The sequence below is a fragment of the Nyctereutes procyonoides genome, unplaced genomic scaffold (assembly GCF_905146905.1).
Source record: "Nyctereutes procyonoides isolate TBG_1078 unplaced genomic scaffold, NYPRO_anot_genome, whole genome shotgun sequence".
NCBI lineage: Eukaryota > Metazoa > Chordata > Mammalia > Carnivora > Canidae > Nyctereutes > Nyctereutes procyonoides.
Genome location: NW_026575125.1, coordinates 77,770,780 through 77,914,958, shown reverse-complemented (window position 1 = coordinate 77,914,958; position 144,179 = coordinate 77,770,780). Strand labels below are relative to the sequence as shown.

Sequence of the window (144,179 nt, the reverse complement as noted above, 5' to 3'; positions counted from 1 at the left end):
TTTGGGGGGGGGTATTCTTTTTAACTGGAGTTCGATTTGCCAACATATGACACCCAGTGCTCATCCTGTCAAGTGCCCCCCTCAGTGCCTGTCAACCAGCCACCCCATCCCCCCGCCCACCTCCCCTTCCACTACCCCTTGTTTGTTTCCCAGAGTTAGGGGTCTCTCATATTCGGTCACCCTCCCAGACTTTTCCCACTCGTTTTTTCTCCTTTCCCCTATAATCCCTTTCACTATTTTTTATATTCCCCATATGAGTAAAACCATATAATGTTTGTCCTTCTGTGATGGACTTACTTCACTCAGCATAATACCCACCAGTTCCATCCACGTTGAAGCAAATGGCGGGTATTCATCATTTCTAATAGCTGAGTAATATTCCATTGTACATATATACCACATCTTCTTTATCCATTCATCTTTCGATGGACACCGAGGCTCCTTCCACAGTTTGGCTATTGTGGACATTGCTGCTAGAAACATTGGGGTGCAGGTGTCTCTGTTTTTCACTGCATCTGTATCTTTGGGGTAAATCCCCAGTAGCGCAATTGCTGGGTTGTAGGGTAGCTCTAATTTTAACTCTTTGAGGATCCTCCACACAGTTTTCCAGAGTGGCTGTACCAGTTCACATTCCCACCAACAGTGTAAGAGGGTTCCCCTTTCTCCACATCCTCTCCAACATTTGTGGTTTCCTGTCTTGTTAATTTTCACCATTCTCACTGGTGTGAGGTGGTATCTCATTGTGGCTTTGATTTGTTGGTTTCCAATGCTACCACAGATCTGGGGTGAAGGGGTTCAGAATAGGCCAAAGTAAAATACCATAAAGCTTACTGTTCATGATAAAATCTGACCATTTTTCTTGAATTAATATTCTTGGGATGACTGAAAGCCTTTTCATTAATTCCCAGGGTTCTGAAACATTGATTTTGACATTTTTTTTCCAGCGTTCTCATTGCATATATGGAGGAACTGATATTCAGAGTTCCTTACTTCACCATTCCAGAAGTGCTACTCTAACTCATTTCTTCATCTCAGTACGTGCTCCTTCTAGTTGTAGAATTTCCATTTGGATTTGCTTATTCTCCATGTAATTGTACCCTACTTTGTTTTATAGATTCCAAAATTATATTGTCATGTACTTAACATTTTATGATGACTAGTTTCTTTCACTAGAATATTGAAGTCACTCTGAAAAGCTTTTTGTCACAAATTCTATTTCCTGTATAGACTTTGCTACATTTATTTTGCTTTGTTCACATATGCTTTCTCTGTATGCTTTCCTTCTTTTTAGAGACTTCTAAAAAGTAACATTTAGTTGCATGTGTGAATTGTAAAGTCATTCTCCTTGTAAAATCTTCAAACCTTATGAGAAGACTAAAGCCCGGTTTTACCACCTGCCACCTACTTCATTTTTTCTGACTTCATATGTTAGTCCATCAGTTGACAATGGTATATAGTTCAAGACCTTTATTATGTGTATTCACAAGTCCTTGTGTATTATAAGAAATGTGTGTTTTCTTTATGCATATTTGTGCGTTTAAACCAAAAGATATAATGTAGTACTTATTTGGAAACTTAGTTTCACTTGATTTACCTTTCCACGTGTTATATTTGTATGCCTCATTCTTTTTAATTGATGCGTGATATTCCATTTTCTGGGTAGGGCACAGATTATTCTTTCATACTTTGATAGACACTTTCATTTCATGAAGGGATATTTTCTTGTTACTATAGAAGATAATGTAGTGAATAACCTTGAAAACATCTCCTTATGAGAACAAGACGCTGTGTATATTGAGTACCAGTGAGGATTTTTGATAGGTGATGGAAAATTACCTATTTTACCCTCTTGGAAGTAATAATAGAGGTCTTTGGCAAGGATGGAATGATTCTTGCCTTTTTTATATAAAACATCTTTCAGTAATTTGCTACAACAAAAGGGACTTGGAAATTCTTGCCCATGGCAGGGTGTGAAAGTGGGAATCAGTAATAAGTCATGGAGAATTCACAAAAATGAACAAGAGAATCCTAAATAACTTATGAATCAAAGAGAAAAAAATCACAATAGAAATTAGAAAATACTCTGATATGGATGAAAAGGAAAATACAAGATATCACCCTTATGGAATACAAATAAAGATAAAAGTAGTAATTAGTAAAATAGAGCATAGAATAAGAATAGAGGGAATCAACGACCTAAAGCTTTTTTATAAGTAAATTAAACAATGTTGCAGGCCTTTAACTAGATTGACCAAGGGAAACTGGAGAAAGAAGGGATATCAAGGGATATTTTTAAAGATAAGACAACAGACCCAGAGTCATTTATGCTAAGCCCCACATCATGAATCCAAGACTTAATTACAGCTTCAGCTCTCTTAGAAATGGAAACTTAAACCAGTCCATCAGGGATCACCTAATCAGCACTAGTTAGGTAACCATCCTGCCATCCCGAAAAGAACAATGACCTTGCCACAAGCAATCCACTTCTTCCTGGTCTAACTCCTTTGGTCCTGCTCCCCTCTGCTTATAAAACTCTTTGAGTTTGCACAGTTCCTTGGAGCTGCTTTCTATCTGCTCCACTGAATCCTGCCTGACTCATGAATCATTGAATAAAGACGATAAGCTCTTTAAAATTCACTCAGTTGAGTTTTATTTTTTGATACTGCCAGTGCTACAAAATTAAAAGGGATTATAAGGTAGTACTATGAAAATGCATATGCCAACAAATTAGATAATCTATATGAAATGTACAAATTACTGGAATGACACAAAGCAATGAGATGGACTCAAAAAGAAATGGGAACTCCGAATTGACTTATATCAAGATATTCACTTGCTAATGAAATAACTACCCACCCCCCACCCCCACCCCCACACAAAAGCCCAGGACCAGACGGCTTCACTGGTCTACTCTACATTCTTTTGTATTTAAATTCAATTAATTAACAATATAATGTATTATTAGTTTCAAAGGTAGAGTTCAGTGATTCATCGGTTGTATATAACACCCACTGCCCATTACATGTCCTCCTATATGTCCATCACCGTGTTACCCCATTGCCACACGCCCCTCCCCTCCAGAGACCCTCAGTTTGTTTCCTATGGTTAAGAAAGAATTGTACACTACATTTAAAGGGGATTTAACATCCGTCTTTTAAAAAACTCTTCCAAAAGATAGTTGAGGAAGAAACACTTCCCAATTCATACAGTAAGTCCAGTACTACCCTGGCACTCATAGAGACAACGTGATGACAAGAAAAAAAAAAACCCTCACAGATCAAAATTCTTTACAAATATTTATACAAAAATTGTCAAGAAAATATTAGCACTACTAATTCAGCAACATAAAAAATAATCCTTTATCATGACTCTGTGGAATCTATCCCAAGAATAGAATATCAATTAAAATATGAAAATCAGTCAATGTAATTGTTGGGAAAAGCACTTTTGCACAGTCTGTCAATCCCCGATCCACTGCCCATAAAAATGGGCCTTGGGACTGTGGTCTAAGATGGTGGAGTAGGAGGATCTTGAGCTCATCACATCCCATGGACACAGTGAGACAAGTACTCCCATGCAACTAACTCTGTAAATGACCTGAAGACTAGTAGAAAGACCTTCCACAGCTAGTCATAGGGAGAAGACCACATTATAAAAGAGTAGGTCAGATGGAGATGCAGTCAGAAACCAAATCCTTGGTGTGACGAACCACCAATGGGAGGCACATTAGAAGTGCAGAAAAGTGAGAGGACCAGACCCCACATCAAGTACTTCTGGCACTGGGGACCCTTACTAGGAAGACAAGACCCCATCATGTCTGGCTTTGACAACCAGTGGGGGTTAACTCCAAAAGCATTAAAAATTAGGAGGACTTAACTTGGAGAGAGTCAAAGGGTGATAGGCAACTGAGTCTCCACCCTTAAAGACCCCAGTATACTAAATAACTCAGCATGAGACGCAGCACAGAAGCAGTAGTTTGAAAAGTACCCAGAATATACGGTGAGGAATTATTGTCAAATCTCAGAACATGTGCCAGAGGGGCAGGGATCTGCAAGAGAGATTTCCCCAGGAACTAAAGTGCTGGTGGGTGCCGTATTTCTTCCCCTCCCTCAGCCTAGGTAGCCAGACACTTGCAGGAGCCAGTTCTAACCCTCTCCATCTACCTTGCTAGCATGGAATTCCCTGCCCCAACATTCCCACTCAACCCAGCCTCCTCATCAGGCATCCCTTCAATGTGGCTCCTGCCCCTGCCATACACTGAAGGCAGCCCTAGCCAGGACTAGCGCCAAACTAAGGTGATTCTGGCCCAGGAGACAGGGTGAGAAAACCCCACACCCCAGTGAACTCATAGTTTTCCAGCCAGATCTCTTGATAGCACAGGGAGCAAACCCTGCCCCGTGTATCCACAACAGGCAATGCAACTCATTGCAACTGGCTAGACTGAAGGTAATCACAGCCCACGCACAACAAGAGGGTGCATGCAGCCTACACAGGGTGTACCCAGGTGTTCCTAGTTCTGGTGATTCGGGAGGTTGTGCTATAGGGAACAACAGGACCTGTTCTACATGAGGCCACTACTTTCGAGACCAGGAGATGTGCCTCATCTCCCTAATACACAGAAACAACCACAGAGAGTTAGATAAAATAGAGCAATATGTTCCAAGTGAAAGGACAATACAAAGTGACAGTGAAAGAGCTAAACAAAACAGATAAGCAATATGCCTGATAGAGTTCAAGATAGTGCTCATAAAGATACTCACTGTACCTGAGAAAAGAGGGATGAACTCAGTGAGAACTTTAGAAAAGAGACTGAAAAACTAAAAAAAGAACCAGTCAGAGGTGAAGTATGTAATAACTGAAGTGAAAAAATACACTAAAGGATATCAGCAGCAGGTTAGAGGGTGCAGAAGAATGGATCAGTGATCTGGAAGACAGGGTAATGGAAAGGAACCAAGCCAAACAGCAAAAAGAGCACACAATAATAAAAAATGATTATAACCCAAGGGAGCTCTGGAAACTTAATTAAGCACGATAACTTTTGTATTTTATAAATCCCAGAAGGGGAGGAGAGAGAGGACGGGGAAAATATTATTTGAAGAAAGAATAGCCCCAAACTTCCCAAATCTGGGAAAGGAAAAATACATCAAGGTACAGGAATCACAGAGAGCCCTAACAATATGAACCCAAGGAGTTCCACACCAAGACACATAATAATTAAAAAGGGAAAAAGTAGCAAAGAGACATAAAGGGAGAAATTGACAGTAATAAAATTATAGTAAGGGACTTTAACACTGTACTTCCATCAATGGATGGAAAATCAGACAAAATATCATCACAGAAACAGTGGCTTTTAATGACACTTTAGATCTGATGGACCCAACAGATCTATGCATCACATTCCATCCTAAATAGCAGAATACACACTACTTTCAAGTGGACATAAATCTTTTGCTAGGATAACAAGTTTTAATAAATTTAAGAAAGCTGAGGGGTGCGGTGGCTCAGTCAGTTATGTATCTGCCTTCTACTCAGGTCATGATCCCAGGGTCCAGTGACGGAGCCTCGCACTGGGCTCCCTGTTGCATGGCGAGCCCACTTCTCCCTCTCCTTCTGCCACTCCCCCTGCTTGTGCGTGCTCGCTTGCTTTCTCTGTCATATAAATAAATAAAATCTTTTTTTTTTTTAAAAAAAGAAAGCTTAAATCATATCAAGCATCTGTTCCAAGTATGACACTATGAAACTAGAAATCAGATACAAGAAAAAACTGGGAAAAGCCCAAACACGTGGAGGCTAAACAACATGCTATCAAACAACCCATGTGTCAACAAAGAAGTCAAAGAGAAAATTTAAACATACATAGAGACAAATGAAAATGAAAACACAATGATCCAAAATTTGGACCACCCAGCAAAAGCAGTCCTAAAGGGACATTTATAGCAATATAGGCCTATTTCAAGAAACAAGAAAAATATTAAATAACCTAACCTGATTCCTAAAAGAACTGGAAAAAAAAAAGAACAAATGGAGGCCAAAGCTAGTAGAGGGGAGGCAATAATAAAGATTAGAGTGGACCTAACTGAAATAGAGACTAAAAACTCACTAGAAATGATCAACGAAACCAAGACCTGGTTCTTCAAAAAGATGATCAAAATTGTTGACTTTTTGCCCGATGCATCATGAAGAGAAGAGAGGACTCAACTAAATAAAATAAAAAATGAAGGAGGAAAAATAACAACCACCACCATAGAGATGCAAAGAATTATAAGAGAATTTTATGAAAACTTGTATGGCAACAATTTGGACAACTTAGAAGAAATGGATAGTTTCCTAGAAACATGCAATCTCCCAAAACTGAATAAGGAAGAAATAGGAAATTTAAACAGACTGATTACTAGTAACAAAATTGAGTCAGTAATGAGAAAATTCTCCACATGAAAGTCCAGAACCAGATGGCTTCACAGGAAAATTCTACCAAACATTTAAAAAAGAGTTAATACTTATTCTTCTCAAGCTATTCCAACAAAAATAGAAGGGAAAGGAAAACTTCCAAATCCATTTATTGAGGCCAGCATTACTCTGATTACCAAAGCCAGACAAAAACACTACAAACAAACAACCCCATAACCGTAGGCCGATATATCCGATGAACATAGATGCAAAAATCCTCAAACAAAATATTATCAAATTAATTCAACAGTACATTAAAAGGACCATTCACCATGGTAAAGTGGGATGTATCCCATGATAAAGTGGGATGAAGCAAAGGTGGTACATTGTTTGCAAATCAATCAATGTGATATACCACATTAATAAGAGGAAGGATAAAAACCATATAATCATCTCAAACATATGACAAAATACATTCGTTCCACAAAGTGGGTCTAAAGGGTACATAACTCAACATAATAAAGGCCATATATGAAAAACTCACAGCTAAAATCATTCTTTTTTTTTAAGATTTTATTTATTTATTCATGATAGAGAAATAGAGGGGGGGGGAGGCAGAGGGAGAAGCAGGCTCCATGCTATGAGGGAGCCCGACACAGGACTCGATCCCGGAACTCCAGGACCACTCCCTGGGCCAAAGGCAGCGCCAAACCGCTGAGCCACCCAGGGATCCCCTAAAATCATTCTTAAAGCTGGACAACTGAGTGCTTTTCCTTTAAGACAAGGAAGAAAACAAGGATGTCCATCCTCACCACTTTTATTCAACCTAGTACTAAAGTCCTAGCTGCAGCAATCAGACAACAAAAAGAAATAAAAGGCAGCCAAGTTAAGGTAGAAGTAAAACTTTCACTACTTGCAGATGACATGATACTCTATATAGGAAACATTACATCTGAAACTGATAATGTACATTATGTTGGCTAATTGAATTTAAATAATACAAAATAATATCCTAAAGACCTCAAAAAATTGCTAGAAATGATAAATGAATTTGGTAAATTGTAGGATCAAAATCATTGTGCAAAAGTGTGTTGCATTTCTATACACTAATAATGAAGTAGTAGAAAGGGAAATTAAGGAAAAATAATCCTATTTATAATGGTACTAAAACTGATGATACCTAGGAATAAACTCTACCAAATAAGGTAAACGTCTTGTATTCTGAGAGGTATAAAACAGTGATGAACAAAACTGAAGACAACAAAAAGACATGGAAAGATATTCCATTTTTATGACTTGGAATAACAAGTATTTTTAAAATGTCTGTACTACATACAGCAATCTACACATTCAATGCAATTCCTATCAAAATATCAACTGTTTTACACAGAACTAGAACAGAAAATCCTAAAATTCATATATATCTGCAAAAGATCTTGAGTTACTAAAGCTATTTGAAAAAGCAAAGCAGGGATCCCTGGGTGGCGCAGCGGTTTAGCGCCTGCCTTTGACTCAGGGCGCGATCCTGGAGACCTGGGATCGAATCCCACGTCGGGCTTCCGGTGCATGGAGCCTGCTTCTCCCTCTGCCTATGTCTCTGCCTCTCTCTCTCTCTCTCTCTCTCTCTCTCTCTCTCTCTCTCTGTGACTATCATAAATAAATAAAAATTAAAAAAAAATAAAAAGCAAAGCAAAGCTATAGATATTACAATTCCAGACTTCAAGCTATATTACAAAGCTGTAGTAAACAAAATAGTATGGTACTGGCACAAAAATAGATACATAGATTAATGGAACAGGATAGAATCACCAGAAATAATCCTACAGTTATATGGTCGACTAATCTACAAAGGAGGAAAGAATGTTCAATAGGAAAAAGTCTCTTCAACAAACGATGCTGGTAAAACTAGTCTGCTACATGCAAAAGAATGAAACTGGACCATTTTCTTACACCATAAACAAAATGGATTAAAGGCCTAAAAGTGAGATTTGAAAGAATTATTCTAGAAGATTGCACAGGCAGTAATTTTTCTGACATCAGCCATAGGCACATTTTATTATACATGTCTCCTGAGGCAAGGCAATCAGAAACAAAAATAAACTATTGGGAACACAGCAAAATAAAAAGTTTCTGTAGAGGGAATGAAACAATCAACAAAACTAAACAGCAACTTAGTGAATGGTAGAAGAAAATCTGCAAATGACATACCCGATATAAAAAACTTATACACCTTATCATAAAAAGCCCACAAATAATCCAATTAAAAAAATAGAAGACATGAACAGACATTTCTCCAAAGACATACACATGACAACAGACACATGAAAAGATGTTCAACATCACTCATCATCAGGGAAATGTAAATCAAATCTACAATGAGGTATCAACTCACACCTTTCAGAATGGCAAAAAACAGGAAAACAAGAAAGAATATGTGTTCACAAGGGTGTGGAGGAAAAGGAACCTTCCTGCACCATTGATGGGAATGCATACTGGTACAGCAACTGTGAAAAACAGTATGGAGTTTCCTTAAAAAGTAAGAAATAGAACTACACTTTGTTCCAGTAATCACACTACTGGCTATTTTCCAAAGAATATAAAAACAGTAATTTAAAGGGATACACATACCATATGTTTACAGCAGCATTATTTACAACAGCCAAGATATGGAAGAAGCTCAAGTGCTCATTGGTTTATGAATAGAAAAAGAAGATATGGTACCTACATATGCACACACACACACACACACTGGAATATTATTAAGCCATAAAAAGAATGAAATCTTTCCATTTGCAATGAAATAGGTGGAACTATATGTATAATGCTAAATGAAATAAGTCAGTGAAAGACAAACACTATATGATTCCACTCATTTGTGAAATTTAGGAAACAAAGAAAAGGAGGAAAGGGGAAAAAAAAGAGAGAAACAAGCCAAGAAACAGCCTCTTAACTATTGAGAACAAACTGATAGTTACCAGAGGGGAGGTGGGAGGGGAGATGTATGAAATAGGTGATGGGGGTTATTTAGTGCACTTATGATATACACTGAGTATTGTATGTAATTGTTGAATAACTATATTGCATGCCTGAAACTAATGTAACACTGTATATTAACTGTACTGTAATTAAATTTTTTAAATGAAGGACATTAAAATTTTAAAACTGAAAAATTACTTTTTACATAACATAATATATATTAGAACAATATACTTGAACCTTGAAAAATACCTGTAAGTCATATTGACAAACATGGGCATTTTGAAGCAGCAATAATTAACATGATACAAATTAAGTCACTTGGTAAATATGACAAGGCTTCCCAGGGTGTTTTCTGTAAGAGCTTTAAGAACAGCAGATGCTACTGCTAATAAAAAGGAACCCAATTATGAAAGGAAAATATGCCATTTTTATTGCTAGAAATTAAAATATGATGAAAGGAGCAAAGAAATCTTAACTGAACAGATTTCTGAACGCTCCCATTTACAAATGAGGATACAAACGTCACATTTGAGATATTAACAATCAAACCTTCCTTGATTTGATGAAAGATTCAAGAAACATGTCAGTTTCTCTGAACTCCTATCATTAAGTCATCCTGGTTACAATGAAGCTAGCAAACAAAAGTCAGGGAAAGAACCACACCAATTTCCTCCTCCATCTCCACAGGTGATATCCCAGGAATGTTCTTACTGGATTATCCTAGGTCATTTTACAACTCTGAGCCAATGGCTCTGACACAGTGACTCTAAGCCCTTTATTGGAGAAGCCAATGGAGAGTGGGGTTAGGACCTGCTCTCATTGCACATGCCAATCATTCAAGTGATGAATATTGGCAATATTTAGTAATGGCTTGTGTACTCCGATTACCAATGTAGCTATAATTGTGATTACCACTAATTTATATAGGTACTATTTGTTATTTACCCCTATTAACTAATTCATTCTATTACCATTTCTATTTGCATCTCAAATCATCTTCCAACTTCCTAAATAACACTGATATGTTCCCTTAATATGGGTCAGTTGGTGAAAACCCTACAAGTTATGACTTCTCATGCGTCTATATTTCAGAGCTAAGAACTTAAATGAGCCAACACTGAAACAGTATTCAGTGTGCAGGTCAATTAATCAGGATTAATAACTGAGGAAAAGATCAGACAAATATTAATCAACCTTCCTTGGTCAAAACTGGATGTGGCTATCAGAGGAAGTCCGCAAGCTTGGGCATACCAGGTCTCTGTAGGTGAGGTAATGACTAAAAGGGCTAATGGCTGAGGACTGCCAGCTGACTGAACTCTCAGAAGCTGAAGGAGAAAGTCTGTCTTTGGAAGGGGGTTCTGGGTGGTCCATATTCATGTCTATCATAAGTTCATTATCAAATGATACTCTGGCCAGGTAGGAAACAGCACTTGCATTTGGCTTCCATTTATTGATGAAAAGAGGGATCCTGTCACACTATTTTGTTTTCCATTTTTAGGTACCATGTCCTTTTGTCTGCTATTGTGCTCTCTATGCTTATATCATAGCTTCACTACAATGTATTCAACATGGGCTTCCTGAATCCATGGTGTCATGGCTTCCCTAAATTCAGGGCTATTGCCAGAAATTTTCATTTGACTTACTATATTCCTTAAGTCTCTTTGCCTCTCTTTCATCCTATTTTTTTCTTTATCTTTCTAGAGGTATTCTGTATTATTTCTTTCACTTGTGTTCTACTTCACCAATTCTCTATCCAGGCATCTCCTTTGTTGTATAAATTTCTTTAATCTTTTCTTCTAGTGATTACAATGGTTAGGTTGAGAAAACTCATTTAGCACTTTGATAATGAACTACTGCTTCCTTATACGTTCTGTCACACACACACACACACATCAAACACATTTATTTTTTTATGTTGGTATTTGTTAATAATTCTATAGTGGCTTCCATTCTGATTTCTTGTTCTATTTTGCTGATAGAGGCTTGTTTTTGGATTGTGTGCTTATATTGAAGGAGTTTATCTGCAGGAATCTTGCAAAAGCCTTAATTAAGATTAAGCTCTTCCAGAAAGGACTATTATACAGCTGCCATTTAGATTGGGTTGCCACCAGGTATTATTTGGATCATGCTGATACTGTTAATTTGAACCACAAGGTTTCACTATAACACTCATGAGACTGCAAATTCTCAGAGACTTTTTGCTTTCACTCAGAGCCTAGGACTGGGAATAGACTTTTCCTTGGCATCTCCTATTCTCAATGGAAAAAAGTACAGTTTTCACACAGAATGTAGTCATTCAAGCACCACATCATGCAAAGCTGAATATTTAACGTGATGAGTCATATTTTGTCAGCCAATGTGGCTAAAGGTAAAAACAGAAAAACATGAACATTCAAATAGTCTAAGTTAAAATATGTGGCCACCATCAAGGAAAGTCATTTTAATACTATTAAGTTGTACAACTCTTCTCTGACTTGATCGAAGTGACAGGAGGTTTCCACTCACAGGTCTGGACTCATATCCTTCTTATCATGATTAAAAGCATACAACTAATCAAACAAAAAAGCAGAGAGCAAGTAAAGTATAATATGAGATCCTCTTCCATTTTTGAGACTGAGTACCTAGCAAGACTCTTACTAGTTTGGCCTGACACACCTAACTGTGCATTGGGCCCATGGTTAAGTCAGTAGCTGCACATCTTTGACTGGCTTACTCAGAGCTGAGTGTGGCTTGAGTTGCTTTGACTGAATGCCTCTACCATCCTCATGATGCCAATGTGCTAGTCATGAAAGTTTTTATTATCCTCAGGAAAGATTACAGACTCGGAAGGAATAGAATCAGATAAATCTGAGCAACCTAGAATAGGAACTCCAGTTACTAATGAGCCTGTAATAGGCTGAACTTTTAGATTTAGCAATTTCTGTACTGAGTTTGGGTTCTCCCTTCAGTTTTTCAATGAATTCTCTAACAAGGATAATGCTGAGTAGGTCTGAGTGGGTACATTTGACTTATTATTCCCCCAGGATTATTGCTTATCATTTGTTATTTAAGCAATAAATCCATTTCTCTCAATTAATCTTTACTCTTAACCACACCATTAGAGAATTATTAAACACACCATTAGAGAATGAATGCTCACCATATGCTCTTTGTCCTCAATCTTCTTTTGAAGTAATCAAATGTACTCACTTCCTCCTCTTGTCTTCAACATCAACACCCATTTTTCCTCACTATCCCTTGGATTTCATATCTGTCACTCACCCTTGCAATCCCAGTCTTTAATAGTCTATGTGGTGCTATACAATGTTGTTTTACTCATGTACCTATGTAATTTCTGAAATTACAGATAAAAATAGCTTTCAGCTCTCTGCTCCTCCCCGTTCAACAGACAACTGCATCTTCCGGTGCAGTGCCAGCCGCGTCCCTGAGACGATGGTGAAGGTCGGAGTGAACGGATTTGGCCGTATTGGCGCCTGCTCACCAGGGCTGCTTTTAACTCTGGCAAAGTGGATATTGTCGCCATCAATGACCCCTTCATTGATCTCAACTACATGGTGTACATGTTCCAGTATGATTCTACCCACGGCAAATTCCATGGCACAGTCAAGGCTAAGAACGGGAAACTTGTCATCAACAGGAAGTCCATCTCCATCTTCCAGGAGCGAGATCCCGCCAACATCAAATGGGGTGATGCTGGTGCTGAGTATGTTGTGGAGTCCACTGGGGTCTTCACCACCATGGAGAAGGCTGGGGCTCACTTGAAGGGCGGGGCCAAGAGGGTCATCATCTCTGCTCCTTCTGCTGATGCCCCCATGTTTGTGATGGGTGTGAACCATGAGAAGTATGACAACTTCCTCAAGATTGTCAGCAATGCCTCCTGCACCACCAACTGCTTGGCTCCTCTAGACAGTCATCCATGACCACTTCGGCATCATGGAGGGCCTCATGACCACCGTCCATGCCATCACTGCCACCCAGAAGACCGTGGATGGCCCCTCTGGGAAGCTGTGGCGTGACAGCCGAGGGGCTGCCCAGAACACCGTCCCTGCTTCCACTGGCGCCGCCAAGGCTGTGGGCAAGGTCATCCCTGAGCTGAACAGGAAGCTCACTGGCATGGCCTTCCGTGTCCCCACCCCCAATGTGTCAGTTGTGGATCTGACCTGCCGCCTGGAGAAAGCTGCCAAATATGATGACATCAAGAAGGTAGTGAAGCAGGCATCAGAGGGCCCCCTCAAGGGCATCTGGGGCTACACTGAGGACCAGGTTGTCTCCTGTGACTTCAACAGTGACACCCACTCTTCCACCTTTGACGCCGGGGCTGGCATTGCCCTCAATGACCACTTCGTCAAGCTCATTTCCTGGTATGATAATGAATTCAGCTACAGCCACCGGGTGGTGGACCTCATGGTCCACATGGCCTCCAAGGAGTAAGCGCCTCCTGGACCACCAGCCCCAGCAAGAACAAGAGGAAGAGAGAGGCCCTCAGCTGCTGGGGAGTCCCTGCCCCAACTTAATCTCCCAACACACTGAGAACCTCCTGACCTCCAATTTACATCCTAGACCCCGAGGAAGGGGAGGGGCTTGGGGACCCCTACCTTATCATGTACCATCAATAAAGTATACTGTACCCAGCCAAAAAAAATAGCATTCAATTTTGTAGATTTTCCAGATTTATCTCTTTGTTTAGTTGAAAGTATCATCTTTCATAGGGGCATTTACTAATTATTTTAAAAGTACAAATGCCTTTCTTAAAATATTGACCAAATATTGGTCCCTAAAGGAAATCCTAATCAGTTTCTAAGGATTGAAAACAAGTATCTTTTCACCATGATAAAAAGATAGAAAAATTAAAATACAATAAAATTAAGTGGCATTCAAAGAGCCTTGAGTAAAAGAAGGGTGAATGAGGTCACCTTCGTTCTCTAAGGGGAGCCCATTTAATCAGTATCATGGAAGAGGTAGCACAATTGCCCATGTATAGCTCTGGTTTCATATTTCGGGGGTTGAATCATGTTGCCCTAACTTCATACCATGTAGTCCTAACTCCCAATACCTCAAATAGGATATTTGGAGATAGGGTCCATAATGAGGCAATCAAGTTAAAATATATTAACATGGGCCCTAACCCAAAATGATTGTTTTCTATATAAAAAGGGAAAACGGACTCAGAGACATGCACATGGGGAAGACAACATGAAAAGAGATGGGAGAAATCAATCGTGTAAGAGTTTAGAGACTAGACCAGGAGTACACCTTCCCTTACACATCTCAGAAGGAATCAGCATGACCCAAAGCTACTGATTTGGAATTCTAGCTTCTAGAAATGTAAGACAATACATTTCTGTTCTTTAAGCTCCCCAGTGTGATACTTTGTAATGATAGACCTAGCACACTAACACAGATTTGGGTTCTGGAAGTAGAGTGAAATTATAACAAAGAATAAATAATGTGGAAATGGCTTTGAGGTTGAGTAATGAGTAAAGGTGGCAGGGTTTTGAGGTGTATGACAGAACAAGTCAAGATTTCTTAAGGGACTGTTGGGTGAAATATAGACATTAGATGTACTTCAGGTGAGGGCTCATACAGAAAAGAGGAGAGCTATGGAGAGTCATTCTATCATCTCAGACAATACATATAGCATCATGAAAAATATGTTGCTAGAAATATGAGTATCAAGATACCTCTAGTGAGATAACAGATGGGAATTAGAAACATGTTATTAAAAACTTGCAAAACGGCCATCTTTATTAAAAAGTGGCAGAGCATTTAGTTGAACTGTGTTCTAGTATTTTATGAAGAATAAAACTTTTACATGATAAAATGGGACAGTAAACTGAGGAGATTTCTAAGCACAGTGTTGAAGGCATGGCCCGCTTTCCCCTTGCTGCTCATTGTAAATGCCAGAGGACAGACATAAATTAGAACAAGTACCATGAAACAAAAAGAAACTAGCATGTGATGATTTGCAATTGTCTTACCCTATCCAGATAGTCTGCTTTTTAAGAAAGGGGACAAGGGTGTGGCTGAAAAACTATCAGGTGGGAGGTTAGGCATGTAAAATGTGGGTAAAATCAAACATCTCATCAGTAGCCAAAGATATGGTTGTTGAAAAGGTGAGTGGAAGACACTCCTGTGTTACAGCTTTAACATCTTGAATAGCAAGGAAAACCAACAGTGTTTTATCCTGAAATTTTAATATCAGCAGAACCACGGACAGCAAGTATTGATGGGACAAAATGAAGAAAAACTGTTGTACTACTGGCATTCTATTGACAAGAAGAGGGCCTACAGATGTATCTGGCTGGAAACATGTGTTATCCCCCAGAAAAGGGAAAATGACCCCAAAGAAGATTCAGGGCTTAGCAGAGCTGCCACTGCCACTATGAACTCAGAGGCACAATGCCAAGGGATATAGCCATCTCCTCCTTCATTCCTAAGACCATGGTCATCTCCTGGGTTCCAAATGTTAGGGATACCTAAGGTGTTCAGAAGAATATACTGCAGCAACCTTAGATGGGTGGGAGGCCACCAATTACCATGGCTGAGAATGTGAAGCTGCCACTCCATGGGATCAGAGGTCAGAGCCTAGAGCCAGAGAGGTTACTTTTCAATCAATATGATCTAATATAATTTTCACTCACATGTGGAATTTAAGAAATGAAACAGATGAAATTAAGGGGAAAAAAAGAGGCAAACCATAAAACAGACTCTTAACTATAGAGAACAAACTGAGGGTTGCTGGAGGGGAGGTGGGTGGGGTATGGACTAGATGGGTGACAGGTACTGAAGGAGGGCATTTGTGATGAACACTGGGTGTTATATATAAGTGATGAGTCACTAAATTCTACTACTGAAACTAATATTATACTAAATGTTAACTAACTGGAATTCAAGTAGAAACTTGAAACCAAAAAAATCTTTCCTTACTGGGATCCAAGTTTGCTCCTGACACATGAAACCTTGTCTCCCTTTTCAATTTCTTGATTTTGGAATAGTGAGGTCTATCTTGTGCCTCTCTGGCCATTTTATTTGGGAGCAGATAACTTGTTGACTGTGTTCACACATTCTCACTTGGACAAGAATATTGCTTCAGCATTAATTACAGCTGTAAATGCACCCCTATCTGATGCAGGGTATTTCAATTAGATTTTTCCTCAGCCTTGGTGCTAGAATCAGTAAAGACTTTTGTTGACATTCACAAAGGAAGAATGTATTGTGCACATTGGGACATGAATTTTGGATTTGCAGTGGGTTATTATGAATTGAATTCTGTGCCCTAAAATTGATATGTTGTATTCCTGACCCCCTTCAAATGTGACCTTATTTATTAATAGAGCCTTTACTGAGGTAATTATGTTCAAGTGAAATGATTAGTGTAGGCCTCATCAAGTATTACTGTTGTCCTTGTAAAAGGGGGGAGATTTGGAGTCACAGACACCCAGGAAAGATTATATGAATATATATTGTGAAACCATGGCTATTTTAAGCCAAAGAGAATGGCCTGTAAAAGATACATGCCTCATAGCCCTGAGACTCACTCAACCATGTGATACACAATGATAAACTTCAAGCATTCAGGATTTTAAGGCAATAAATGATGTTATTTAATTTGACCAGTTCCTGATATTTGGTTTTGCATTCCTAGAAAACTAATTCAATATCCTGAAATGACCATGACTCAAAACATGTAAATAATCAAGCAAAGGAAAAACAACAGGTAAAAAATACAGCTTCTTTCTCCTCAATCTCCAACACAGAGCAACAAGGAAGTCTCTTATTGGCTTACCTCAGGATATCTCCTCACACATCTGATCAATTATTGTGGCTCAGAAGCTGTAGATCCTTCATTGGCTGACTCAGATAAGTGTGTTGCTTGAACTACACTGACCAGACACTCCCATCATCCCTATGATGAGGTGTTGTAAGTCATGAAATTTTGAGTTTTTCAAAATCAAAAATTTTTAGCCTGAAAGAAACAAACTCAGATAAATCTGAGTGAGAGAGAGGCAGTAGTAACTTCAGTTTCTAGGGAGCCTAAATAGGTTTCTTGAATCTTTGGATTTAGAGAATACTGTACTGATTTTGGGTCCTTGCTTTATGTTTTTTAATGAATTACACAATATTAGTAGTGTTAAAACAAGTTTGACTTGGGTATATTTGTGCTATTAATACTATTTTTCCATGTTGTTGCTTATAATTTGTTAGTGAAGCAGTAGCAATTCCCTTATGTCATCTTCTCAGTAACCACAGCATTAGATCATGATTGTTCACTAGGTACATTTCTCCTCAATCACCCACTGAAGAGAATAATCGGATGTACTCACTTCCTACTCTTCTCAATAGCATCAAACTTCAATTTCCTTTCTGCTTCCCAGATTTCCTATGTCACTCACATTTGCACTCTCAGTCATCCATCTAGAGCCCAATGATGGTGCACTAAATATTGTTTTCCTAGTGCTCCCCCTTAATTATTTAAATTACAAATGCAAGAACCCATAGCCTAGGTATGCACATGTGCATGAGTGCATTCACATGCACATGCACAAACACGCACAAATATCTTAATAAAATACTTAAAATGACTTTTTATACAATACAGATTAATAGAGAAGATGGCAGCAGAGTAGGAAGACCATAGGCTTGCTTTATCCCATGAATATACCTAGAGAACTATCAAATCAGCCTAAATACCTCAGAAATAAACCCGAAGACTAGCAGAATAAACTGTGCAACCAAAGGCAGAGAAGAGGCCACATCAAAGAAGGCAGAAAGTGTAGAGACATGGTTTGGGAGAGAAATGGATTGTGCCTGCTGCAATAGGGAGGGAGCCACAGTTGCAGAGAAGAGTGAGAGATAGTCTAGCACATAGGGAAGCCCACATGGGGAAGATGAATCCCCATAGCAATTAGCTTGGAAAGCAAGAGGGAATGAATTTTGCGAGCTTTGGCAACCAACAGGGCAGAAAGCCTGGAGATTTAAAGGTAAGTAGTCTTGGCTCTGGGATAACCCAGACACATCAGGGCTGCTCTTGGAGAAAAGGAAGGGCAAACAGCCCACAGACATACAACATGAAAACAGCAAGTGGAGAGCACTGGGAGCACAGTGGGGAGGTTATTTACTCATCCTGGAGTGTGTCCCACAGAGGCAGCAATCACAGAAAGAATACTCCAGTAAAAAAAAAAAAAAAAAAAAAAAAAGCGGCAGGCACCATTTCCCCCTCCCACCCTTCAATATAAGCACAGGGCCACATGTGGGAACCAGCATAGTGATGACACTGCTATCTAATTGCTTAAAGAAAGCCCCCCCCATGCTCTAGTGAAACTACTCTTTCTAGTCATGCTTGCCTCAATCCCAGCATGGTGGGCCCTCCTGCCCAGATGACCAGCCCAGACCCTTGCCAGCATCATGTCTCCCAAATTGGGAGTTGTTTGCAGGTCACTGGTTCTGGTGTGAAGACAGCTGTCATTTCACAAGTGGACAAGAGCACACCAACTTATAACTTACCAAATTCAGGCCAGGGACCAAACGCTGCCCACAAGAGGCAAAGAGAGCCTCTACAGATGACTGTACTGAAGGATAAAGTGGCTAGGACCCAACAGCAGGGTACATTTTGAAGGCACTCCTTGAAGCACCAGATCCTGGGGAACAGGGCACATGACACTGCAAGGCACTACAGGACCTCTTCTTCATAAGACTATTACCCTCAAGAATAAAAGATATAGCTAACTTTCCTAACACAAAGGAAACTTAGGCAAAATGAGAAGACAGAGGAATTTGTTTCAAATAAAATAACAGAAAAAGGCCATAGCCAGAGATCTTAGCAAAACAGATATAAGTAACATGCCTTATAGAAAATTTAAAGTAATGATCATAAAGATAATCACTGGACTTGAGAAAAGAGTGGAAGACATCAGTAGACATCAGTGAGACCTGTAACACAGAGATAAGGAACATAGCAGAGATAAAGGGCTCAAAAAATGAAATACAAGACATGCAGGCTGGAAGAAGTAGAGGAACAAATTAGTGATCAAGAAGATAGAGTAATGGAAAATAATCAAGCTGAATGACAAAAAACAAAAAGACATTATGAAAAATAAAAATAGACTTAGGGAACTCAATGACTCCACCAACATAGTAATATTCGTATTATAAGAATCCCAGAAGAAGAAGACAGAGAAAAGGGGGCAGAAAATTTATTTCAAGGAATAATATTTGAAATTTTCCCTAATCTGGGGAAGGAAACATATCTAGGTCCAGTAGGCACAGAGAACTCCTAAAAAAATCAATAAAAGCAGATTCACACCAAGACAAATTATAATTAAAATGGCAAAATGGGAGCGCCTGTGTAGCTCAGTCAGTTAAGTGTCCAACTCTTTTTTTTTTATAAATTAATTTTTATTGGTGTTCAATTTACCAACATACAGAATAACACCCAGTGCTCATCCCGTCAAGTGTACCCCTCAGTGTCCGTCACCCATTCACCCCCACCCCCCACCCTCCTCCCCCTCCACCACCCTAGTTCATTTCCCAGAGTTAGAAGTCTTTATGTTCTGTCTCCCTTTCTGATATTTCTCACACATTTCTTCTCCCTTCCCTTATATTCCCTTTCGCTATTATTCATATTCCCCAAATGAATGAGAACATACACTGTTTGTCCTTCTCCGGTTACTGTGGCCAAGTTAAAAAAGGGTGTTGCCTGAGTTCTTCTCTGGGATTTTGATGGAATCTTGTCTCACATTTAGATCTTTCATCTATTTTGAGTTTATCTTTGTGTATGGTGCAAGAGAGTGGTCCAGTTTCATTCTTCTGCATGTGGATGTCCAATTTTCCCAGCACCATTTATTGAAGAGACTGTCTTTCTTCTAGTGGATCGTCTTTCCTCCTTTATCGTATATTAGTTGAGCATAAAGTTCAGGGTCCACTTCTGGGTTCTCTGTTCTGTTCCATTGATCTATATGTCTGTTTTTGTGCCAGTACCACACTGTCTTGATGACCACAGCTTTGTAGTACAACCTGAAATCTGGCATTGTGATGCCCCCAGATATGGTTTTCTTTTTTTAAAATTCCCCTGGCTGTTTGGGGTCTTTTCTGATTCCACACAAATCTTAAAATAATTTGTTCTAAGTCTCTGAAGAAAGTCCATGGTATTTTGATAGGGATTGCATTATACGTGTAAATTGCCCTGGGTAACATTGACATTTTCACAATATTAATTCTGCCAATCCATGAGCATGGAATATTTTTCCATCTCTTTGTGTCTTCCTCAATTTCTTTCAGAAGTGTTCTGTAGTTTTTAGGGTATATTTTGAGAACCATTTGAATGGTAAATGGTTCTCCAACCTTTTATTTTCAGGTTGTAGGTGTCCTTCTGTCTAAAATGAGTCTCTTGTAGACAGCAAATAGATGGGTCCTGTTTTTTTATCCAGTCTGAAACTCTGCGCCTTTTGATGGGGTCATTAAGCCCATTCACGTTCAGAGTTACTTGAACTTCTTCTTAAAGGGGAGTTTTAAGAGTCCCCCTTAAAATTTCTTGCAGAGCTGGTTTGGAGGTCACATATTCTTTCAGTTCCTGCCTGTCTTGGAAGCTCTTTATCTCTCCTTCCATTTTGAATGAGAGCCTTGCTGGATAAAGTATTCTTGGTTGCATGTTCTTCTCATTTAGGACCCTGAATATATCCTGCCAGCCCTTTCTGGCCTGCCAGGTCTCTGTGGAGAGGTCTGCTGTTACCCTAATATTCCTCCCCATGAAAGTCAGGGACTTCTTGTCTCTTGCTGCTTTAAGGATCTTCTCTTTATCTTTGGAATTTGCAAGCTTCACTATTAGATGTCGAGGTGTTGAACGGTTTTTATTGATTTTAGGGGGGGATCTCTCTATTTCCTGGATCTGAATGCCTGTTTCCCTTCCCAGATTGGGAAAGTTTTCAGCTAGGATTTGTTCAAATACATATTCTGGCCCTCTGTCCCTTTCGGCGCCCTCGGGAACCCCAATTAAACGTAGGTTTTTCTTCCTTAGAGTGTCATTTATTTGCCTTAATCTGTCTTCATGGTTCTTTAATTGTTTATCTCTTTTTTCCTCAGTTTCCCTCTTTGCCATTAACTTGTCTTCTATGTCACTCACTCGTTCTTCCACCTCGTTAACCCTCGTCGTTAGGACTTCTAGTTTGGATTGCATCTCATTCAATTGATTTTTAATTTCTGCCTGATTGGATCTAAATTCTGCAGTCATGAAGTCTCGTGAGGCCTTAATGCTTTTTTCTAGAGCCACCAGTAGCTGTAGAATAGTGCTTCTGAATTGGCTTTCTGACATTGAAGTGTAATCCAGATTTTGTAACTCTGTGGGAGAGAGGGCTGTTTCTGATTCTTTCTTTTGAAGTGAGGTTTTCCTTCTAGTCATTTTGCTCAGTGCAGAGTGGCCAAAAACAAGTTGTATTGGAACACGGGGGAGTATCACTGGTCCCTCTAGCTGGTCTTCTGGGGGAGGGGCCTGTTGCGCTGATTCTCAGGTGTTAGCACTTGGGGGAGCTGCTCTGCCCCTGCCTGCTGCCGGGCTCAGCGGGGGTTGTTTACCCCGTGGGGCCCCAGGAGGAACAGTCGCAGTTGCTATGGCAACTCTGGAAGCCTGGATTCAGCCTCCGCAGGAACTACGGGGCTTGGGCTCGGGGCTCTCGGCTCTCCGTCCGCCGGGCCTGGAGGCTCCGGGGCGGGGCCACTGATCTGCTCAGCTCGAGGCAGGAGCGTCCTCGCTGTCTCGGGCCCTCCCGGCCTCTGCCTGTCCCGGGGGAGGCCGGATCCTGGGCTGTGTCCCGGCGCCCTGTGCTCCGGGGCCTGTGCTGGTGGATTCGCGCTCCCGCCCCGCAGCCCCCTCCGCGGAGCCGCCGCCCGAGCCCCTCCGAGCTGCTCCGGTGGGTCCCGCCGTGCGCGCTGCAGCCCTTAGGGAGCTCGGAGCACTCCCCTGCGCTCGCAGGTGTCTGTTAGTGTCCCCGGGAGCCCTAGGGCATCCCCGCTCTCCTGGGTCCTGCTCCACCTCCCTGCGAGCCCCTTTCCGCCCGTCCGGGAAGGTTGGTGCAGCTCCTGCTCCTCCGGGACGGGGCTCTCCTGTCCTGGGGACACTCGCCCCGGCCTCAGCCCGGCTCCTCGCGGGGCCCCTCCCTCTCGGAGGCCTTTCGTTTCTTTATTTCTTTTTCCCCGTCTTCCTACCTTGATAGAAGCGCGAACTTTTCTCACTGTAGCATTCCAGCTGGTCTCTCTTTACATCTCAGGCCGAATTCGTAAATTTTCAGGATGGTTTGAAGGTTATCTAGGTAATTTGGTGGGGACAGGTGATTTGGGGACCCTGCTCTTCCGCCATCTTGCCCCTCCCCCCTAAGTGTCCAACTCTTGATTTCAGTTCAAGTCATGATCTTAGGGTACTGAGATTGAGCCCCATACCAGGCTCTGTGCTCAGCAAGGAGTCTGCTTGAGGATTTCTCTCCCTCTCCTCTTTGCCACTACCCTGCTCATGTTCCCTATGTCTCTAAAATCAATAAATAAATCTTTCTAAATAAAAAGAAAATGAAAACACTAATTCTAAAAGATATATTCATCCCTATGTTTTTGCAGCATTATTTACAATAGCCAAGATAAAAGCAGGCAAAGTATCCATTGTTGGATGAATGGATAAACATGTAAGACACACACACACACACACCACACACACAAAATGGAATGTTACTCAGGCATAAATAAGAATGAGATCTTGCTATTTAGGACAACATGGGTAGACATAGAGGGCATTTGCTCTGTGAAATAACTCAGAGAAAGTCATATACTGTATGATTTCACTTATATGTGGAATCTAAAAAACAAACAAACAGAAACAAACTCATAAATACAAAGAAGAGGGATCCCTGGGTGGCGCAGCGGTTTAGCGCCTGCCTTTGGCCCAGGGCGCGATCCTGGAGACCCGGGATCGAATCCCACGTCGGGCTCCCGGTGCATGGAGCCTGCCTCTCTCTCTCTCTCTCTCTCTCTCTCTCTCTCTCTGTGTGTGTGTGTGTGACTATCATAAATAAATAAAAATTAAAAAAAAATAAATACAAAGAAGAAATGTGGTTGTCAGAGAGGAGGGGCTTGGGGGGATGAGTAAAATAGGTGAAGGGGCTTAAGTGGTATAGACTTCCAGTTAAATATAAGTAAGTTATGGAGATGAAAAGTATATCACAAGGAATACAGAAAACAATACTGTAATAACATTGTATGGTGACAGATGGTGTCTACACATCATGCTGAGCATTGAGTAATGTACAGAATTGTTGAATCACTATGTTCTACACCTGAAACTAATATAACATTTTATACAACTATACTTCAATAAGAAATTTTTAAAATCATAATCCAAATATATGTTGTTTATATGACTCACTTGAAATACAAATATACAAGTAGGCTGAAATTGAAATGACAGAAAATACTTCCCCTGCAAATAGTAACAAAAAAAGTGATGGGGTAGCTTTATTATATCAAATAAAAAAGACTTTAAACCAAAGAGTTTTCCAATAGGCAAAATGAACACTGGGTATTGATGAAATGAACTATCTACCAACAACATATAACAATTATAAACATATATACATCTAACAACAGAACCTCAAAATATAAGAGACAAAATTTGACAGAATTAAGGAGTGAAATAGACCATATATCTGGAGACTTCAAACCTACTTCCAAGACTAATTAGAATAACTATTCAAAACATTAATGAGAGAACTTAAACAACAATAAATCAAGAGACCTAACAGGCATACAGAACACTCCATCCAACAGCAGAATATATATTCTTCTAAAGTGCACATGAAACACTCTCCAGGATAGACCATATTGTAGGCCACAAAACATGTCTACATAATTTTTTAAAGATTTTATTTATTTATTCATAAGAGACACAGAGAGAGAGAGAGAGAGAGGGGCACAGACGCAGGCAGAGGGAGGAGCAGGCTTCATGCAGGGAGCCTGAGGTGGGACTCAATCCCAGGTCCCCAGGATCACACCCTGGGCTGAAGGCGGCGCTAAACCACTGAGCCACCAGGGCTGCCCAATAATTTTTTAAAAATATAAATCATACAAAATACTTTCTTTGATCACAAAAGAGATAACTAGAAATCTACAACAGGACTTAAAATTAAAAATTCACAAATATGTGATAATTAAGCAATATGCTTAAAAAACAATAAGTAAAATAAATCACAATGGAAATGAGAAAATGTGTGAGATGAGTTAAAATTAACAAACAAGATATCAAACCTGATGAGATGTAGCAAAAACTGCTCATTAGGACATTTAAAGCTACAATGGCCTACACTGAAAACAAGAGAGATCTCAGATTAATAATCTAACTTTACTCATTAAGGACCAGAAATAGAGCAAATTAAACCAAATATAACAGAAAAAAAGAAATAATGAAGATTAGAGCAGAGGTAATTTAAACAAAGAATAGGAAAATAGTGAAGAGAATCAATGTAACCAAATGTTGGTTCTTAGAAAAGATGAACAAAATCGGCAAGCCTTTAGCTAGACTAACAACAAAAATAATAGAGAAGATTCAAATTCTAAATCAGATATGTGAGACCATTACCATAAATCTGACAGAAATTAAAGGATTATCAGAGAATACTATAAACAAATGTATGCCAACAGATAACAACCTATATTTAATAGGCAAAGTTCTAGAAACACATGAACAGATTGAGTCAAAAAGAAATGGAAAAACTGAATAGAACAAGTAAAGCCATTGAATTAGTAACCACAAACCTTCAAAGAAAAGCTCAGGATCAGTAGCAACAGATGGTTTCATTGGTGAATTCAACAAACATTTAAAAAGAATGAACATCAATTCATAAACTCTTCCCAAAAATTAACAAGAAAAGAGAATACTTTCTAATTCATTCTAAGAAGTCAGCATTATCCTGATAAAAGGATAATTATAGACCAACATCCTTTATTAATATAAATGCAAATCCTCAAAAAAAATACAAACCAAATCCAGCAGCACATATCAAAAATGAGATTTATCCCAGGAATGTAAGAGTTGTTTGATACGCAAAACTCAATCAGTAGTATACTACATAAATATGCCTACTTTTGCCACTTTTATCCACCATTGGACTGGGAACTCTAGTCAGATATTAGAAAGGAAATAATAGGCATCCTGGTGGGGAAAGAAAGAAGTAAAATTATATTTGCATATGACATGATACATGATATATATTTAAAAAACTAAACAATTCACTAATAAAACTATTACAGCTAATAACTGAATTTAACAAGTTGCAGATACACACAAAAATCAATTTTATTTCTATACACTAGCAATGTGCAATCCAAAAAGGAAATTCAGAAAGCAATTCCATTTATAATAGCATCAGAAAGAGCAAAATTCTTTTTTAAAAAACAAATATTTGTTTATTTTAGTAAGAGAGAGAGAGAGAGAGTGAGTGAGTGTGGTGGGTAGGGGCAGAGGGAGAGAGAGTCTCAAGCAGACTCCATGCTAAACACAGAGCCCGAGGCAGGGCTTAATATCAGGATCCCGAGATCATGACCTGAGCTGAAACAAAGCTGGAGGCTTAACAGACTACATCACCCAGAAGCCCCAGAAAGAACAAAATTCTTAGAATTAAATTTAACCAATGAAGGACAAGACTTGTGCACTGAAGACTACAAAATACTGCTGAACTAAAGAAGGCCTAAATAAAAGGAAGGACATCTAATTACATGGATTGGAAAATAATATTATAAAAATAGTAATTGTCCCTAAATTAATCTACAGATTCTATGTAATCCTTATAAAAATCTTGTGGCCATTTTTGTAAAAATGTGCAAGCTGGTACTAAAAATCATTTGGATTTATAAGTAACCCTAAATATCCAAAAAATTCTTGATAAAGAAAAACAAAAATAGAGGGTTCACATTTAAAATTTTTATGACAAAGCTACAGTAAATTTTAAAACTTATGACCAAGCTACGGTAATCAAAGCACTATGGTACTGACATAAAGACAAACATATAGATAAATGGAAAAGAATGGGAATTCAGAAGTAAACTCATACATTTATGGTCAACTGATTTTCAACAAGGGTGCCAGGACCATTTAATCGGAAGAAATAGTCTCTTTAACAAATGGTACTGAGACAACTGCATATCAATGTGTAAAAGAATAAAATTTAACCTTACCTCACACTAAATACAAAAATTAACTCACAACAGGAGAGTTAAACCATGAACTCTTACATGAAAATATAGGAGTAACTGTTCATGGTCTTAGATTTGGCAATGGTTTGTTAGATAAGACACCAAAAGCACAAGCAATAAAAGAATAAATAAAATGGCCTTCATCAAAATTAAAAACTTTAGGGTATCAAAGGTCACTATGAAGAGAGTGAAAATGCAACCCACGGAATAGGAGAAAATATTTGCAAATCATATATCCAGTAAGGGTCTATTAGTCAGAATACGTAAACAGCTCTTACAACTCAACAACACCTACTAGAATGGTTGTAACTGTGAAAACAGAAAATAACCAGTATTGGCATAGCTGTGGAGAAATTAGAATGTTTATGCACTACTGATTGGAATGTAAAATGGTGCAGCCATTGTGGAAAACATTTTGGCTGTTTTTCAATAAGTCAAGTATAAAATTACCATATGACCCAGCAATTTATCTCTGAAGTACATGCCCAAAGAATTATAATTAGGTGTTGAAATAAAAATTTGTATACATGCTCATAGTAAACCTATTCACAATAGCCACAATGTGGAAACAACCAAAAATCCATCAATTAATAGATGCATAAACAAAAGAATTATATCCATACAATGGACTGTCATTCAGCCATAAAAAGAGGAATGAAACACTGATCCATGCTACAACAGGGGTAAACCTTTAATTTATGACAAATGAATCCAGATCAAAAGACAATATATTGTAAAAAAAAAAAAAGAGATATTGTATGATCCCATTTCTTTGATGTATCCAGAATAGACAAATCCATAGTAACAGAAATGAGATTAGTGGATGTCAAGTTGCTGGGGGAGGAAAATAGGGAGATACAGTATGGGGTTTCATTTTGGGGTGATAAATTATTCTGAAACTAGATAATAGTGAGAGTTGTACAACATTGTGGATGTACTAAATGTGCACTTAATACTTTAAAATTGTTAAACCATAAGTTTTATGTTACGTACTTAACCACAGTAAAGCAACTACAGTCTTTTGAAACAAGTATAGTCAGCAAAGGAAGAGAAGTTAAACAAAGCAAACTTAAATTCTGTTAAAAATAACATACTTTAATTTTTTAAATAAAAATAAATATTAAAATAAAAATAAATATTAAAATAAAAATAAGGGATCCCTGGGTGGCGCAGCGGTTTGGCACCTGCCTTTGGCCCAGGGCGCAATCTTGGAGACCCGGGATCGAATCCCACGTCAGGCTCCCGGTGCATGGAGCCTGCTTCTCCCTCTGCCTATGTCTCTACCTCTCTCTCTGTGTGTGTGTGTCTATCATAAATAAATAAAATTTTTTTAAAAAAATAAATAAAATAAAATAAAATAAAATAAAATAAAAATAAAATTTTTTAAGCAGTCTTAGGTTTACAGAAAAAAAATTATTAAAAAATACAAAGAGTTCCTATACACTCCCTCTCCCTTGCCCTCAGTTTCCATGATTATTAATATCTTCCATTGGTGTTATACAGTCATTAGAGTTTATGAATCAATATGCTGACAGATTATTAACAAAATCCACAGTTTACATTAGGTTTCACTCTTTGTGTCTGTACTGTTGTATGGGTTATGCTAAATACATTATGTCATGTGTCCACCTTTACACTATCATATAAAATAGTTTCAATATTCTGAAATTCAAATGCTTCTGTGCTCTACCTATTCAATCTCACTCGTTTATCCCCCCACCACCTGCCAAGCCCTAGTAACCAATCATCTTTTGTCTCTCTAGTTTTGGTTTTTCCAGAATGTCATATAGTTGGAATCCAACAGCTTTTCTGAGTGCTTTATTTTCCTTGATAATATGCTTTTTATTCTGCAAGACTTGATTTTTATTTTTATTTTCAACTAATATATTTTTTCAACTAATATCTTCTCTTTTAAATTTAAATTTTAGGTAGTTAACAACATACACTGCATTATCAGTTTCTGTAGTAGAATTCAGTGATTCATCACTTACATACAACACCCAGTGCTCATCATAACAAGTGCCTTCAATACCCATCACCCATCTAGTCCCTCCCACACCCACCTCCCTCCATCAACCCCCTAGTCTGTTCTCTATAGAGTTTAATTATTTGTTTCTCTTTCTCTCTTCCCCTCCCCTGTAAGTTCATCCGTTTTGTTTCCTAAATTTCACATATTAGTGATATCGTGTGGTATTTGGAAGTCTTTATTTTTAGAACAAAACTGAGGAGAAGATATAGAGATTGCCCATATATTTCCTGCCCCATGCATGCATACCCTCCCCCATTATCAACATCCCCCACAATAGTAGAATATTTGTTACAACTAATGAACCTACATTGACACTTCATTATCACCCAAAGTCCATGGTTTACCTTAGGAGTCACTCTTGGTATTGCACATTCTACAGATTTGGACAAGTATATACTCACATTTATTCATCAGTAAAGCATCGTACAGAGTATTTTCACTGCCCTAAAAACCCTGTGTTTTCTCTGCCTATTCATCCCTCCTTCCCAGTCCCAATCCTGGGCCACTATTGATGTTTTTACTCTCTCCATAGTTTTTCCTTTTCAAGAATGTTATAGTTGGAGTCATATGGTATGTAGCCTTTTCAAATTTGCTTCTTTTACTCACTACTATTTGTCAAATTTCCTCCATGTCTTTTCATAGTTTGATAGGTCATTTCTTTCTATCACTGTATAATATATACTTATAGGGATATACCAGACTGTTTATCCACCTAATAAGGGACATCTTGGTTGCTTCCAAGTCTTGCCAATTAAGAATAAAGTTGTTATTAACATTTGTGTGCAGGTTTTTGCATGGACATAAGCTTTCATCTCCTTTGGGTAAGTATCAAGAGATGATTGCTAGATCATATGGTAAAATTATGTTTAGTTTTACAGGAAACTGCTAAACTGTTTTTCAAACTGGCTGTACCATTTTGCATTCCTACCAGTAATGAATGAGAGTTCCTGTTGCTCCATATGCTTGTCAGCATTTGGTGTTGTCATAGTTTAGATTTCAGCCACTCTAATAGTGTATCATAGTATCTCCTTTTTGTTTTAATTTGCAATTCCCTAAAAACATTCCCTGAAGACATATGATATTGAGCATCTTTTCATATGCACAGTTGCCAACATTATATCTTTTCTGGTGAGGTTTTTGTTCAGTCAGATCATTTGTCCATTTTTAATTGAGATCTTTGTTTTCTTATTGATGAGTTATAAAACTTCCTTATGTGTATTGTCTACCAGCCCTTTATCATATATATATATATATATATATATATATATATATATATATATGCAGATATTTTCTCCATTTGTGATCTGTCTTTCTGGTCTTTTAATGGTGTCTTTTACACAGGAGAAGTATTTAATTTTAATGAAGCCTATCAATTTTCTCTTTCTTTCTTGGATACTTCTTATGTTTTTGTAGATAAAATCTCATTGCCAAACCCAAAGTCAACTAGATTTTTTCAAGTGACCCTTATGGGTTTCATAGTCTTGCATTTTACATAGGTCTGGTCTATGATCCATGTTGAGTTAATTTTTGTGAAAAATAGAAGAACTGTGTCAAAATTCTATTTTTTCCTTTTCTTTCATCTTTTTTTTTCCTATGTGCATGTCCAGTTGTTCTGGTACTATTTGTTGAAATGACTCTTCTTCCCCCAACCAAATGAATTATCTTTGTCTCTTTGTCAAAGAGCAGTTGACTATATTTTTGTGGATCTATTTCTGCACTCTCTTTTCTGTTCTATTGGTCCATTCATCTATTCTTTCACCAGTACTACAGAATTGATTACTGTAACTTTACAGTACGACTTAAACTCAGGTAGTGGGATTCCTTCAACTTTGTTTTCAATATTGTATTGGTTATTCAAGATCTCTTTTGTCTTTCCACATAAACGTTAGAATCAGTTTGTTGATATCCACAAAGTAACTTGCTGGGATTTTGATATGCATTGCACTGAATCTATATATGTCTAGATGTGAAGAACTTACATCATAACAATATTAAGTCTTCCTGTCTATGAACATGGAATATCTTTCCATTTATTTGGATCCTTCAAATAAATGAAAGGCATTATATATCATCATTTTGTAGCTTTCCTCATGCAGATCTTATACATATATTGTAGGTTGTACCTAAGAGCTTTATTTTTTGGTGATAATATAAATGGTGTATGTTTTTAATTTTAAATTCTAATTGTTCACTGTTGGTATGTATATGTTGGTATAATGGCACACATATTAAACTTCTATCCTTTAATCTCGTTATAATCACTTAATAGTTTCATGAGGATGTTGTTAATTCTTTGGAATTTTTCTTTTCTTTTCTTTTCTTTCTTTTAGTTTTATTGCAGCATTATCTATACAATAGTGAAGAAATGGAAGTGATATAAATGTTCATTGATAGATGAATGGATAAAGAAGATATGAATATCCTAGAATATATGTTTTATATATATAATGGTATATTACTCAGCCACAAATAAGAATGAGATCTTGGCATTCGGGATAACATGGATGGATGTAGAATGTGTTACGGTTAAGTAAAATAAGTCAGAGTGTGAAGGACATACATATGATTTCACTTATATATGAAATCTAAATAAACAAAAGAAAAACAGACTATAAATACAAAGAAATTGGTGTTTGCCAGAGTGGGGGTGGGTGGCTGGGGCAATTGGGAAAAGCAGGTAAAAGGGATTAAGAGTTATAAACTTCTAGTTGTAAAATAAATAATTCATGGAGATAAAAAGATCATAGAAAATGTAATCAATAATATTGTGATAGTGTATGCTGAGAGATGGTGACTACATTTATTGTGGTGATCACTGAGTAAGGTATAGAATTGTTGAATCAATGTATCGTATATCTGAAACTAGCATAACATTGTATGTCAGTTATATTTCAGTAAAAAAAGAATGTGCTTTGGCCCTGGAACAGTTCCTTGCTGAGAGATAAAGGGCCCTCACAGCCTGTGCTGGGCCTATCAATTTGTGAGGGACTATCTTTTCCTTCTCTGGGCTTAATATATACCCCATTGCTCTGCTAATATGCTGCATCAGTGACTCTTAGCCACACCCCCAGCTATCTGTATTTCAGACTACATGATAGAGAGGTTCCTTCCACTACAGAACAAAGTAATATGCATGCAGTCACACTGCCCCAGTGGGCTACAGAATTAATCCACTGGGGACTTTGCATTACAAGGAGTTGTATCTTGTGCACACCATCTCCCCTCTTGTTCTAAGTGTGGTACCATGTAAGCCTGGTGTATATGTATTATTTATTCTCAGTGACCTTGAATCATACAGTGGTCTCTTCCCACATGACTATGATCTGATTTTTAACCTTGACCACACTTATGTTATATTCTATCTTGCAGTATAGCCCAAATACCCAGTTAACGGCAAAAAAGTAATATATCAATTTCATAAAGAATAAAAGTTACATAATTATCTTGACACAGAAAAAAAATATTTCCCCCAAATCCACCAGCTTTTTATAATAAACACACCCAACAAAGTAATAGAGAAATCCCTTACCCGTTAAAGAGCATCTGTGAAATCTCCAAAGCTGTTATTATACTTAATGGTGAAAGACTAAAAATATTCCCCTAAATTCAGAAACAGACAATGATGTCTGCTCTTACTACTTCTAATCAACATTATGCTGGAGGCTCTAGCCGGGCAATTAGATAAGAACAAGAAAAAAAGATATGCAGATTGGAAAAAAAGAATTAAAATTATTTCTCTTTGCAGAAGGCATCATCTTATATATAGCATTCCCTAAAAAATCTATACAAAAATTATTTGAGCTAATAAATCAATTCACCAAGGCTGCAGGATACAAGATCAAAATATAAAAATCAATTATGTTTCTATACATTAACAATATACAATACAAAAAAATAAACAATACAACAACGAAAGTAAGACATCAATTATACGTACAGTAATATAAAAAATACTTACGAATAAATTTAACAACCCAATGCCCATAAAATGATGGACAGATAAAATATGGTATATTCATATGGCGGAATATTGTTCAGCCCTGAAAAGAAGGAAGTATTGATAAATGTTACAACATGTATGAGCTATGGAAATATTCTGCCAAGTGAAAGAAAGTAGTCATGAAATATCTTGTATTATGTGCTTCAATTTATATGAAATATCCTGAAAAATAAATTAATGGAAACAGAAAACATGCTAGTGGTTGCCTGGGTCTGAGTCTGGGGGTTGGGAATGTGAATTGCCTGCAAATGGGAACAAAGTATTTTTTCAGGTATTGGAAATGTTCTTTTTATTTTTAAAAAGATTTTATTTATTTATTCATGAGAGACAGAGAGAGAGAGAGAGAGAGGCAGAGACATAGGCAGAGGGAGAAGCAGGGTCCATGCAGGAAGCCTGATGTGGGACTCAATCCTGTGACTCTGGGATCATAACCTAAGCCAAAGGCAGACAGACGCTCAACTGCTGAGCCACCCAGGCATCCCAGGAAATGTTCTAAATTTGAATAGAATGTATAGATTGTGATGATGGTTTCATAATTGTATAACTTTACTATAAAGTCATTAAATTGTACATTTTAAACAGATTGTTATATTAATTATACTTCAATAAATATGTTAAGTGATCTCTACTAATAGTGGCTTTTTTATGCTGTTGTATGAAGTAGTCTATAAGAATCAATTGGAGATTTGGTGTAAGGAAAATTTCACTTTCCCATATTACTCAGATGCTGCTTCCTCATTAGAGTCGTCTCAATGTTCAGATCCTAACATATTCTATTTTATCTCATGCATTTATTTTAGAATTGTGAGTCACGTGTGAGCCACTGAGCTGACCACAGCTATGATTTTGAAGATAAATTTAAGGTACTATAGAAATAATATCTTAATCTTGTGTACCAGGTCATCTGGAGCTCTTGAGGATTTGCACTGGGATTTGGAGATTATTTGAAATCTCTTTCAGTACAAGCACCTGTTATTTCATGTTCTAAGGTAGTCCTGAACATGTATTGAAACAGGATTGGTTTGTCTAATGAGAAAGCTAGAATGCTTATCTTTTTTGTCCTTTTATCTTAACCTACTCATTATATTTTTTTATTCCAATGGTTATTGTTAGAGAACTGCTTTATAACTTTTATTATTTTATTCATTAATGATATTTGATTCTGAGGATAAAATTGTATACCTGAGTTTCCATAGAAACCTAATGTCAAGCTGATTGTTACACTAATATTCTTGTGAAATGACAACTGGGAAAGGTTATTTGATAGGTGCCGGTATAAATAGTTTTTAGGAATATTTACACAAGGGAAAGGTGGCATGCTTATACCCATAACAGCCCGATTGGAGAGTCTACCATGACTGTGACTATGTTTATGTATGTATGTTGTGTATCTGTGTATGTTTGGGAAGGTAACATATTTTATTGAAAAAGTTTTGCCTGACAACTCTGTTATATGGGATAAATTGTTAGCTCCTTGTGAGTGGAGCTGGAAGTAGCTGAGTCACCAGTTATTCATTTACTTCCCTTGTTTCTGTGTCCTAAAATAGCCTGACAACTGTATAGGGAAAGCCTAGCTAGCTTTTAATACTTTCAAATGGCTTATGTTGATGGACATAGAATAAAATTTGGAAGATAAAAAAAATAAAGTTTTCAGTCTTTTATGATACTTGAAGTTAATTTCATGCATTTATAAATTTTTATAATATTTTTAAATTTTAACATTATATATTAAAAATTCCCCTGCCAAAATGGATATTACTTATCAGAAAAAAAATTGGAACTTTAGTGAAGTCCTAAAATCTCTCTAAATTTTTCTATATATTGACTATGCAAGCAGTTAATTACCAAGTTTCCTTTTAGTTATAGAAGGCAATTGTAATATTGATGTCCTATCAGTAAAGTGCCAGATTAGCCAAAATACATTTATTACATAAGATCATTATGAACTTTCCTTTTGTTGTAAAAAAGAAGTATCCTTTATTTGTATTTTTCAGAAATTTCAATTGCCTTGAAATTTTCATAGGCTACATCATAAAAGAAGCTCCACAGTAACAGCTTGAAACTTCAGTGGGGGAATTTGAAATAAAAATGAGAAAAAAATCAGTTTCCCCAAGGGTCTTGGTGTTCATGGGGGTTATTTTATTTTATTTTATTAATTTATTTTTTATTGGTGTTCAATTTGCCAAGATATAGAATAACACCCAGTGCTCATCTCATCAAGTGCCCTTCATGGGGGTTATTTTAAAACACATGCCCTTATTTAGAGAGACCTCTATACCTAGGAATTCTTTTCCTTTCCTTTGGGTATATGTTAACTAATCACCTTCGGAGGAATTATTAGAATATAATTTCCAAATTAATACTTTTTGTAAGGCACGACCTTTTTCTGGATAGTGGAAAACTATTTTTTATTCAGTGATTTTTGTTTTTAGCCTAGAAGAAATGGTGGAAAACAAATCATTATTTTTGTTAACATTAAATTGTTGGGAATTAAAAACTCTTCATTTGGACATTTTATTTCTTGATGATCCTCACAAACATTTAATTTGTTGGGCATAGATTTATAAAGATTAATATATGTTCTTTACATCAATTTTATTGTGGACAGGAGAAGATTACCTTGGCAAGCCCGGGGTTGTTCAGATGATGTACATTTCAAAGAAGTGCCTGTATTCTGGACTGGCCCTTGGCAGGATTCTGGGGGATAACCTTTGAGCCCTTGGAATATTCTACCTGATAAGTTTACTTTTATACGTCTGAGTCCTTGGGCCATTCTGTACCTATTTGAACAGTTAAATTTATTCTAACAAGGTGATTTACTCTGAATGCCTGTTTTTGCTCTGGGGGATGGCCTGAAATCTGAGCAGCTGTGGTCAGTCACAGTAACTGCATACCTATGTGACTGACCTCTAGTAAAAGCCTCCAAGGCTTGAGTGAGATTCCCAGATTGGCATACATTATTCCTGGTAGAGTTAGGTGTGTCTGTATGTGATTTCTCGGGGAAGGGACTGGTGGAAGCTTGCACCCGGCTTCTCCTGTACTTTTCCCCATATGTCCTTTTTCCGTTTGCTGATTTTAATTGTTTTCTTTCACTGTAGTAAGCTGTAACCATGAGCACAAGGGCTTTTCTGAGTGCTTTTTAAAAAATTGAAGTATAATTAACATACAGGGTTATATTTCAAGTGTATAATATCATGATTCAACAATTCTATACTTTTTTGAGTTCTTTGAATCCTTCTAGCAAGTCATGAAACTTGGGAGTGGTCTTGATGATATCCAGCAGAGTTGGCATCAGAGATGGGATTCACTGGAATGACCCTGACTCATTGAAACATGGTAGTCTTCTTGTTTGGGAAAAGGAAGGATAAGGGGGTGATGGACTGGATGGTGATGGATGACAGACCTTTGATGACTGAAGGGCTACTTAGTTACCCATTGTATGAGATAGCAGCCGTGCTTTAGTCAGCCCCTGAATACATAAGAAAATGAGAAACAAGCTAACTTTTTAAAAAATCTGTAATAGACAAAATGAAATAGTGTTGGAGTGGATCCTAACAATGCACTGAACTCAGATTTTAGTCAGTCTAAGCTATAACTACTAGCCTTAGAGCTACTGCTAAAGGGAAAAACTGTTCTGAAACAAAAGATAGCCCCTCTATGACATATGGTCACCAGGAAGGTATTCCATGTGTTGGGGGAGGCAAATCCCCCAAACTACTAAAACCAGTGGGTATAGTGTTAAAGAATTGTCTCCTTTTGTAGATCAGTATCAGTAGCTTCCTGACAATCCTTGAGTAAAAATGGATTGTGTTCATTACTAAACTAGGAGTCTCCTTAATGTTGAATGCTGCAGAATGAAAGAGTATGTTGGGATTGAGATAGAACCTACTGCTTACTAACAAACAGGTGGCTGTATATGATCTAAACATGCATCATGGCAGGAAATCTAGCCTTTGTGGGCTGGATAAAAGCTACTGTAGTTATTTTTCCCTGGTAAATGGTCTTTTCCCTACCTGAAAAGCCAACTGGAACTCTCAAGATGAAGCAGCTGATATGTTGCATATATGATATGCTGGATTGGCTTTACAATGATCAGGATGTTCATCTACTTAATGCACCTCTTACCTAGATCATGATAAATGCTGTGATTTAGAGAAACTCTTTTACATTGTTACCCCATGTAACCTTGTCGTTGCAAAATCAAGCAATGGTCCAAGAGTTGTTATGTCAGCTGACCTTTATGGGTCCACAGATGCTAAGAAAATTAGAGTGATTGACAAGAGAATAAGGAAAGAATTATGTGATAGTCAAGGGACTTACTCCAGCAAAGTGGAATTCTAAATCATTATTAAGGATGGGGATAAAAAAAAAGGATGGGGATGAATAAGGTAGCATTGATGGGGCTGACACTGATAATGGGAGAATATAAGGATACTGTGGTTTTTGGGAGTAAGGTCAATGTATGGATGGAAATTGAATGTTTGAACAGACTCTATGTAAAGTTATTGCATTTCCTTTCCCTGCATGTATTATTGAGAAGGATATATGTCTACTGAACACTACATAAGAACATTTTCTCTATGTAGGATTATAAAACAGAAGACATGTAAGTTCACCCTATAGTCAGTATTAATTGGACATACTAAATAGGAACCTACAGAATTTCCTAAGCTCACAGAAGTTGTTAAATTGAAATAGTATAGAATACTTGGTAGAGAAAAAGACTACTATTTTAATGAATGACATATTAGAAATTAAAATTCTGCAAGCAACAAATGCTACACAACAGCCCTGTGTAGCCAATGAACAGGCAGATGGTACAGAGAGACCAATAGTAGATTATCAAGTCCTGGATAATGTAGAACTTCATATAGCATCGGCACTCCAAAAAAAAGAGAAAAAAATGCAAGTTAAATAAGGTGACTTTTCAGTGATTGATCTTGAAAATTCTTTTAAAAACTACCAATCATGAGAACAAGTCAGCCACAAGTTTTCTTTATATGAAGGGGATCTCAATTTGCATTCATTATATTGCCACAGTTTTATCTGAATTCACTAGCTGACTGTAATAATTTGGTTAAAAGGGATTTGGACTTGATGCAGATGTTGAGTGCTTTGAGGTTGTCATGATAGCAGAAACTGAAGAACAGGGCAGCCCGGGTGGCTCAGCGATTTAACGCCGCCTTCAGCCCAGGGTGTGATCCTGGAGACCCGGGATCGGGTCCCATGTCAGGCTCTCTGCATGGAGCTTGCCTCTACCTCTGCCTGTGTCTGTGCCTCTCTCTCTCTGCATCTCTCATGAATAAATAAATAAAATCTTAAAAAAAAGAAACTGAAGAACAAGATACAACTTAATGCAGTGGTGATACACAAGACTAAAAATGGCTTACTGATAAATCCAGCAAAGATCCAAGAGCCTTTGCAAATGGTGAAATTCATAGGAATAACATGGGCAGGAGCTCCTAAGACATTTTATAAAATGATGTCTTTGCCTACCCTTGGAAATAAGCAAGAAGCACAATACTTGGTTGGCTTTTATTTTTAATTTAAAAAAAATTTAAAATTTAATTTAGGATGCATTCCCTCTCTGAGAATATTGCTTGCTCCAATCCATAATGCCATCTGTAGGAAGGCCACCTGAACAACACCAGGCTATGTCTGAAATGCAAAAAGCAGTGTCTTAGTTAATGACTTTGAGCCTTTATGATACACACTCAGATATGATTTTGAAGTATCTGCAGCTTGCACTTATGCTGACTGTAGCTTATGGCAAAATGTATGAATGCTGCCCAGCAGTGACCACTGGAATTTTGGACTACAAAGTTTACAGACAAGGAAGTACACTGCATAATGACAGACAATTATTGATTTGCTATTGGGTCTTTATTGAAATTGCCCCTTATGACTGGAGGACATAAAATAATCTTGAAACTATTACATACAATGTCTTGGGTAATATCTAATAAGGAAGGCATTGCCCAGAAGGAACATGCTACTGGAGGAATGGAAAAAATATACTCATTGTGTTTATTATGATTAGGGAGGTTCTTTTGCCTTATGCCAACTTTGAAGTCACCTGAGTAACTGCAGATCCTATTGTCACATGGGTGGTGTTCTATGCACAACTCTCAATTGACCAAAAAAGGCACCTACTTGGTTTATAGATGTCAGTTACAAGGTGGATGGGAAGCATACTTTTTGGAAGGCTGCTGCTTTATAACCTGCTGATGGAAAAAACCGTGAATAAGGAAGGTAGGAATATATTAGCTCAATGGGCTGAACTGGATGCTCTTTTCCTTGAAGTAATAAAAGAGTTGAAAAACAATAAAAATTTAAAAGTCTGGGTTTGTTCTTACACATCATTGAGATAGGTGTATTTGGGAGATCTCCAGTGGACTGGCCATGGAAAGAGGTAGATGGGCAATGGAAAAATTGGATAATTAAAGGATTCCTGCACATGTCACAGCCCTGTGAAAATTACTATGGAAATTTAAGAAGCACATTGAAGAACTTCCCATATCTGAAGGTAATTTGAATCAGCAAATGGACTTTCTGGTGTGCTTGTTCGTGATGGCAACCTGGTTCATAAAATTGGTGAATATGGAGTAGCTGCAGCAATGCAGAGATGACCCGATAACCACTATAGTCCACTTGAACCTTCTAAGGTGCAAAAAGTCAACAAAAATGTTCTGTTTCTCAATCAGAGAGACAAAAACTACAGATGGTTATGTGACATATTTCCCCAGGAAAGAAAGTCTCCACACATAGCTGGCACATAAATAACATTAGACTACTACCAGTAGCCTTAGGAAATTACACCTAAGTCCTGAAAGAAATAGGTATTTATGTGGACTAAACTTTGCCTACCCAGTGGTAGATGCAAAGTCTCAAAACTCTATAAAGGATTGGAACACGAGATATTGTACGAATTGAAACCATCAAGTTACACTCCTTTAGACCAAGGATCGTATGTTACAGCCCATAGGTTCCAATGATGATCAAAGATATATCAGGTGGATATATCATATTACATATCATCCTCAGAGTAGTGATTTGGTATTTAGAATGGGCAATTAAAACACTAGTTGTCTAAAATTAGTGGAGATAAAGGCATGAAAGTTTACTCACCTTCATGAATATGAACTCATGTTCAATGTGAGAAGGGGACAAAGGAGAATCCTTGCTTGGTAGATTCTTGTTTTTCTGGGTGGTTTGGTAGAAAAGGAGGTCAAGGAGGATGCTGGTACAACTATACAATGCTTCCGCAAATCACCCCAACTTTCCTTTTTCCTACCTGACTCAGTGGTCTTAGGATAAGGGTTGCACATGCCAGATGCAGAAATGATACCTGAGCAAGAACTATATACCATTAAACCTTTACATCAGTGTTCCTAAGGGTCTGATGATGGGATGGACAGCACCTTCACTTCATCTGGCAAAATTGGGGTTGACAGTGAAGGCAGCTGTTTTTCCTAGTGGCCAAGAAAGCCCACTAGTTCTTTACTTACGTGACCCTATCCTATATGGATGAGAATGGACTGAGTTTCTCTTTACACAGAAAATGTTGAAACTGTTGAAGGTAGACAATTGTTAGACTGGTATCAGTGCTGATGATATGGACCAACAAAATGCCTTGACCTATAATACCTTCGAAGTATGGAAAAGTTTAGGTTAAAAATCAATGCAAAACAGAGAAAAGGGGGCAGCCCGGGTGGTTCAGCGGTTTAGCGCTGCCTTCAGCCCAGGGCCTGATACTGGAGACCCGGGATCCAGTCCCACGTCAGGCTCCCTGCGTGGAGCCTGCTTCTCCATCTGCCTGTGTCTACCTCTCTCTCTTTCTGTGTCTCTCATGAATAAATAAATAAATAAAATATTAAAAAAAAACAGAGAAAAGGAACAATAGGACCTGAGGCTAAAGGAATTGGTTATGGAAAAAGTAAACATTGGTGTCCTGAGAGACTCAGAGCAAGAAAATATTGTTTCTTAGTACAGTTATACCCTAAGGCTCAAAAGAGCAAAGCATGTATTTTCCAAGACCACCCCTGCTTTTTTAATCTAATAACATTGAATGGAAACCTGGAGACCTGAGTGGTATTGCTCTGAGACATTTTGGTCATACATTATGATGAAACAGGTCCTATAGTTAATGACTGAGTGGAACTCTCATAATGTGTTGGTATCTTTTGGCTCTTACTTTTCAGATTATATTTACTATGAAGGATATCATTTGAGAAGAATTTCCAAGAACTACTGCTTACTGTTCCATTGGTCTGTGGAATATACAGCTTCTGGCAGACTAATTACTGGGTAACTATAAACCTTTATGGTAAATAATTAGAAGGATCCCTGGTTATAATGAATGAAATGCAGCAGTACCATTCCCAATACTGGCTTATCCAACTTCGTGCTGATACTATTGCTGTATCTGTTATATATATTTTTTGTATCTGTTATATAAATGCTATACCAAATGTAGATGCACAGAAAAAAATGTGATAATTTTGCTGTAAGAGGGCCTACACCTAGGGTCAGGGGAGCTGACTGGGCAGGAGAGGATTAACTTAACTGGCCTGTCTTCTCAAACATTGCATACTCTAAAGAAAGGGCTATCTTCACAAACAGCCTTGGACTAACTTCTGGGAAATAATCTCTGTATACAGGAATATTCTACCTGATATGTTTGTTTTTATATGCCATTTAACTTTATCATTTATGGTGGAGGTTTGTTTTGGCTTGAGAAGGGGAAGATGGGCAGAGGTACTAGTAGATGAGGTCAGTCACATACTTGTGTGACTAACTGTACCAAAATGTCTAGACACCAAGGCTCGGGTGAGCATTTCTAGCAACATTTCACATGTGTCAGCATGACTGTTTCCTGGAGGCACTTAAGAGTGCCCCTGTGCAAATTCATTGGAAAAAGACACCTGGAAACTTGAGCTTAGTTTGTTCTGGACTCTGTCCCATATACCTTTTTCTTTTGCATATTTTGACATATTTGGCCTGAATTTTCACTATAATAAACTGTAACTGTGGGAATAGCAGTTTTTAAAATTTTCCCGAATCCTTAGAGCAAGTGTATAAGCATGAGCATGAAATAGATTGTGTACTGAAACATACATCACATGGTAGAAAACTTAGGTCAATATAAATTGACATATTTGGTTATTTGTGAAAACACCCAAACTGTGAGAATTTGTGAATAGTTTAACATAGAAGATGGGTGTTGTTGAGTTTCATTACTAATGGTGAATGATAAAAAATTGGAGAGAAAAAGAGGGAATGAGAAACACTATGAGAGAGAGTGGAGGGAGAGGAGAAAGATGACAAAGTAAGAGAAGGGAGGGAAAGTGGGAAGGAGGGGAGACAAAGTTAAATGGGAGCGATAGAGAGAGGGAAGTGATAGAGTGGGATTTCTATAGGTATAGAAAATGAAATGACATTACTGAAAGTTTATATACAAACATAGTAGTAAAGGGTATATTGAGAAAGAGCCACTCGGAGCTGTACCTATTCATTTGGAAAATTTTTATGTAAGAGGTCTTTTTATTTATTTATAACAAGTATATATCATTTTTATAAGACAAACCTGATTCTGAGAGTATTTGAGAAATACATCACCAACATGATACACACTAAGTAATACAGAAATATGAACAATGAAATATATTAAAAAGGGCAGCCCCGGTGGCTCAGCGGTTTGGCGCCGCCTTCAGCTCAGGGCCTGATCCTGGAGACCTGGGATCGAATCCCGTGTTGGGCCCCCTGCATGGAGCCTGCTTCTCCCTCTGCCTGTGTCTCTGCCTCTTCTCTCTCTCTCTGAGTCTCTATGAATAAATTAAAATAAATAAAATTTTGCATTTTATCTCATTTCATCTGTACTTTTTAATCTTAATGTGCATTTCACTGTTTCTTCTTTCACTATGTCTAATACAGCAGATTCTTGATTTTATCAATTTGCAGGGGGACTGGTCTTCCAGATTTTTCTGTTTGATTTGTTAAATATCTTTGTAGTCCTTTCAGATAAATTTTAATAAAGAACATAAATTTGGATATGCAGGAAATATCTTTACAAATGCTTTCCAAAGCTTTCTCCTGATTTTTAATTTTTCTATTATTGTAGCTCCACTTGCATTTTTTGTTTCATTTAGGTCTAATATTTCTTTTTATACTCCTTGTGTTTTTAGAAAGTTATGTTTAGGTGCATAACTGTATGCACTTCTTATGAAATAGTGTAATCGAACAGTAAAGTTGAAACTATCACTCACTACAAGCTATTTCACAAGAAATTTACTTCATCAGCTTTAGAAATAGCATTCACAATTTTTTCTAAGGTTTTACATGGCTTTTTGTTTCAAGATAAAACCATGTAAAATGGTTTTTCAAGTTTATGGGAGTTTTACATAAATCATACAATTTTGGATGTATTGGTCTGTAACCTGATTTGTTTTCACCTAGTATTTTCATTTTATGTAGATATTGTTAAATGTCCTATTCTTTAAATGACTGCATAATTTTATACTTTCTTCTTATATTTTGTCAATAAGCAACTTTGTCAATTCTGTCTAATAACATTTTGTTCTTTTTACTAGTATTTTTATGACAAAATAAAATGCAGTGAATAATAAATCCTTTGAAAATGGGCACTATTTACCCACCCATTTGGTGTAACAGGGGGCTGCACAACTACTGGACTCGGCAAGTAGTAATCCTCCCTGGAAGTTAGCGATTTTGGAGGTCTCATCCCTAAAACAAAGAAGAAGTTAACTTGGGCTGTGTAACCCAAATCCAGCAACTAATTCAATTACAGAACTATGGATTTTCAATTTGTCACCTTTGATTTGTTCACAGGGCATGGAAGGCAAAATAGCATCTTTTAAAATGATGTTGGCCTGCAAAACTAGAAGCACAACTGACTATTTTTGAGGACATAGACAATGAAAGAGGTAGAGTTCAAATGTGGAATTAAAATACAAATGGAGGGGCAAAGATATCAGTGAAAATGGCAGAATAGAGAGATCCAAAAGCTGATACTTCCATAAAAAAGCAACATATTCATTGGAAAAAATGTCAAAATTAACTTTATAGTTTCCAACAACCAGGCAAATATCTAATCAAGATAAAAAGGAGAATCTCAGTAGGAGAGTTCTGTGGCATTATAAACCACCATGGCCCCATTCCAAACTTCCCGAGAAAGCCCATGCATTTGACTTAATAGACAAAATGTTTAAGTCATCTATCTTAAATATTGTCACAGAGCTCAATTAGCCATATGCAAAGAATTAAAGAAAATCTGCAAATGATGTCTTAGCAAATAGTTAATATCAATAAAAATATAGAAAGTTTCTAAATAGAAACTTTAAAGTTGAAAAGTATAGTAACTGAAATAAAAAAAAAACACTAGAGCAGACAAACAGCAGATTTGAGCCTGCAAAATAAAGAAGCCGCAAATTAGGAGATAAGTCCAAAAGCAGAATATACATTCTTAAGTGCCTATGGCATATGCTTCAGGCTAGACCATATGTTAAAGCACAAAGCAACTCTCAATAAATTTAGAAAAATTAAAATCATGCAAAGTATGTTCCCTGACCACAATGGAATGAAATTAGAAATTGATAATAAAAAGGATTCATATTAATCCAGTATATGTGGAAATTATAGAACACACTCTTTAAAAACCAGTGAGTCAAAAAGAAATCACAAGGAAAATTAGAAAACACTTTGAGACAATGAAAATGAAAATGTAATTTAACAAAACTTGTGGGATGCAGATAAAGCAGTGCTTGGAGAGATATTTACAGCCATAAGAATATACATTAAAAAAGGAAGGATCTCAAATCAATATCCTGACTTTCCTAGTATAAGAAATACAAGAAATAACAAGTGTTGGTAGGATTTAGAGAGAAGGAAACTTTCATGCACTGTTATTGGGAATGTACATTAATGCAGCCACAGTGGGAAATGGTATGGAGTTTCCTCAAAATTAAAAATAGAAATATCCTACAACTCAGAAACTCCACTTCTGAATATTTACCCAGCAAGAACAACACTAATTTGAAAAGATTTATGTATCCCTGTGTTTATTGCTGCATTACTTACAATAGCCAAGTTATGAAAGGAACCTAATTATCCATCAATTGATAAATGGATAAAGAAAATGTCATACACACACTGGAATATTATCCATAAAAAGAATGAAATCTTGCCTTTTGTGACAACATGGATGGACCTAGAAGGTATTGTGGTAAGTGAAGAAAGCAGAAAAAGATGAATACCATATGATTTCACTTATATGAGGAAACTAAAAAAACAAACCAAATGAGTAAACAAACAAACATAAATAGACTCATAAATACAGAGAACAATCTGTTGGTTGCCAGGGAGGGCAGGGGAGGGAATGGGTGAAATAGGTGGAGGGATTAAGAACTACAAACTTGTAGTTATAAAATAAATAAGTCATGGGGATGAAAAGCACACCTACAGAATATAGTCAATAACATTATGATAACTTTGCATAAGTGTAGATGTTAACTACTCTTACCATGGTGAGCATTTCATAATTGTTGAATCACTATGTTGTACACCTGAAACTATATAATATTGTATGTTGTCTATAATTAAAAAATCTTGACTTTCTACTCTAAGGAACTATAAAAAGAAAAAAAGAATAGACTAAACCCAAACCAAATAGAAGCAAGGAAACAGTGGAGATTTACAAAATGAAGAAAACAGAATCAACAAAACCTATAATGGCTCTTTTAAGGTATTAACAAAATTGAAACCATTAGCTATAATGACCAAAAAAAGATTAGGTTGAAATTACTAAATTCAGGAATGGAAGTGTGACATTACAACCAACCTTACAGGAAAGAAAAAGGATTATTGGTGAATACTATGAACAACTGAATTCCAACAAATTAGATAACCTAGGTAAAATAGACAAATTCCTAGAAACATGCAAGCAAAACCAATTTAAGTACAAATAGAAAATCTGAATAGTACTATGATTGCAAGGAGATGTAATCAGTAATGAAAAATTCCAACAAAGAAAAGTTCAAACCAGATGGCTTACTGGTGACTTCTATCAAACAGTTAAGAGAAATTAACATCAGTTCTTCTCAAACACCTCCAAAAAAACACTTCCTAATTCATACTATAAGGCCAGTATTACCCTGATGCCAAATCTTGACAAAGCCATCACAAGAAAACTGCAGACCAATAACTCTTATGAATATAAAGGCAAAAATGTTCTACAAAATACAAGCAAAGCCAACACAGCAGTTTATTAAAAGGATTGTACACCAGGATAAATTGGGATTTTCCTCTGGAAGGTGAGGGTGATACAACACATAAAAATCAATCATTGGAATACATTATATTAACAAAAGAAAGGGGAAAACCCCATGATCATCTCAATTGATGCAGAAAAAGTATTTGGTAAAATTCAACACCCTTTCATGATTAAAAAAAAAAAAAAACAAAACCTCGGGGAACCTGGGTGGCTCAGTGGTTGAGTGTCTACCTTTGGCTCAGGTGTGATCCCGGGGTCCTAGGATCGAGCCCCACATCAGGCTCCCTGCAGGGAGCCTGCTCCTCTCTCTGCCTATGTCTCTGCCTCTATATCTCTCATAAATAAATATATAATCTTAAAAAAAAACACAAAACTTTCACAAGCTGAGTTTAAAAATAAACTTCCTCAATGTAATAGAGTATGTTAACGAAAACAAAAACAAAAAACCTAGAACTAACATCAGACTTAATAGTGACAGACTGAAAACTTTCCTCCTAAGATCAAGAACAAAACAAGGATGCCCACTCTTGCCACTTCTTTAACTCAGTAATTGATAATGAACTATGAAAAGCTTTCAAAATCATAACTTGAGTTACTAACATTATTTTCTATAGGACAAAATATATGTGCATTACTCAGAACAGGAATCATTTACATTGGAATGGACAGGAAACTGTGGCATTACTATCCATTTTCTACAAGTTAGCTTCTGCCCCTTACAGAGTAGCAAAGTAGCCTAATCAATCAAAGACAACGGAAGGTTTACTTATACAAAATGAGATAATTCCCATTATGTCCACTAGCCAATGCTCAGCAATAGTCTCGTGCTCATTACTAATTCTTTGGCATATTTTCTCTGCATGCTCATATTAAGAGACATGCCAGTATTTAAGAGAACCCTTAGCCTATGCCCCTTTTTTTCCCTGCACAAATGTCCAAAGCCAATGTTTAAGAAAGGGGTTGTCAGAATCTAACTTCCAAATTAATATATTGATAAGGCATAAATGTTCCTTACATGACTAAAAGCTTAACTTATTGTGTAAGAACTTAATTTTTAACCAAAGAGCAAAAGTGGAAAAATTTGATGTTATAAAATGTATTAGAAAATATAAAGTGGGCAGCCCCGGTGGCGCAGCAGTTTAGTGCCGCCTGCAGCCCGGGGTGTGATCCTGGAGACCCGGGATCGAGTCCCACGTTGGGCTCCCTGCATGGAGCCTGCTTCTCTCTCTGCCTGTGTCTCTGCCTCTCTTTTGCTCTCTCTGAATACATAAATAAATAAATAAATAAATAAATAAATAAATAAATAAATAAATAAATCTTTAAAAAAAAGAAAATATAAAGTACTCATTTGCGGATCTTTTTTTAAAAATATTTTATTTATTTATTCATGAGAGACACAGAAAGAGAGAGGCAGAGGGAGAAGCAGGGTCCCTGCAGGGAGCTAGATGTGGGACTTGGTCCCAGGACCAAGATCCCGGTCCCAGAATCACACCCTGAGCCAAAGGCAGACGCTCAATCACTGAGCCCCCCAGGTGTCCCTCATTTGAGAATCTTATTGCTTGGTCATTTTCAGTAGACTAAGGTTAGTATGTAAAGAATTTCTAGTAATAGTATTTGCCCTCCATGTTGATTTAAGTGTGACATCTCACCTTGCAGGCTTAGATATTTTATTCAAGGATATGTTCAAGTCCTGGATACTTATGTATAAAGTTCCTCTGAGAAATTGGGGATAGATTAAAACTAGTTGGATGATGTTCAGTAACCTAAAGTGATCACATTTTTTTTTCTAAAATGTATATGAATCTAGCAATAGAGAAAACAATGAGGCAAGAGGGCTGTTTAATGGTCTTACTGAAGAAATTTCCCTATTAATTGTTTATCTTAAGAATATATTACTTTGTAGTAGAAAAATAACTTAGATTATTATTTCTAAGGTGTGTGGAACATACCCCATTAAAGTTATATTACGATGTAGACAAAAAAGAGTGAAAATATGCTATGGAAGTGTTGAAAAGGGTTATTCATAGAGTTTATTAAAATATATATGGGTAGAATAAAAACTTGGGATACATGTTTACACTGAATCGTTCAACCAAGTGTTAGAATTTTCAATGAGCATTTCTATGATGAAGGAAAAAAAGATAGAAATAATATATGTCATTGTGTTATACAGAATATTGTTTTGAGAGGAAGATACACAGACATACACACTAACTTTGTCATTGGGTAATGATGGAATATCCCATGGACTGGAGAGTCTTGCCTATGAACCTGGTCTTTCATTGCCCTAGTGTCCTGGGTCATGTTTCCCTTTCATTCTTCCTGTGCAGAATACCAGCTTTGGTCAGCTGATGGCACTTATCTATATTCCTGTAAATCCTCAGAGCAATAGATACTACATTTAGTTTTTGGAAAGGATGCTTATGATGTAATATGGGGCACAATACAAACATACATAAATCCATCCATGCAATGGAATAGTATTATAGTTTATGCAAAGTGAGGTAGAATGCTATGTAGTGATATGGAATAGTATCAAGTTGCATGAAAAAAGAAAACTCTAGAATGACATGCATTGAATGACAAAAATTGGGGGGAAAATACCACTGAAGTAGGGTATACACACAGTCATGCCTCCTTATTAACTGAGGAGGATGGATCTTCTGAGCATTCATGTAGGCTGCACACAGACACAAGGGATATAGTACCTTTTGATTTCCTACTACTTTGCAATGTAGATGGTGTTTTGCATTCTGATCCATGGCCATGTTGTATTTTTTGGAGAGAAACAGTGAGAGAGAGTTGATGTTTTGAAAGTCAGGTCACAAAACTATGAAGCAGATTTATGGCCACCTTCCTAAATTCTTCAAGAATTCTTATCAAAATTTTTGTTCTAAAGACCCCAAAAGCTTTTATTTAGGGACTTATGTCTGCCAATATTTGAAAATTAGAAAATAATGCTAAGCACTTTTACATGTATTTATTTATTCACTTTAAAAGACAATGTTAAACCTATCTCATGCTTAAATTAAAAAAAACACATGCTTTATAAGAAAACACAAAATGTTCCATTTCCTTTAGGCCTTTGACCACCCTTTTGTGGGCATAGACATTATCACTTTATTTCACCAGAATGGAGACTAGGGGATGGAGTAAACAACATGCTGAAAGTCAGACAGTTGATGAGTGGCAGAGCTGAGACTCAAACCCTCACCTATCTTTCTGAAAGTCTCTGATTTAAAATGAGTGACTATGAAAATACCCCACAATGTTCCCTCCCTAAGAAACTAGATAAAGTATATTGTGAGTCTTGTTAATTGATCTCCATTTCCTGTGCTGTAAGAACCTATTGAAATCCTTCATCTAGTTTGCACACCGGTGTATCTCCAACTTGGCATGACCTTTCTCTTGTGGATCCCACATAGAGTGGGTGGACTTTGTTTTGCTCTAAAGGGCACAGATCTAGTTTTGTGCTGGAGCTGGCTCAGACCAGCACATGAGAGCTGATTCTCTGCATCACTTGCCAGTTCAGTGTTCAGTGACATCATCTTGGTGGCTAAAAGAGCAGACCATGGTGGGGTTTTTTAAACCAGGGAAGTTGGAAATGCTGGATCACAACTGCATGCCTCCTCACCAGAGGGTCTATTTCATGCACATTACTGCCCAGGACTGGCCACACAGGCATCGCCTCTAAGCTTATTATTGGAGAAAGTACTACATCATACTGCAGCTCTACCTCTCTAATGTGAACTTATGCCTACTTGTGTACCCTGACGATAACTTTGTACAATCCTTATTAACCTTGCTGAATTTTTTAAATGTTAACATGATTATAAGAAAATTACCTCTACATATATTATTCACTGGGAGTGTGGTTTCAGCATTACCCAGACCGAGTAGATGCCCAAATGTGAGATACTTCGCTGTGGCTCCCCATTGCCCTAGGGGTACTTTGTGAGAGTTGTTTCTCTTCTCAGGAGCTGTTTTATCCTCCAGTCATAATAACACACATTTGTCTAAATGTAGGCCCAATTTCCTTCGACACTGGCAAAATCTGATTTTCTAGTTTGCCTTCCCCTGACATCCAGACACTTTATCCTCTCCAGGTCATTTTAAAGTGACTAGATTTTCAGTCTTCAGTCTTTCAGTTCAGTCAGACTTCTAACTGAACAAATGTACCTACTCTCTCATGTTATGGCAGGCTGAATGGTGGTTTGTAACAGAAACTGGAACATGAGTCTGTGTCTCTAACAGGGGAACCATACTTTTTTTTTAAAGATTTTATCTATTTATTCATGAGAGACAGGCAGAGACATAGGCAGAGGGGGAAGCAGGCTGCCTGGGGGGAGCCCGATGCGGGACTTGATTTCAGAAACCCAGGATCATGACCTGAGCAAAAGGCAGATGATGCTCAACCACTGAGACACCCAGGCATCCCAGGAATCGTACTTCTTAACCTTTCTTTCCTTCCTTGATAACCCACTGGGTAAAAAGCTTCCTTTCTCTAAAAGCCTATTTCATGAAGAACTTCAGGTATTGTCTCTAATATTTCACTCATTCATTAGATTGGGTGTGGTATAATTGATTCAGATCAAGAGCAATGCTCTGCTTCTGAGGATGTGTGTGCATGTCCTGGTTTTCTTGGAAAACTGACATCAACAAGAACATTTTGATGACATTCTAGTTTCTATGACAACTGAGACATGCCATTTTATCCTGGAGAAACATATAACGAGGATATTTACGGACCGGAAGGATAGATTAGCAGCAAAACTATATAGCCTAGTAGATGCCTATTATAACTGTGAGATAGTGTACCTTCTGTGTGTTTGTGTATGTGGGTTTTGAGAAGGTGAGTTATTTAGTTGGGGTTTAGGGGTTATCATCCCTACTGTTTTATTGAAGAAGCTGGAAGTTCTTACTGAAGAGACTCTGAGGTGATGAGTCATCTTTCTGTGTTTGTGTCCTAGGATCATACCTGTTCTGTGAGAGCATTGTGATATGAGTTCTTTAAAGCAGAGGTCTCCAAACATTTCTGATCTTTACAGCTCTGTTTTAAAAAATTTTTTGCTTGTGGCGCCTGGCTGGCTCAGTTAGTTGAGCGTCCAACTCCTGATTTCAGGTCAGGTCATGATCTCAGGGTCCTGGGATGCAGCCCCAAGCTGGGCTCCCTGCTCAGCGGGGAGTCTGCTTGTCTCCCTCTCCCTCTGCCTCTGCCCCTCCCCCTGCTGAAACTGGCTCTTTCTCTCCAATAAATAAATCTTTTTGAAAAAGAGTTTTGCTTATACCCTTAAAGATGTACTTTACTCATTTTATCTTTACTTCTAGTAAGAAATTACTACTCTTGCACATTATGAGCATGAAAGTCTAAGGCCAATGTATGATGAAATAAAATGAGTAGAACTGGACACTCTAATGTAATTTTTGGTGGTTGATATGGTACTCACTTTAAGTACCTGACAAACGGATTAAGAAAGTTCGCTTAAAAAGACAAATTTGCTGTTATCACGCCACTAATTAAAATCTGTAAATGGCTCCCCATTTATAATATAAACATAAGGTATGAACTCCTTAACAAAGGTTCTGGTATTTGTCTTTGTTGTTAGGAAGTGGATGTTGCTGATGTGATAGTTATTTCTCTATTTATTATGTTTTGAAAGAAAGTCATAAACTTTAATGGACTTACTGTTTCCTTTGTTATGAGGATATGTAATTTAGAAAAGGATAAAGGATAGGTAAAAGATATCTAAGTCTCTCTCTTGGCATCAAATCCTATAATCTGCTCTATGGTGCTGACTCTCATGCTACCATTAAATGAACACTTATTGTTGTTATTATTTACATCAAAAATTAATAAGGGAACCAGTAAACTATTAAACACTTTTTGTTTTGTTTTTTTTTTACATCCTCACCTTTTATTTATTTTTTTAATAAATTAAATTTTTTGGTGTTCAACTTACCAACATACAGAATAACACCCAGTGCTCATCCCGTCAAGTGTCCCCCTCAGTGCCCGTCACCCATTCACCCCCACCCCCCGCCCTCCTCCCCTTCCACCACCCCTAGTTCGTTTCCCAGAGTTAGGAGTCTTTATGTTCTGTGTCCCTTTCTGATATTTCCCACACATTTCTTCTCCCTTCCCTTATATTCCCTTTCACTATTATTCATATTCCCCAAATGAATGAGAACATACACTGTTTGTCTTTCTCCGATTGACTTACTTCACTCAGCATAATACCCTCCAGTTCCATCCACGTTGAAGCAAATGGTGGGTATTTGTGGTTTCTAATGACTGAGTAATATTCCATTGTATACATAAACCACATCTTCTTTATCCATTCATCTTTCGATGGACACCGAGGCTCCTTCCACAGTTTGGCTATTGTGGACATGGCTGCTAGAAACATCGGGGTGCAGGTGTCCCGGCGTTTCATTGCATCTGAATCTTTGGGGTAAATCCCTAACAGTGCAATTGCTGGGTCATAGGGCAGGTCTATTTTTAACTCTTTGAGGAACCTCCACACAGTTTTCCAGAGTGGCTGCACCAGTTCACATTCCCACCAACAGTGTAAGAGGGTTCCCTTTTCTCCGCATCCTCTCCAACATTTGTTGTTTCCTGCCTTGTTAATTTTCCCCATTCTCACTGGTGTGAGGTGGTATCTCATTGTGGTTTTGATTTGTATTTCCCTGATGGCAAGTGATGCAGAGCATTTTCTCATGTGCATGTTGGCCATGTCTATGTCTTCCTCTGTGAGATTTCTCTTCATGTCTTTTGCCCATTTCATGATTGGATTGCTTGTTTCTTTGCTGTTGAGTTTAATAAGTTCTTTATAGATTTTGGAAACTAGCCCTTTATCTGATATGTTATTTGCAAATATCTTCTCCCATTCTGTAGGTTGTCTTTGAGTTTTGTTGACTGTATCCTTTGCTGTGCAAAAGCTTCTTATCTTGATGAAGTCCCAATAGTTCATTTTTGCTTTTGTTTCTTTTGCTTTCGTGGATGTATCTTGCAAGAAGTTACTGTGGCCAAGTTCAAAAAGGGTGTTGCCTGTGTTCTCCTCTAGGATTTTGATGGAATCTTGTCTCACATTTAGATCTTTCATCCATTTTGAGTTTATCTTTGTGTATGGTGCAAGAGAGTGGTCTAGTTTCATTCTTCTGCATGTGGATGTCCAATTTTCCCAGCACCATTTATTGAAGAGAATGTCTTTCTTCCAGTGGATAGTCTTTCCTCCTTTATCGTATATTAGTTGACCATAAAGTTCAGGGTCCACTTCTGGCTTCTCTATTCTGTTCCATTGATCTATGTGTCTGTTTTTGTGCCAGTACCACACTGTCTTGATGACCACAGCTTTGTAGTACAACCTGAAATCTGGCATTGTGATGCCCCCAGATATGGTTTTCTTTTTTAAAATTCCCCTGGCTATTCGGGGTCTTTTCTGATTCCACACAAATCTTAAAATAATTTGTTCTAACTCTCTGAAGAAAGTCCATGGTATTTTGATAGGGATTGCATTAAACGTGTAAATTGCTCTGGGTAACATTGACATTTTCACAATATTAATTCTGCCAATCCATGAGCATGGAATATTTTTCCATCTCTTTGTGTCTTCCTCAATTTCTTTCAGAAGTGTTCTATAGTTTTTAGGGTATAGATCCTTTACCTCTTTGGTTGGTTTATTCCTAGGTATCTTATGCTTTTGGGTGCAATTGTAAATGGGATTGACTCCTTAATTTCTCTTTCTTCAGTCTCATTGTGAGTGTATAGAAATGCCATTGATTTCTGGGCATTGATTTTGTATCCTGCCACGCTACCAAATTGCTGTATGAGTTCTAGCAATCTTGGGGTGGAGGCTTTTGGGTTTTCTATGTAGAGTATCATGTCATCGGTGAAGAGGGAGAGTTTGACTTCTTCTTTGCCAATTTGAATGCCTTTAATGTCTTTTTGTTGTCTTATTGCTGAGGCTAGGACTTCCAATATTATGTTGAATAGCAGTGGTGAGAGTGGACATCCCTGTCTTGTTCCTGATCTTAGGGGAAAGGCCCCAGTGCTTCCCCATTGAGAATGATATTTGCTGTGGGCTTTTCGTAGATGGCTTTTAAGATGTCGAGGAAAGTTCCCTCTATCCCTACACTCTGAAGAGTTTTGATCAGGAATGGATGCTGTATTTTGTCAAATGCTTTCTCTGCATCTAATGAGAGGATCATATGGTTCTTGGTTTTTCTCTTGCTGATGTGATGAATCACATTGATTGTTTTACGAGTGTTGAACCAGCCTTGTGTCCCGGGATAAATCCTACTTGGTCATGGTGAATAATTTTCTTAATGTGTTGTTGGATCCTATTGGCTAGTATCTTGTTGAGAATTTTTGCATCCATGTTCATCAGGGATATTGGTCTGTAATTCTCCTTTTTGGTGGGTCTTTGTCTGGTTTTGGAATTATGGTGATGGTGGCCTCATAGAACGAACTTGGAAGTATTCCATCTCTTTCTATCTTTCCAAACAGCTTTAGTAGAATAGATATGATTTCTTCTTTAAACGTTTGATAGAATTCCCCTGGGAAGCCATCTGGCCCTGGACTCTTGTGTCTTGGGAGGTTTTTGATGACTGCTTCAATTTCCTCCCTGGTTATTGGCCTGTTCAGGTTTTCTATTTCTTCCTGTTCCAGTTTTGGTAGTTTGTGGCTTTCCAGGAATGCGTCCATTTCTTCTAGATTGCCTAATTTATTGGCGTAGAGCTGTTCATAATATGTTTTTAAAATCGTTTGTTTTTCCTTGGTGTTGTTAGTGATCTCTTCCTTCTCATTCATGATTTTATTAATTTGAGTCTTCTCTCTGTTCTTTTTAATAAGGTTGGCTAATGGTTTATCTATCTTATTAATTCTTTCAAAGAACCAACTCCTGGTTCTGTTGATCTGTTCCACAGTTCTTCTGGTCTTGATTTCATTGAGTTCTGCTCGAATCTTTATGAACTCTCTTCTTCTGCTGGGCGTAGGGTCCATTTGCTGTTTTTTCTCTAGCTCCTTTATGTGTAAGGTTAGCTTCTGTATTTGAGTTCTTTCAAGTTTTTGAATGGATGCTTGTATTGTGATGTATTTCCCCCTCAGGACTGCTTTTGCTGCATCCCAAAGATTTTGAACGGTTGTATCTTCATACTCATGAGTTTCCATGAATCTTTTTAATTCTTCCTTAATTTCCTGGTTGACCCTTTCATCTTTTAGCAGGATGGTCCTTAAGCTCCACGTGTTTGAGGTCCTTCCAAACTTCTTGTTGTGATTTAGTTCTAATTTCAAGGCATTAGGGTCTGAGAATATGCAGGGGACGATCCCAATCTTTTGATATCCGTTCAGACCTGATTTGTGACCCAGTATGTGGTCTATTCTGGAGAAAGTTCCATGTGCACTTGAGAAGAATGTGTATTCAGTTGAGTTTGGATGTAAAGTTCTGTAGATATCTGTGAAATCCATATGGTCCCGTGTATCATTTAAAGCTCTTGTTTCTTTGAAGATGTTGTGCTTAGAAGACCTATCGAGGGTAGAAAGAGCTAGATTGAAGTCACCAAGTATAAGTGTATTATATCTAAGTATTTCTTCATTTTGGTTATTAATTGGTTTAAATATTTGGCAGCTCCCACATTCGGGGCATATATATTGAGGATTGTGAAGTCCTCTTGCTGGATAGATCCTTTAAGTATGATATAGTGTCCCTCTTCATCTCTCACTACAGTCTTCGGGGTAAATTTTAGTTTATCTGATATTAGGATGGCTACCCCTGCTTTCTTTTGAGAACCATTTGAATGGTAAATGGTTCTCCAACCTTTTATTTTCAGGTTGTAGGTGTCCTTCTGTCTAAAATGAGTCTCTTGTAGACAGCAAATAGATGGGTCCTGCTTTTTTATCCAGTCTGAAACCCTGCGCCTTTTGATGGGGTCATTAAGCCCGTTCACGTTCAGAGTTACTATTGAAAGATATGAGTTTAGTGTCATCATGATATCTATTTAGTCCTTGTTTTTGTGGATTGTCCCACTGAACTTCTTCTTAAAGGGGAATTTTAAGAGTCCCCCTTAAAATTTCTTGCAGAGCTTTTTTGGAGGTCACATATTCTTTCAGTTCCTGCCTGTCTTGGAAGCTCTTTATCTGTCCTTCCATTTTGAATGAGAGCCTTGCTGGATAAAGTATTCTTGGTTGCCTGTTCTTCTCATTTAGGACCCTGAATATATCCTGCCAGCCCTTTCTGGCCTGCCAGGTCTCTGTGGAGAGGTCTGCTGTTACCCTAATACTCCTCCACATAAAAGTCAGGGACTTCTTGTCTCTTGCTGCTTTAAGGATCTTCTCCTTATCTTTGGAATTTGCAAGCTTCACTATGAAATGTCGAGGTGTTGAACGGTTTTTATTGATTTTAGGGAGGGAATCTCTCTATTTCCTGGATCTGAATGCCTGTTTCCCTTCCCAGATTAGGAAAGTTTTCAGCTAGGATTTGTTCAAATACATATTCTTGTCCCTTGTCCCTTTCGGCGCCCTCGGGAACCCCAATTAAACGTAGGTTTTTCTTCCTTAGGCTGTCATTTATTTCCCTTAATCTGTCTTCATGGTCTTTTAATTGCCTGTCTCTTTTTTCTTCAGTTTCCCTCTTTGCCATCAACTTGTCTTTTATGTCACTCACTCGTTCTTCCACCTCGTTAACCCTCATCGTTAGGACTTTTAGTTTGGATTGCATCTCATTCAATTGATTTTTAATTTCTGCCTGATTGGATCTAAATTCTGCAGTCATGAAGTCTCGTGAGTCCTTAATGCTTTTTTCTAGAGCCACCAGTAGCTGTATAATAGTGCCTCTGAATTGGCTTTCTGACATTGAATTGTAATCCAGATTTTGTAACTCTGTGGGAGAGAGGACTGTTTCTGATTCTTTCTTTTGAGGTGAGGTTTTCCTTATATTCATTTTGCTCAGTGCAGAGTGGCCAAAAACAAGTTGTATTGGGAAAAGGAGAAAAAGAGAGAGAGAGAAGGAAAGAAAAGAGAAAAAGAAAAAAGAAAAAGAAGAAAAAGAAGGAAAAAAGAGAAGAAAAAGAGAAAGGAAAAGAAAGAAAGGTGAAAAAAAGGGGGTGGGGGAAGCAATCAGAAATCAAAAAGAAAAAAAAAAAACAAAAAAACACGGGGGAGTATCTTCTGATTCTGTAGACTTTAAGTCCCTTGACTTCCCCTGGAACTGGTCCGTCCAGCTGGTCTTCTGGGGGAGGGGCCTGCTGTGCTGATTTTCAGGTGTTAGCACTTGGGGGAGCTGCTCTGCCCCTGCCTGCTATAGGGCTCAGTGGGGTTGTTTGCCCCGTGAGGCCCCAGGAGGAACAGCCACAGTGGCTATGGCAGCTCTGGAAACCTGGATTCAGCCCCCGCAGTAGCTCCGGGGCTCTCCGTCCGCAGGGCCTGGAGGCTCCGGGGCGGGGCCGCTGATCTGCTCAGCTCGGGGCAGGAGCGTCCTCGCTGTCCTGGGCCCTCCCGGCCTCTGCCTGTCCCGGGGGAGGCCGGATCCTGGGCTGTGTCCCGGCGCCCTATGCTCCGGGGTCTGCGCTGTTGGATTCGCGCTCCCGCCCCGCAGCCCCCTCCGCGGAGCCGCCGCCCGAGCCCCTCCGAGCTGCTCCGGGTCCCGCTGTGCGTGCTGCAGCCCTTAGGGAGCTCGGAGCACTCTCCTGCGCTCGCAGGTGTCTGTTAGTGTCCCCGGGAGCCCGAGGGCATCCCCGCCCTCCTGGGTCCTGCTCCAACTCCCTGCGATCCCCTTTCCGCCCGGGAAGGTTGGTGCAGCTCCTGCTCCTCCGGGACGGGGCTCTCCTGTCCTGGGGACACTCGCCCCGGCCTCAGCTCGGCTCCTCGCGGGGCCCCTCCCCCTCGGAGGCCTTTTGTTCCTTTATTTCTTTTCCCTGTCTCCTACCTTGAAAGAAGCATGAACTCTTCTCACTGTAGCATTCCAGCTGGTCTCTCTTTACATCTCAGGCCGAATTCGTAAATTTTCAGGATGGTTTGAAGGTTATCTAGGTAATTTGGTGGGGGCAGGTGACTTGGGGACCCTACTCTTCCGCCATCTTGCCCCGCCTCCATCGAAGTTTCTTTTTATTACAAGTAGTTGGATGGTTTTATTACAAACAGATGTTGAATGTTGTCAAATGGTTTTTCTGCTTTAATTGAGAACACATTTTTTTCTTTTGTGTATTGATAGGTGAATTGCATTAACTGATTTTTGAATGTTTAAGAAATTTTGAATTCATGGGTTGTTCTCACTGATGATACAACATTCTTTTATATATTATTGAATTCAATTTGCTAATATCTTGTTAAAGATGTTTTAGCTATATCAATGTTACCAACCTGTAGTTTTCATTTTTTGTAATAGTTTGTATGTTTATGCCTTCAGTAAAACACTGTTCTTATGAGTGTGAAGTGACTCTTTATATTTTATGGAAGACCTTGTGTAAAATTGGTAATATTTATACCTTTATTTTATTGAATTCCCCTGTGAAGATATCTGGATCTAGACTTTTCATTGTTGGAACAATTCTAACTATGAATATAATTTCTTCAATAGATACAGAACTATTAGTGCTGTAGATACCTTTCTGAGTGACCTCTGGTAGTTTCTGTCTTTCAAGCAATGAGTTTATATTTTTTATGTTGTTGAATTTAATTGTATAAACTTGTTCATGATATTCCCTTATTACATTTTTAATGCTTACAGTATCTGTATTGATGTCTTACCTTTAATTTCTGATAATTGGTAATTCATTTTTTTCTCGGTTAGGCTAGAGTGCTATTCTTTTTTTATTTTTTATTTAAATTCCAGTTAGTTAACATACTAACAGTTTCAGGTGTAAAATTTAGTGATTCAGCATTTGCATACAACAGCTCATCATGAGTGCCCTTCATAATCCTCATCATCTATTTAACTCATTCCCCCACCCACCTTACCTTCAGCAACCCTCAGTTTGTTATTTATAGTTAAGAGTCTGTTTATTGGTTTGCTACTCTCTTTTCCCCCATGATCATTCATCTTGTTTCTTAAATTCCACATATGAGTGAAATCATATGGTATTTGTCTTTAGATTAGCGTAATACTCTCTAACTCCATCCACATCATTGCAAATAGCAAGTTTTCATTCTTTTTGATGGCTAATTTCCCATTATTTATATATGCCACCTCTTCTTTATCCATTCATGGGTCTATGGATATTTGGATTGTTTCCATAATTTGGCTATTGTAGATAATGCTGCTATAAGCATCAGGGTGCATGTAATCTCTTCAAATTAGTATTTTTGTACTCTCTGGGAAAATACCTAGTAGCACAATTCCTGGATGGTAGGGCAGTTCTATTTTTAACTTTTTGAGTAACTTCCATCCTGTTTTCCATAGTGGCTGCACCAGTTTGCATTCCCACCAATAGTGCAGGAGGGTTCCCTTTTCCCCACATTTCCCTGACTTTCATTTCCCTGATGATGAGTGATGTTGAGTATCTTTTTATGTGTCTATTGGCTGTCTGTATGTCCTCTGAGAAAATGTCTATTCATGTGTTCTGCCCATTTTTAACTAGATTATTTGTTTTGGGTATTGAGTTTTATAAGTTCTTTATATATTTTGGATACTAACCCCTTATCAGATATGTTATTTGCAAATATGGAGAAGTCCCATTCCATAGGTTGCCCTTTAGTTTTGTTGATTGTTTCCTTCACTGTACAGATTTTTATTTTGATGTAATCCCAGTAATTTTTTTTTTGCTTTTGTTTCCCTTGCTTCAGGAGACATATCTAATAAGAAGTTGCTCTCAATTTTTTGACTTTTTAAAGAGTCAGTTTGTGTTTTCATTAATTTTCCTTATTGACTTTCTGCTTTTTAGTTATTGACTTCTATTCTTATTTCGATTATTTCATTCTTCCTGCTTGCTGTGGATATAATTTTCTCTTCCTTTTCTAACTTCTTAATAAGGTAACTTAGATCACTGGGGATTTTTCAAAAGTTTCATCCATCCTCTTTACTTAATTATTATATTTGTGATAAAGACACAACATAAGTTCTAACTGCTCAGCAAAATTTTAAGTATACAGTATGCCATTATTAACTATAGGTGCTATGCTATTCAATAGATTTGTAGGACTTATTCATCTTGCATAACTATTTGTACCCTTTGACTAAACCTCCCAAATTTGTAAGGCCTCAGAAGTCATAGGAATTGAATGACAAGTTTCTCATGGGTTTCACTTTTTTTAAAACATAGAAAGAGCAGGTATCAAGAGATTTTATTTCCATACTACTCATTGATTCAATTGACATAACATATATTTATATTTTCAACACCACTTATGTGCTAAGCACTGCTCAAGATGCTAGATATGGAGCAGAAATAAGCTAGAAAAAAATCCCTGTGGTCCTGAAGCTATCATTCTAGGGAGCTCATCATGGGTATGAGTAAAAACAAAGCAACTTCAAGATTTGTAAGGCAATTATCCCATGGAAAATTGTGTTCCTAGAACACTTTACATGATATTGCCAAAGACCATAGCAGCAATTGAATGGCATTTGGTGACAAGAGGGTACATGAACAAAATCTTGGCTTCCGTATTGCCAATCGTTTTATGCAACTTGTTTAGATAATAAAGTCTAATCATAAACTTACTGAGATACCTTTTAAGAGGTCAATTACAGAATCGTATTGTTTAAACACTCATTAGGACCCATTCATGAATACAGTTTCCTCTATCAGAGAATGTCATTTGAAACATTGCTATCTTCTAAGTTTAGAAATTGTCAATGATAGTCCCAATCACTACGTTTTACCTGAGATGCCTATCTTTACTACTGGTATATTTAAATCATCTTAATTTCCATTTATACACTGAGCCTCATGATTTTGGTATGATGATACTTAGTGTACGTGTAAGTATGTGCTGGATCTGTATGCTGATAATTTAGTGTGGATAAAAGAAATCAAAGACCAAAGTCGAGAGGTCTACTGTGTTTATGAATTGGAAGACAATTTAGTAAAGATGTAAATTATCCCTAAATTTATCTATAGATTGCAATTCCTATAAAAATATTAAATATTCTTTTTTAATATATATAATCATTCCAGAAACAATATTGCACTGGATGTTAACTCACAAAATTTTTAAAAATAACAAAATAAAATGGAGAAAGAAAACATTGTATATATAAAGGCACAGGATTTACCATACCCAAAACAATTTTGTAAAAGATGAATAACCACTTTTCCTAATGTGCGTGTGTGTTCTGTCTCTATATCATCTCTATTTCTATCATTATGTTATCTCTATTTCTATCACTAGCTCTAGCTCTATCTCCTATATAGCAATGAAAGAATCATTGTACTCGTAGGGAAACAGATATATAGCTCAACCCTCACAGAATAGACAACCCAGAAATAGACTCATACAACTATGCTGCCCAACTGATCTTTGACAAAGATGTAAAAATAATCCAGTAGAATACAGATAAGCTTTTTAACAAATTGTGTGGAGCAACTGGATATCTTAGGTAAAAAAGAAAAGAACTTTGACCTAAATGTCATGACTTCTTAAAATTTTTAACTTAAAATGGAACAATCTTGCAAAGCAAAAAATTATAAAATTTCTAGAAAAGAAATAAAGCATAGGAGAAAATCTTTGGTACCCAAGGCTCAGCAGAACTCTTAGTTTTTACATCAAAAGTAATGAAAGGGGCTCGTGGGTGGCTCAATCAGTTAACTATCTGACTCTTGGTTTCAGCAAAGGTCATGATCCATGGGTCATGATACTGAGCCCCACATTGGGCTCTGTGCTCAGCGGGGAGTCTGCTTGAGATTCTCTTCTTCTGCCCCTACCCACACACTCTCCCTTTCTCTCAAATAAATAAATAAATCTTAAAAATAAAATTAATGAAAAAAGAAAAAAAATGATCAATTAGACCTGTCAAAACTCAGAGCTTTTGCTCTCAAGAGGCCATGTGGAGGGGCACCTGGGTGGCTCAGTGGTTGAGCAACTGTCTTTGGCTCAGGTCATGATTCCAGGGTCTTGGGATCAAGTCCCACATCAGGCTCCCCACAGGGAACCTGCTTCTCCATCTGCCTAGGTCTCTGCCCCTCTCTCTATATTTCTCATGAATTAATTAAAGCCTTAAGAAAAAGAGTCCATATGGAAAGGATGAAAAGAAAGGCTACAAACTGGGCAAACATATTCACATAGTATATACCCAACAAAGAACTAGCATTTAGGTTATATTGAATATGTTCAAAATTCAACAGATTGTGTGTGTGTGTGTGTATATAGCATGCACTGCTATATATCTCTAACTAGAAAGTGAACAAAAAACATAAGTGGACATTTTACCAAATAGACTATGCTAATGAAAAAAATATGCACATGAAGAGGTATTCAATATCTTTAGCCATTGGGAAAATGCAAATTAAAGCTACAATGAGGTATCACCAATTAGAAGGGCTGAGATAAAAGATAATAACAATGCCAAATGTTTGTGAGGGTGCAGAGAAATGGGATCGTTCATATATTTGCTGGTGGAAAGGTAAAATGGTACATACAGTCTGGGGAATTTTTTTGGCAAGTTCTTATAAGGCTGAGGATGCAATTACTATAGGACCCAGCAATTGCACTCATGGGAATTTATCTCAGAAAAACAAAAATTTGCATTCACAAAAATATCTTCACACAAACAAATGTTCATAACAGCCTTATTTGTAGTAGTCTAAAATGAAAACAACTCAGATCAAAAGGTACATGATTAAAGAAACTGTAGACCAGCCATACTGTGGAATACTACTGAGCAATAAAAATGAATAAGCTATACACACAAGTTGAATGAATATAGTAAGTGAAAAAAGACAACTACAAAAGGTTATAAACATTTCATTTACATAACACTTTTTAAAATAATATTTGAGAAATAGAGGGCAGATTAGTATTTGCTAGTGGTTAGGGATGGACAAAGGAGGAGGGGGGAAGAAAATATATTTATGAAAGAACCAAAAAAAGGGATATTTTTGTGTTGGAACTGTTCAGAATCTTGACCTGCCAGACAGGTCAAAACAGACAACCATAATTCCTTAAAAACAATGTTCACATTGCTTCTCTGGTACTATCAAGCCATACAGGGCATGTGGGCTATCATTTCCATGGCCACCTATGAGCTGGCAAGTTGCAAATGATAGGTAAATAAAAATGCCTTAACAATCTCTTGCCAAAAATTATTGGCTATTTCTTTTTTTTAAGATTTTATGTATTTATGAGAGAGAGAGAGAGAGAGAGAGAGAGAGAGAGAGAGAGAGAGAGAAGCAAGCTCCATGCAGGAGCCTGATGTGGGACTCGATCCCGGGATTCCAGGATCATGCCCTGGGCAGAAGGCAGGCGCTAAACCACTGAGCCACCCAGGCATCCCTCAGCTATTTCTTTTTTAAGGACTTCCTAGTTGTATGTTTTTTAAAATTATGGTAAAAAAAAACTCCGTGTAACATAAAATTTACTGTCATAATTATTTTCAAGTATATAGTTCAGTAACATTAAGTCTCTTCACATTGTTGTAAAGTAGATCTCTAGATTTTTCTTATCTTGACAAACTGAGACTCTATACCTATTAAACAGCAATTCCTCTTTTCTTTTTCACCCAGCTAGTGGTAACAACCATTCTACTTCTGTTTCTATATATTTGACTACTTTGAATACCTCACAGAAGTGGAATCATACAGTCAACATGTGTCTTTCTGTGAATAGTTTATTTCACTTAGCATAATGTCCTCAAATTTTATCTATGTGATACTATATGAGAGGATTTACTTCCTTTTTAGGGATGAATAATAGTTCATTGCATATATACCACAATTTGTTTATCTATTGTTCTGTCAATGGATATTTGGGTTGCTGTTGTGTATTTATTAGATTCAAAAAAGTTCATTTTGACAGTTTTTGCAAGCTTAGAGTTTGCTTCAGTAGACTGAAAGAGACTTGGACTTTTCTACTCTACAATTTCAGCAATGCAATTTGAATAAATATTTTTTAACTTCTATATCACACGTTGAAGTCAACACTGAAAATGTGTATAACATATTACAATTTTTGTTTGCAATTATTTTGCCTGAAAGTCTGTCTTCCTCTTAAAACATTAACTTACTAATTGAAAGAGAAGTGGACAATCACCCATCCAATAGAAAATGCACTATAACTTTTATTATAGGAGTGTCTGTAAAGTGAGAGAAAAATGAAGAAAGTGATGTCATTCTTTCCACAAATTCAACTACCATAGACATTACTGTGAAAAAAATATATGTAAGTGACATCACATGTGAGGTGTACTTGATCTATCATAGGAGGTAAAAAAAAATGCAGCCAAACCCTTAGTATTTATTTCACATCACTACTTTTTCAAATATGTGTTTTCATACAAAGTATTATCTCAAGATAAACAGTCAGCTTTAGACTTTAACTTTTAATTGTTTATATTTAACTATACCCATATAATTATCAAATGTAGCCAAATGGCTTTTTCTGTAATACATTTTCAAATTCTTAGATCCTGGTCCATCTATTCCTTCTAGCCTGCAATAACTTACCAGTTAGCATTTATATCATTGGAACTTATTAGAGCTACTCTAGAAATAAAACAGATGATAAAGCTTGCTTGGTTTATAACAAAAGACTGTTTTGGGGGATACAAAAGTCAGAACAAGGTGTTTATATTTCCTACAGTTTATAGCAAACTGTATAGGCTCTTAAGCAGTAGGCCTGGATTCATATTCTAGAGTAGCCAGCTCATGAATACAATGACTCTAGCTACCTTCCACATATTGTCAGATGGCTATATTAAGAGGACCCAGTCACTGTCAGTTAGGAAGACAGCCAAAACCCTGTCTATATTAAGAAGGTATTCAGCCATTGAAGAATTGATACTCCCATAAATGGAATTTCAGGAAAGGTAGAGTGAACAATTTTTATCAAGGCTGCCAAAATGATTTATTACATGCTGAGATTTCATTCACACACATACAGATTGCAGACAGAAAATGCATTAACTTTATTTTTTAATTGCAGACTGTTTTCTTACAAAGGCAATTGAAATTAGTGATAATAAATAAGAAAGCATCTTTGTCATTGGCTTAATGTTTGAAAGCTATTTCTCCAAAAATAAATTGGCATAATAGGAGAAATTTATGAATTATGCTAAAAATCGACAGTTTATATCAATAAAACATAAAAGGGAAAAATTCAATTTATATTTCAGGAAAATATACATTAAATTTTGAAAATTATTACCGTTTAATATCTGACACCAGTACCTTTTCATATAAAATAAGTAAATCCCATTTTAAAATATAAACTATAAAAAAATTAAATGTTATAAAATAAAACATTTTTCTTTAAAATTATCTGAGAAATTGGTCCATTTCATCTAGGTTATTTGTGTGAATGGTGTTATTGATAATATTTTATTATCCTTTTCATGTCCATAGGATCAGTAGTATTGTTCCCTCTTGTATTCCTAATATTGGTCATTTGTGTCTTCTTTCTTTTTCTTAGTTACCCTGGCTAAAGTCCTATCAAATTTATTGCTCTTTTCCAAGAATCAGCTTTAGGTTTCATTGATTTATTCTATTATTGCCCTGTTTTCAATTTTGTTGGTTTATGTTCTAATACATATATATATGTATTGTATGTATATGTATATACATATGTATATGTGTGTGTATATATATATATATATATATATTTCCAGTATAGTTAACAAACACCATATTTTATTAGTTTCAGGTGTACAATATAGTGATTCAGCAATTCCATGCATAACCCAGCGCTCTTCACGGCAAGCACACTCCTTAATCCTTGTCACCTATTTCACCCATTCCCACATCCCACATGCCACATTCCCACATCCCATCTCTCCTCTGGTAGCCAACGTTTTGTTCTCTACAGTTAAGAATCTTTCTTGGGCAGCCTGGGTGGCTCAGAGGTTTAGCGCCGCCTTCAGCCCAGGGCCGGGTCCTGGAGACCCAGGATGGAGTCCCACGTCTGGCTCCCTGCATGGAGCCTGCTTCTCCCTCTACCTGTGTATGTGTCTTTGCCTCTCTCTCTCTCTCTCTGTGTGTGTGTGTGTGTCATGAATAAATAAATAAAATCTTTAAAAAAAGAATCTGTTTCTTGGTATGTCTCTCTGTGTGTGTTTTTTCCGTTACTCGCTTGTTTTGTTTCTTAAAATCAACATGAGTTAAATCATATGGTATTTGTTTTCACTAATTTATTTCACTTAGCATTATATACTCTTTAGCTCCACTCATGTCTCTGCAAATGACAAGATTTCATTCTTTTTATGGCTGAATAATTTCCCATTGTGTGTGTGTGTGTGTGTGTGTGTGTGTGTGTCTGTGTATCACTTCTTCTTTATACGTTTATCTATTGATAGAAACTTGGGTTACTTCCATTATCTTAGCTATTGTAAATAATGCTGCAATAAACATAGGGATGCATGTATCCCTTTGAAGTGGTGTTTTTATATATTTTGGGTAAATACCCAGTAGTGAAATTGCTGGATCATAGGGCAGTTCTATTTTAAACTTTTCGAGGAACCTCCATACTGTTTTCTAGAGTGCTTGCACAAGTTTGCTTTCCCACCAACAGTGCAAGAGCGTTCCTTTTTCTCCACATCTTCATCCACCCTTGTTGTTTCTTCGGTTTTTTATTTTAGCCATTCTGACAAGTGTGAGGTGATATCTCATTGTTGTTTTGATTTTCATTTTGCAGATGATAAGTGATGATGAGTATCTTTCATGTGTCTATTGTCCATCTGGATTCTCCTTTGGAAAAATGTTCATGATTTCTGCACATTTTTAAATTAATTGGATTATTAAGGGTTTTTTTGATGTTGAGTTGTATAAGTTCTTTATATATTTTGGATGCTAACCCTTTATCAGATATGTGATTTGTATTTCAATATCTTCTCCCATTCGGTAGGTTGTCTTTTAGTTTTGGTGATTGCTTACTTTGCTGTATAGAAGCTTTTTTTATGTAGTCCCAATAGTTTATTTTTTATTTTATTTCCCTTACCTCAGGGAACCTAGCTAGAAAACAGTTGCTATTGTTGATGTCAGAGAAATTACTGCCTGTGCTCTCTTCTAAGATTTTTATGGTTTCAGGTTTCACAGCTAAACGATTTTGAATATATTTTTGTTTATAGTGTAAGAAAGTGGTCCAGTTTCATTCTTTTGCATGTAGCTGTCCAGTTTTCCCAACACTGTTTTTTGAAGAGACTTTTTTCCATTGCATATTCTTGCTTCCTTGTCAAAGATTAACTGACCATACAATTATAGTTTATTTCTGGGTTTTCTATTCTGTTCTATTTATCTATGTGCCTATTTTAGTGCCAGTACCATACTGTTTTGCTACTACAACTTTGTAATATAACTTGAAGCCTGGATTTATGATGCCTCCAGTTTTATTATTCTTTTTCAAGTTTGCTTTGGCTATTCAGGGTGTTTGTGGTTTTATACAAATTTTAGGAATGTTCTAGTTCCATGAGCATGGACTGTGTCTCCATTAGTTTGTGTCATCTTCAATTTCCTTCATCAATGTATTATAGTTTTCAGAGTACAGGTCTTTTGCCCCTTTGGTTAAGTTTATTCTTAAATATCTTATTATTTTTGGTGCTATTGTAAAGGGGATTGTTTTCTTCATTTCTCTATCTGCTTCTTCATTATTAGCATATAGAAATGAAACAAATGTCTGTATATTCATTTACTGAATTCATTTACCAATTCTAGTAGGATTTGGTGGCGTCTTTAGGGTTTGCTATATATAGTATGTCATATGCAAATAGTGAACGTTTTACTTCTTACTTACCAATTTGAATGCTTTTTATTTCTTTTTGTTTTCTGATTCCTGTGGCTAGGAATTTCAGTACTATGTTGAATAAAAGTAGTGAGAGGAGAATTCTGGTTTGTAACTGACCATAAAGGAAACATCTCTCAGTATACACCACTGAGTATATTGTTGCCTGTGCATTTTTCATGTTAAGCCTTTACTATTTGAGGTATTTTTTTAAATATATTTTTTATCGGAGCTCGATTTGCCAACATATAGCATAACACCCAGTGTTCATCCCGTCAAGTGCCCGTCACGCAATCACCCCAATCCTCCACCCACCTCCCTTTCCACCACCCCTTGTCCGTTTCCCAGAGGTAGGTGTCCCTCATGTTCTGTCACCCTCACTGATATTTCCCACTCATTTTCTCTTCTTTCCCCTTAATTCCCTTTCACTATTTTTTATATTCCCCAAATAATGTTTGTCCTTCTCCGATTGACTTACTTCACTCAGCATGATACCCTCCAGTTCCATCTACTTTGAAGCAAAAGGCGGGTATTCATCATTTCTAATAGATGAATAATATCCCATTGTATACATAGACTACATCTTCTTTATCCATTCATCTTTCTTTTTTTAATAAGATTCAAACTTTTTTTAAAATTTTTATTTATTTATTTATGATAGTCACAGAGAGAGAGAGAGAGAGAGAGAGAGAGAGAGGCAGAGACATAGGCAGAGGGAGAAGCAGGCTCCATGCACTGGGAGCCCGATGTGGGACTCGATCCCCGGTCTCCAGGATCGTGCCCTGGGCCAAAGGCAGGCGCTAAACCACTGCGCCACCCAGGGATCCCTCCATTCATCTTTCGATGGACACCGAGGCTCCTTCCACAGTTTGGCTATTGTGGACATTGCTGCTACAAACATTGGGGTGCAGGTGTCCTACCATTTCACTGCATCTGTATCTTTGGGGAAAAGCCCCAGTAGTGCAACTGCTGGGTCATAGGGCAGTTCTATTTTGAACTCTGAGAGGAACCTCCACACAGTTTCCCAGAATGGCTGTAGCAGTTCACATTCCCACAAACAGTGCAAGAGGGTTCCCCTTTCTCCATATCCTCTCCAACATTTGTTGTTTCCTGTCTTGCTAATTTTCGCCATTCTCACTGGGGTGATGTAGTAACATATTGTGGTTTTGATTTGTAGTTCCCTGATGGCAAGTGATGCGGAGCATTTTCTCATGTGCTTGTTGGCCATGTGTATGTCTTCTTTGGTGAAATTTCTGTTCATTTCTTTTGCCCATTTCATGATTGGATTGTTTGTTTCTTTGCTGGTGTGTTTAATAAGTTCTTTATAGATCTTAGGTACTAACCTATGTCTGATATGTTATTTGCAAATATCTTCTCCCATTCTGTAGGTTTTCTTTTAGTTTTGTTGATGGTTTCTTTTGCTGTGCAGAAGCTTTTTATCTTGATTAGGTCCCAATAGTTAATTTTTGCTTTTCTTTCCCTTGCCTTCATAGGTGTATCTTGCAAGAAGTTGCTGCGGCCAGGTTCAAAAAGGGTGTTGCCTGTGTTCTCCTCTAGGATTTTGATGGATTCTTGTCTCACATTTAGATATTTCATCCATTTTGAGTTTATCTTTGTGTATGGTATAAGAAAATGGTCTAGTTTCATTGTTTTGCATGTGGCTGTCCAATTTTCCCAGCACCATTTATTGAAGAGCCTGTGTTTTTTCCAGTGGATAGTCTCTCTTGCTTTGTCGAATATTAGTTGACCATAGAGTTGAGGGCCAATTTCTGGGTTCTCTATTCTGTTCCATTGATCTAGGCGTCTGTTTCTGTGTCGGTACCACACTGTCTTGATGATCACAGCTTTGTAGTACAACTTGAAATCCAGTATTGTGATTCTCCTGGCTCTGGTTTTCTTTTTCAATATTCTCTGCTTTTTGGGGTCTTTTTTGATTCCATAAAAATCTTAAGATGATTTGTTCCAACTTTCAGAAGAAAGTCCATGGTATTTTGATAGGGATTGCACAGAATGTATAAATTTCCCTGGGTAGCATGGACATTTTCACAATATTAATTCTTCCAATCCATGAGCATAGAATATTGTTCCACTTCTTTGTCTTCCTCAATTTCTTTCAGAAGTGCTCTGTAGTTTTTAGGGTATAGATCCTTTACCTCTTTGGTTCGGTTTATTCCTAGGTATGTTATGCATTTGGGTGCAATTGTAAATGGGATTGACTCCTTCATTTCTCTTTCTTCAGTCTCATTGTTAGTGTATAGAAATGCCACTTATTTCTGGGCATTGATTTTGTATCCTGCCACAGTGCTGAATTGCTGTATGAGTTTTAGCAATCTTGGCATGGAGTCTTTTGGGTTTTCTAGGTACAGTATCATGTCATCTGTGAAGAGGGAGAGTTTCACTTCTTTGCCAATTTGAATGCTTTTAATGTCTTTTTGTTGTCTGATTGCTGAGGCTAGGATTCCTAGTACTATGTTAAATAGCCATGGTGAGAGTGGACAACCCTGTCATGTTCCTGATCTTAGGGGAAAGGCTCCCTGTGTTTCCCCATTAAGAATGATATTTGCTGTGGGCTTTTCATAGATGGATTTTAAGGTGCTGAGAAATGTTCCCTCTATCCCTACACTCTGAAGAGTTTTGATCAGGAATGGATACTGCATTTTGTCAAATGCTTTCTCTGCACCTATTGAGAGGATCACAGGGTTCTTGTTTTTTCTCCCATTGATGTGCTCTATCACATTGATTGTTTGAGTGTTGAACCAGTCTTGCATCCCGGGGATAAATCCCACTTGGTCATGGTGAATAATCTTCTAATATACTGTTGTATCCCATTGGCTAGTATCTTGTTGAGAATTTTTGCATTTGTGTTCATCAAGGATCTTGGTCTCTAATTCTTCTTTTTGGTGGGGTTTTTGATTTTGGAATTAAGGTGATGCTGGCATCATAAAACGAGTTTGGAAGTATTCCACCTCTTTCTATCTTTTGGGAACAGCTTTAGTAGAATAGGTATTGCTTCTTCTTTAAATGTTTGATAGAATTCCCCTGGGAAGCCATCTGGCCCTGGACTTTTGTGTCTTGGGAGGTTTTTGAGAACTGCTTCAATTTCCTCCCTGGTTATTGGCATGTTCAGGTTTTCTATTTCTTCCTATTCCAGTTTTGGCAATGTGGTTTTCCAGAAATGTGTCCATTTCTTCTAGATTGCCTAATTTATTGGCATATAGCTGCTCATAATATGTTTGTAATATCATTTGTATTTCCTTGGTATTGATGGTGATCTCTCCTTTTTCATTCATGATTTTATTAATTTAATCTTTTTTTCTTTTTAATAAGGCTGGCTAATGGTTTATCTATCTTATTAATTCTTTTGAAATACCAACTCCTGGTTTTGTTGATCTGTTCTACAGTTCTTCTGGTCTCTATTTCATTGAGATATGCTCGGATATTTATGATCTTTCTTCTTCTGCTTTGTGTAGGTTTTATTTGTTGTTCTTTCTCCAGTTCCTTTAGGTGCGAGGTTAGCTTGTGTATTTGAGTTTTTTCCCCATTTTCTGATGGATGCTTGTATTGTAATGTGTTTCCCTCTTAGGACTGCCTTTACTGTATCCCAAAGATTTTGAATGGCTGCATCCCATTTTCATTAGTTTCCATGAATCTTTTTTTAATTCTTTTCTAGTTTTCTGGTTGACCCATTCATCTTTAGTAGGATGCTGTTTCACCTCCACATGTTTGAGCTTCTTCCAAAATTCTTCTTTTGATTGAGTTCAAGTTTCAAAGCATTGTGGTCTGGAATTATGCAGAGGACAATCCCAGTCTTTTGGTATCTGTTGAGACCTGATTTGTGGCCCAATATGTGGTCTATTTTGGAGAAAGTTACACATGCTCTTCAGAAGAATGCGCATTCAGTTGTGTTCGTATACAAAGTTCTGTATATAATCTGTGAAATCCATTGGGTCCACTGTATCATTTAAAGGTCTTGTTTCGGGATCCCTGGGTGGCGCAGCGGTTTGGCGCCTGCCTTTGGCCCGGGGCGCGATCCTGGAGACCCGGGATCGAATCCCACGTCAGGCTCCCGGTGCATGGAGCCTGCTTCTCCCTCTGCCTGTGTCTCTGCCTCTCTCTCTCTCTCTCTGTATGACTATCGTAAATAAATAAAAATTTTTTTTTAAAAAAAATAAAGGTCTTGTTTCTTTAGTGATGTTGTGCTTAGAATATCTGTCATTTGCAGAAAGTGCTGTGTTGAAGTCTCCTACAATTAGTGTATTATTTAAGTATGTCTTTACTTTGGTTATTGATTGATATACTTGGCAGCTCCCACATTAGGGGCATAAATATTCATGATTCTAAGGTTTGTTTGTTGGATAGACCCTTTAAGTATTATATAGTGTCCCTCTTCATCTCTTACTACAGTCTTTAGGATAAACTTAATTTATCTGATATAAGGATTGCTACCCCAGCTTTCATTTGGGGACCACTGGAATGGTAAATGGTTCCCCAACCTTTCATTTTCAGGCTGTAGGTGTCCTGAGGTCCACAATGAGTCTCTTGTAGTCAGCAAACAGCAAATTTTATTTTGCTTTTTTATCCAGTCTGAAATCCTGCATCTTTTGATGGGATCATTAAGCCCATTCACAGTCAGTTAGAATTGAAAGATATGAGTTTAGTGTCATCATAATACCTATTCAGTCACTGTTTTGTGAATTATTTTTCTTCTTTCTTTTATAGGGTCCTCCTTAATATTTCTTGCAGAGCTGGTTTGGCGGTCACATATTCTTTCAGTTTCTGCCTATCTTGGAAGCTCTTTATCTCTCCTATTCTGAATGAGAGCCTTTCTGGATAAAGTATTCTTGGCTACATTTTCTTCTTATTTAGGACCCTGAATATATCCTGCCAGCCCTTTCTGGCCTGCCAGGTCTCTGTGGAGAGGTCTGCTGTTTACCTAATATTTCTCCCCATAGAAGTTAGGGATCTCTTGTCTCTTGCTGCTTTACAGATTTTCTGTTTATCTCTGGAATTTGCAAGTTTCACTATTAAATGTCAAGTTGTTGAATGGCTTTTATTGATTCTAGAGGGGGATCTCTCTATCTCCTGGATCTGAATTCCTGTTTCCTTCCCCAGCTTAGGGAAGTTCTCAGCTATCATTTGTTCAGATATGCTTTCTGACCCTCTGTCCCTCTCGGCCCCCTCTGGAGCCCCAATTAAAGATAGATTTTTTCCTTCCTAGGCTATCATTTATTTCCCTTAATTTTTCCTTGTGGTCTTTTAATTGTTTTTCTCTCTTTTCCTCAGCTTTCTTCCTTGCCATCACCTTGTCTTCTATGTCTCTCACTCTTTCTTCTAACTCATCAGCCCTCATCGTTAGGACCTCCAGTTTGGATTGCATCTCATTTAATTGATTTTTAATTTTGGCCTGATTTGATCTAAATTCTGCAGTCATGAAGTCTCTTGAATCCTGTATGCTTTTTTTCAGAGCCACCAGTAGCTTTATAATTGTGTTTCTGAATTGGCTTTCTGACATTGAATTGTAATCCAAATACTGTAACTCTGTGGGGGAGAATACTGTTTCTGATTCTTTCCTTTGAGGTGAGTTCTTCTTTCTAGTCATTTTGCTCAGTGCTGAGTAGCTAAAAATGAATTGTACTTGTAGCATTTCAGCTGTTCTCTCTTTAAGTCTCAGGTCGAATTTGTAGGTTTTCAGGATGATTTGAAAGTTATCTAGGTAAGATGGTGGGAACAGGTGAATTGGGGACCCTACTCCTCCGCCACCTTGTTCCTCCCCCCAATCTTTTTTATTCATTGAGGATTTTCTGGCCTATTATGTGATGTACTCCTGAGAACGTTCCATGTTCACTTCAACAGAATGTGTATTCTGCTGTTTAAGAGACAGTGTTTTGAAAATATCCCTTAAATCCATCCAGGTTAGTGTGTCACTAAAAATCAATGTTTCCTTCTTGATTTTCTCTTTGGATGATCTGTCCATTGATGTAAATCTGGTGTTAAAATCCTCTCCTGTTATGGTATTACAAGTTGTTATTTCCTCAAAATTTGGTATTAACTGTTTTATGTATTTGAGTCTTCCGAAGTTGGGTGCATAATATTTACAATTGTTATATCTTCTTGTTGGATTGTTCCCTTTATTATCATGTAGTGGCCTTTTTTTCATTTGTTACAGTTTTTGTTTTAAAGTAGTTTTTCTGATATAAGTATTGGCACCCCAGCTTTGTTTTGACAATCATTCACATGAAAAATGCTTCTCCATCCTCTACTTCAATCTGCATGTGTTTAGGTCTGAAATGTCTCTTGGAGACAGCACATACATGATTCTTGTTATTTTATCCAGTCCATCATCCTATGTCTTTTGAGTGCTTAGTCTATTTACAGTCCAATAATTATTTATAATTATGTATTTTTGCCATTTCAATACTTTCTTTATGATTGTTTTTATAGTTCTTTTCTGATCCTTTCTTCTCTTGCTCTTTTCTCTCATGGTTTGCTGGTTTGCTTCAGTGATATACTTGGATTCCTTTCTCCTTATTGTTTTGGATATCTATTACTGGTTTTTGATTTGTGGTTACCATTATGTTTGTATATAACATCTTCTGAGTATAGCAGTCTATATTAAGGTGATGGTCGCTTAAATTTGAATCCATTCTTTTTTTGAGAGATGTGGGGAGGCAGAGGAGGGAGGGGGAGTGGGAGAGGGAGGGGGAGAGATAGAGTCTTAAGCAGGCTCCATGCTCAGTGTAAAGCCTGACTTGGGGCTTGATCTTATGACCCTGAGACCATGAATCTGAGCCAAAATCAAGAGTCAGACACTTAACTGACTGACTTAGGCGTCCCTGAACATTCTTTTTTAAAAAAAAAAAAAGATTTTAGTTATTTATTCATGAGAGACACAGAGTGAGAGACAGAGAGGTAGAGACACAAGCAGAGGGAGAAGCAGGCCCCATGCAGGTAGCCTGACATGGGATTTGATCCCAGGCCTCCAGGATCACAGCCTGGGCTGAAGGCAGCGCTAAACCACTGAGCCACCCGGGCTGCCCCCCTGAACATTCTTTATTCCTCTTCCCCCCACCATCATGTTTTAGGTATATGTTGTCATACTTTACATCCTTTTATTTTGGGAGACCTTTGACTATTTTTTACATATATATTTATTTTTTAAAGATTGTATTTATTTCAGAGGGAGTGAAAGTGTGAGCACACACAGAGGAACAAGGAAAGAGTGAAACAGACTCCTTTCTGAGCAGAAAGCCTGATGTGGGGCTTAATCCCAGAACATTGGGATCATAACTTGACCAAAGGCAGAAATTTATCCAACTAAGCCACCCAGGTGCCCCATAGATATAGTTACTTTTAGTGCTTTTTTCCTTCAAAGAGGAATTATGGTACTTTTTTCCTCCCAGAATCCTCTTTAACATTTCTTATAGGGCTGGTTTAGTGGTTATGATTTCCTTTAACTTTGTTTGTCTTGAAAACTATCTCTCCTTCCATTCATAATGATAGCCTTGGTGGATAGAGTATTCTTTCCTGCAAATGTTTTCCTTTCAGCACCTTGAATATATCATGCCATTTTCTTCTGGCCTGCAAAGATTTTGCTAAAAAATCCATCAATAGTTTATGGGGTTTCCTTTGTATATAACTTCCCTTTTCATTCTTCTTTTAAAATTCTCTATCATTACATTTTGCCATTTTAAATAATATGCATCTTGTTGTGACCCTTTTTGGGTTGATTTTATTGAGGGAGTTCTGTCTCTTGGATTTGGATATCTGTTTACTTCCCCAGATTAGGGAAATTTTCAGCTATTACTTCTTCAAAAAAAATTTTCTGCTTCCTTCTCTCTTCTTTTTTTGGAATCCCTATACTGCAAATGTTATTATGATCGATAGAGTTGTTGAGTTCCCTAAGTTCTATTCTCATTTTACATAATTTTTTCTCTCACCTGCTCAGCTTGATTACTTTCCATTACTCTGTCTTCTAGGTTGCTAATTTGTTCTTCTGCTTCCTCTAGCCTGTTATTTATTCCATCTATTATGTTTTATGTATATATTTTTATTGGAGTTTGATTTGCCAACATATAGCATAACACCCAGTGCTCATCCCATCAAGTGCCCCCCTCAGTGCCCGTCACCCAGTTAGCCCATCCCCCAGGCCACCTCCCCTTCCACTACCCCTTGTTCATTTCCCAGAGTTAGGAGTCTCTCAAGTTCTGTCACCCTCTCTGATATTTGCTACTCATTTTCTCTCCTTTCCCCTATAATCTCCTTCACTATTTTTATATTCCCCGAATGAATGAGACCATATAATGTATGTCCTTCTCTGATTAACTTAATTCACTCAGCATAGTACCCTCAAGTTCTATCCTCATTGAAGCAAATTGTGGGTATTTGTCGTTTCTAATGGCTGAGTAATATTCCTTTGTACATATATACCACATGTTCTTTATCCATTCATCTTTCGATGGACACTGAGGCTCCTTCCACAGTTTGGCTATTGTGGACATTGCTGCTATAAACACTGAGGTACAGGTGTCTCGGTCTTCCACTGCCATCTGTATCTTGGGATAAATCCCCAGTAGTGCAGTTGCTGGGTCCTAGGGTAGCTCTATTTTTAACTCTTTGAGGAACCTCCACACAGTTTTCCAGAGTGGCTGTACCAGTTCACATTCCCACAAACAGTACGAGAGTGTTCCCCTTTCTCCGCATCCTCTCCAACATTTGTTGTTTCCTGTCTTGTTAATTTTCACCATCCTTACTGGTGTGAGGTGGTATTTCATTGTGGTTTTGATTTATAGTTCCCTGATGGCAAGTGATGCAGAGCATTTTCTCATGTGCTTATTGGCCATGTGTATGTATTCTTTGGTGAAATTTCTGTTCATTTCCTTTGCCCATTTCATGATTGGATTGTTTGTTTCTTGGGTATTGAGTCTAATAAGTTCATTATAGATCTCGGTACTAGTCCTTATCTGATATGTCATTTGCAAATATCTAGTCCCATTCTGTAGGTTGTCTTTTAGTTTTGTTGACTGTTTCTTTTGCTGTGCAGAAGCTTTTTATCTTGATTAAGTCTCAATAGTTTGTTTTTGCTTTTGATTTCCTTGCCTTCATAGATGTATCTTCTATTATATTTTTTATTTCATTTATTGTGTTCTTCTCTGACTGCTTCTTATTTACATTTTCTGTTTCTTTGATGAGGGTCTCACTGACATCTTCCACTTTTTTTCTGAAGCCCAGTGACTAAATTTATAATCATTACTTTAAATTTTCTGTCAGGCATAATACTTATTTCTATTTCATGTAAGTCTCTTTCTGTGGTTTTCTCCTGTCCTTTCATTTGGGACATATTCTTCTGTCTCACTTTGTCTAAATCTGTTTGTCTGTTTCTCTGTGTTAGGAAAGCCAGCTATGTCTCCTGCTTTTGGGGGTAATTGCCTTATGAAGATGAAGTCTTGTAGCACCCTGCAATGAGTTGTCCCCTGTTCACCAGAACTTGGCACCACACAACATTGTTAACAAGTCGGGTAATGAATGCCAGTACTGTGCTGGTTCCCATAGATGGTCATGTGTTTATGCTGGGGGGCAGGGTTGGGAGATGGTGCCTGCCAGCTACTTTTTTCCTGAAGAGGCCTTCCTGTGAGCCTTACCCCATTCAGATATACTCTGGAATGAGTAAACTACTTTTCCTCCTGTATGTCCCAGGTGTTTTTCAAACTGCTATTTCTACACTGTATCTCTGCTGGGTATTTGTCCTGCTGTCTCTTCAAAGTTGGGGTCTCTACTTCCTCTTATCCTCTGGACTCTCCCAGAGCCACATCTGCTGATTTTTAAAATTCCGGGTTTTTAGTCCTCCTAGTTTTAAGAACTCACAAAATTTTGGCCCCTTTCCTTTTCAAAGCCAAATGTTCTTGAAATTTGTCTTCCCAGTGTGTGCCCCCTGGTTTGACAGTCTGTTTCCTCCCCTTCTCCATGCCTGGGGCAACCTCCCTTCACAGACGGCTATGGTCCATTTAGCTTCCCATGCATCTCTACCCTTCTTACTCTCTTTGATGTGGCCTCTTCTCTACTTTTAGTTGTGAAGTTTGTTCTGCCAGTCTTTAGATAATTTTCTGGGTTATTTACACTGATGTGAGTGTTATCTGGTTGTACCCATGGGATGAGGCAGGCTTGGGGTCCTCTTACTCTGCCATTTTCCCAGGCTTCCCTGAAACACTTACTTTTAATGGCTTTCATTGATGAGTAAGTTTAAAATCTTTAATACATTTTGACATAGCAGTACCTACCTGTACTTTATAAATTATATACATAATGATTGCTGGTTATCTTAGCTTGAGTGCCATAAAAGAGAATGTGATACAACAGTTTCTGCCTGAGTGGTTCATTTGGCAAATGGTTCTACAGTGAGTCAGAGTGAGGAAAATGAGTGGCAGAAAAGTCAAACAAAGATGTATTATGGAATTTCACACCACTATAGACAAGTGGAGTTGATCCTATGGGTCTAAAGTTGGTATGCATTTTTGTGAGGACAAATAACTGCCATTGCCTATTATTCTAAGCTAGAATGAGTACGTGCATTCAACATGGAATGAGGTAGCTCACTGAATGATATCCTTGAAGGAAGGTTCAGAATTGAGGGCCCAGAATCAGATATTGCTCATGGGGGAATTATATATTCAGCAGTGGCAGTAGCTTAATCACCCTTTGTGAGAGAGATACAGTGCTATTGAGCTTAAGCTCAGTCTCCATCACCACCACCATGATGATTCATCATCCCTTGTGCCAAGACTAAGACAACTGTGGACAGAAGCTGTTTCATATCCATGGCATGAGCCATCAGATACACTCGGTTAAGTGCCTTTTCTATAGTCAATTCTTTAGATGACCATTAATATAAGGCATGAAGATGCATATGCTTTGTTTCCATTCCCATAGTCCATCTACAGGCCTCTTGTCTAAACTTCCTTCAGTTTCCAATTCTCCTCCTTCCAAGACCTTGGCATAACAAGTCATTCTTCACAGTTCAGGACATCAGCTCAAGCTACTACTCCTTCCATTCAAAGTATAGGATCTGGTGGAATGGTCATACCTCTGCCAACTGGGAGGTTTTTCCCTTCAACATTATTCTTTGGGGGATATTCCAACTGAAGCTGAAGTATGGTGACAGTTCTTTTACAACAATCGTCAGTATTTATTGTGCTGACACATCTGTACACTATGCTTGATAATTCCCGTTTCTTTTGGCTGGTCATAGATCACCCCATAATCCATTAGGGACATAATTGCAACAGTGGTCAAAGGCATTAGAGTTTGTGAAATCTGCTGATTTATTTGCACCTTCTCAGGCTGGATCCTGAATGTAGAATTTCCATCAATAGAGTGGACTGATCTGAAACCTGCCAAACATTATCACTTAGTGAATCTTATAATGCACAATTTATGGTGGGCAGCTACTGTATATATCATTTATTGTCTCTTGATTAGCCACTCTATAGCTACTAAGCCTTTAATAGCATACAAGCAGCTGTTTTTTAAATAACCAGAAATTTACTGGTATAGAATATATGATGGCTTTTGTTTAGAACCTCAGGATTCTGTGTTGCAGTTCCCATATTATGGCTTAGAATGACTAGATAGTACTTCCTTATCCACCATAGATACTGTAAGAACTATTAGATATAGTAAGTCATATGGCCTGAGTAGTGGGACAACTTGCACTGTAGATCTGAAAACTGAGAGGGAGACCATGATATTCCACCACAGCTGCTAACATCAGACTTTGACTTGCCAAGTCTCACGTTTTTCGGTTCGTACAAAAGACATAATACCCCAGTCAGCTGTCCATACATTTAGCCCTGGAATACTATCTAGAAGGCATTGCCACAGATATCTGTCAATCAAAATAAGCTTACTTCACTCTGACCTTGTTTCACATTATGGCAATGATGCCCAACTTGCCCCTAAAGTTTTGTGCCACCACCTGGGCCTGCCATTCTAGAATCCTATTATCTTTATTGAAATATAGGTTACTTCTAATAATCATGGTTTGCACAGGAGAGCTAAAAAAATGTGCTTCCTGGGGCACCTATGTGGCTCAGTCAGTTAAGTGTCTATCTGACCCTTGATTTCAGCTCACGTCATGATCTCTGGGTTGTGAGATTGAGCCCCCTGTTGGGCTCCATGCGGATGGTGAAGTCTGCTTGAGATTCTTTCTTTCCCTCTCCCCCTGCCCTTCCCCTCACTCGTGCTCTTTCTCTAAATAAGAAGTCTAAGAAATGGAAACGAACTAGGGGTGGTGGAGGGGGAGGAGGGCGGGGGGTGGGGGTGAATGGGTGACGGGCACTGAGGGGGACACTTGACAGGATGAGCACTGGGTGTTATTCTGTATGTTGGTAAATTGAACACCAATAAAAATTAATTTATTAAAAAAAGAAGTCTAAGAAATAAAATAAAAAATAAAATAAGTGTTTCCCTTCACCAAGAGAGTCATTATATTAGTTTCTTCTCTGCCCTTCCAGGGAAAATACATTAGAGATAGGTCCTCTTGTCTCACACTATAAATCATTTCTAACACCTTCACTCCCTTTGATCTTTTCACCAATTCTTCAGCATTCTGGCATGGAAGTTCAGTATTACTATCTCATTTACTATAGACTGTTGTTCATGCTTAAATATGTCACTTGAGCAGCATATTAAGGCAGCTCCAAGTCATTGAATTCTGAGTTACAGGTTTGTGCTACCATGTCAGTAAGTACTCTCCTATATTCACTAATATTCTGTCTCCTTTTTTGCCAATTTGTCAACCTCAAAGTCAGTTCCAACATATATTATTCCAGTTCATGCTACTACATACTTGCCAGTCCATGCAGTTCATTCTGGATTTTCCACCTAAAGAGAGACTGCATTTTGATCCTTGTGCTGATACCTTATCCTTCCGAGTTGGAAGCAATGAAAGATATAGATGTTGGGTAAGATAAACAATGTCTTTTGAGGGAGGTCCCTTAGATGAAATTATTGCCTTGTCCTTAGGAATAGGGAGGCTACCCTCCAATAGCAAGGGGGCTGCTTTTGCCAGGCTGAAGGGTGAGGGGATTGTAGATATTCAAGATTCTCACACTTATCACCACTCCAGTTCTCAGAGTGCTACTCTTTATTAGTGTACAGTGATATAGAGACCTGTAAATGTGAATGAAGTTTTTTTTTAAGATTTTATTTAATTATTCATGATAGTCACACACAGAGAGACAGAGAGGCAGAGTCACAGGCAGAGGGAGAAGCAGGCTCCATGCACCGGTAGCCTGACGTGGGACTCGATCCCGAGTCTCCACGATCGCGCCCTGGGCCAAAGGCAGGCGCCAAACCGCTGCGCCACCCAGGGATCCCATGAATGAAGTTTCTGTGCAGTTCTTCTAAACTTAGAATCTTATATTCAGCAGTCTGCCTTATGACTGAGGGAGATGAAGGTCTCCTTAACCCAATGCGTTAATGTAGATGACAAGTGGGCATTCATACCAGACATACAAAGATAGGTTAGGGATTCAGATTAGGGCAGTCTAAGAGCCTGTCTCAGCAACCACTCAGGCTGAAAAGTATCTCATAATCCACAGATTTGGGAGCCAAGATCATCCACTCCCATACCCCAAATGCCAACTCATTCAAGAAGAATACATGCATGTCTGAGGCACACCTCCCTCACTACAATAAATGCCATAACATGATATCCCAGAAGGAATTGTGTACCTTCTCTTTACCTCAAACCATATATCTAGGAACTCACAAACATGAGGAAGACTTGGGCTCTGGTTTTCAAATACAAGCAGTGCACAAGGTTAATAAATATTTCTATTATGATATAATGCATCCTAGTCATTTTAGAAATTAGATTATTATCTGGTTCACCTAAAATCTGACCCTGTCATTTGGGTTACCTTAAATGCTCGTAGCTGGGCTTTAGACCACACATCGTTTGCTCTTCTGACTCACAGTTGTATGTATGAATGAATGAGGTAGTAAAGAAAATACTAGAACGAAGTACTGTGGTTGGCTCCACTGAGAAAACTGAAGGTGGGTAATAGATTGGAATAAAAGGGATACCATTTTATAGGTAAATACAGTGTATATAGAGTGTGGTGATGTCTGTTGTCAAATATGTTCAGGATCATGAGGAAGCTATGTGGATTGATATAGGCTGTATGCCCAAGGAGACTTGGACTTCGTCAGGCAGGGTCCAAAGAAGGTTCTATGGAATCTGAAGCTTAAACAGTTTAGATGGCTTTCTTTTAAAATAATACAAAATCAATCATGATAATGAGTATTTATTTAGAATGATAACATATAACAAGTGTTAAACTTATGACAACTACAACAGGCAAAAATTCCAAACAAATTATAATATATATGTGTGTGTGTGTATTTTTTGTTACAGAAACATCACTTATGTAGCTGCACAATCTGAAGTATGACAAAGTGACCACCCAAGGTGAAAGATATAATAGCTTTATTGCAAATTGAAACATCAAACATCTGCAAATTTTACATAAACATGTGGCCATGTGTACACATAATAAAAACCCAAGAGTGACACTTGTCTCAGTAAAAATGCAGACAGGTTCATGTTAAGCTTTAGCATTTATTTTTATGTCAAAGTTTTAAAATAAAGTAGCTCTCCTTTTATTCTCACTGAAGTCTTGTTTCAAGTTAGAATAAACAATTCATTGGCTTCAAACATTAACTTTTAATTGTGCATTTTAAAACATACTCAGATAATTGTCAACTTTGGCCTCAAATGGAGGCTTTTTCTGTGGCCCATTTCCAAATTCACAGATTCTGGTCCATCTACTCTTTCTAGTAGCCTGGAATGACTTACTGTTTGGCAATCATATTATTAAAACCAACTAGAACTATTTTACGAATAAGCCAGATGATAAAGATTGCTTGGTTTGAAACAAATGACTATGTATTCAGAGATACAAGACTCAGAACAAAGTGCTTGCATTTTCTATAGTTTATATCAGACTAGATGGGCTCTAAAGCAATCAGCCTGGACTCATTCATCTAGAGTAGCCAGACCAGGAATACAATGACTCTAGCTGCCTTCCACATGTGGTCAGAAGGCTATATTAAGGTACACAGTCACTGTTAGTAATAAAGACAGCCGAAAGCTTGTTTTAAGAAACCATTCAGCTATTGAATTACAGACACTCTCATAAATGGAATTTCAGGGAAACGTAAAATGAACAATCCTGTTCAAGGCTGCCAAAATTATTTTCTGCATGCTGAGATATTACTCACACACATATTGACTGCATGCAGGTAATCTATTAACTTTATTTTTGAATTCCAAACTGTTTTTCTTGCAAAAGCAATTGCAGTTAGTTATAATATATAGCAAAACATCTCTCTATCTTTGGTTCCATGTCTCAGAGTTATTTCTTTTTCCAAAAATAAATAAGCATGGCAGGAAAAATAATTCAACTATCTTAAGAGAAAACCCAACATTTTATAAAAATTAAGCAAAAAAATATAAGTGATGTTCTTTAGATTTTTTCTAATTATCTCCCTTAATATCTAATACCAGTGCAATTTTAATATTAAAATGATTGTGCACACTGTATTTAACTATACAGCATAGACATAAAAATGTCAAAAAAACACATACTTTCCCTTAAAAATAATTTAGGATTTATGCATTCTAACAACGTATGGGAAAGTAGAACTGCTGGTATCTGTTAATAAAACTGACTCTGAAGAAGCATAAGAAAAGGAAACAAAGATGTAGTAATATTCGCAAATCCTAGAGATGGCAAAAAAAAGGTGAACGCATTACCCAAACTCTCCCATATCTGGAAAATATATGTTAGAATGGTTGAGCGATTTTTTAAAAACTAATATCTACTAAAGTTTCCCATTATGGTTTGGACTCTCAGGAGATTTAATGAGCTTCATTTGTTAATGGTTTCCGTCTCTTTTCAAATAAGATTTTTGCATCAAATAATTCTCTTTCCCTGTATCCTAGAGATGGTCCCTTTAGATACTTTGCTTCAGCTGCCTTGTAATCTAATCCATCCACAGCAGAAATTGAACAAATGATTGCTTCTGGCAGAAGAACTTCCAGGATAAATTTAATTTTATCATCTCTTATCAGAGTCAGCATTTTTTCATCTATTTGTTTGTATATTTCTTGTAAATATTTCACCACTTCATCCAGCTGATCTTCATCCTCAAAGTATGTTTCAATACAGGGAGTGAATCTATTTGCATTCAAAAATGACTTCAGCCACCTGGATGCTTTTGTGCCTTTTAAAATGGCTAGAAGATGATTCTCTGTTCCCTTTGCATTCACAATGAAGTCCACGAGGTTCTTGTTGGCTCGGTCCCGAGCAGCCTTCATTCGGTCAGGAAGAATTTTCTGGAAGGACATTTTCTTGGTCTGGGAAGTCACAACCATCTGTTCTGCAGGATTCTCATTTTGCAGCTTTGGAAATAAGTTCCTAAACGTGTCCTGTTTGATTACTTTCCTAATTGGATAACTAATATCAGCAGCATAATACTCAAGGAAAGAGCCCGAAAAAGAACCACAACCTAGTCTAACTCTGTAGTCACAAATCAGCGAGATGCACCAGTCAATACTTTCACTGTAATCCTCCCTGGCTTTTTCCACTAGTGCTTGTTTCTCTTTACAATCAAATTTCTTCAATCTTCTAAAAGGCACCCTAATGCCTCTCTTTTCAGGATTCATGCTTGCCTCAACAAAAAGCACACTCGCTTTTCTCTCTTTTCGCCTGATGCTTTTCACCACTGCTGGCCAAAATGGATATTTTTGATATTTAAACCAGACTATCATTCCTGTTTCAAATGAACGAGGCTCATAATTAAAAACAAAGCGTGGAAGTTCTTCATCTTCCTCATTGTCATCTAACATGGAAGAGAGAGAATTTACCTGTGCTGACTTATCAGAAGCTTGAAGTTCTTCTCCAAGTTCTTCAAAATCCAGTCTCTGAAGACTTCTTTCATTATTCACAAGGAGTGAATAATCCAGGGCATGGTTAGAGGCACTAAATGAAACCTGACATTCCCGTGAACAAGGCTGGGAGGATGCCGAGGTACCTGCTTCTGATTCCACAGGTTGATTCTGGCTGGTATCTGAGCACGGATTTGAGGGGCCCTCTCCAGGATCTTCAATATTCTCTGAGAAGGTAGAGGATTCAGTGGAAACAGCCATGGTCTCTGGGCAAACGTCTGGTGTCTCCTCTTTCACTACTTTGGGCACAGTGAAGGTGTCTGACAGCAAAGTTGGAGGGAACTTTTCATCTTTAATATATGCATCCTCCTCTTTGATTGTGGAATGCAAAGGCATAATTGTTGAGATATCAATCTTTTTCTTGCTTTCCTTTTCATCATCATCTTCTGAAAGTGAAGGAAAAGTTTCGCACCAGTGGGGGTTTTCTGATAACTTTGTTTCCATTTCACTTGGAAGAGCATCAATGGTTGCATGCACTTGTGATTTATCATCATACTGGGAATCATTATTCTCTAAGTTAGCTACTGACAGGGATGCTGCATTTTCACTTTCCTCAGGACACTTCAGTAAGTCTTCTTCATCTTCATGCTTCCGATACTTTTTACAAGGGGGTGAATCAGAAAGCTTTTGTGGATCATTCTGAGACAGTGTAGTGGTTGCTTCTTCGTCTGAACTGCTTGCCTGACTCACATTTGTTCTCTCATTTAGAATATCCAGTGCCACTTTTAGTGACCTTTCATAGGCTGTTTCCTCTATAGGTAGATCACTGCCTTCTGACTGTGCTGCTAGTGAGGAAGCAAGGGCTTCAATTTGAGATTTACTTAGAATCTTTGTTTCTGTGCTTTCCACTTTAATTTTTTCATCCAGTGAGAGTATTTGAACTTCTAGGGAAAATGTCTTTTTTCTCTTACTGTTTGATGATATTTCAGATCTAGACAAAACCTTAGCCGGCCATAACTGGTCTTTCCAATTGCACAGGACATACTCGGCTTCCATTATGATTTAGATACTTGTACCAAGAGGTTACTATTCAGAGATTGAGCTGTCTGGCTATTCTTGACACTGCTAAGGCAGTTTCTACCAAAAGCAATACTCTGATCAAAGCCTCTTTTTTCTTAGAACTATAAAGGGTATACTGCTTGTGTGGCCTGTTCTTCTTCAGCTGAGTTTCCCAAGGGCGCTTGAACACGTTGTTTGAATGGGACAATGTGGAGGATACTAGAATAGGGAAAAAGAAAAGAAGAAAAGTATAAGAAAATAAAATTGGTTTGCCAAAGCAGAGGTGAGGTGAGTAATTGCAAACAGAGAAGAGGTAAAAGAAAGAACAATATTTGGCGAGGAGAAAACAACATAACATGAGGTGGGGGATAAATGGAGAAATGGTTTTGTAATATCTCAAATTCAAGAACATGCACTTGTTTATTGCACATGAATATTAAGGAGTAAATTTATGTACATTAATGGCAAGGTGGAAGAGATTGCAGTGGTGTGTCAGCGATTCTGTTATTAGATACTGTGGGACTTTGGTGCCCATAATGTTATATACCTAGAGCAGTGGAAGGCTATACTAACATGAAATCTCATCTGTGATTTAGATATCATGTTTATCTTCCTTCTTGTTCTTATTATTTCAAATTATCTCTGTTTGACACTGTGATGCTATTTGGTTCATACTACAATAATCACTCTCAGGAAAATTGAGGTGGGGACAAGAGAGAAAGGAAGTAATAATTGCCCTATGTCTATTAGAGCCAGACTGTAGACCTTTGTTTGAATCCTCACATCGATCATCATGTGGATTTTAACTTCTTTAAAAATATATATATTTTTCAACAGAATTCTAATCCCACTTGATATGTTGTCTCAGTTCACAAATACAAAATATGTTTCATTGCTTTGTCTACTTCATAAAAATAGTTATCTGGAGAAATTCAGGAAACCTGGCAAGTGCCATCTGGTGACCAAAACCAGAACTGCAGCCTTCCCAAGAAGTGCAGACAGGGCCTCCATCACCTTCAGATCTTTCTCATGAAAGAAAGGTGGGAACTACATTTAGTCAGCTAGGAGCCTTCCCAGGCTTCTATAATTTTTTGTTCTAAGCTCAAGAGTTTTGTTGTGTAGGATTATAACAGGATTGTAATATCTTCAACTACAATATTTCTGGTTATAAATATATCCAGAAGCTGATTAAAAACGGAAAAGATATAAAAAGATATATGCAAAATAAAGTACAGCTCTATACAAATATTCACTAGGAATATTTTCTACCTTTACAGAATTTTTTACATGTATAAATGAACGTATATCACTTCAAACCAACGTCAGATCTCAATTAAGAGAAGAGTTTGAACATCATTCCATACAAATAAGTATTTTCCACAAGATTTTTTTTATGAATTACTTTTTTAAAAAAGGTTTATTTATTTATTCATGAGAGACACAGAGAGAGAGGCAGAGACATAGGCAGATGGAGAAGCAGGCTCCCTGTGGGGAACCCGATGTGGGACTTAATCCCAGGACCCTGGGATCACGACCTGAGCCAAAGGCAGACACTCAACCACTGAGCCACCCAGGTGCCCTATGAATTACTTCAAATGAGGTTTTTCCCACATTTGCAATATTTTGTGTCAATATGTTCCCTGATGATGTAAACCAAATAAATGAATAAATATATAGTAAGAGTATTTGAAATAGAGATAAAGCTAGCCCTGTCTCTCTGACCACACAAATAATCCCAATTAATACTGTGGCAGACATGTTTTTCCAGGACTTGTTGCAAGTCCAGTAGTAGTATACGTATGTTTCACTAACAAGCATATTTCATTTTAAGAGAGATCACATGATAAATGCTATGCTATAATTTGCTTTTTGTCATTTCATATTCTTTCTCAGACATTTCAAATCACTAGATGTAGAAGCTTTTGTTTCTATTCTCCAGATATATAGTATATTCTGTTGTATGACTACACCCAGCTGTATAATCACTCTAAGAAGTGCTTATAGAAATCAACCACTCTATCTCATTGTCAGACCACAGCCCTGCTGACCACAACCATACTTGTGGTCCACAAACATACTTGTGGTCTGGAAGACTGAGTTGCAAGGAGGACACAAGCAGGGTAACTGACGCAGAAACCAGGTTACATATTTGATCAGGTCTAGGAAAATTTCCACAATCAGCAAAAAACAAGGAGAGGGGATATGTTTGCATGTCTGCATGTGTCTGTGAATGCTTATGTGTTTGAAACAAAATGGGAATGTTGTTTCAGCTTTTTCTTTCATCATTATAAAAATAATCATGGGGAAATCTACTATAAAGATGCTGAAACAGACTGAAAAATAACATTAAAATAGTCACCTGACCACCCAGAAATGCTACCATGGCATTTTTTTTTCCTCCCGGATTTTCTTCCAATCACACATATACACATGGATATATATGTGCAGATGTCTTCACTCGACTACATACATGTCCCCCTTTCCATACTCATGTGCAGATTGCATACACATAGCCCTCCTATGTGGCAGTCAATTCACAGGAGTCTTTTTCCCTAAGCGGTCAAATATTTTTGTCTTTCGTTTTTTTTTTTTTTTTGTCTTTCGTTTTTGTGTGCCAATTAATAAATGCTTCCAAATTCAAAGAGTAACCAGAATATCTAACAATACAAACATGGGATGCCAAGTCAATAAATCAGCATGACCGGCCATGCTGCACAGAAGCTTTAATATAGAGGCTGTAATCTGATCACCCCTTTTCTTACTGTGGACATTTAAAGCATTGGGAGATAGAGAATTTCCAAAGGATCAATTCCTTGAAAACATCAGTAATTCTCTCAAAAGTACATACCATTTTCACCACTCTAAGACCACCCTCCCTATGTTCCTCATCTTTAGTCTAGGGCCCTGAGAAGTCCCTAGAAAATAAGTAGCTTTAAGACAGCCATTACCTTGAAGCTTCTTGTCAGCTGCAGACTGGTGAGATGCGGCTCCTCCCCCAAGACTGGCCAGGCACAGCTCACTTCCAAGCTTATCAGAGAAGGCTCCGCCCCCTCCTTGTAATGGGGATGACAGAAGGCGCCTCCCTGAATTAGAGAAGGGAGAATTGCCAAATAAAACCGCTGAAGTGTTAAAGGGCAGAAATGGTGTATTTCCCCAAAAAAGTTTAAATTGAAATGGCAACAAGTGTCTGTTTAATTAACATTCAACTCTGAGGGTGTGCGATTTTTTGATAAAAAAAGAGGTTAGCAAACTACCTTATTAAAAAACAAAAATCCAGTTTAGAATATGAATAATAGTGAAGGGGAATATAAGGGAAGGGAGAAGAAATGTGTGGGAGATATCAGAAAGGGACACAGAACATAAAGACTTCTAACTCTGGGAAATGAACTAGGGGTGGTGGAAGGGGAGGAGGGCGGGGGGTGGGGGTGAATGGGTGACGGGCATGGAGGGGGACACTTGACGGGATGAGCACTGGGTGTTATTCTGTATGTTGGTAAATTGAACACCAATAAAAATTAATTTATAAAAAAAATATTCTTAATATTTCTTTTTCCTTGCCTCTCTGGCACCTTACCTTTGTAGGTAAATTTTATAACCCAGCTGATAAACTTCTATTAAGATAGCTCATTAAGATCTTGATGGGGAATGCACTAAAACTGCACATTATTTTAGAAAGAATGGCTTCTTTATAATTGTTTTTCTGTTTTCAGGGCATAGTAAGTCTTTTCCTTTTATTCAGTTCTTCTACTGAATGCTTTAGGAAAGTTTCAGAGAATTCTTCACAAAATGGATATTTTTGACTACAGGCAGAAAAATCACTGGTCTGGCAGAAACATACCCATTTCACATACCCTCATCAATAACTGGAAATTCCTTCTTCTATTTTGTTGGTATTTTTCTCTCAGATAATTCATGTGGGGATAATTAATTTTTTAAAAATTTACATGTTAAAAAATTTACATGTCTTTGTTTATTTCTATGTCTGAAATGTATTTTGTAATTTTTTTCATTAAAATTCTCCTGTATTGATTTTAAATTTAGATTTCTGATTTAACTTAGAAAACCAATTTTATATATCATTAATAATAATTTGGGGAATAAAGATATTTAAGGATGACGTGTTTTATTTGGCCTCTGTATCATGTAATATAGAACATATATATTAGAAAAATCCACCTTTATATATGCTTTAATACTGGAACAATAAGTACCAATAATTTAATGAAAATTATATCTAGACTGGCATATTATTGAGGACTAATAATTAAAGTATGTAATGTTCTGTACTAGAAACAATTCCTAAATTTCAGTCTTAGCCACAGAAGTTTATTTTCCTGATGTCATAGTGTAGGTCGTCAAATGGCTAGAATGGGGAGGGATCACTCCTCTAAGCGGTCGTTAAGAGATTCAAACTTCTTCCATCCTATGGCTGTACCATCTTCTTTAGCCTTGAAATCCTCCACTGCATTCTTTGCACCTGGCTAGCAATCTTATGAAGAGGGAGACTGGAGAATCCTGTGGCAGGTTTTAGGTGCAAGGCTGGCAAACATCACTGCTGGTCACAGTCAACTATATAAAACTACCATAGAGGGATCTCTGGGTGGCGCAGCGGTTTGGCGCCTGCCTTTGGCCCAGGGCGCGATCCTGGAGACCCCGGGATCGAATCCCACGTTGGGCTCCCGGTGCATGGAGCCTGCTTCTCCCTCTGCCTGTGTCTCTGCCTCTCTCTCTGTGTGTGACTATCATAAATAAATAAGAAAAAAAAATTAAAACTACCATAGAGACCAGGGAAGGCAGTCTCCCTGTGACTCAGGAGGAAAATGAAACAGTTTGGTGAACCCCATAGAATCCTCTCTGCCACAAGAAGTTTTTCCTTTCCATCTTTTCTAGATTTCTTTTATTTACTTAATGTATTTAATGTAGTTTTTATTATGTAAAAAATCATAGTTATAATGACTGGTACAGAAATTTCTAGTTGCTCACCCTAAGTCCACTGTTTGCATTAGCAGAACCCCAGGTGCATTCAGGGTGCAGTATAAACTCTTAAAATATTTCTTTTCCCAGACTCCCTTACTATATAAGCCATGGTTAGATAATGGAATTTCTTGCCAAAGAACGTAAATGGAAATACTTGTAAAGATTCCAGAGAAGGGACCTCCAAGCAGGATAAACAGCCAACTTGGGCTTTTTTCGATTTCCCTCTTCCTCTTGCTTCCCCCCAAGAATTTGACCATGATATAATTCATCTAGTCATTCTGGACCAAGTGAGAAAGGATGCAACTCAGTAGGGATGAAAAATTCTGAACCCCTGAATAATGGGGCCAGCTCATTCCACTCACTTTAACTTAGTGACACAATAAACTTTATCTTATCCAAGTTACTGTGTTTTCCAGTCTTTCTAGTAGCAGGCCAAAATAGTTGATTTTGCAATCACTGACAAAAATAATATCATTTGTATTACAGAATTAATCTTTTCAAAGCTTTCAAAATATTTCTATATAATTTAAAGAGGATCATCAGGCCAAAGTAAATATGTCTTTATTTAAATAAAGAGATATAATCAATTATATATTTTATAATGAAATACTTCTTGTTCTGTCTTCTTATTTCACATGTTTGGAAAAAAATGCAACTAAAGTACAATCATTACATCAAAACCGTAATTTCTTTTATTTGTCTATTTTCTATATTGCACATAAATCAGGAAATGCTACACTCCCTTACTATTTTCCAAACAAAATGCAAAGGAAAAAATAATTCTTTGGATAATATTTTACATTTCACTCTTCTATAGAAAGAAGGGGAGAAGAATGATAGCCAATAATAACAAAAGCTGTTACTACTGCTGTTATTATAATGAAGATAGATAATAATTATAAATATAATACTATCTAAACCTGTTCCCAGCACTTGACATATTATCTCATTTAATAATCAGATGGTTATGTCATGGAGGAGAGTTTCATTACCAACTCATTCTGCATAACAACAGTAGTTGTTGTTATTCATAATAATGTCAAAGACTGTAGAAGCCAGAAGTGTTTTTTAAATTATTTTATTTATTCATGAGAGACACGGGGCGGGGGGCAGAGACACAGGCAGAGGGAGAAGCAGGCCCCATGTAGGGGATGTGGGATTCGATCCTGGGTCTCCAGGATCACACCCTGGGCTGAAGGCGGCGCCAAACCGCTGAGCCACTGGGGCTGCCCCCAGAAGTGTTTATAACCATGTGCCACATACTCTGCCAGGTGCTCTGTATACATGATCTCCCTTGATCCTCACAAACTCCTGTTACATATTATGAGTATTCCCTTTTCATAGATAAGGCTTTATAGGTTAACAAATATTTACCAGAATATCTAGAGAGTATTTGTGCATGGGCATGGAATTTTACTCCAGATATTTTGACTCCAGAGTCCATGCTCATAATCACTAAAATACATTGTACCTATCTCAATGCAAATGGAAAATGCTCTGTAAAAGTGCCTGGATGAATAGGTGAATTAATTAATGAATTTTAAATAGTTATGTATTGGGAGTCACTGGAACTTAAAATCTTGTGCCTGGTTCTGCATCTAATTTAACATAAAAGTGTCTTACATAACCTAATATAGTTATGGGAGTGACATACCATCTATTGATTAGAAAAACAAGTCACAGGTTCTGCCCACACTTCTAAAGAGGGGGAATTACAGAAGGAGGTGGGCCACTTAGGTTGTGTCTACCACAATACTGTATGATTCCATTTATACAACATTTTCAAAAAGAGAAAATTATAGTGATGGTGACATGATCATTGGCTGCCAGGAATTACAGGGAGGGGGAAGGTGTGACTATATATAAGGACAGCATAAAAAGTTGTGGGGTAATGAAACTCTTCTGAATTCTGACTGTGGTAGTGATTGTATGATTCTATACATGTGTAAAATCCAAATAAGTGTCATGTATTACATATGATACTATAAATTATGATTTTTAACTGATTATAATTTTAAAAATAAAATTTAAGTGGAAAAATTTAGTAACCATTATATAAAAATCAACTTTTATAAATATGCTTTAGAAATCATCTGCTTCTTCCTAAAGCATATTTAATAACAGAGAAAAAATAACCCATACATACATTATTAGAAAGTACCAGTTCTACTTCCACTTAGGATATAAAAAAATCATTAGAGAGTGTCACCCATAAGTAAACAATGATAAAAATCTAGACGATATACAGATTGTAAAATTCCATGATTCCATCAGAAAACTCTGGTAAATTGACTTACAAAGGGAGATCAGCCCCATTAAAGAGGGACACATGCAGTGTTTCACCTTTGGCAAAGCATGGGACAGAGGTGGCTGTCATGCAAGCAGGTAAAAATAAATCAGCTGAAATTTTAATGAAGTTTTTCATTCTTAATGGGCTATTGTAGTTTGGAATATTTGACATCCCAGACACTTATACACTCACTCACTGCCAAGTTCTTTTTCACAGTCCTTAACCAGAAGCAGCATACATAACTAGGGACAAAGCAGGAGATCAAAAAGAGCCTATGTCAGTGGATGAGGTGCAGGAGGCAATAAGCTATTGTTGGTAGACAGACACACAGCCCCACACACTTATCCAAACCCTTCTACTATGAGAAGCAAAAACCTTAAAGCACTAGAGGAGAAGCAACAAACCTTCCCCTCCTGGGCACTGATAAAAATCCATTGCTTCTGGGGGAGGGGTAGAAGCAAACCCCATGTGTCTAGGGAGGGGGAGACAGAAAACTTTCCCATTCCCAGGACAAAAGAAGAGATCCTTTGCTGCTGGAGGGGGGTGGGGCCAGGGGGAGTAGAAGTAGAAAAATTTCTGCCCTTGAGGTGGGGCAGGAAACCCTTAGGCCGAGGGTTCTACATGAATAAAAAGTAATGGCCAGCTACTGATGAGGAAGGGGCAAGGATATATCTCTCACCAAAGACCAACTCCAGGTACAAATCAGAGGTTTTCTACCATGCTGAGAGGAAAGAATTCTGAGAAAGCACAAGCCTCAAGGTTCAGTTGCATAGGGCATCCCTAAGGTTGAGGCTGGACAGGACAATGTAATTCACCATATCAACAGACAGAAGATCATCTCGATGCAGAAAAAAGCATCTGACACAATACTATAAACACTCATAAAAACGCTCAGAAAACTTGGAATTAAATGGATCTTCCTCAATCTGATCAAGGGTATCTATTAAAAAGCCTAAAGTTAACATCATACTTAATGGTGACACAAGGAATGTTCTTCTCCTAAAATCAGGAGCAATGCAAGGAAGTCTACTCTCACCCACTACTATTCAATATTGGAGACACTAGCCAATACGGTAATGCCTGAAAAGTAAATCAAAGGCATACATATGGGAAAGGAAGACATAAAACTGTCTTTATTTGCAGGCATGATGATCCATGTAGACAATACCAATGAATTTACCAAAAAAAGCTATTAGACCTAGTAAGGAAGTTTATCAATATCATCAGATATAAGGTCAATATAAAATAATTTATTTCTATATAATAAAATTTGGAAGTTTTAAAAAGTACCATTTAAAGCATCATAAAAAAATAAAGCATCATAAAAACAGGAAATACTAAAGTAGGACAGATCTAACACATATGTGCACATTTGTATGCGAAAGACCTCAAAAATTATTGAAAGATATTAAAGAAAACCTAAATAAGTGAAGAAATATATCATGTTCATTGACTGAAAGATCAACTATGTTTAGGATGTAATTCTCTCCAAATATATCTACAGAATGACTGCAATCTCAACCAAAATCCCAGTAGACCTTTTGTAGAAATTAAAAAGATATCTCTACAGTGTATATGGAAAAATAATGGAACCAGAATAGGCACACTACTTTTAGGAAGAAATACCGAAGTGGAATATTCATGTTATCTGATTTTAAGACTAAAGCTATCAAGGCGGGCCTGAGTGGTTCAGTCACTTAATTGTCTGACTCTTAATTTCAGCTCAGGTCATGATCTCAGGGTTGTGGGATTCTGTCGGGCTCTGTGCTGGGCATGGAGCCTGCTTAAGATTCTCTCTCCCCCTCTCCCTCTGCTCCTCTCCCTCCTCTAAAAAGGGACTATAGCAACCAAGTATATTATTAGTTATCAGTTACTAATTATTATAGTATATTATTGGTATAAAATAGATATATAGATAAATAAAACACAAATAGACCAGCAAATATGGTCAACAGATTCTTGACAATGGTAATTAAATGGAGAAATGATGGTCTTTTCAACAGACAGTGCTGGAAAAATTGGAAAGCGTATGTAAAAATATTCATCTTGACCCCTTACCTAAGACCATACACAAAATTTAACTCAAAATGAATTACTGACCTAAATGTAAAAGTGGAAACTATAAAACTTCTAGTAGAAAACAAAGAGACCTTCATTTACACAAAGATTTATTAAGACACAAGCGTACACCATAAAAAATTTGAAAATCTACAGGAGGATATATTTGTAAAACACATATCTAATAAAGAACTTTTATTCAGAATATAAAAAAACTTCTTATAATCCAACAAGATTAACAACCCAAGAAAAATGGACACCCAATATAAAAAGACCATCATCAAAGAAGACATATGAATAATCAAATGAACACATTGAAAGATGCTCAACACAATAATTAAGGATATGCAAATAAAACCACAATAAGACATCACTAACACCTTTATAAGAATGGCTAATATTACAAAGAGAAAAAAAAACTAATAGTATCAACTGCGGGCAATGATGCAGAGCTACTGGAACTCATACATTGCTGTTGAAAATACAAGATACCACAGTTACTTCAGAAAACAGTGTGGCAGTTTCTAACATAGCTGGACACATGCTTACCATATAACTCAGGAATCTCACTCCTAGGTATTTACTCAAGAGAAATAAAAACTTATGTACAAAGATCTGTTCTAGAATGTTTATAACAACTTTAATCATAATGAGCAAAAATTACAAATCTACTGGTGAGTAGATACACAAATTGTAGAATAATAGAATAACAAATAAACTACTACTGATACATATATCAACATGGGTAAATATCAGAAACATCATGCTACGTGAAAGAAGACAGAAGTAAAAAAACTATATATTATGCGACTCCATTTATAAAATATGTTGGAAAATAAAAACCTATAGGGATAGAAATTAGATTAGTGGTCACCAGGAATCAGGGTAAAGAGTACTGACTATAAGGGAACATTTTGTACTGACAAGAGGGAACAATTTGGAATTATAATAATATTCTATAGCCTGACTCTATTGGTCATTACATGACTACAGACTTTGTCAAAACTCTTCAAACTATACACCTAAAAGAGTGAATTTTACTCTGTGTAAATTATACCTCAATAAACTTGAGCTTTAAAAAGGCATCCAAAATCAGAATATGACTTATATAAAAAGTTTGTATTTTACTGTGAGAGCAATGGGGGTACATATAGGAGTGTGATCTGTACTTTGGATCATGATTACCAAAAAAGGTTGTGGGTACCACCAGGTACATGTAAAAATATGTTCTGGAGAATACAAAGAATATGTTAGAAATTCCATTTGTTTTAATATTTTTAAGTTTTGCTAACTTATATTTCTGAACTTATTTTAAAATGTTGGAGGGCTCACATAATATACATGACTTTTAATGCAGTTATGTGTCTCTTTTTTAATTTTTTTTATTTACTTATGATAGAGAGAGAGGGGGGGGGGCAGAGACACAGGCAGAGGGAGAAGCAGGCTCCATACACCGGGAGCCCGATGTGGGATTCGATCCCGGGTCTCCAGGATCACGCCTCGGGCCAAAGACAGGCGCCAAACCACTGCGTCACCCAGGGATCCCAGTTATGTGTCTCTTTCTGTAAATGTATATACTCACTAAATATCTCTTTCATTAGAAGTTAGCTAACACGGGACAAATGTCAAGAATCCAGATGACATCAGCACCTTACAGTTTGTGAAGCTTATCCTCACTGGCAGAGCCTTTAACTACACTGAAGTTCTCACATACCACTCAACTATGTGAATGGAAGGAAAGGAAGGAGTAGAAGCCAAGTGTTATGACCTGGAGACAGACATCTGGTTAAGAATTATGTCCTCAGTCAGAAAGCAGAAGCCAAATAACATATGAGAGACAGCATGGTTATAGAATAAGCAAATATCAATATTTTTAGTGTACAAGATTCATATAAAAGGGTGGAAATGGTTCAGTTAGAACACTCATAAAAACCATGAGCGGGGCATGAGCACTGGTAAAGCAAAGAATTGTAGATACATAATGGATATACAGAATATTGAATGATCTCTAAGGCATAGGCACAAATAGCTGAAACTAGCTATAAACAAAGTTAAAATCTTATTAATATTCACTGGCTGAATGCCAGCACACTTCAAGAGGAAGAACATCAGAAGAAAACTTACTAAGAATGAAAAGGCCAGGAAAGAAAAAGACTAGTCAGATAGTGAATCATTGCCAGAGCCAAAGTGACTCCATCAACTCTGGCCAAACATATGTGAAGATGATAGAGAGGAAGAAAACAGAAAGAAAAAAACCCAAACAAATAGGGACCTAGAGGTCACAAGAAGATAAACCTGCCATGTCTGGTGATTTTGTATTCCCCAGGTAATGCCAAGACCTACACCATGTCAATGGCTAAAGCTGCTACGAAATTAAGATTCAGGATGATGGGATGGGAAATATATCAAAAGAAATAAAGAAAAGGCTGATGAGGACCTCACAACTTCATCATTATAGCACAAAGCAAACAAAGCTGTCCTGCAATCTGAGTATTTTTTTTTTCAGTTGTAAGTATGACAATCTGAGTATTGAAGTAGAGAGACTAAACTATAGTGTTCTTTTTGGGATTAACAAAGAGAAGGACCAGTTAAAATAATTTGTAAAAGGTCAGCAACAGTCATAATATGTGTAGCAAGGAATAGATAAGAACATAAGAAAGGCAAAATAAAATCACCGAAATTCAAAATGAATTACCGAAGATCTGAATGTGTGTGTGTGTGTGTGTGTGTGTGTGCGTGTGTGATTCATTGGTACATCTGGCTATAGACTAGAAATCATTCAGTGACCTCTGAACCGTTGACAAAAATCCTTAGGTCACTGGACTACATTTGACTGCCCAGGCAGCCACAATAACTGTGATGTTAGAGGCCTCTATTGCCTTAGGGCTACTAAATAGTTTTCTCATTCAGTGTTTATACATATCCTCCTGAAAACTTGTGAGGAAGCTTGAGTAAGTAATTTTGAATGGGATATAGTAAAAAAATAAAGTCACTTAAAGGGAAGGCAAAGAGAAAAGAAAATAAGCAAGGGGATTTCTGTTGTCAAAGGCAAAGGAAGGTGGACAAAGGAAAATGGAAAAGACATACAAAAAGATGAATATATATACCTGGCACCAAAGAAACATACTGCACTTGGGGAAAAATATTTGAAAATTCAGAAAAAAAAGAAGTAGTTCTATAATGTCCCACTATGAAATCCTTATTATACCTATTATATATAAGAAATGAGTGACGGTGTGTATGGTAGGAGATGTGGAGGGGTGTTGGAGAACGTGTTGGGACACCATTTTTATTATTTGATACTTTGGGGCCTCTTGATGTTTATTCTGGGGCAATCTTAACTTTTTTTTCTACAGATTTATTTATTTTACATAGAGAGTGACAGTGGGAGAGGGAGAGAAGCAAATACCCTGCTGTGAGTGTGGAGCCTGATGCGGGGCTCCAACTCATGACCCCAAGATCATGACCTGAGCCAAAATCAAGAGTTGGATACTCAACCAACTGAGCCACCCAGGAACCCCTTGGGTAATTTCAACTTTATAAAGCTGCCAATGTCGTCCTATCTACCCAAGGCAGTCAGACACAGATACTGCGGTTTGTGTCTCTGGAACTCAGACAACAGTACAATAACCTCATTAAGAAGATGAGTTTAGGAGTTAGATATTTGGAACAACTGCCATACTGCCTATTGAATATCAGGATAGTTTTCAAGGCTTTCTTGAGAGTCAGGTAGTTGACAGAGACTTCCAAGTCTTCTATTTGTATAATTCTTTTATAGGAGTTTAAGATAAATCTTGCCTAACACTAGAATTTATGATTCATAATTTAAAATGTGATGGCTTACTGAGCCAGAAAAATTATAAATTGTACTACATATTCTCAACCATCTTTTAACATGAAATGGTAAGAGACTTACTGAATGTCACGTGGATCGTGGAGGATCTGGTCTGAGGGTCTGGTTGTCTTCTAACTCTAGGTGCTTGTCCCACAGAGCCTTTTCCCTGCTCAGAACTTCTGAAGTTGCACTGCCTTTAGGGGGCTCAACTGGCATCACATGCAGATTGCCCAGGTCATGTGTATCTTCAATATTAACCTAGGCTGTCCCAAAGGAGACAGGGAATCAAATCAATTAAATGGAAAAGGTGTAAAAAAACTTCCCTACAAAATTTTAGCAGGCCTGTCATTCTGAAACACAGGAATGAAAAAAATCTCATCTATGATATAGATGCAATGCTTATAGTCCTTTTTTGTTCTTATTTGAAATGCTCTCTGCGACACAGTTATTATTTGGTTCATGCTGATATTATCTTTATTAGGAAAAGATGAGGTGAGGTGAGGACAGAAGAGTAAGGAAATAACAACTGCCTTGTGTTTTCCATAGGCCAGATTCTATGTAATTGCTTTTTAAAGAATGCTGAGTCCTCACATTAGTCCTTATGTGGAGCTTTTTTCTCTAGACACATACAGTTTTCTTCAATGGAGCTATAATCACACTCTACATGCTGTCTCATTGTGTGGTAATACAAAATATGTTTCATGGCTTTGTTTGCACACTTCATAAAGTTGCCTGGAGAAAATGTGGAAAATCTGGCAAACGCCATCTTGTGACCAGTTGCAGAACTGAACTCTTACTACCAGATCCTTTTTATGGAAGGGTGGGAAACTATATGCTGCCAAGCCAGCAGTTTTCTCAGGCTTCTAGAATATACCATGCTCAAATTTAGAGTTTTGTTATGCATTATGGAAAAAATGGAATGCTGATGTCCTACTTCCAATGGTCTGATAAAAAGTTGCATACTTACTAAAAATTGAAAAGATGTGATTTGTAAAAAGAAAGTATAATTCTAGAAAAATAATTAATATTATTGTTTCCTGAATATTTTTCCATAATATTTATTTATAAATGCACATGAATGCATGTAATTTCAGACCAGTTTTTTACCATGCTGAAGCACATGGTTTGAAAGTTTTTCCCAATAAGTATTCTCATTGTGATTTTTTTATGAATCACTTCAAATGTAATTTCCCCTTCTAATTTATAACATTTTAGCTCAAACTTTTTTCTGCTACTGTTAAAAAATGACTAAATATATATTGAAGATCATTTTGACAGAGATTGAAAAGACTGTCTTATGTCTCCAACCACGCAATCCCATTAGCTGGTAGCCTTATATTTTTTGTGATTTTTGTTATACATACTTTTTTAAAGCAGTCTTTTACGTTTAAAGGACACAATACAGTGCTTGACATTCTGCAATTTCCATTTTTCACCTAATACTACTTCTGAGACATTTTCTGAATCACTACATGTTCATACTATGTAACATTCAATTGTATGGATGCACTGTGCCACATAATATTTTTAAAACTGCTTAATAGAAATAACGCAAATACCCTGTCTCACAAATAAACTTAATAGATATAGGAAAATGGTTCTTGCTGACCACAGCCATACCTGTGGTCTGAAAGAATGAGTTGCAAGGAGGACACATGCAGGGTGGTAGCCAACACAGCAACCAGGCTACACGCCTGATCAGGTCCAGGAAAATTTACACTATTGGCAAAAGACAAGGGGGGTATGTTTGCATGTCTGTCATTGTGTCTGTGAATGTTTATGTGTCTGAAACCAATCAGGGACACTGTTGCAGCTTCATTGTGCTCTTCTCATTATAAAAATAATCACAGAATCAAGCAATTCTAAAAATGCTGAAACCAAATAAAAATGTATTTTGAAATCCCTAGTAATCTGAACACTTCAGAGATGATGACTGTAAACATGGGAGTCTAGTTCTCTTTAAGGAAAATGCATATATTTTCCACAAATGTTATCACTCAACAGAATATCTGAATCCCTTCCACATTTGTCCCTGTACATTTACATTTGTGTTGTATGTGTCAATCACTTTTGATGTTTACATTTTTCAATCAGTTACTTTTTGTGTAGAATAATAAATGTTTACATCAAAATACAACACAATCCATAACAAAAATAGAAACATGGAATGCCATGTAAAAATTAACATGAACAGCATGCCTCTCGCTTAAGTCTTAATTTAGAAACTGTAATCTGATCGCCCATTCCCACACTGTGGACTTCATAAAATATCGAGAGAAACTAAATTTTCATGGGATTGATTCTGTCACCATAACAGCAATTCTCCCCAAACCGTATTCCATTTCCACCTCTCCCAGGCAACAATGTCTGGTTGTTGTTGTTGTTGTTGTTTTTCTTTTTCACCGTAACACCAAACCCCCGAAGAAATTCCCAGAAAATAAGTAGCTTTAAGACAGCCATTACCTTGAAGCTTCTTGTCAGCTGCAGCCTCGTGAAATGCAGCCCCTCCCCCAAGGCTGGCCAGGCACAGCTCACTTCCAAGCTTCTCAGAGAAGGCTCCGCCCCCTCCCTGTGATGGGAAAAGTAGGGGGCCTTTCCCTCAATTAGAGGGAGGAGAATCGCCAAGTTAACTGAAATTCACTTAAAGGGGAAAAACGTTCATTTTTAAAAGACTTGAAAGTGAAATGGCAACATGTGTCTCTTCAATTTCCATTCAAACCACAGGAGTAAGGTGATTTCCTGAAAAGATGTAGCAAATCCCTTCATCATAAAATAAAGGCCCAGTTAAAAATAGCTCTTGCATATTTTTCTTGCCTTTTCTGGCACCTTATTTCTACAAGATTTTAAGACCCAGCTGGTCATTGTCCAACAAAAAGACCTTTTAGGGGGCACCTGGTTGGCTCAGGTCATGATACCATCCTGGGATTGGGTCCCACATCAGGCTCCCTGCAGGGAGCCTGCTTCTCCCTCTGCTTATGTCTCTGCCTCTCTCTGTGTGTCTCTCATGAATAAATCAATTATATCTTTAAAAAAAAGACCTGTTAGTCCTCCTTTCCGATCGCAGTGAATTAATATATTATCTTGTGAAGAATTAAATCTCTACAATTTTATTCTTCTGGCCCTGGGACATGGTATGTCTCTCTCTCTTTTTTTACTCGGGCTGCCTCATTTATCCTTCAGAATGTTTTCTACTTTTTACCTTTTCAAGTACAGTCGTTCCTTAACCTTAAAACGTCAAACAAAATGCTTAAAAGGAAAATACATATGTATCTGAATATACTGAAATTTTAAAAATACAGTAAAAACACATAAACCAAAGTTGAAAACAGAAGAACAAACTTCACAAAACCATCTTCAATTAAAAAAATCTCTAATCTAAAGTAGTGCTTCCAAATGAATAATAAATATACAGCAAGGTGGAAAAACTTGAGCAAAGGATATAAATATGCAATTCACAATATTCTGAAGGAATAGTTCTTCCCTGCTCCTAATATTTACACTTCCTGTGAGCAAACTCAAGTAATCCAACTACAATAATGAATTTCTCTCTCTCTCTCTCTCCCTCTCTCTCTCTCTCAATTTTATTTACATATTTGACAGAGAGCACAAGTAGACAGAGTGACAGGGGGAGGGAGAGGGAAAGGCAGGCTCCCTGCTGAGTGGAGAGTCTGATGTGGGGCTGGATTCTAAAATCCTGGGATCATGACCTGAGCCAAAGGCAGACGCTTAACCAACTGAGCCACAAAGGTGCCCTTCCCACCCCCTCCTTTTTGTACAGTTGCAAACCCTCTAAGTTGTTCAGTAGATTTGTTTAAATGTGGTGTTATAAGGCCTACTTGATTCTCACAATAATCAATGCCCTGCAACTTCTCTTCCCCTTGTACAAAAGCTGACATTTTGGCTCCCATCTTCAACTGTATTTCTTTTATATTGATTGTACAATCTGTTCAGTGGAGAAAGGAAAGTGCTATTCATTGGGGCCTCTCAAAACTTAAACATTCAAAATAAAAATTAAAAGTGAACTATACATTGAAAGATACCTTCCCTAATAATCAAAGTGATGCAAACATAAACAGCAATGAGATTTTTCTACCTAATTTAGCTTACAAAGACGCGAAGAAATGAGACAATAGACAGCAGACCAGAAAATGAGTAAATGGGCGCTCTTGCTCATGTGCTAGGTCATGAAGCTGGGAAGAGGGCAAAACACATTTAAAGCCAAAATCTAACGGACTCTGAAACAAAGGGATGTGTTCCCTCTCCACCAGTATTCACTGCCTCCTGGGCTTGGAATCTGGACTCTTTTTGGTAGAACCAAGGATGAGGTGAGTTATATTTAGATTGTAAGAAACTGGTGAATGTAACCCCAGAATGAGCCTTGTGTAATTTCATGTCTCTTCTGGTGAGCGTAATGGTGAATGACAACCACCTTTAGTAACTACCATACTTATCTATAAACTCTCCATCTTTCCCATATGTCCACACTCCTACACACAAATTAAAAAATGTTTTGCTGCACTATGTTTTTGCCCTGACCATGTCTGCATGATAGCATTGACTTGGCCATGGAGTAGTTATGTGTCACAGGGCCCGGCAGCACCCTCCTTAAGATACAGCTATTCCTGGGCAGGAACTGAAAGTCAAAAGTCATTTGTTGGATAGACAAATGCCCCCAGTTCATTCCACCCTTATCTACATTTGGCAATTCCTTGTTCTTGTGCTATTGTTGTTTGTAACTTCTACTTCAATATGGGAAAATCATCTTTCTATCCTCTTTTTTTTTTAAAGGTTTTTTATTTATTTATTTATTTATTTATTTATTTATTTACGATAGAGAGAGAGAGAGAGAGAGGCAGAGACACAGGCAGAGGGAGAAGCAGGCTCCATGCACCGGGAGCCCGATGTGGGATTCGATCCCGGGTCTCCAGGATCGCGCCCCGGGCCAAAGGCAGGCGCCAAACCGCTGCGCCGCCCAGGGATCCCCTTTCTATCCTCTTTTGTTGGGCTTTCATGTTCACAAAATATTCAAGAAAGTAATATTTAAATTTAGATTTTTCTAACTTAGACCTGTTGTTTCCCGGGAAGTGCTAAAACCTACACAGTGCCAATAGATTGTTCAGGGGGTTAGTTCTCTTAAGATAATGTTATGCTAGGTAAAAACAAAGATATATGTATATGTATATGTATGTATATATATGACTCTCACAACCCCATCCATTAGCACAGTGAACAAGTAAACACAACTCCTGCCTCCTGCCACCTCTGACTATTCAGGTTGGAGAAATAGAGCTGCAGTATGACACAGCTCTTCCTGTAATTAGCAAACAAGAGAAAGAACACTGTTTGCATTGAGGCCTCTAAAGAAAGAAAAAGCCATCATTCTTCCAGAGACATATAACAGCAGGATCAGACTGGGTGAAAATTATTCTGAATTTTCACAACCAACCTGAATAAAGGATATCAAGGGGTCTTTGGTGAGGAGATATGGATTTCTGTTGGCAGACTCCAATTATCTAGCTTTTAAGAATTTGTCATGGAGGCATTATGACAATCACATTTTTGAAGGGTTTGAATAGGCAGGTAGGTAGGCAGGCAGGCAGGCAGTCATGGGTTTGAGACCTTCATTAGCTCAGTGGAGAGAAAAATATCAAATCCCTGACAACTATGCTAAGTTGTTATCTCCCCACACTACAGAGCATAGTTTAGAAAGATGCATGAGTCACACGTATCTCTGATGTTAACCTAGGCTGTCTAAATATTAAATCATATTTAATGGCACAGTAAAAAAAGAGTTTGTTACCTGTTTAAGTGTTCAGTAAGAGACAGATGAGACAGGAAGTATGGGAAAGGGGGCAAAAGAAGTCCTAATTTAACCACAGAGAAACTGATTTTGCACATGCTCAATTACTGCCACCAGATAGAGACAAGAAATCAATCAAGAGATACACAATATGCTAGGAAAATCCTTATGTCACTTATTTGGTTTTAGCTGTCTGTGTTTCTAGAGAAGTGGTGTTTTTAAAGAACCACTAACTTCTTCCTAGGGCTAGTAAATGGTTTTCACCTGCAGTAGCCACTTATCCTTCTGAAACTTCACAAAATAGCCTGAATAAAATATTTTAAACGAGTGACAACTGAGTTAGATTAAAACACAGAAGACAAGAAAACGGATTGGATAAAGAATTTACTTTCGCTAAGCAGAAAGAATGTGGACAATGAGAATGAAGGTAAGATAAAAATCAGAAGAATAAATAGTATTGACCAAGGTTAGAGACATGGGATATATTTCGGGGGAAAGGAACAAAAACAGAAAAGAAGTATTATGATAATAAACCCAATATTCCTCTTTATTATTTATATTATACCATAAAAAGGGAATGTATGCATGAGAGGCTTTGGCAGTATCAGACATTATTTGTGTTTCTGGATAATTTGGGCCATTGGGACCCCACTGGGTTATCACGAGGGAATGTTCGGCTTTAGGTTTTCTATGCAGCTGGTGCTGTCCTGTCTGGTCCAAAGCAATCTCATGGACAAAGATCATAGGTCTCAGCATCAACCTCATTAAGTGTATGACTTTAGGGAGTGAGAGAATTGTGATGGCTGTTGGGAACGAATTAAATGTCAAACCACTATAAGGTGCTATTCAAGAGAGTATACAGATGTCTAAGGTCAGAAGACTTTAAGCAGGTATTAGGGAATCTGTAACTATGTTATCTAGTATGTGGTTATGACAACCTAGCTGTCAAGGAATGGAGAGTCAGGCCATGGGCTAAAATCTCAGGTAGATACCTGAATAGACTCTTGCACAGTTTTCTTCACAGTGGTTTAACAGATGAGATTTTTCCCTCCAAACAAGAAGCTATGACTCTTAATTACAGGATGGGAAACAATATAAATTGTACTGCTAATTTTTGACCTGACATAATTTTAATATGAAATGTAGCTTTTATTTTATTTATTTTTTAAAGATTTTATGCAGAGAGAGAGGCAGAGACAGAGGCAGAGGGAGAAGCAGGCTCCATGCAGGGAGCCCCATGTGGGACTCGATCCCGGGACTGCGGGATCATGACCATGACCCCAGCCAAAGGCAGATGCTCTACTGCTGAGCCACCCAGGTGTCCCTGAAATGTGGCTTTTAATTCAAAATGCTATGGTTACAGTGGGAAGCAAAACAAATTACACCCTAAGTTCTCAACACGTTTTTCACGTGAAGTATTTCATGAAACAAGAACTTTACCCAGTATCACGTGGATTATGGAAGGTCCGGTCCTGTGATCTGGTTGTCTTGATTCTCACTCCAGCTACTTCTCCAGCAGAGTCTTTTCTCTCCTCAGCAATTCTGAGGTCGCACTGCCTTTCTGGGGCTCAACTGGCATCACATGCAGATCCTTCAGGTCATGTGCATCTCTGATATCAACCTAGACTGTCCCAGGGGAGACAAGGAATCAAACCAATTAAATGGAAAAGGGGTAAAGAAATTTCCCTGACAAAACTTTCAGGCCCATCATGCTGAAACACAGGAAGGAGGTGAAACTTCATCTGTGATGTAGATGCCATATTTATTACCCTTTGGGTTATTATGATTTGATTCATACTAAAATAAGCTCTCTCATGAAAAGTATGATTTGGGGACAGGAAAGAAGGGAAATAACAGTTGCCCTGTGTCTTCTATATCTAAACCTTTGTAGCTACTTAAATAAAAATACTTTCTAGGGATCCCTGGGTGGCGCAGCGGTTTGGCGCCTGCCTTTGGCCCGGGGCGCGATCCTGGAGACCCGGGATCGAGTCCCACATCGGACTCCCTGCATGGAGCCTGCTTCTCCCTCTGCCTGTGTCTCTGCCTCTCTGTCTCTCTCTGTGTGACTATCATGAATAAATAAATTAAAAATCTTAAAAAAAAGTGAAAAAAAAAATACTTTCTATATGAATTCTCACCTCAGTCTTCGTGTGGGTCCTTTTTCTGTTATATATGTGAAAAATTTCAACAGAACTGCAATCACACTGCACATACAGTCTCATGATCTGCTAATGAAAAATATGTTTCATTGCTTTGTCCACTTCATAAAAATGGTTGTCTGGAGAAAATTTAGGACACCTGGCAAGCGCCATCTTGTGACCAGAAACAGAACTGCAGATACCCTGCCTTAGGGAAGGGTGGGAACTAATTATCCAGACAGCAGCCTTTTTGGGCTTCTAGATTTTTCCATTCTAAATTTAAGAACTGTGTTAGACAAAAATAGAATTATAATTCTGATTTTCATGTTTTTATTATGATATGTCTCATGCATACTGTATATCTTCATCTTTTTTCAAAGAAAGCAAATCTCCACAATAATGGTCAAAATAGAGTGGTTTGCTCTCTATATTTCTAGATTTTTTTTCCTACAGATATTTATAAATGTGCATGGTTTTTAAAGAAGAATATATTTGATCATCTCTCCACATCAATAAATATTTTTTTACATTATCTCGTTGCAAATTACTTTTACAAGGGTTGTCTCTATTTCTAAAATTTGATCCCATTTTATCATAGTGAAAATTATTCTAGCTTACTCTTTTCAAAATAAGACTTTTTAAATGGAGAAATATGATATATAGAAGACTGAAGTGTTCTGTCTCTCCAACTATACCTATATCCCCAAATAATAAAGTAGCATGCGTATTTCCAGATTTTTCTGGCATATATTAATGTGATGCAGGTCATTCTGCAATTTGTTTATTCTTGGAATATACTATAAACACCTTATCTTATTATTTAGCTCATTGCATTAGCTTAGTCTTTTCACAGCTGCATAGTATTCAACATTACGGATGTACTATTCTATGTGACTATTCTATAATATTTTCAAACATTTTTTGAATTATTTCCTAAGAGTACATCAAAATACAAATACATACCTTCTGCTTGAACCACCATCTGGACAAGAGTCTAAATATCAGAATTGCAAGAAAACCTCAAGCAACCAGATAACCAGCCTTCTCAGATCCACCTCCAGGTAAAGGCAATGGAGTGTGAATGTGGTGTCTATTTAAATATCTGTAACAAAACGGATTGCTCCCTCTCAGCTCCATTACATGTTTCCAAAAAATCTAAGGATACATAAAATCTAAAGAAGAAAATACACACCCATCATTACTTCAACCACTGAATTGTTTACTTCTTACATTTGAGTCTAATCCTTTTGACTGTTTCCCTCATCATAGATATACTAGAATGTACTATCTGAGATTACATTTACTCACCCATATATTTGAAGATCTTTCCATGTTTATATACGCTTACACATTTGGGGGAAGGTAGTTCCTCCGTGTTTTAAATTCTCTTCTTTATGCTGACACAGGTAATACATGTTAAGTGAAATGTGGAAGAAAGAAGAAGTGGAAAATTTCCTCTCTTCTTTTCCCCAGACATCTTTTATTGCTAGACACACAGTTTGTTGTGTTTCACTATGTTAACATATGTCCATTATTCCTTAGCTTATGATTTTTCAGATATTTTTCAGATTATAGTAAAACTAGAAATACATCATTCTTCTGATAGGTAGAGATGTAGACAAATATGGTCCTCTGAACATCCATAAAAAAGCAATTCTTTTAAGGCACTGAGTATCCCCTGACAAATAACCAAACTCCTAATTTTCAGAAGTACTTAAATCTGCACAGTTACACATTACTTCAGATTATTACTATATAAACTCCACCACAACAGTAAGATTTGTTAGAAACACAATACAACCAAAGTAATATAAAAACCCAACACCCCCAACTAAGTTCATTTTTCATTTGGGATTATCACAATCTTTTTTTTTTTTTGGTCAAAAAGAAAGATTAATTTCTCAACTTTTGTTTCACCATTTATCCCATCTTACCACTGCTTTTTGTTTAAAACCTAAAATGGTCTATTCAGAAGTTAGCTTTGGTAACCTCATGAAGTATTTTTTCCGCAGGTGTAATCTGATCACCACCTCCCCCACTTTCAATATGTGGACTTTTAAAATAGCTGAAGGAATACCAAATTCAGATATTAATTCCCTCACAGAAATAAAGTCTCCCACGAAACGACACTCCTTTCCCTTTACTGCAAAGCAGCAGTCCCTTCTTTTCCTCACCTTTACTCGAAAGTTTCCAGAAATCTCCAAAAATAACTAGCTTTTACGACAGCCATTACCTCCAAGCTTCTTCTCTTCGGCGGAAGCCTCCAAGTCTGTCCGTAATGCAGCTCCTCCCCGAAGACTGGCCCGGCACTGCTCACATCCAAGCTTCTAGAGAATGCTCCGCCCCCGCCCCCCCCCCCCCCCCGTGATGGAGAAAGCAGGAGAAGCAGGAGGTCCTTCCCTCATTTAGAGGGAGGAGAATCACAAGTTAAACAGAAATACAGTTAAAAGAAGGAACTGGTCCCTTTAAAGAATTTTAAAGCATATTGGCAAATATGTCTGTTCAATTTCCATTCAAACCCTTAAGGTGGGTGATTTCCTGAAAACAAACAAAACAAAACAAAACAAAACAAAAAAGAGAAAGGAAATAGAGATAGCGAATTTCTTTTCCATATACTAAAGATGCAGTTAGGATTTTCCTTACATGTTTTTTTTTTTTTCAGGCCTTCTATGATACTTTCTCTCTGGTAAATTTGAAACCTACTAGTCAAGTTTCCCTACAAAAGCATGCTAAGTGTCTTGGTTGGGATTGCTATGAATGAATACTTTATTTTAGGTAGAATCAATTATTTACAATTTTGAATCTGAACCTGGGACATAATATATCTATCTCTCCTTCCACTTAGGTGTTATACTTCCTTCCTTAAGTCATTTCTAAACAAAAATCCTGAAACAAAATCTGGCTATACTGAAATTGAAAAAAAAAAGAGTGTCAATAGTAAAATTGCAATAAGCCAAAGTAAAAAATCAACCACAGACATAAAAATGTTCTTCAATGCATATAACTGGATAAACAAAAATATCCTTAAACTGGTTCTTGTATTTCAATATGAAAGAAATGAACAGCAGGGTGGAGAAACTGCCAAAAGAGAAGCAATTCACAATTTTCTTTCTTACTTCTAATACTCATTTCCCTGTGAAGAAAGCACAAGTAGTGCAACTTGAAGGTTCTGCTTCTAGACTAGAAAGGCCTCTAGGCTGATGAATAGTTTGCTTAAGTCTTAGGTTCTCTTAGTACCATTTCACTCTCATAATGAGCAGTATCCTGCAATCCACTTTACCCTCTCAATAAAGCTGACATTTTGGTTTCACTTGCTATTTCATTTATTTTGTTGTTGTGCAAGTTGTTCATTATTTCTGAGATGTTACAATTGTAGAGACTTTTATGTATCTGCTAATTAACCTCAAAATTTTAATAATGCCAAATGGATAAGAATACATTACTGGGCAAGTAAGAAAAATTTGCTTGACTCTAACAGAAGTGGGAGAAAATGCTGGTCAGCTCTTCCTGAGGCTCTTTCAGCATACAAAGCATTTTGATCTCTCCCAGATTAAAGTATTTATTTTGGTCAGAAATACCTGATATGATTTCTAACAACACAATCTCTCAAGAGTTCTAATATAATTCCAAAAACTAAAGCTTCTCAATACTGCAATTCTCTAAAAATAGTTTCTGTTCATGAAAATTTTAGCAAAATTGTGGAATCAGCTCTGCTGTTTATCAAGGACATAATACTGAGAAACATTGTTCTTTGAAACATGGAACATTGATAACAGAAAATTGATAAACTTTGTTCTTTAAAATGGAAAGACCTTGAGAAACTATGTTGTTAAGAACAAAAAAGATTCTACTCTGAAGGTTGCTCTTTGTTCTTGGTAGGACTGTAATTTTCTTTAGTATTGGAAAATGCTTTAAAAAGAAACAAGTGGAACATAAAAAATAAACATACCAAATCATAAAATATTGAATACATCAAGTATTGGTGAAGATAAGGAGAAACTAAAGGTTTGTACACTGTTGGAGTATAAATTGGAACAAATATTTTGGAAAATGTGTGACATGGTCCCTTAAGGTTGAACATTACAGAGGTTAACAGAGAATATTTATGGCTTTTGGTAGCAGAATGGCACGACTAAACAGGTAGTAGATAAATGATCTCCACAGAGATACATATACTCAGAGCACATAGAAGACTATCTAGTCTGTACCAGGAAGTAAATATCCACAATTAATTGTTTTTCATTTTATTTATAAGTACCTTTAAATGCTTATAATAAATCACTTGTACCCTAATCTATTATACACTTTATAAAAATACAAACTGAGGGCATCAACGAATTTTTCACTATAGTGATAATAAAAAATATGTAGAAATCTCTGCTTGATGGGACTCACAGCCCACCTAGTTCTTGCACTGGTCTTCTTCTTGAATTGCATTGTTTGGGGCTATGATATTATAAAAAGACTAATCTGAACTCCTAGATTGCCTATTACTGATTTTGCTGCCCATAGAATTTGCCATTATTCATTAAATGTTTAAGATAATAATGAGAAACTGAATTGTAGTAAGCCAAAATTTTTTTAAAAAATATTTTATTTATTTATGAGAAACACACACACACACACAGAGGCAGAGACATAGTCAGGGGGAGAAGCAGACTCCTTGAAGGGAATCTGATGTGGGACTAGATCCTTATACCCCAGGATCATGCCCTGAACCAAAGACAGACGCTCCACCACTGAGCCACCCAGGTGTCCCTAAGCCAAGTTTTTACAAAAGGATTGGTTCTTGCCAACTTCAGACACGGCCACAAAATATGTGGGCTTACAATTATTCCACTTGGATTATATTATAATATAGATTTCCACTGAAATATTATAAAGCCAAAATTTTAATATCAACTATGATTGTGGGTTTTTTTAAATGTCGACTTCATTTCTAAGCTCTCTCATTGACTTTGAGACTTCAAAAATAATGAGTGAATGCTTTTTTAGATACTTGGGAAATTCCTAAGAAAATCTGAATCCATAAACACAAAGCATCAAACATATCAAGTTGCAATACAAATAATTTTTAGAGTTTTATATATAAAAGTATTTATTTTTTACAAAGTTCAAATTAAAATGATAAAATCAATATGGTATATGCATCACCTTATAACATTTTGATATTAGTTATATTTTAAAGCTTAAGTTTAAACCTTTCAATAATATGTATAGTTTTGTATGTATCTGGGTCTATATGCTGAAGTATATACATATAGGGCAGCCCGGATGGGTTAGCGGTTTACCGCCGCCTTCGGCCCAGGGACTGATACGGGAGACGCGGGATCGATCGGGCTCCCAGTGTGGAGCCTGCTTCTCTCTCATCCTGTGTCTCTGCCTCTCTCTCTCTGTGTGTGTGTGTGTCTCATGAATAAATAAATAAAATCTTTTTTAAAAAACCAAATATATACATATAATGATACATTGCTATAAAGAAGAGGGGATCCCTGGGTGGCTCAGCGATTTAGCTCCTGCCTTTGTCCCAGGGCGCGATCCTGGAGTCCCGGGAGTGAGTCCCTCGTCAGGCTCCCAGCGTGGAGCCTGCTTCTCCCTCTGCCTGTGTCTCTGCCTCTCTCTCTCTCTCTCTCTCTCTCATGAATAAATAAATAAATAATTCTTAAAAAAATAAAAATAAAGAAGAGCAACCGAGGAATAATAGAAAGGAGAGGGCCAAACAGTTAAAATGAAAAAATGATCTTAGAATATACAATTTACCTTCACAATGAGATCATATAGAGTTATTTATTTTTCATATATTCTATCCAGATTGCAAAAAGATTTAATATGCCTCACCTGCATGCATATTTTCAACTCAAAATAGTACATCTGTATCCTTTTATATTGCCTCTTACCATATTCATAGATTCTGCATTTAAAGAAAAGCTAAAAATTTTACTATTGTTATGCTTCTTTTGGGTATGTTTATTTTATTTTACAGTTCTTTTTTTTATCTTTTCCTCTCTCATTTTTATTTTTTTATTTTTATTTTTTAATAAATTAATTTTTATTGGTGTTCAATTTACCAACATACAGAATAACACCCAGTGCTCATCCGTCAAGTGTCCCCCTCAGTGCCCGTCACCCATTCACCCCCACCCCCGCCCTCCTCCCCTTCCACCACCCCTAGTTCGTTTCCCAGAGTTAGGAGTCTTTATGTTCTGTCTCCCTTTCTGATATTTCCCACACATTTCTTCTCCCTTCCCTTATATTCCCTTTCACTATTATTCATATTCCCCAAATGAATGAGAACATACACTGTTTGTCCTTCTCCGATTGACTTACTTCACTCAGCATAATACCCTCCAGTTCCATCCACGTTGAAGCAAATGGTGGGTATTTGTCGTTTCTAATGGCTGAGTAATATTCCATTGTATACATAAACCACATCTTCTTTATCCATTCATCTTTCGATGGACACCGAGGCTCCTTCCACAGTTTGGCTATTGTGGACATGGCTGCTAGAAACATCGGGGTGCAGGTGTCCCGGCGTTTCATTGCATCTGAATCTTTGGGGTAAATCCCTAACAGTGCAATTGCTGGGTCGTAGGGCAGGTCTATTTTTAACTCTTTGAGGAACCTCCACACAGTTTTCCAGAGTGGCTGCACCAGTTCACATTCCCACCAACAGTGTAAGAGGGTTCCCTTTTCTCTGCATCCTCTCCAACTTTTGTTGTTTCCTGCCTTGTTAATTTTCCCCATTCTCACTGGTGTGAGGTGGTATCTCATTGTGGTTTTGATTTGTATTTCCCTGATGGCAAGTGATGCAGAGCATTTTCTCATGTGCATGTTGGCCATGTCTATGTCTTCCTCTGTGAGATTTCTCTTCATGTCTTTTGCCCATTTCTTGATTGGATTGTTTGTTTCTTTGGTGTTGAGTTTAATAAGTTCTTTATAGATTTTGGAAACTAGCCCTTTATCTGATATGTCATTTGCAAATATCTTCTCCCATTCTGTAGGTTGTCTTTGAGTTTTGTTGACTGTATCCTTTGCTGTGCAAAAGCTTCTTATCTTGATGAAGTCCCAATAGTTCATTTTTGCTTTTGTTTCTTTTGCTTTCGTGGATGTATCTTGCAAGAAGTTACTGTGGCCAAGTTCAAAAAGGGTGTTGCCTGTGTTCTCCTCTAGGATTTTGATGGAATCTTGTCTCACATTTAGATCTTTCATCCATTTTGAGTTTATCTTTGTGTATGGTGCAAGAGAGTGGTCTAGTTTCATTCTTCTGCATGTGGATGTCCAATTTTCCCAGCACCATTTATTGAAGAGACTGTCTTTCTTCCAGTGGATAGTCTTTCCTCCTTTATCGAATATTAGTTGACCATAAAGTTCAGGGTCCACTTCTGGGTTCTCTATTCTGTTCCATTGATCTATGTGTCTGTTTTTGTGCCAGTACCACACTGTCTTGATGACCACAGCTTTGTAGTACAACCTGAAATCTGGCATTGTGATGCCCCCAGATATGGTTTTCTTTTTTAAAATTCCCCTGGCTATTCGGGGTCTTTTCTGATTCCACACAAATCTTAAAATAATTTGTTCTAACTCTCTGAAGAAAGTCCATGGTATTTTGATAGGGATTGCATTAAACGTGTAAATTGCCCTGGGTCACATTGACATTTTCACAATATTAATTCTGCCAATCCATGAGCATGGAATATTTTTCCATCTCTTTGTGTCTTCCTCAATTTCTTTCAGAAGTGTTCTATAGTTTTTAGGGTATAGATCCTTTACCTCTTTGGTTAGGTTTATTCCTAGGTATCTTATGCTTTTGGGTGCAATTGTAAATGGGATTGACTCCTTAATTTCTCTTTCTTCAGTCTCATTGTTAGTGTATAGAAATGCCATTGATTTCTGGGCATTGATTTTGTATCCTGCCACGCTACCAAATTGCTGTATGAGTTCTAGCAATCTTGGGGTGGAGGCTTTTGGGTTTTCTATGTAGAGTATCATGTCATCGGCGAAGAGGGAGAGTTTGACTTCTTCTTTGCCAATTTGAATGCCTTTAATGTCTTTTTGTTGTCTGATTGCTGAGGCTAGGACTTCCAATACTATGTTGAATAGCAGTGGTGAGAGTGGACATCCCTGTCTTGTTCCTGATCTTAGGGGAAAGGCTCCCAGTGCTTCCCCATTGAGAATGATATTTGCTGTGGGCTTTTCGTAGATGGCTTTTAAGATGTCGAGGAAAGTTCCCTCTATCCCTACACTCTGAAGAGTTTTGATCAGGAATGGATGCTGTATTTTGTCAAATGCTTTCTCTGCATCTAATGAGAGGATCATATGGTTCTTGGTTTTTCTCTTGCTGATATGATGAATCACATTGATTGTTTTACGAGTGTTGAACCAGCCTTGTGTCCCGGGGATAAATCCTACTTGGTCATGGTGAATAATTTTCTTAATGTGTTGTTGGATCCTATTGGCTAGTATCTTGTTGAGAATTTTTGCATCCATGTTCATCAGGGATATTGGTCTGTAATTCTCCTTTTTGGTGGGGTCTTTGTCTGGTTTTGGAATTAAGGTGATGCTGGCCTCATAGAATGAATTTGGAAGTACTCCATCTCTTTCTATCTTTCCAAACAGCTTTAGTAGAATAGGTATGATTTCTTCTTTAAACGTTTGATAGAATTCCCCTGGGAAGCCATCTGGCCCTGGACTCTTGTGTCTTGGGAGGTTTTTGATGACTGCTTCAATTTCCTCCCTGGTTATTGGCCTGTTCAGGTTTTCTATTTCTTCCTGTTCCAGTTTTGGTAGTTTGTGGCTTTCCAGGAATGCGTCCATTTCTTCTAGATTGCCTAATTTATTGGCGTAGAGCTGTTCATAATATGTTTTTAAAATCGTTTGTATTTCCTTGGTGTTGGTAGTGATCTCTCCTTTCTCATTCATGATTTTATTAATTTGAGTCTTCTCTCTCTTCTTTTTAATAAGGTTGGCTAATGGTTTATCTATCTTATTAATTCTTTCAAAGAACCAACTCCTGGTTCTATTGATCTGTTCCACAGTTCTTCTGGTCTCAATTTCGTTGAGTTCTGCTCGAATTTTAATTAACTCTCTTCTTCTGCTGGGCGTCGGGTCGATTTGCTGCTTTTTCTCTAGCTCCTTTATGTGTAAGGTTAGCTTTTGTATTTGAGTTCTTTCCAGTTTTTGAATGGATGCTTGTATTGCGATGTATTTCCCCTCAGGACTGCTTTTGCTGCATCCCAAAGATTTTGAACGGTTGTATCTTCATTCTCATTAGTTTCCATGAATCTTTTTAATTCTTCCTTAATTTCCTGGTTGACCCTTTTATCTTTTAGCAGGATGGTCCTTAACCTCCACGTGTTTGATGTCCTTCCAAACTTCTTCTTGTGATTGAGTTCTAATTTCAAGGCGTTATGGTCTGAGAATATGCAAGGGACGATCCCAATCTTTTGGTATCGGTTCAGACCCGATTTGTGACCCAGTATGTGGTCTATTCTGGAGAAAGTTCCATGTGCACTTGAGAAGAATGTGTATTCAGTTGAGTTTGGATGTAAAGTTCTGTAGGTATCTGTGAAATCCATCTGGTCCAGTGTATCATTTAAAGCTCTCGTTTCTTTGGAGATGTTGTGCTTAGAAGACCTATCGAGGGTAGAAAGAGCTAGATTGAAGTCACCAAGTATAAGTGTATTATTATCTAAGTATTTCTTCACTTTGGTTAATAATTCGTTTAAGTATTTGGCAGCTCCCACATTTGGGGTATATATATTGAGGATTGTTAAGTCCTCTGGCTGGATAGATCCTTTAAGTATGATATAGTGTCCCTCTTCGTCTCTCACTACAGTCTTCGGGGTAAATTTTAGTTTATCTGATATAAGGATGGCTACCCCTGCTTTCTTTTGAGAACCATTTGAATGGTAAATGGTTCTCCAACCTTTTATTTTCAGTTTGTAGGTGTCCTTCTGTCTAAAATGAGTCTCTTGTAGACAGCAAATAGATGGGTCCTGCTTTTTTATCCAGTCTGAAACCCTGCGCCTTTTGATGGGGTCATTAAGCCCGTTCACGTTCAGAGTTACTATTGAAAGATATGAGTTTAGTGTCATCATGATATCTATTTAGTCCTTGTTTTTGTGGATTGTTCCACTGAACTTCTTCTTAACGGGGAATTTTAAGAGTCCCCCTTAAAATTTCTTGCAGAGCTGGTTTGGAGGTCACATATTCTTTCAGTTCCTGCCTGTCTTGGAAGCTCTTTATCTCTCCTTCCATTTTGAATGAGAGCCTTGCTGGATAAAGTATTCTTTGTTGCATATTCTTCTCATTTAGGACCCTGAATATATTCTGCCAGCCCTTTCTGGCCTGCCAGGTCTCTGTGGAGAGGTCTGCTGTTACCCTAATATTCCTCCCAATGAAAGTCAGGGACTTCTTGTCTCTTGCTGCTTTAAGGATCTTCTCTTTATCTTTGGAATTTGCAAGCTTCACTATTAAATGTCGAGGTGTTGAACGGTTTTTTTTGATTTTAGGGAGGGAATCTCTCTATTTCCTGGATCTGAATGCCTGTTTCCCTTCCCAGATTGGGAAAGTTTTCAGCTATGATTTGTTCAAATACATATTCTGGCCCTCTGGCCCTTTCGGCGCCCTCGGGAACCCCAATTAAACGTAGGTTTTTCTTCCTTAGGCTGTCATTTATTTCCCTTAATCTGTCTTCATGGTCTTTTAATTGTCTGTCTCTTTTTTCCTCAGTTTCTCTCTTTGCCATCAACTTGTCTTCTATGTCACTCACTCGTTCTTCCACCTCGTTAACCCTCGTCGTTAGGACTTTTAGTTTGGATTGCATCTCATTCAATTGATTTTTAATTTCTGCCTGATTGGATCTAAATTCTGCAGTCATGAAGTCTCGTGAGTCCTTAATGCTTTTTTCTAGAGCCACCAGTAGCTGTATAATAGTGCTTCTGAATTGGCTTTCTGACATTGAATTGTAATCCAGATTTTGTAACTCTGTGGGAGAGAGGGCTGTTTCTGATTCTTTCTTTTGAGGTGAGGTTTTCCTTCTAGTCATTTTGCTCAGTGCAGAGTGGCCAAAAACAAGTTGTATTGGGAAAAGGAGAGAGAGAGAGAGAGAGAAGGAAAGAAAAGAGAAAAAGAAAAAAGAAAAAGAAGAAAAAAAAGAAAAAAAGAGAAGAAAAAGAGAAAGAAAAAGAAAGAAAGATAAAAAAGGGGGGGTGGGGGAAGCAATCAGAAATCAAAACGAAAAGAAAAAAGAAAAAAAAAAAAACAAAAACCACGGGGGAGTATCTTCTGATTCTGTAGACTTTAATTCCCTTGACTTCCCCTGGAACTGGTCCATCTAGCTGGTCTTCTGGGGGAGCGGCCTGTTGTGCTGATTTTCAGGTGTTAGCACTTGGGGGAGCTGCTCTGCCCCTGCCTGCTGCAGGGCTCAGTGGGGGTTGTTTACCCCGTGAGGCCCCAGGAGGAACAGCCGCAGTTGCTATGGCAGCTCTGGAAGCCTGGATTCAGCCTCCGCAGGAACTACGGGGCTCTCCGTCCCGTCTGCAGGGCCTGGAGGCTCCGGGGCGGGGCCGCTGATCTGCTCAGCTCGGGGCAGGAGTGTCCTTGCCGTCCTGGGCCCTACCGGCCTCTGCCTGTCCCGGGGGAGGCCGGATCCTGGGCTGTGTCCCGGCACCCTGTGCTCCGGGGCCTGCGCTGTTGGATTTGCGCTCCTGCCCTGCAGCTCCCTCCCTGGAGCCGCCGCCCGAGCCCCTCCGAGCTGCTCCGGTCCCGCCGTGCGAGCTGCAGCCCTTAGGGAGCTCGGCGCACTCTCCCGGGCGCAGGTGTCTGTTAGTGTCCCAGGGAGCCCGAGGGCATCCCCGCCCTCCTGGGTCCTGCTCCAACTCCCTGCGAGCCCCTTTCTGCCCGCCCGGGAAGGTTGGTGCAGCTACTGCTTCTCTGGGACGGGGCTCTCCTGTCCTGGGGACACTCGCCCCGGCCCTAGCCCAGCTCCTCGCGGGACCCCTCCCCCTCGGAGGCCTTTTGTTTCTTTATTTCTTTTTCCCCGTCTTCCTACCTTGATAGAAGCGCGAACTCTTCTTTCTCACTGTAGCGTTCCAGCTGGTCTCTCTTTAAATCTCAGGCCGAATTTGTAGATTTTCAGGATGATTTGAAGGTTATCTAGGTAATTTGGTGGGGACAGGTGATTTGGGGACCCTACTCTTCCGCCATCTTGCCCCTCCCCTCTATGTTCTAATTTTAATTGAGCAGCCTGTTTCCCCTAATAGGCCCTTTTGTTATTTTCTTCTCCAAAATCTAACCCTAAATTTAGAGTAATAAAACTGTCAGGTTGTCTCTTACACACAAATCATTTTTGGCAGTTTCTAGATGGCTAGAAGACAATACAAAAGGTTTATACTCTCACATCATAAAAGGCGGAATGGAAAACAGAATCAAGTATATTTGGTAAGCTTTTTATTTTGTAATTGGATCCACAGTGTTAGAATAACTACTATTTTATTTTCAGATATGCATTATAGAAAAACTGTCAAATCAAAGAGAGAAAATCAACTCCTAGGTTAATTTTGTAGAGCTAAAGTACTAATGATGTAAATATTTTTCAGTAACTGCCTCTTCAGGATATGTAGAAGTATGCTCTTTTGTGCGTGGTCAGACACAACAACTTTTTACAAATTTATGTATAAGATTTCATCACTAGGTCATTATTCTCTGCTTATTAGTGATGATTGTGCTCCACACTTTATGGGAAGGTTTTTTTTAAATTTTAAAGGTTTTTATTTATTTATTCATGAGAAATACATAGAGAGAAAGAGAGGAAGAGGCAGAGGGAGAAGCAGGCTCCATGCAGGGAGCCCGACGTGGGATTCGATCTATGGGAAGGTTTTTAAAGTCCTAGAGGTTTGTCAGTCATAATTCATAAAATGTTTTACAGTTACTTTTAACAAATATTGCCTAAGTCTTTAAGAAAAGGTCATGGTTAGGGTCGATATATTTACATATTTTACCCAATAGGGAAATCCATACTCCTATCCTGATATATTCGATCACTCTAATAAGTTAACCAAAGCCTGTTGATCTTGTATCTTCCTCTCCTTCACACATGAACCTTGTTATAAGCTACAGATACATGGTTGGGTATAGTGGAAGAAAGTTCCAAGAAAGTTAACCTTAGAGCTGCAATGATATGGATTGTATAAAAGACAGGAAATTCAAGTTTACCAAGATTATCTGACTCAGGAGCAAACTTCAAGAGGTAAGACTGCTACTACAAGAGGAATGGAAAAAACAATTACTTACAGTGACTATGGGAGGACTAAATGAAATTAATAAGAAAAATCTAATGGTGATTGTTTGCATTGGGATGTTTTAGGTATTGTGCTTCATATTCTCTATTCACACAGTATACTGCAAAGTTTTTCTCTTTCTCCTACTTTTCTTCTTCTTCCTCCTCTTTTTTGAATTCTAACTCTCAAAATCATAGGTTAGGAGAAGTATCTCACTCCTTAAGTGATAGGAAATTTAAGTGATTCTCCAAAAACTCCATGCTAAGAATGTTTTAGCGCATGTCATCAAATTTTAGGATTCAACAGGCTAAATTCTACAGAATATTGCAGTATGGAGTGTAGTCCATTAGAATTCAGAAACACAAAATATCCTGTATATTTATATTATGACATTTTAATGTAAATATGAATTTTCAGGAGAATAACAAGCCTTAAAGATGGTGACTCTAGATATATAGGAGACTGTTTGAAAGGCCCACTCTTTGCATATTGCTGGGGAGGCATATGGCAAGATGGTTATATGTTGGATATTTCCATTATGACAAGCAGACTGTTAGATATGAACTTATTTGTCAATTCTGCTACTTATTAGTCATATAATCTTAAATAAGTTCCTTAACTTTTGGATGTCTCATTTTCTTCATCTGTAAAGTGTGTGTAATCTTATTAATGTCTACATCTAAAGTTGACAAAAGTAATTTTAACAATCATATATTTTATCAGATATCAAATCAAATTTGTCACTGCCACCATACAAGAAATGTCACATTTGAGGGTAAAATCACCTAATTAAAATTAACAAGCCTACCATCAAGAAACAAATATTACACTTGATAACCATACCTAAAGAGAACTTTCAGGAAACTGTCTGGTACTTGCTTTGTTATCCAAAGGGTCTCTGCCTCACAGATAATAAAGAATATCTTTTCTGGCAGGTCAGGAACCTTGGAAATCTGGAAAGTTCTTAGGGGACGGCTGCACAGTAACAGGTATTGCAAACAGATGGAGGTGAATTTCTTAGCCCTTGTTCTATAGCTTGGGATGAGGTAAAAATAAGGTAATAATACTAAAGGGCATTTACGAAGAAATAGGGACCATTTAAAACAGAGCTTTGGGGGTGCTTGAGTGGCTCACTCGGTTTAAATATGCAACTTTTGGTTTTGGCTCAGGTTATGATCTCAGAGTTGTGAGATCAAGCCTTACAGAGGGCTCCGTGCTCAGCTGAGAGTCTGCTGGAAGATTCTCTCCCTCTGCCCTTACTCTCACTCTCTCTCTCAAACAAATAAACAAAATTTTAAGAAAGTTAAAACAGAGCTTTGTATTCATTTCATACTCTTCCAGCAAAAGTTATCAGGTCATGGCAGCTTCTCACTCCAAAAGTTGTTAATTATACAATAAGAAGGAATATGTATATTTAATAACATTATTGATGCACTTATGTGAGTATCTGAGGGTATGTGTAAAAAGGACACACTCTTAGAGCCCAGGTTCATAAACAGAATTAAATTATTACCATTAAGATCGATTTACTTTGGAATTTTATTTGGAAAATTTTCCTAAAGGCTGGAAAATGAATTAAAGGAATAATATAAGTAAAAACCTTTATGATAATCATGATGGTAATAGTGGTATATAAAGTAAGCCTATATCTACTTTTTGCTATATTCAAAAATTGTACAAAATGGTTACTCAAAGAGTAAGTTAAAATGAGAATGATTATTGCTTTGTGGAGGAGAAAACCAAATGGAGTGACAAAGAAAAGAAATTGTCCCCAAATGAGAAATGAGCAAACTATATATTCTGCATCTTTGTTTCAGCTTGAAAAAAAATTACTGACACTAACATTATTCAGTGACCTGTTTCCAATCCCTGTTGACTATGTTTCATGCTTTCCTGATAGATGTTCCTATTACGCACTATTGCCGGAGGATAAAACAAAGCCCCAATCTATGGCAGATACATTCCTAACATTTGCTACTTAAATGCACCTGCTTGTTATCTTCTTACTGATAGCATGTACCATCATGCTACAAGCTTCCTTGGTAATAATTGGAACGTTATGTGTTTAAGGACATTATGTCTTTAAGACTTTGTGAAAGGAAACTTTGATTAGTATAAAAATCTACTTGTTTATGTAAGCATTCCTGGTTCCCACGTTTGTAATCATTCCATTTCAAAATCCTTTCTGACCTGGCGCACTCTCATTTAAATGACTTTGTCATCTTGTTTTCCTTACTGGTGAGTTAATAAAATTTGACACCTTATAGATAAATTCATTTAAAGCAAATTTTTATCAGATAATATACAAAGTGTGTAACAATGGCTAAGGCATAGGCCTTAGACCAATATCCAACACAGGCCATAAGCAAATAGCATGGCCATAAGAATGTATACTGGTTGCCCACCTTCTGTGCAAGAGCAGAAGAAAAGAACTTCCTGGAGTTGAGCACTTAGGTATAGAGAAAGAGAAACTAGTCGTTGAGTTACTGTCAGGGCCAAAAGGGGTTGAGAAATTTCTGGTCAAATGTGTGGGAACATGGTGGTGAAAGACAAAGTGTTTCCAGTGGAGAGAGATGAAACTCCTCTGATACACTGCCCACAGGGATACAAGTTTAAGTTTGCCTCATTTTGGAGATTTTGTGTTCCTGAGTTGATACAAAAAAAGTCTACATACAGCAAATGGCTAGTAGTTGACCACTTCTTAAAGTAATTTGACAATAAGATTTTTAAAAAATGTAAGTAAAATTGCTGAAGACCTGACAACTACATTATCACAGTGCATAGGTAATTGAAAAAAACAACAACCAGCTCTTGTCCCACTCTGAGATAGCAGGTTGGAGTTGCAGTACAGACACAGCTCTTCTTGGGATTAACAAGCAAAGTGCACGACCCTTTGTGGTTTTTCTTGAGGACTCTAAAGCAAGGAGTCATCTGACTCTCCAGAGGACTCATAAAAGAAGGACTAGGTTGGATCAGAATTATTCTCATATGTACATTAAATAGAGGTCATCATCATTTTCTCTTAAAAATATATGTATGAGACAATTCACAAGACCTACAATCTAGCCTTTATAAATCGTCAAGGAGGTTTATTCCAGGATGGTTACATATTTGATATTCTCAATATAATAGGCAATCTGATCAAAATTTATTTCCCAGCTCTACCACTTATTAGTTATGTAATCGTAAGTTCCCTAACTTGTATGTACCTTAGTTTCCTGAGTACATAAATATAAAATGTGAGTAATCTTAAGACCTACCTCTGGGGTTGATACAAGTAATCAAAATAGTTCACTTGAAATGGAAACATCAAAAAAAAAAAAAGAAATGGAAACATCTGAGAATTCCAGGAAACTTCTGAAAAAGAAGTGCAAGTGTTTGAAGCCATATAAACAAAGTGACAATGATTAAAAGTGTTTAGCACTAACCTACCTAGGTGTATAGCAAGAGGCTAATGAAGGCATAGCAAGAATAAAAGAAAGAGGAAAAAAAAAAGACCCAAATGAAAAAAAAAGCCCCAAATGAACTACTGAGTATCTGAAGATACACATGGTCTATTAATATATGTGAATATAGATGAGAAATCCAGCATGGATTTTCTATGCTCTGGAAGAATCCTTGGGCCATTGAGTGGTCTGGGTTTAATTCATGGTTTTCTACTAAAGCAGTGGTTTTAATAAGACTCTTTTGTTTTAGGATTACTAATTGCTCTCCTCGTTGGTTCCCTTGTCTTTTCCTCCTATAACTCCAGGGAGGTATGAAACTTTGTTTTGAATGGGCAATATTTGAAGATACTGGATTAAGGACAGGACAGAGCAGAAAAATCAGCAAAGAAATGTTTATATCAAAGGAGGAATTTTAAAAAGTTTTTTTATTTAAGTTTCAGTTGGTTAACATACAGTGTAATATTAGTTTCTGGTGTACAACTTCATGATTCAACACTTCCATACAACACTGGGTCCTCATCACAATAAGTTCATTCCTTAATCCCTATTACCTATTTCACCCATCCTTCCCTCCCATCTCCCCTCTGGTAACCATCAGTTTATTCCCTATAGTTAAGAGTCTGTTTCTTGGTATGCCTCTCTCTCTTTCCCCCATTTGCTCATTTCTTTTGTTTCTTAAATTCCACATATAAGTGAAATCATATGGTATTTGTCTTTCTCTGACTTATTTCACTTAGCATAGTACTATCTAGTTCCATCCACATCATTGCAAATGGCAAGATTCCAGTCTTTTTTATGGCTGAGTAATATTCAGTGATATATATATATATATATATATATATATATATATATATATATAATATATCACATCTTCTTTATCTACTCGTCTGTCGATAGACGCTTGAGCTCTATCCATAATTCAGCTATGGTAGATAATATCACTATAAACATTGGGGGTGGGTGTATCCCTTTGAATTAGTATTTCTGTATTATTTGGGTAAGTACTTAGTAGTGCAATTGCTGGATTGTAGGGTACTTCTATTTTTAAAAAAGATTTTATTTATTTATTCATGAGACACACAGAGAGAGGCAGACATAGGCAGAGGGAGAAGCATGCTCCTCGAGGGGAGCCCAATGTAGGACTCTATCCCAGGACTCTCAACCACTGAGACACCCAGGAACCCTGGGTAGATCTATTTTTAACTCTTTGAGGAACCTCCATACTGTTTTCCAGAGTGGCTGCACCAGTTTGCATTCCCACCAACAGTGCAAGAGAGTTTCTTTTTCTCCATATCCTCACCAACACTTGCTGTTTCTTGTGCTGTTGATTTTAGCTATTCTGACTGGTGTGAGATCTTATCTCATTGTGTTTTGATTTGTATTTCCCTGTTGATGACTGATGCTGAGCATCTTTTCATGTGTCTGTTGGCCATCTGGATGTCTTCTTTGGAAAAATCTATTCATGACTTCTGCTCATTTTTTAAGTGGATTATTCATTTCTTTGGTGCTGAATTGTACAAGTTCTTTTTTTATTGGAACTGAGCATTTATTACACTGCTAAGAAGGGAAGCAATTGCAGTGGTATATCAGAAGCTACATATGTTTTTAAATGTAATATATGCTCATAGACTCCAAAAAATATTCAACTAAAGATAAGATAGATAACTTAATGTAAGAAAAATGTTACAAGATTTTAAAGTTAAAGTCATTAGCTTTTCCACAATGTACAGAAATTTGCTAACTTCCTGTACAGAGCAGAATAATCTTTACTCTTGAATGAAGTATTCAATAGCTACTGGTAATCTTTCACAAGTTCCTGAAAGCTTTCTTCCAACTGTTCATGTTACATGCTTATTTCTATTTGATTCATCTGGTTTGTCAGTTCTTCTGGTCTGAGACATTTTCTCATTTTTGCAAGATCTCTCTGCTTTTTCTTATACAGGCATGTCCAGTTTATAGCTTCTGTATTGTTCAGCATCACTTAATGCTGTTTATAGCTTCTGTATTGTTCAGTTTATAGCTTCTGTATTGTTCAGCATCACTCATGACAGTTACCAGTATTCAAAGAATTTCATAAATCCATTTAGCATGTTGCTTATTTATTTTGAACTTCTGTTGTGCCTTTCTTGCCATATCTTCATTGAATCCTTGCATCAACTTTTCCTGAGAAAAACAGGGCAATCTGAACAAAGCTTCACAAGCACAAAGTCTCTTAATTTCACATAACTTTTGGATGAATCTTCCTTCGTAATATCAAGAACAGGAGGAGATGTAATGTAGTATCCTATGAACTGTTTCGAGAAGTTGAACACTGTGGCCTTGACCTTGAAATGGAGTCAGTATCAGCATCTGACTTACAGTGGGTTAGGTTTTATCTGGGTACACATAGTAATTACAGACTATCATGTAGCCTGTGGTTGCAAAGAGCATATCTCCATCCTTAATTATACTTCTCAAATACTAGAAAGTAGTGTCATCTTTCATCATCCATGTCAATAAAGCTAGCAGTTTCAATAATCCACATCAAAAAGGTCTGAAGCTTTTAATGTTATTCTCAAAAGCCTCTGCATGTCATGTAAGCCTTGTATATCTGAAAGGTAAAATTTTCTGCTCCTATTGGACTGAGACCAGAGTATGTATGGAGGAAGGTTTCAAATGGCTTGAAATCAACTTATTTTTCCAGCAAATAGAGAAAAATCATTCATGTTTGTACAAAATCCAGGTAGAACTATTTGTTCAGTTTTGCCTTTTGTATCATAAGCCTTTACACAAAGTTTTTATCAACTTTAGATGCATACTCAACATGGAACATTGTTGACAGGCTACTAGCAATATAGTATAACAGGATCTTCAAACTCTTGTAACCAAAAGCAGTCTCATTATCCCCAAAGAGGTGATGGGTATATTCAAGAAAGAAAGTTCTAATGTCATTCTGAAGACCTTCAGGGAAATGAACTAACTTTAGTTCAATTGCTGTGATGGTGTTACATTTGTATTCTGCCAGTTTCTTCTCCTCTGAACTCTCATATGCAACCAAAGATTTCTCCATAGTACCAAGTCCAACTATTTCTGAGCTACAAGCTCCTGTAGCTGAGGAAGGATGAATATATGAGTTCTTTATATATTTTGGATAAAAATTCTTTATCAGATATGTCATTTACAAATATCTTCTCCCAGTCTGTAGGTTGCCTTTTAGTTTTGTTGACTATTTCCTTCATGGTGCAGAAGTTGTTTTTCCCCCTTTTTTATTCCTATATTATTTTAATTTTTAGTTTAAATACAGTTAATTAACATATAATGTATTATTAATTTCAGAAATAGAGGTCAGTGACTCATCAGTATTATGTAATACCCAGTGCTCATTACATCAGGTGCCCTCCTTAATGTCCATCACCCAATTACACCATCTCCCCACCCCCATTCCAGCAACCCTCAGTTTGTTTCCTATGACTAAGAGTCTCTTATGGTTTGTCTCTCAGTCTGATTTCATCTTGTTTTATTTCTTCCTCTCTTCCCCTAAGATCCTGTTTTGTTTCTTAAATTCCACATATGAGTGAGATCATATAATTGTCTTTCTCTGATTCATTTATTTTACTTTGCATAGTACCCTTTAGTTCCATCCACATCATTGCAAATGACAAGATTTCATTTGATTTTAATGATTTTATTTATGGCTGAGTAGTGTTTCATTATGTATGTATATATATGTATATATATGTATATATATATATATATATATATATATATACACACACATATATCACATCCAGAAGGTTTTTATTTTGATGAAGTCCCAATAGTTTATTTTTGCTTTTGTTTTCCTTGTCTCAGGAGACATATCTAGAAAGATGTTGCTATGATCAATATCAGGAAATCACTGCCTGTGCTCTCTTCTAAAATTTTTATACTTTCTTGTCTCATATTTAGGTCTTTGGTCCATTTTGAGTTTATTTTTGTGTATCGTGTAAGAAAGTGGTCTAGTTTCATTCTTCTGCATGTTGCTGTCCGGTTTTCCCAACACTATTTGTGGAAGAGACTGTCTTTTCCCCATTGAGTATTCTTTTCTGCTTGGTCAAAGATTAATTGACTATATAGTTGTGGGTCCATTTTTAGTTTTGTATTCTGTTCTATTGATCTATGTGTATATTTCTGTGCCAGTGCCATACTGTATTGATCACTGCAGCTTTGGAATATAACTTAAAGCCTGTAATTGTGATGCCTCCAGCTTTGCTTTTCTTTTTCAAGGTTGCTTTGACTATCTAGAGTCTTTCGTGGTTCCATACAAATTTTAGGAATGTTTGTTCTAGCTCTGTGAAAAATTTTGTTGGTATTTTTATAGGGATTGTATTAAATGTGCAGATTGCTTTGGCTAATATAGACATTTTAACAATATTTATTATTTCAATCCACGAGCATGTAATATATTTCCATTTCTTTGTATTTTCTTTAATTTCTTTCTTCAGTGTATATTTTACAGTTTTTAGAATATAAGTCTTTAATCTCTGGTTAGGTTTGAGTCTAGGTACTTTATTATTTTTGGTACAATTGCAAATGGGATTGATTCCTTAATTTCCTCTTCTGCTGCTTCATTATTGGTTTATGGAAATGCAGCAGATTTCTGTACATTGATTTTGTAACCTGTGATTTTACTGAAATCAATCATCAGCTCTATCAGTTTTTTGATGGAGTCTTTTGGGTTTTCTACATAGATTACCATGTCATCTGCAAATACCAAAAGTTTGAATTCTTCCTTATCAACTTGGATGTCTTTTATCTCTTTTTATTCTCTTTGCTGTGCCTGGGACTCTCAGTACTATATTAAATAAAGGTGGTGAGAAAGAGAACATACCTGTCATATTCCTAACCACAGAGAAAAAGCTCTGTTTTTTTTCCCCATTGAAGATGGTATTAGCTGTGGGTTTTTCATATATGTCCTTTATTAGGTTGGGGTATGTTTCCTCTAAAACTATTTTGGTGAGGGTTTTTTTTTTTTTATCATGAATGAATGTTGTACTTTGTCAAATGCTTTTTTGTGGATCTATTGAAAGGATCATATGATTCTTATATTTTCTTTTATTAATGTCATGTATCACATTGATTGATTTGTGAATATTGAACCACCTTTGCAACCTAGGAGTAAATTCTACTTGGTCATGGAGAATGATATTTTTTAATGTATTGTTGGAGTTGGTTTGTTAGTATTTTTTTTAATGATTTTATTTATCCATTCATGAGAGACACAGAGAGAGAGGCAGACATAGGCAGAGGGAAAGGCAGGCTCCCTGAGGGGAGCCCAATGTGGAACTTGATCCTAGAACTCCAGGATCATGCCCCGAGCAGAAGTCAGATGTTAAACCACTAAGCCACCCAGGTGTCCTGGTTTGCTAGTATTTTGTTGAGATTGATTGCATCTATGTTCACCAGGGATCCAAAGAAGGAATCTTGTCAATGATAATGCAATAAAGATAGGAGAATGAGGAGAAACGATGTTACAGCGGCCTCAAGCATGGAATATACTTGAAAGAAAAGAAGTATAAGCGTACTGTCATAATACCCTGAGATCAACATATTCTAATCATTGTTAATTTATTGTAAAGTGTAGGTATGTATGTCCATACTTGTGTGCAAGGGAGAGCAACACTGATGTTACAGAAATCCAAAAGCTAAAAGTCACCTGCCACTTTTCTCACCAGAATCAAAGTCCATGAGTACCCTAAAGCTGTGGGGATTAGAGCATACAAGTGTTGTGTTACCAAGGCTTCTGGAACTCCCACTGCTATTGTTAAGGCCAGATCCAGAAGCACACAGCTGTCTAGGCTGCTAGAGCATCTGTGACTTAACCACCATAGCTGGGACCTTTCTGCCTGAGCGGTAACCAAGGAGACTCCACTTCCACTGAGGAGCCTGTGTTCCTGCTGAGAAACTAACCTCCCCACTGTATCTGCTGTAATTTTGGGAAGTGTGGCAAGAAAACAATAGGAAACAAAAGAAAAAGAAGAGAAAGCAGAAGAAAGGATAAAGGAAAGAAAATTAAAGAACAGAATAGAACAGAAAAGCAAAGAAAAGAAAAAAGAAAAGGAACAATCTCTTCTCTCTTTCTCCTACCTTCTAATCTCCTAACAGTACCTTTCATTGACATAGTCTAGAAGATAGGAAATAGGAAAGGGGCCCTGGGAAAATTAGTTTATGGGTTTTGATCACCTTTAATACAGAAGGATGGAAAAAGGAGCTGAGAGCATGAGATACAATAGGATTATAATGTCTCTATTGCCAACATTTTTCTGTAAAATAATTACATATGCTTATAGAAAAAATACTTAGCTTTCCTGTGTCTTAGAACATCTATATTTTCCCCTCACTCATAAAGGATATTATTCCCAGAAATAGAATTCATAGCTGACAATTCTTTTCTTTCAGTGCTTGGAAAATGTTGTGCCATTTCTTTTTGGCCTCCTGTGGTTTCAGATAAGAAATCCACTGTTATTGTATTCTCTCTGGCTTCTTTCAATACGTTTCTTTCCTTAGTTTTCAAAAGTTTAATTATTTTGTGTGTTGGTGTGAAGTTATTTATCATATTTGGGATTCTTCCAGCAACTTGAATTTATAGTTTTATATCTTTCAAAAATTGGGGGATTTTTCAGCTATTATTTCCCGGAATATGTTCTCAATTCCACTCTCTTCTTCTGAGACTTCAATATTATGGATGTTGGATTTTTTTGAATGTTGAATAATTTGCTGCTGTCCCACAAATCACTAAAACTGTTCATTTTATTCAGTCTATTTTCACTGTTTTGTCCAGATTAGGCAAGTTCTATTAACCAGTCTGAAAATTTATGATTCTGCCCTCTATAATCTTGTCTCTGTTATTGAGCCCACTCATGTGGTTTTTATTTCAATTATTGTGTTTTCATTTCTAAAATTTATGTTTTGTTCTATTATGTGACTTCTATTACTTTACTGGGATTCTCTTTGTTTTCATTTGTTTTAAGATTATTTTTAGTTGCTTGTTTAAGCCTTTTTATGATGGCTTTTTAAAAGATATTTAATCATTCATTCATTCATTCATTCATGAGAGATACAGAGAGAGGCAGATACATAGGCAGAGGGAGAAGCAGGGTCCCTGCAGGAACCCCATGCGGGACTCCATCCCAGGATTCCGTGATCACACCCTGAGCTGAATGCAGACGCTCAACTACTGAGCCACCCAGGTGATGGCTACTTTAAATCCTTCTCAGATAATTCCAACAGCTCATTCTCTTGGTGTTGGCTCTGTGTATTGTCTATTATCTGTTTTGTGTTTTTTCTGGTTCGTGGTGTGTTTGGAATGATTTCCAGCTGTATCCTGGATATCTTACATATTATGAGACTTTGTATCCTGTTTCATCTTAATTTTTAGTAGGCTCTCACCCTGTTGAGGTGTAGTGTAAGGCTCAGGCTATATGTATGTTCAGCTTCTACCTCAATTTTACCAACACCACTCTGCAAAAGTGGGGCATTGACTCATACTTATTGCAGATGGGTGACACAGGAACACAGATACATGCTGGGCCTCACCAACACCAGAGAGGACAGGGTTGCTAACAAGCTCTGCTTTATACATTCTTGTTCATTCTTGTTGCTGCTGGGTGGATATGGAGGTTTAGCTCCCCAATGTACCTCACTGTCCTCAGGGATGGAGAGAGAAGAATGTTTACTACTTCTGACTTACATTGTCTTGTTCAGCATTGTTGATGCCAGGTGGGGTTGGAAACTCTGGTCACCATTTGTTGTCAGTGTGCCCTGGCAGATGTACTAGAGCACTACTTATTTCTGCAGGGAACGAAGATAGAAAATTAGCTGCCTGCTAGACCTTCCACCAACTGGCTGAGGAATCATAGTGCTGCCTGTATCTACCAGGTAGAGCATGGATTAACTTCTTGACCAACCTCACTGACACCATCAGGTGGGGAAATCAGAGTACAACTAATTTCAGAGTAGAATGTACAATCCACTTCCTGTTCACCCCACTGAACAGGAACTGTGGGAATGAAGGTGGTTTCTCATTGTGTTTCACTGAAATAGCGTGAGTGTTGTCAAAAATTTTTTCTGTTGTTAAGCCATACTTATCTATGGCCTGGCCAGGAGGGATAGTCTTTTCACAAGAACTTGTGTTTATTTTTGTCTGCACTTGTTGGTGTTTCAGAGTTGGATGCTTTTGCAATGACTGTCTGGTGCATATGGGAAGCAATAAGGCAACTAAAGTACCTCACTTGTTGTGTCCTTTAAATCCCAAGTTCCCTAGTCAATTTGTCTTCTACTTTCCAATGATCAGCTTTTTTTTCCTTCTTATTTGTTATATTATGTCTAAGATTTTTTAGTTGTAAGTATAAAAGGAGGGAGATGATCATCCTCATTATTTTTTAAAAGATTTTATTTATTTATTCATGAGAGAAACGGAGAGGCAGAGACATAGGCATACCAAGAAGCAGGCTTCCTGCGGGGATCCCGATGTGGGACTCGATCCCAGGATCCCAGGATCAGGACCTGAGTCAAAGGCAGACACCCAACCACTGAGCCACTCAGGCACCCTGATTATCCTCATTAAACCTCTAAATATGCATGTGCAAATAATGATATAAAATTAATGTTTGCCTATCCCTTATACTAGCATTAAAAATAAACTTAAACTTTAATACTTAATGTAGAAAAAAGCACACTGCTTGTGGTATTATACACTGTTACAATAATTTTACAGCAAATGTCTTTCAGAATTTAAAAGTACCTTTTACACGTATGTCTGTAATAATGGTTTTAATTTTATTACAAAAGATGTATTTATAGATTACCTGTGGCTCTGTATTAAACTTCACTCAAGAGAGAAATTAAGATATTTGCATATAATTGTTGACCAATATGCAAATTCAAAAATGTATTGATTTTTTTAAGGTATCTTTATTTTTTATTTAAATTTTAATTCAATGACATACAGTGCAATATTGGTTTCAGGAGTAAAATTCAGTGATTCATCACTTAAACATACAGCACCCAGTTCTCATAACAACAGGTGCCCTTTTTAATACTTATCACCCATCTAACCCATCCTGCACCTATCTCCCTCCATCAACCCTTGGTTTGTTTTATGTTGATAAGCGTCTCTTATGGTTTGTTTCCCTCTCTCCTTTTTTCTTTTCCCCCTTCCCATATGCTCATCTGTTTTCTTTCTTAAATTCCACATATAAGTGAGATAATATGGTATTTGTCTTTCTCTGACTGACTTATTTCACTTAGCATAATACACTCTAGCTCCATCCATGTCATTGCAAATGGCAAGATTTCATTCTTTTTGATAGTTAAGTAATACTCTACTGTAATTATACGCCACATCTTTTCTATTCCTCAGTTGATGGACATTTGTACTCTTCATAGTACAGTTATTGTTGATAATGCTACCAAAAATATCAGTGCAGTAATCCTTTAAATCTGTGTTTTTGTGTCTTTTGGATAAATACCTAGTAGTGCAATTGCTGGATCATAGGGTAGCTCTATTTCTAACTTTCTGAGGAACCTCTGTACTGTTCTCCAGAGTGACTGCACCACTTTGCATTCCCACTAAAAGTGCAAGAGGATTCTCCTTTCTCCACATCCTTGCCAACATCTGTTGCTTCTTGTGTTTTAATTTTAGTTATTCTGACAGATGTGAAGTGGTACCTAATTGTGGTTTTGATTTATAGTTCCCTGATGATAAGTGATGCTGAGCATCTTTTCATAGGGCTGTAAGCCATCTGTGTGGCTTCTTTGGAAAATACCTATTCATGTCTTCAGCCCATTTCTTAACTGGATTATTTGGTTTTGGGGTGTTGAATTTGATAAGTTCTTTATAGTTTTTTGATACTAACTCTTTATCAGATATGTCATTTGCAAATATTTTCTCTCATTCCAAAGGCTGCCTTTTAGTTTTGTTAATTATCTTCTTTGCTGAGCAGAAGCTTTATATATTGGTGAACTCCCAATAGTTCATTTTTGCTTTTCTTTCCCTTGCCACCAGCAGCATGTTTAGTGGGAAGTTGCTATGCCTGACTGCGGTCAAAGAAGTTGCTGCTAATGTTCTCCTTTAGGATGCTGATGATTTCCTGTCTCACATTTAGGTTTTAACCATTTTGAATTTATTTTAGTGTATGGTGTAAGAAAGTAGTCCAGTTTCATTCATTTCATGTGCATTTCATTCATTTCATGTGCATTTCATTCATTTCATGTTCATTTCATTCCATTTCATGTGTATGTTGCTGTCCAGTTTCCCAAAGATAATTTGTTGAAGAGACTTTTTTCCATTAGATATTTTTTCTTGTTCTGTCAAAGATTAGTTGACCATATAGTTGTGGGTCCATTTCAGGACCATTCTGTTCCATTGATCAATGGATCTGATTTTGTGCCAGTACCATACTGTCTTGATGATTACAGCCTTGTAATATAGCTTAAAGTCCAGAATTTTGATGCCTCCAGTTTTTTTTTTCTTTTTCAGAATGCTTTGGCTGTCTGGGGTCTTTTGTGGTTCCATACAGATTTTAGGAATGTTTGTTCTAGTTCTATGAAAAATGCTGGTGGTATTTTGATAAGGATTGCATTAAAAGTGCAGATTGCTTTGGGTAGTATAAGCATTTTAACAGTATTTGTTCTTCCAGTCCATGAGAATGCAATGTCTTTCCATTTACTTGTGTCCTCTTTAATTTCTTTTATAAATGGTTTAGAATTTTCAGTGTTCAGAATTTTTTCCTCTTTTGGTAGGTTTATTCCTAGGTATTTTATAGTTTTTGGTGCAATTGCAAATGGGATTGATTCTTTGATTTCTTTTTCTGCTGTTTTGTTATTGGTGTATAGAAATGCAACAGGTTTCTGCATATTGATTTTACACCCTGTGACTTTGCTGAGTTCATGTATGAGTTCTAGCATTTTTTTAAGGAATCTTTCAGATTTTCATAGAATATCATGTCATCTGCAAATATTGAAAATTTGACTTATTTCTTGCCAATTTGGATGACTTTTATTTCTTTTTGTTGTATAACATAGACTTCCAGCACTATGATAAATAGTAATAGTGAGAGTGGACATCCTTGTCTTGTTCCTGGCTGTAAGGGAAAGGCTCTCAGTTTTTCCCCATTGAGGATGATATTAGCTGTGGTCTTTTTGTATATGGACTATTTAATGTTGAGGTTTGTTCCTCGAATTCCTACTTTGTTCAGGGCTTTTTTTCAAGAAAGGATGCTGTACTTTGTCAAATGCCTTTTCTGTATCTATTAAAAGGATCATATGGTTCTTATCCTATTAATGTGATGTATCAAGGTAATTGATTTTAGAATATTGAATCTCCCTGCAGCCCAGGAATAAATCCCACTTAATCATGGTAAATTAATTCTTTTAATGTACTGTTGAATTCAATTTGCTGATTTGCTGGTATTTTATTGAGAATTTTTGCATCCATGTTCATCAGTGATATTTGCCTGTAATTCTCCTTTTTAGTGGGGTCTTTGGTTTTGGATGCAAGGTAATGTTGGTTTCATAGAGTGAGTTTGGAAGATTTCATTCCATTTCTGTTTTATGGAACAGTTTGAGAATAATAGGTATTAACTCTTCTTTAAATGTGTGGTAGAATTCCCCTGGGAAGCCACCTGGCCCAGGACTTTTACTTGTTGGGAGATTTTTTTTTAAATTTATTTATTTATTTATGATATTCACACACACACAGAGAGAGAGAGAGAGAGACAGAGACACAGGCAGAGGGAGAAGCAGGCTCCATGCACCGGGAGTCCGATATGGGATTCGATCCTGGGTCTCCAGGATCGTGCCCTGAGCCAAAGGCAGGCGCCAAACCGCTGCGCCACCCAGGGATCCCTTGTTGGGAGATTTTTGACTACTGATTCAATTTCTTTTCTGGTTATGGTTCTGTTCAAATTTCTGTTTCTTCTTGTTTCAGTTTTGGTAGTTTGTAGGTTTCTAGGAATTTTTCCATGTCTCCCAGGTTGCGACTTTGTTGGCGTAAATTTTTCCTAGTATTCTCTTATAATTGTTTGTATCTTTGTGTTGTTGGTTGTGATTTCTCCTCTTTCATTCATGATTTTATCTATTTGGGTCCTTTCTCTTTTCTTTTTGATAAGTTTGGCTAAGGATTTATGAATTTTATTAATTATCTCAAAGAATTAGTTAAGTACACTTAGTAAATTAGTAAAAACTCTTAGTTTTGTTAATCTGTTCTACTGGTTTTATTTTGTTTGTTTCTATATCAATTATTCATGCTTTAATCTTTATTATTTCCCCTCTTCTGCTGGCTTTAGGCTTTATTTATTTGCTGTTCCTTTTCTAGCTCCTTCAGGTGTAAGGTTAGGTTGTGTACTATAGACTTTTCCTGCTTGAGTTAGGCCTCTATTGCAATATATTTCCCTCTTATGACTGCCTTTGCTGCATCCCAAGGGTTTTGGACAGATGTGCTTTCAGTTTTAATTTGCTTCTATTTTTTTAAATTTCTTTTTTAGTTTCCTGGTTAACCCATTCATTCTTTATTTAGTAGGATGCTCTTTAACCTCCATGTGTTTGAGATTTTTCTGAATCTTTTCTTCTGGATGAATTCAAGTTTCATAGGGTTGTGGTCTGAAAATATGCATGGTATGATCCTGACCTTTTTGTACTGGTTGAGGGCTGATATGTGACCCAGCTTGTGATCTATTTTGGAGAATGTTCCATGTGCCCTCGAAAAGGTGTATTCTGCTTCTTTAGGATGAAATGTTTTGAATATATGTGTTAAGTACATCTAGTCCAGTGTGTCATTCAAAGCCCTTGTTTCCTTGTTGATCTTCTGCTTAGATGATCTCTCCATTGCTATAAGAGGGGTGTTAAAATCCTCTACTATTCTCTCATTGAACGCTGTGCCAGATCTGCAGATGGCTGTTCTCTCCTTAAGCCGAACTGGCCCATACAGAAGCAACTATGTCAAAGGGACCTGCAGTTGGGATCGATCTTGGCACCACCTACTCTTGCGTGGGTGTCTTTCAGCATACAAAAGTGGAAATAATTGCCAATGTCAGGGAAACTGAACCACTCCAAGTTTTGTTGCCTTCAATGACACCGAACAATTGATTGGTGATGCTGTGAAGAATCAAGTTGCGATGAACTCCACCATCACGGTTTTCGATGCCAAGTGCCTGATTGGATGTAGATTTGATGATGCTGTCGTCCAATCTGATATGAAGCATTGGCCCTTCATGGTGGTGAATGATGCTGGCAGGCCTAAGGTCCAAGTAGAATACAAAGGTGAGACAAAAAGTTTCTATCCAGAGGAGTTGTCCTCCATGGTTCTGACAAAGATGAAGGAAATTGCAGAGGCCTACCTTGGAAAGACTGTTACCAATGCAGTTGTCACGGTACCTGCATACTTCAATGATTCTCAGCGTCAGGCTACCAAAGATGCTGGAACTATTGCCGGTCTCAACGTACTTCGAATCATCAATGAGCCAACTGCTGCTGCTATTGCTTATGGCTTAGACAAGAAGGTTGGAGCTGAAAGGAACATGTTGATCTTTGATTTAGGAGGTGGCACTTTTGATGTGTCAATCCTTATTATTGAAGATGGAATCTTTGAGGTCAAGTCCACAGCTGGAGATATCCACTTTGGTGGAGAAGACTTTGACAACTGAATGTTCAACCATTTTATTGCAGAATTCAAGTGCAAACACAAGAAGGATATCAATGAAAACAAGAGGGCAATCTGTTGTCTCCATACTGCGTGCTAACAGGCTAAGCATACACTTTCTTCCAGCACCCAGGCTGGTATTGAGATTGATTCTCTGTATGAAGGAATTGACTTCTATACCTCTATTGCTCGTGCCCAGTTTGAAGAATTAAATGCTGACCTGTTCTGTGGCACCCTGGACCCTGTAGAGATAGCTCTTCGGGATGCCAAGCTGGACAAGTCTCAGATCCGTGATATTGCTTTGGTGGGTGGTTATACCCATATCCCCAAGATTCAGAAACTTCTGCAAGATTTCTTCAATGGAAAGGAACCGAATAAGAGCATCAACCCTGATGAGGCTGTTGATTATGGTACAGCTGTCCAGGTAGCCATTCTTTCTGGTGACAAATCTGAAAATGTTCAAGATTTGCTGCTATTGGATGTCACCCTACCTTCTCGTGGTATTGAAACTGCTGGAGGGATCCCTGGGTGGCGCAGCGGTTTGGCGCCTGCCTTTGGCCTAGGGCGCAATCCTGGAGACCCGGGATCGAATCCCACATCGGGCTTCTGGTGCATGGAGCCTGCTTCTCCCTTTGCCTATGTCTCTGCCCCTCTCTCTCTCTGTGACTATCATAAATAAATAAAAATTAAAAAAAAAGAAAAGAAACTGCTGGAGGAGTCATGACTGTGCTAATCAAGTACAATACTACCATTCCTACCAAACAGACACAAACCTTTACTACCTACTCTGACAACTATCCTGGTGTGCTTATTCAGGTCTATGAGGGTGAGCGTGCTATGACCAAGGATAACAACCTACTTGGCAAGTTTGAACTCACAGGCATACCTCCAGCTCCTTGTGGCGTTCCTCATATTGAAGTCACTTTTGATATTGTTACTAATAGTATCCTCAATGTGTCTGCTGTGGACAAGAGCACACGAAAAGAGAACAAGATTACCATCACTAATGACAAGGGCCACTTGAGCAAGGAGGACTTTGAGCGCATGGTCCAGGAAGCTGAGAAGTACAAAGCAGAAGATGAGAAGCAGAGAGACAAGATGTCTTCCAAGAATTCACTTGAGTCTTATGCATTCAACATGAAAGTAACTGTTGAAGATGAAAAACTTCAGGGCAAAATCAATGATGAAGACAAACAGAAGATTCTTGACAAGTGCAATGAAATCAACTGGCTAGATAAGAACCAGACTGCAGAGAAGGAAGAATCTGAACATCAGCAGAAAGATCTGGAGAAATTTTGCAACCCCGTCATTACGAAGCTATACCAGAGTGCACGAGGCATGCCAGGAGGAATGCCTGGAGGCTTTCCTGGTGGTGGAGCTCCTCCCTCTGGTGGGGCTCCTCTGGGCCTACCATTGAAGAGGTTGATTAAGCCAACCTGATGACAGGTCTAATATTGTTCCATACATTTGAAGAACCCAAATTTGTAGCAAATTCCATTGCAGTTTTAAAGTCAAGCTGCTATAGTAAAGATACTGGGCATTCTTCATATTTGAATATGGAATATGTGCATAGGGAAAGGAAATAAACATTGCACTTTATAAGCACTGTATTGTTAAGTGGAAAATGCAATGTCTTAAATAAAATTGTATTTAAAATTGGCACTAAAAATCCTCTATATTATTGTATTGGTATCAATGATTTTATGTTTATTATTAGTTGATTTATATATTTGTGTGCTCCCAAGTCGGGATCATAAATATTTATAATTATTGGATCTTCTTGTCAGATAGATTCATTAATTATGAAATTAAAGCCCTTTTTCATCTCCTGTTACAGGCTTTGTTGTAAAATTTAGTTTGTCTGATATAAATATGGCTACTCCAGCTTTCTTTTGACATGCATTAGCATAATAGATAGTTCTCCATCCTCTCATTTTTATTTTTTATTTCTTTCCAGGTTCCAAGTCCAACTGGTTTTATTAAATTTTTTGTATATATTTTTTGTATATGTTTTTACTGGAGTTCGATTTGCGAACATATACTATAACACCCAGTGCTCATCCCAACAACTGCCCCCCCCAGTGCCTGTCACCTAGTCACCCCATGCCTCCTGCCCACCTCCCCTTCCTCTATCCTTTGTTCGTTTCCCAGAGTTAGGAGTCTCTCCTGTTTTGTCAACCTCTCTGATTTTTCCCACTCATTTTCTCTCATTTACTTTATAATCCCTTTCACTATTTTTTATACTCCACATATGAGTGAAACGATATGATTGTCCTTCTCTGATTGAATTACTTCACTGAGCATAATACCCTCCATTTCCATTCACGTCAAACCAAATGGTGGGGATTCGTCGTTTCTAATGGCTGAGTAATATTCCATTCTACATATATACCACATCTTCTTTATCCAGTCATCTTTCAATGGACACTGAGGCTCCTTCCACTGATTGGCCACCGTGGACATTGCTGCTATAAACATTGGGGTGCAGGTGTCGCGGCTTTTCACTGGATCTGTATCTTTGGGGTAAATCCCCAGTAGTGCAATGCTGGGTCATAGGGTAGCTCTATTTTTAACGCTTTGAAGAACCTCCAACAGTTTTCCAGAGTGGCTGCACCAGTTCACATTCCCACCAACAGTGCAAGAGGGTTCCCCTTTCTCCACATCCTCTCCAATATTTGTTTTTTTCTGTCATGTTAACTTTCACCATTCTCACTAGTTTGAGGTGGTATCTCTTGTGGTTTAGATTTGTACTTCCCTGATGGCAAGTGATGCAGAGCATTTTCTTATAGGCTCCTTGGCCATGAGTATGTAGTCTTTGGTGAAATTTCTGTTCATGTCTTTTTCCCACTTCATGATTACATTGCTTGTTTCTTGGGTGTTGAGTCTAATAAGTTCTTTATAGATCTTGGATACTACCCCTTTATCTGATAGGTCATTTGCAAATATCTTCTCCCATTCTGTAGGTTGTCTTTTAGTTTTATTGATGGTTTCTTTTGCTGTGCAGAAGCTTTTTATCTTGATGAAGTCCTAATAGTTCATTTTTGCTTTTGTTTCCCTTGCCTTCATATATATATCTTGCAAGAAGTTGCTGTGGCCAAGTTCAAAAAGGGTGTTGCCTATGTTCTCCTCTAGTATTTTGATGGATTCCGGTCTCACATTTAGATCTTTCATCCATTTTGAGTTTATCTTCCTGTGTGGTGTAAGAGAATAGCCCAGTTTCATTCACTGCATGTGGCTATCCATTTTTCCAGCACCATTTATTGAGGAGACTGTCCTTTTTTCATTGAATAGTCTTTCCTCCTTTGTCAAATATTAGTTGACCATAGAGTTGAGGGCCCACTTCTGGGTTCTCTATTCTGTTCCATTGATCTATGTGTCTGTTTTTTGGGCCAGGACCATACTGTCTTGATGATCACAGCTTTGTAGTACAACTTGAAATCTGGCATTCTGATGACCCCGGCTCTGGTTTTCATTTTTAATATTCTGCTGGCTTTTGGGGGTCTTTTCTGATGCCACACACAACTTAAGATTATTTTTTCCAACTCTGTGGAGAAAGTCCATGGTATTTTGATACATATTGCATTAAATGTGTAAATTGCCCTGGGTAGCATTGACATTTTCACAGTATTAATTCTTCCAATCCAAGAGCAGGGAATATTTTTCCATCTCTTTGTGTCCTCCTCAATTTCTTTCAGAAGTGTTCTGTAGTTTTTAGGGTATAGATCCTTAACCTCTTTGATTAGGTTTATTCCTAGGTATCTTATGCATTTGGGTGCAAATGTAAATGGAATTGATTCTTTATTTCTCTTTCTTCAGCCTCATTGTTAGTCCTGAGGGGGAAATACATCGCAATACAAGCATCCATCCAAAAACTGGAAAGAACTCAAATACAAAAGCTAACATTACACCTAAAGTAGCTAGAGAAAAACCAGCAGATTGATCCTACACCCAGCAGTAGAAGAGAGGTAATTAAGATTCGAACAGAACTCAACGAAATCGAGACCAGAAGAACTGTGGAACAGATCAACAAAACCAGGAGTTGGTTCTTTAAAACAATTAATAAGATAGATAAACCATTAGCCAACCTTATTAAAAAGAAGAGAGAGAAGACTCAAATTAAGAAAATCATGAATGAGAAAGGAGAGATCACTACCCACACCGAGGAAATACAAACGATTTTAAAAACATATGAACAGCTATATGCCAATAAATTAGGCAATCTAGAAGAAATGGACGCATTCTTGGAAAGCCTCAAACTACCAAAACTGGAACAGGAAGAAATAGAAAACCTGAACAGGCCAATAACCAGGGAGGAAATTGAAGCAGTCATCAAAAACCTCCCAAGACACAAGAGTCCAGGGCCAGAAGGCTTCCCAGGGGAATTCTATCAAACGTTTAAAGAAGAAGCCATACATATTCTACTAAAGCTGTTTGAAAGATAGAAAGAGATGGAGGACTTCCAAATTCGTTCTATGAGGCCAGCATCACCTTAATTCCAAAACCAGACAAAGACCCCACCAAAAGGAGTATTACAGACCAATATCCCTGATGAACATGGATGCAAAAATTCTCAACAAGATACTAGCCAATAGGATCCAACAACACATTAAGAAAATTATTCACCATGACCAAGTAGGATTTATCCCCCGGACACAAGGCTGGTTCAACACTCGTAAAACAATGTGATTCATCATATCAGCAAGAGAAAACCCAAGAACCATATGATCCTCTCATTAGATGCAGAGAAAGCATTTGACAAAATACAACATCCGTTCCTGATCAAAACTCCTCAGAGTGTAAGGATAGAGGGAACATTCCTCAACATCTTAAAAGCCATCTATGCAAAGCCCACAGCAAATATCATTCTCAATGGGGAAGCACTGGGAGCCTTTCCCCTAAGATCAGGAACAAGACAGGGATGTCCACTCTCACCACTGCTATTCACTAGCCTCAGCACTCAGACAACAAAAAGACATTAAAGGCATTCATATTGGCAAAGAAGAAGTCAAACTCTCCCTCTTCGCCAATGACATGATACTCTACATGGAAAACCCAAAAGCCTTCACCCCAAGATTGCTAGAACTCATACAGCAATTTGGCAGCATGGCAGGATACAAATCAATGCCCAGAAGTCAGTGGCATTTCTATACACTAACAAGGAGACTGAAGAAAGAGAAATGAAGGAGTCAATTGCATTTACAATTGCACCCAAAAGCATAAAATACCTAGAAATAAACCTAACCAAAGAGGTCAAGGATCTATACCTTAAAAACTATAGAACACTTCTGAAAGAAATTGAGGAAGACACAAAGAGATGGAAAAATATCCCATGCTCATGGATTGGCAGAATTAATATTGTGAAAATGTCAATGTGACCCAGGGCAATTTACACGTTTAATGCAATCCCTATCAAAATACCATGGACTTTCTTCAGAGAGTTAAAACAGATTATTTGGGATCCCTGGGTGGTGCAGCGGTTTGGCGCCTGCCTTTGGCCCAGGGCGTGATCCTGGAGACCCGGGATCGAATCCCACATCGGGCTCTTGGTGCATGGAGCCTATATCTCCCTCTGCCTGTGTCTCTGCCTCTCTCTCTCTCTCTCTCTCTCTCTCTCTGTGACTATCATAAATAAATAAAAAAAATGTTTAAAAGCAATAAAAAAATAAAAAAACCAGATTATTTTAAGATTTGTGTGGAATCAGAAAAGACCCCGAATAGCCAGGGGAATTTTAAAAAAGAAAACCATTGCTGGGGGCATCACAATGCCAGATTTCAGGTTGTACTACAAAGCTGTGGTCATCAAGACAGGGTGGTACTGGCACAAAAACAGACACATAGATCAATGGAACAGAATTGAGGACCCAGAAGTGGACCCTGAACTTTATGGTCAACTAATATTCGATAAAGGAGGAAAGACTATCCATTGGAAGAAAGACAGTCTGTTCAATAAATGGTGCTGGGAAAATTGGACATCCACATGCAGAAGAATGAAACTAGACCACTCTCTTGCACCATACACAGAGATAAACTCAAAATGGATGAAAGTTCTAAATGTGAGACAAGATTCCATCAAAATCCTAGAGGAGAACACAGGCAACACCCTTTTTGAACTTGGCCACAGTAACTTCTTGCAAGATACATCCACGAAAACAAAAGAAACAAAAGCCAAAATGAACTATTTGGACTTCATCAAGATAAGAAGCTTTTGCACAGCAAAGGATACAGTCAACAAAACTAAAAGACAACCTACAGAGTGGGAGAAGATATTTGCAAATGAAGTATCAGATAAAGGGCTAGTTTCCAAGATCTACAAAGAACTTCTTAAACTCAACAGCAAAGAAACAAAGAATCCAATCATGAAATGGGCAAAAGACATGAACAGACATCTCCCAGAGGAAGACATAGACATGGCCAACATGCACATGAGAAAATGTTCTGCATCACTTGCCATCAGGGAAATACAAATCAAAACCACAATGAGATACCACCTCACACCAGTGAGAATGGGGAAAATTAACAAGGCAGGAAACAACAAATGTTGGAGAGGATGCGGAGAAAAGGGAACCCTCTTACACTGTTGGTGGGAATGTGAACTGGTGCAGCCACTCTGGAAAACTGTGTGGAGGTTCCTCAAAGAGTTAAAAATAGACCTGCCCTACGACCCAGCAATTGCACTGTTAGGGATTTACCCCAAAGATTCAGATGCAATGAAACGCCGGGACACCTGCACCCCGATGTTTCTAGCAGCAGTGTCCACAATAGCCAAACTGTGGAAGGAGCCTCGGTGTCCATCGAAAGACGAATGGATAAAGAAGATGTGGTTTATGTATACAATGGAATATTACTCAGCCATTAGAAACGACAAATACCCACCATTTGCTTCAATGTAGATGGAACTGGAGGGTATTATGCTGAGTGAAGTAAGTCAA

At 37.6% G+C, this 144,179-nt stretch overlaps 1 protein-coding gene and 3 pseudogenes across 2 annotated transcripts; 2 read left to right on the top strand and 2 right to left on the bottom strand.

Moving 5' to 3' along the window:
* Positions 1 to 12,798: 12,798 nt before the first annotated feature.
* Positions 12,799 to 13,972, top strand: LOC129518774 (glyceraldehyde-3-phosphate dehydrogenase-like; annotated as a pseudogene).
* A 68,154-nt stretch (positions 13,973 to 82,126) lies between these two features.
* Positions 82,127 to 109,123, bottom strand: PWWP3B (PWWP domain containing 3B). Of its 2 annotated transcripts, XM_055337390.1 has the most exons (7): positions 109,042 to 109,123; positions 107,831 to 107,969; positions 106,170 to 106,355; positions 101,393 to 101,569; positions 99,011 to 99,192; positions 88,718 to 88,852; positions 82,127 to 85,988 (listed from the first exon to the last, which is right to left on the bottom strand). In XM_055337390.1, the coding sequence occupies exon 7, from the start codon at positions 85,764 to 85,766 to the stop codon at positions 83,682 to 83,684; it is 2,085 nt and encodes a 694-aa protein (XP_055193365.1). In that variant the 5' UTR covers positions 85,767 to 85,988; positions 88,718 to 88,852; positions 99,011 to 99,192; positions 101,393 to 101,569; positions 106,170 to 106,355; positions 107,831 to 107,969; positions 109,042 to 109,123; the 3' UTR covers positions 82,127 to 83,681. The 2 variants fall into 2 exon arrangements, with proteins under 2 accessions (XP_055193365.1, XP_055193366.1); XM_055337391.1 differs by lacking the exon at positions 107,831 to 107,969 and having other exon boundaries at positions 106,170 to 106,350.
* Positions 109,124 to 125,385: 16,262 nt separating this feature from the next.
* Positions 125,386 to 128,449, bottom strand: LOC129518015 (histone acetyltransferase type B catalytic subunit-like; annotated as a pseudogene).
* An 8,098-nt stretch (positions 128,450 to 136,547) lies between these two features.
* On the top strand, positions 136,548 to 138,680 carry LOC129518294 (heat shock cognate 71 kDa protein-like; annotated as a pseudogene).
* The last annotated feature ends 5,499 nt before the right edge of the window (positions 138,681 to 144,179 follow it).

Coding starts and splice junctions, on each gene's coding strand:
- PWWP3B (XM_055337390.1), bottom strand. CDS start 85,766: ATGGAAGCCGAGTATGTCCTGTGCAATTGGAAAGACCAGTTATGGCCG.